The sequence below is a fragment of the Rhinoderma darwinii genome, chromosome 9 (genome assembly GCF_050947455.1).
Source record: "Rhinoderma darwinii isolate aRhiDar2 chromosome 9, aRhiDar2.hap1, whole genome shotgun sequence".
Lineage (NCBI taxonomy): Eukaryota > Metazoa > Chordata > Amphibia > Anura > Rhinodermatidae > Rhinoderma > Rhinoderma darwinii.
The window spans coordinates 84,289,569-84,415,440 of record NC_134695.1 but is presented as its reverse complement, the minus strand read 5'-3'; the positions used below and the strand labels follow the sequence as shown (position 1 = coordinate 84,415,440).

The window sequence follows — 125,872 nt, the reverse complement described above, 5'->3', positions numbered from 1 at the left end:
ACACGGTCTCCTCTAGGAGCTGAATACTTGTGCTACACCGTTACAGCGCCCTCCTCGCTCCTGCTCTGCCTCTTGTTTCTCAAACTTGCATTCTATTCATGAACCAGGAAGATTTGGATGAACAAAGCTATAGGCAGAAGGGCCCGTTTCTCCTGTAAAGGTCAGAATTCTTTAATCCGTGGTACCACACGATCCTCCAGAGCTTAGGTTCTCAACCAGTGGTACATACAACCAAGAGGGCACACGCCATGCCTCTAGGGGGCACTAGCACGGTGCTCATTCTGTGCTTTTAATAGGCTTAACAGTGTATACTCCTAGCCATGGGGGTACGTGGATGTATTTTGTCTGGGCAGAGAGTACTTGGCTTAGGTACTCCTGAGAAATACTGCTCTAAAGCAGTGGTTTCCAACCTATTGCTCTCCAACTGTTGGGAAACTACAACTCCCATCATGCCGGAGCATGACAGCCGCAAATGGAAGAGCCGGATAGATGATATCTTAGCATTGCTGCTGGTAGTAGAGTTGGCGTGTCGCTGCCATGTTACGAGCAGGCAGATTTACACCATCTGTTTCAGGGACATATTGTGCTTTGGTTGTTTTTTTATTTTTTTCCCACAGCGCCCCCTATCCTGGAGTTTTTGTGCCGTTTTACCCCACATTGATATGGAAAAAGTTGCAATTTCTTATTTTATATGTTATACAGTGGAATTTTTTTTCCCAACAGGAGCAGCTCTAGAAATATTTCTTTTGCATCTACATTACAAAATTGCTATAGGCGCTCGCGGCAATTCTGCGACACAGTCCGGTTTCGTCCATAGCATTGTCGCATCTCCCAACGTCAACAGTAGAGTAAAATTCCCTTCATTCACGGGGCCTGATAGGAGTTGGATTATCACATATTCTGGATTATAGGACGGTCATAGCCAAGTATATAGGATTTACATGTACAGCTAGGGAACCTTTCTGGGTGAGCCCAACCAAAATATTTTTCATAATTCATTTCATTTCCTTGAGGAAATTCAAGATTAACATTCTGTGCTGGATTATCAAGATTATTGGATTATCAGATGCCAGAATAAAAGAATTTCACTGTAATCTAGAACTCCTATAATTATATTGCGGCTCCTTGCCTGATAATCCGGCATCCAGAAATCCTGATAATCAGGATTTCTGGATGCCGGATCATCAGGACGTCTGGATGCCGGATCATCAGGATTTCTGGATGCCGGATCATCAGGACGTCTGGATGCCGGATCATCAGGATTTCTGGATGCCGGATCATCAGGACGTCGGGATGCCGGATCATCAGGACGTCGGGATGCCGGATCATCAGGACGTCGGGATGCCGGATCATCAGGACGTCGGGATGCCGGATCATCAGGACGTCGGGATGCCGGATCATCAGGACGTCGGGATGCCGGATCATCAGGACGTCGGGATGCCGGATCATCAGGACGTCGGGATGCCGGATCATCAGGACGTCGGGATGCCGGATCATCAGGACGTCGGGATGCCGGATCATCAGGACGTCTGGATGCCGGATCATCAGGACGTCTGGATGCCGGATCATTAGGACGTCTGGATGCCGGATCATCAGGACGTCTGGATGCCGGATCATCAGGACGTCTGGGTGCCGGATCATCAGGACGTCTGGGTGCCGGATCATCAGGACGTCTGGGTGCCGGATCATCAGGACGTCTGGGTGCCGGATCATCAGGACGTCTGGGTGCCGGATCATCAGGATTTCTGGATGCCGGATCATCAGGACGTCTGGATGCCGGATCATCAGGATTTCTGGATGCCGGATCATCAGGACGTCGGGATGCCGGATCATCAGGACGTCGGGATGCCGGATCATCAGGACGTCGGGATGCCGGATCATCAGGACGTCGGGATGCCGGATCATCAGGACGTCGGGATGCCGGATCATCAGGACGTCGGGATGCCGGATCATCAGGACGTCGGGATGCCGGATCATCAGGACGTCGGGATGCCGGATCATCAGGACGTCTGGATGCCGGATCATCAGGACGTCTGGATGCCGGATCATCAGGACGTCTGGGTGCCGGATCATCAGGACGTCTGGGTGCCGGATCATCAGGACGTCTGGGTGCCGGATCATCAGGACGTCTGGGTGCCGGATCATCAGGACGTCTGGGTGCCGGATCATCAGGACGTCTGGGTGCCGGATCATCAGGACGTCTGGGTGCCGGATCATCAGGACGTCTGGGTGCCGGATCATCAGGACGTCTGGGTGCCGGATCATCAGGACTTCTGGGTGCCGGATCATCAGGACTTCTGGATGCCGGATCATCAGGACTTCTGGATGCCGGATCATCAGGACTTCTGGATGCCGGATCATCAGGACTTCTGGATGCCGGATCATCAGGACTTCTGGATGCCGGATCATCAGGACTTCTGGATGCCGGATCATCAGGACTTCTGGATGCCGGATTTTACTTTACCGTTTTTTTATACCTTTTATGTGATGAAATATCTCACTTCTGTCGAGCGCTTTCACTGTAACCCGTGACAAGGGACCTGCGGCTGCCCGGCTATTACTGCCTTTAACCGCGAATGTGTGTCTGCTGCCACATTACGGCAGATTCTTCCTTTGTGCGCGCTTGAAATGACGGCTTTGTAAAAAACCTAAAACAACAACACAAAGAGGATCGAGCGCTGAACTCGTCGTCTCCTATGGGGTCCCGGCCTGCGAAAGCAGAAATTATACGAATTATAAATGACATTATAGATGGGGATAATAACTGGAATATTGCGCTGCCGGAGTTTACTGCTCGTATAGAAATCTCTTCAGTGCCCACATTGGTTTGTACAGGTGGCATATATGTACAGTCAGAAAGTATCTGATCTCTCAGCCTGTGTAATACTACTACTCCCATGGTGGATCCGAGTCTTCATGAAGAAGAAGCTTGAAAGAACACTCCGGCCAAAACTGTTCAGAACTTGAGGGGATGGAGCGTGACACAGATTAAAATCAAAGACATTTCCATTAAGCATTCACTGTGTACATACATTACTGATCCTGAGTTATATCCTGTATTATACTCCAGAGCTGCACTCGCTATTCTGCTGGTGGAGTCACTGTGTACATACATTACATTACTTATCCTGTACTGATCCTGAGTTACATGCTGTATTATACTCCAGAGCTGCACTCACTATTCTGCTGGTGGAGTCACTGTGTACATACATTACATTACTTATCCTGTACTGATCCTGAGTTACATCCTGCATTATACTCCAGAGCTGCACTCACTATTCTGCTGGTGAGGTCACTGTGTACATACATTACTTATCCTGTACTGATCCTGAGTTACATCCTGTATTATACTCCAGAGCTGCACTCACTATTCTGCTGGTGGAGTCACTGTGTACATTACATCACTTATCCTGTACTGATCCTGAGTTACATCCTGTATTATACTCCAGAGCTGCACTCACTATTCTGCTGGTGGAGTCACTGTGTACATACATTACATTACTTATCCTGTACTGATCCTGAGTTACATCCTGTATTATACTCCAGAGCTGCACTCACTATTCTGCTGGTGGAGTCACTGTGTACATACATTACTTATCCTGTACTGATCCTGCGTTACATCCTGTATTATACTCCAGAGCTGCACTCTCTATTCTGCCTCTATCTCTATTCTAAGAGCAGAGACTCTGTTGCATCGTGTATAGCGCACAATAGGAAATCAAAAGTTTATAGGTATGTCCTAGTTATCCGTCTATCCTTCTATTTGTATGGTGTTTGCCATGCATAAAAAAATCCTTTTAATCCGGCATCAATTGGACGTCCTAGGAGCTGAAACATCAGGTATTCTGGATTATCAGGTGGTTATATACATATTATCAGAATTAAAATGTCTCAAGTTGGGATTTCAAATGATCCCTTATCCCGACCCATCCAAATCCGTCACACTGATTCCAGCACTAGATTATATTCCGCCTATCGTGTGACAGCCGCAGGCTGACATAAAACGGCTGCGGGGGATCTGGTCCTATTATCACAGTCTAAAGGTTTTTTTTTTGTACAATAGAAATATTAGGGAATTGCCCTTTATGCGATTCCGTATCATTGAGGTGACCCCATGTATATTGTCAGAGTTTACTGCTTGATTTGCAGATGGACGTGGATTACGGAGGATGCGCTTGTTTTTTGAGGGGGGGGGGTATTTTCAGCGTTGCCTTCGCTTTGAAGATTCACCTGCCGGGACGCGGCGCAGGGGCGATGAGTATAAATCAGAATTTTAAGCAACTCCTGCGGTAGAAATGGATATAGAGATGGTGGAAATTCTGTATTCCTTTGGCTCCTTATTGCAGGATCGGAGGGAGGAGGGCGGGGGGCTCATGGACTCCCCCATCCCCCACCGAGGTTTGCGGTTCGCTCCCAGACACATGCAGGTTCTCCGTCTTATGATGTGTTATAGAGGAGAGAGCAGCGGCTGCTACTGATGAATTATTTACCGCGTATTGACAGACTGTATAATACATTGAGATGATAATCGCTCTTCCCCTGCACAAATCTTGCGGCTGCAGGAATGTCGTTTTTTTTTTTTTATATACCGCCACAGAACGGCTAATGAGAACGCATTGAATACTGAATATATATATTTTCCTACAAAGAAGATTTCTCCCTCTGATATCTTGTTAAACGCAAACGAACGTGATCCGCAGCGGCCGCTTTCGTATTCGTCCTATTTCTCAGTGTGACCGCAGTCTTCACGCCGCTGCCATAAACCGTAGGGCTGAAGTCTCCTTATCGCGGCAATATATAGGAGAGCGTTCATGAGAAGCGATCCACAGAATAACCCAAAAAATGAGATTATATAAAGCGCCATTTTCTATTACCGTTCTGCGCATTTTCCAACAAAATATTTTAAATTCTCATGTAAGTCGAAATCCCGGAGTCGTCAACTTCTGGCAAGTTGTTAAAAAATGTAAAGCAGCTGTTCTGGAAGTTTATCCGTTTCTAGGAAAGCTGGGTGACCACTGGGATGGCTCCTACAGGGGATATCTGATTGGCATGTTATATAATTATATGTCCCGAAGTCCCATGTTGATGTATCATTAGGCGGAGTTGAAATTTGGGAAAGCTGGGTAAAATTTGTGGGAGCTGTGAAGGCGGCCATATTGATAGTCACTCAGGTTTTTCAGGAATAGATGTAATGGCAGAAAACCATTGACCGAAGAAGACGACTCAAGGGTCCCTCTGAAAATTTCCACTCCCTATTCTGCTGGTGGAGTCACTGTGTACATACATTACATTACTTATCCTGTACTGATCCTGAGTTATATCCTGTATTATACTCCAGAGCTGCACTCACTATTCTGCTGGTGGAGTCACTGTGTACATACATTACATTACTTATCCTGTACTGATCCTGAGTTACATCCTGTATTATACTCCAGAGCTGCACTCACTATTCTGCTGGTGAAGTCACTGTGTACATACATTACATTACTTATCCTGTACTGATCCTGAGTTACATCCTGTATTATACTCCAGAGCTGCACTCACTATTCTGCTGGCGGAGTCACTGTTTACATACATTACTTATCCTGTACTGATCCTGAGTTGCATCCTGTATTATACTCCAGAGCTGCACTCACTATTCTGCTGGTGGAGTCGCTGTGTACATACATTACATTACTTACCCTTTACTGATCCTGAGTTGCATCCTGTATTATACTCCAGAGCCTCACTCACTATTCTGCTGGTGGAGTCACTCTGTACATACATTACATTACTTATCCTGTACTGATCCTGAGTTACATCCTGTATTATACTCCAGAGCTGCACTCACTATTCTGCTGGTGGAGTCACTGTGTACATACATTACATTACTTATCCTGTACTGATCCTGAGTTACATCCTGTATTATACTCCAGAGCTGCACTCTCTATTCTGCTGGTGGAGTCACTGTGTACATTACATTACTTATCATGTACTGATCCGGAGTTATATCCTGTATTATACTCCAGAGCTGCACTCACTATTCTGCTGGTGGAGTCACTGTGTACATACATTACATTACTTATCCTGTACTGATTCGGAGTTATATCCTGTATTATACTCCAGAGCTGCACTCACTATTCTGCAGACTTCAGAGCTGAAACCTCCCAGCAATCCAGTGCCTGAGTCATATACTGTAGGGAAAGCACACTGCCCCCTTGCATTAGAGGAGCTCAGCTACGTTGTTGAGAGGTATATATCCGCAAGTTTGCTGACTTATACAGAGGCAAGCAGCAGAATTGGGAATGCACCTCTGGAGTAGAAATCTATAAACTGTAAAATGGTGTTCATCGGAGGAGAAACACGTTAAATCTGTGCTTTACTTTGATAATTTGTTTCACAGAACACCGCCTTGATGTCCGTACTTTGTTCCTGAGAGATTTTGTCTGATCCTGCCTGCAGTGTGTGTGTGTATATATATATATATATATAGTTTTGTGTTGAAGGACACGGCTCCAGCTGTAGCGAACCGTTATTTCATCTGTACGGTTCACCCGCACAGCGCCATTGTTCCAGCTCCGCCGCTTCTATCTTTTCTGTTTTGATTCACTCACAATTTTTTATTTCTTTTTTCGTCTCCGTTTTATCTCCCCCGTCCAGGCGCATTGATGATGACAAAGGCCGGACGCACGAGCTGGAGCACTCCGCCATCAAATGCATGAGAGGAATCCTGTACTGCTACATGCGGCAGGCCGATAAGGTAAACGGCGGCGCTCGCAGGAGGGAATGCTGTAGGGATCCCATTATCAACCCGCGGAATCTGGAGACCCTTCAGTCCTCACCTTTTCTTACCTGTTCCTGAGAAAGCTGAGTGACAGCCAATATGGCTTCCATCCAGCTTTCCCAGAATCCTGAATGACCGATGTATCATATGCAGCAATACACACGGCGCGGTTTTATTTTTATAGTCCGTGCTGGGCAATAAGTCCTCGACGTGCCCACCGCCCCCTACATGGTGGATTGTGGCTTTCTGCTTAGAGCGCAAACCCCCTAACCGCAGCGTGAATTTCCCTCACTGTAGGATCTGGATGGCGTCCATGCCCGTGAGCCGTTTCTATAATGTATTTCAGTCTTTTCCTTTGTTTTGTCGACTTTTTTTGTTCTCGGCAGCATGCGCCATTAATCACCACAACCAGCGCCGAGCGGCCCCCTGAGTGGAGCTCAAGTTTGTTGCTCATAAAAGCTACAAAAAGACAAACGGCTCCTGTGCCCCTCCGCCCCTTGTTAACAATGTAACTCGCTGCTGCGGGGAGAAGCGCTGACTCGTATTGTTAGGCTGATCCTTAGCTCTCCGTTCCTAGGAAAGCTGGGTGCCCCCATTACAGTTACCACAGGGGTCGCCGACAAGTCCTGAATGTCGTATCCACCTAATTATCCATTGAGTTTTTCAGGGTCATTTGCTAAGTTTTGCATCTTATTGCTGACATGCCATCACTTTATGACCCATCCGACCTCTGGGACACCCCCCCCCCCCCTCCATCCTGAGAATAAAGAGGCAGCAGAGCTGATTTAGTGCTGTGTCCCCATCTAAGTTTTCCCTGCACAGCGGCGCTCTTAGGCACCGTCTGTGCAGGGAACTGCAGCTGACCCCATTCACTTGAATGGCTGCACAGCGGGTGACCGGGGCGCCGCTGTGCAGGGAAAAACGGTGACGAGACCGCTCTGCCGCCTCCTCATTCTCAGGATTGGGGGGGGGGGCGACAGATCATAAAGTGGTGGCATGTCTATAGGCCATCAGTGGGAACACCACTTTACGCTCTTCCATTGATTAAATAGTAACATATGGCGTCTTGTCTTGTAGGTTGAGCAGTTTAAGCAGGACCCCAGCCCCCAGAAATGTCTCCATTCTATCTTCCACCTGGACACAGGGGACGAGATCCTGTCCTACGAGAAGTACGGCCACATCCAGGTACAGTGGGATAACGGGTGTGCCGACAGCCGCAACTCAGGTCACATCTGGCGAAGTCCACCCCATGTCTAGATCCAAGCAGTCCAGAGCTTATAATAGTCCTAGAGTGTTATAAGAGGAGCTGCTGATATCAGTCACACATGATGTAATGTCTCTGGAGGATATAATAGTGCTGGAGTGTTATAAGAGGAGCGGCTGATATCAGTCACACATATGATGTAATGTCTCTGGAGGATATAATAGTGCTGGAGTGATATAAGAGGAGCGGCTGATATCAGTCACATATGATGTAATGTCTCTGGAGGATATAATAGTGCTGGAGTGATATAAGAGGAGCGGCTGATATCAGTCACACATATGATGTAATGTCTCTGGAGGATATAATAGTGCTGGAGTGATATAATCGGAGCGGCTGATATCAGTCAAATATGATGTAATGTCTCTGGAGGATATAATAGTACTGGAGTGATATAAGAGGAGCGGCTGATATCAGTCACAAATGATGTAATGTCTCTGGAGGATATAATAGTACTGGAGTGATATAAGAGGAGCGGCTGATATCAGTCACACATGATGTAATGTCTCTGGAGGATATAATAGTACTGGAGTGATATAAGAGGAGCGGCTGATATCAGTCACATATATGATGTAATGTCTCTGGAGGATATAATAGTACTGGAGTGATATAAGAGGAGCGGCTGATATCAGTCACACATGATGTAATGTCTCTGGAGGATATAATAGTACTGGAGTGATATAAGAGGAGCGGCTGATATCAGTCACACATATGATGTAATGTCTGTGGGGGATATAATAGTGCTGGAGTGATATAAGAGGAGCAGCTGATATCAGTCACACATATGATGTAATGTCTCTGGAGGATATAATAGTGCTGGAGTGTTATAAGAGGAGCGGCTGATATCAGTCACATATGATGTAATGTCTCTGGAGGATATAATAGTGCTGGAGTGTTATAATAGGACAGGCTGATATCAGTCACACATATGATGTAATGTCTCTGGAGGATATAATAGTCCTGGAGTGTTATAAGAGGAGCGGCTGATATCAGTCACATATGATGTAATGTCTCTGGAGGATATAATAGTCCTGGAGTGTTATAAGAGGAGCGGCTGATATCAGTCACACATATGATGTAATGTCTCTGGAGGATATAATAGTACTGGAGTGTTATAAGAGGAGCGGCTGATATCAGTCACATATGATGTAATGTCTCTGGAGGATATAATAGTGCTGGAGTGATAAGAGGAGCGGCTGATATCAGTCACATATGATGTAATGTCTCTGGAGGATATAATAGTGCTGGAGTGATATAATCGGAGCGGCTGATATCAGTCACATATGATGTAATCTCAAAGTTTTGTCAAAGTGTTTGATCGTCGTTAAGTTTTATGAGCATCCAGACCTGCTAGTTTGTTTGTTTATCTCTGCAGAGCTTTTCACCTCATGTGTCTAGTTGATTTGATTAATAGCTGAACGAGCTTAATTAGGCCTAGATCTGAGCATCTACTCCCCTATAAATTTAGATGTAGCATATGGGGAAGGCACTCGTGCAGGGGGGCACGACGGCAGAAGTCATCTCTGTCTAAGTGTCATACTGTCAAAGTGTCCTGGCAGTTATACATACTGTCAAAGTGTCCTGGCAGTTATACATACTGTCAAAGTGTCCTGGCAGTTATACATACTGTCAAAGTGTCCTGGCAGTTATACATACTGTCAAAGTGTCCTGGCAGTTATACATGGCAGTTGCACAGGGTCAGTGACAGGTAAGCTGCATTACCAAACCAGACAAACTAGCCCACGCTCTCAATATTAGATTTCTAACTATCTGTAAACAAACATGTTTGCCACCGCTCTCATCATTATAGCTGCTCTTGGTTTTCAATCCTATCGCCCATTTAAGACTTGCCCAAAAACAGTCCACATCAGTCCCTCTCTCCTTGCCTCGCCCAAGTACAGCTCCCATTCACTATTCACTTTCCTCAGTCAACTTAACCCATCTCATCCCACTGCCCAACATAAAAAACGCTTTCATAAATCACAGAACCATCTACTGTCTCTCTCCATTCTCCTGCTACTAGCTGCAGGGGACATCTCTCCCAACCCTGGCCCTCCCTTTTCTTCTGCCAAGCTCATCAAGCTCAACCACTTACCTGCCACACATAGAAACCCTGCAAATCTTCTTGCCATTCCTTGTGTGTCTTCTCCTGTCTCTTTTAACTGTGCTCTCTGGAACTCTCGGTCCGTGTGCAACAAACTCACCTTTATTCATGACTTATTCCTTTCTAACTCTCTCAACCTCCTGGCTCTTACAGAAACATGGCTACACCTGTCTGACACTGCTTCCCCTGCTGCTCTATCTTATGGTGGTCTCCAGTTCTCTCATGCCCCCAGAACTGAGAACAGGCAGGGTGGAGTGGAGGAGTAGGTATACTTCTTTCCCCACACTGCACTTTCCAGGTCATTCCCCCGGTCCCCTCACTCACATTTCCCTCTTTTGAAGTCCACACCCTCAGACTCTTTCACCCTTTTCCCCTCCGAGTGGCAGTTGTCTACCGCCCACCGGGCTCACCCCGCCAATTCCTGGATCATTTTGCTGCCTGGCTTCCACAATTTCTATCCTCTGAAACACCCACTCTCATCATGGGTGACTTCAACATCCCCATTGATAACCCAATCTCCTCATCTGCCTCCCAGTTTCTATCTTTAACCTCGTCCCTCGGTCTGTCACAACTTACTAACTCTCCTACACATGAAGACGGGCATTCACTTGACCTGGTCTTCTTCCGGCTCTGCTCAGTTTCTGACTTTATTAACTCTCCTCTCCCACTTTCTGACCACAATCTTCTCTGCTTTACTATCAAATATTCTCTGCCTCCTCAGGTCATCCCTACGTATCAGACATACAGAAATCTGCATGCCATTAACACTGTGAAACTCATAGACAGTCTACAGTCCTCATTGTCCCCTATCTCTTCCCTCTCCTGTCCCAATCTGGCTGCCAAACTTTATAATAACACTCTCAAAAATGCATTGGATGAAGCAGCCCCCACTACACTCCGAACCACCCGACAAAGACGACGACAACCCTGGCACACGCCTCAATCCCGCTTTCTTCAGCGGTGCTTGAGATGTGCCGAACGACTGTGGAGAAAATCGCATTTGGATGCAGATTTCCTCCATTACAAATTTATGCTCAAAACTTACAACTCTGCCCTTCACCGCGCCAAACAAGTCTACTTCACTTCTCTCATCTCCACACTATCTAATAATCCAAAACGCCTCTTTGATACTTTTCACTCCCTCCTTAGTCCTAAAGTGCAGACGCCAATCACAGATCTCAGTGCTGAAGACCTGGCCAATTATTTTAAAGTTAAAATTGACAACATCCGGCATGATATTATCTCCCAGTCCCCTAGTAACATCGATCCCCTTCCCCCCCGCACTCCCTCTTCTTCACTCTCAGCATTTGACCCAATAACTGAAGAAGAAGTCTCGAGGCTCCTCTCTTCTTCTCGTCCTACTACCTGCCCTAGTGATCCTGTCCCCTCACACCTCCTCCAGTCCCTCTCCCCAGCTGTCACTAGTCACCTCACTAAAATATTTAACCTCTCTCTTTCCTCTGGTATCTTTCCCTCCGCTTTTAAACATGCCATTATAAACCCATTATTGAAAAAACCAACACTTGACCCATCCAGCGCTGCCAACTACCGACCAGTCTCTAATCTGCCCTTCATCTCTAAACTCCTGGAACGCTTGGTCTACTCTCGCCTTATCCGCTATCTCTCTGCTAACTCCATTCTTGACCCCTTACAATCTGGTTTCCGCACTCTACACTCCACAGAAACTGCCCTTACTAAAGTCTCAAATGATCTCTTGGCGGCTAAATCGGACGGTAAATCCTCTCTCCTGATTATTCTGGATCTCTCTGCAGCCTTTGACACTGTAGACCACAAACTCCTACTTAACATGCTCCACTCTATTGGCCTCAAGGACGCGGCTCTCTCTTGGTTTTCCTCCTATCTCTCTGACCGCTCATTCAGTGTGTCATTTGCTGGTTCCACCTCTTCTCCTCTTCCCCTTGATATCGGGGTTCCTCAGGGATCAGTCCTAGGTCCACTCCTCTTTTCTCTCTACACAGCTCCTATTGGACAAACCATCAGCAGATTTGGCTTCCAGTACCATCTCTACGCTGATGACACCCAATTATATACCTCTTCCCGTGACATCACCCCTGCTCTAATACAGAACACCAGTGATTGTCTGTCCGCTGTCTCTAACATCATGTCCTCTCTCTATCTGAAACTGAATCTTTCTAAAACTGAGCTCCTTGTGTTCCCACCATCTACTAACCTCCCTAAACCTGATGTCTCCATCTCTGTGTGTGGCACTATCATAACTCCTAAGCAGCACGCCCGCTGTCTCTATCATAACTCCTAAGCAGCACGCCCGCTGTCTCTATCATCACTCCTAAGCAGCACGCCCGCTGTCTCTATCATCACTCCTAAGCAGCACGCCCGCTGTCTCGGGGTTATTTTTGACTCAGATCTTTCCTTTACTCCTCACATACAATCACTTTCACGCTCCTGTCATTTTCACCTCAAAAACATCTCCAGAATCCGCTCTTTTCTTACGGAGGAAACCGCCAAAACTCTCATTGTTGCTCTTATTCACTCTCGTCTTGACTACTGTAACTCATTACTAGTCGGTCTTCCCCTCACTAAACTCTCCCCTCTCCAATCTATCCTCAATGCAGCAGCCAGGCTCATCTTTATGACCAACCGCTACACCAACGCCTCTAATCTGTGCCAGTCACTGCACTGGTTGCCCATCCCCTTCCGAATAAAATTCAAACTTATTACTCTCACCCACAAAGCTCTCCACAGTGCTGCACCTCCTTACATCTCCTCCCTCATCTCTGTCTACCACCCTACTCGGACTCTACGTTCTGCCAACGACCTTAGATTAAAATCCTCCATAATCCGAACCTCCCACTACCGTCTCCAGGATTTCTCTCGTGCTGCACCCGTCCTCTGGAATATGCTACCCCAGACAATCAGATTAATTCCCAATATCCACAGTTTTAAACGTGCCCTGAAAACACATCTATTTAGACAGGCCTATAACATTCCCTAATCTGACTCCTTTCCATGGCCCTCCATTTAGATTAGTCATCAGAATAAGATTCCCTCACACTCCTTCTCTTCATGTCCGTCATACACGGATACTGGCTGGTGACCGGCTCATGCAGCTTTATGTTACCACCGCATGTGTATAAAAATGGCCGGACCATTGTACAGAACAAACACTATTACACTTTGTGTCTCCCTTATGTCCTCATAGATTGTAAGCTCTTGCGAGCAGGGTCCTCACTCCCCAGGTTTGAATTGTAAATGATCTTTGTCACTATGTAATGTCTGATATTGTTTGTTTCATGTTCCCTCTAAATTGTAAAGTGCTGCGTAATATGTTGGCGCTATATAAATAAAGATTATTATTATTATTATTATTATAATAGTACTGGAGTGTTATAAGAGGAGCGGCTGATATCAGTCACATATGATGTAATGTCTCTGGAGGATATAATAGTACTGGAGTGATATAAGAGGAGCGGCTGATATCAGTCACATATGATGTAATGTCTCTGGAGGATATAATAGTGCTGGAGTGATATAAGAGGAGCGGCTGATATCAGTCACACATATGATGTAATGTCTCTGGAGGGTATAATAGTACTGGAGTGATATAAGAGGAGCGGCTGATATCAGTCACACATATGATGTAATGTCTCTGGAGGATATAATAGTGCTGGAGTGATATAAGAGGAGCGGCTGATATCAGTCACACATATGATGTAATGTCTCTGGAGGATATAATAGTGCTGGAGGGTTATAAGAGGAGCGGCTGATATCAGTCACATATGATGTAATGTCTCTGGAGGATATAATATTACTGGAGTGATATAAGAGGAGCGGCTGATATCAGTCACACATATGATGTAATGTCTCTGGAGGATATAATAGTACTGGAGTGTTATAAGAGGAGCGGCTGATATCAGTCACATATGATGTAATGTCTCTGGAGGATATAATAGTACTGGAGTGATATAAGAGGAGCGGCTGATATCAGTCACATATGATGTAATGTCTCTGGAGGATATAATAGTGCTGGAGTGATATAAGAGGAGCGGCTGATATCAGTCACACATATGATGTAATGTCTCTGGAGGGTATAATAGTACTGGAGTGATATAAGAGGAGCGGCTGATATCAGTCACACATATGATGTAATGTCTCTGGAGGATATAATAGTGCTGGAGTGATATAAGAGGAGCGGCTGATATCAGTCACACATATGATGTAATGTCTCTGGAGGATATAATAGTGCTGGAGGGTTATAAGAGGAGCGGCTGATATCAGTCACATATGATGTAATGTCTCTGGAGGATATAATATTACTGGAGTGATATAAGAGGAGCGGCTGATATCAGTCACACATATGATGTAATGTCTCTGGAGGATATAATAGTACTGGAGTGTTATAAGAGGAGCGGCTGATATCAGTCACATATGATGTAATGTCTCTGGAGGATATAATAGTACTGGAGTGTTATAAGAGGAGCAGCTGATATCAGTCACACACATGATGTAATGTCTCTGGAGGATATAATATTACTGGAGTGTTATAAGAGGAGCGGCTGATATCAGTCACACATATATGATATAATGTCTCTGGAGGATATAATAGTGCTGGAGTGTTATAAGAGGAGCTGCTGATATCAGTCACATATGATGTAATGTCTCTGGAGGATATAATAGTGCTGGAGTGTTATAAGAGGAGCATCTGATATCAGTCACACATATGATGTAATGTCTCTGGAGGATATAATAGTGCTGGAGTGATATAAGAGGAGCGGCTGATATCAGTCACATATGATGTAATGTCTCTGGAGGATATAATAGTACTGGAGTGATATATGAGGAGCGGCTGATATCAGTCACACATGATGTAATGTCTCTGGAGGATATAATAGTACTGGAGTGTTATAAGAGGAGCAGCTGATATCAGTCACACATATGATGTAATGTCTCTGGAGGATATAATAGTGCTGGAGTGTTATAAGAGGAGCAGCTGATATCAGTCACACATATGATGTAATGTCTCTGGAGGATATAATAGTGCTGGAGTGATATAATAGGAGCGGCTGATATCAGTCACACATATGATGTAATGTCTCTGGAGGATATAATAGTACTGGAGTGTTATAAGAGGAGCAGCTGATATCAGTCACATATGATGTAATGTCTCTGGAGGATATAATAGTACTGGAGTGATATAAGAGGAGCGGCTGATATCAGTCACATATGATGTAATGTCTGGAGGATATAATAGTACTGGAGTGTTATAAGAGGAGCGGCTGATATCAGTCACACATATGATGTAATGTCTCTGGAGGATATAATAGTACTGGAGTGATATAAGAGGAGCGGCTGATATCAGTCACACATATGATGTAATGTCTCTGGAGGATATAATAGTACTGGAGTGATATAAGAGGAGCGGCTGATATCAGTCACATATGATGTAATGTCTCTGGAGGATATAATAGTGCTGGAGTGTTATAAGAGGAGCGGCTGATATCAGTCACACATATGATGTAATGTCTCTGTAGGATATAATAGTACTGGAGTGTTATAAGAGGAGCGGCTGATATCAGTCACATATGATGTAATGTCTCTGGATGATATAATAGTACTGGAGTGATCTAAGAGGAGCGGTTGATATCAGTCACATGATGTAATGTCTCTGGAGGATATAATAGTACTGGAGTGATATAAGAGGAGCGGCTGATATCAGTCACACATATGATGTAATGTCTCTGGAGGATATAATAGTACTGGAGTGATATAAGAGGAGCGGCTGATATCAGTCACACATATGATGTAATGTCTCTGGAGGATATAATAGTGCTGGAGTGATATACGAGGAGCGGCTGATATCAGTCACATATGATGTAATGTCTCTGGAGGATATAATAGTGCTAGAGTGCTATAAGAGGAGCGGCTGATATCAGTCACATATGATGTAATGTCTCTGGAGGATATAATAGTGCAGGAGTGATATAAGAGGAGCGGCTGATATCAGTCACATATGATGTAATGTCTCTGGAGGATATATTAGTACTGGAGTGATATAAGAGGAGCGGCTGATATCAGTCACATATGATAACAGGGAACAATAGATTTTCCAGCGTTCTGATAATTTTGTCAATATTACGGTGCTGATTGTTAATATATGAAGATTATTCTCCGTGTCGCTGCTTCCTACATCTCTTCTCCGGTAACTGATCGAGGCGATGACGGGGAAAACGCTCACACAAGTCCTGTATCTTTTAGCACTGAAGGATTGAAGATTCATAGGTCATAGTTATTGTATAATAACCAGTTCTGCAGCTTTTTAATATGCTTTGTGTTTCAATTCCTCGCTGTTTTTAAGATCTGTGCTTGCTGTCTGTGAATGTAAACCTTAATTTTCACGTTTTAAAGTTGAAAACCTGTCCTACCGTAATACTTCCAGCAGCTGAGGGTTTGTTACACCTGGTTTCATTCAACACAATCCTCTGTGAGCTAAACCGTTTGATCTCCAGACTGATACCTTTCACCCGCACTGATACATTGTAACAAACTATCAGAACAGGAGAGAGATCTGTGCTGATGATGTATTTATCTCACCAAAAATTCTCGAGACCCGATACAACGGTAGCTCTTAAAAGTATTTGGTCTGTAAATGGTTTTCAGCTGCTGTACGTAACAAAAGTAATTCCATTCACTGACAGCAATCAGCTGTCTTGAAAATTGTAACTTGAAATGCATTCTATTCGAGAAGTTGCAGAATTGTATTACTAACGGGAACCTTCATGTAATCATTGGGGTCACACGTCCGATGGTAGACGGCGGTACGTGGAGCGTGCGTCTCCGGTGCAGTCGCTCTCTATAGATGGTCTGTGAACATTAGACCGCGGCTTGTTTTCCTGGTCACCGCAAACACGGCAGCTCCGGATAATGCGACCAGAGCTGCAGCCGCACTTTCTATCCTCCCGGCAGGAAACGCTTCCATTTTCAGCGGTGAGAACACGACGCGGCGTCCCCAGGTATCGGACCATTGTCAGAGCCATTATTCAAATCGCTCCAGCACTTTCCTTGCCAATAATTCTGTCACTTAGATAAATGGGAGACCGTTTAGGAGAAATGTTGTGATATAATTACCCAGAGATCTAATCCTCGGAGCCGCGTCGTCTGTATCCGGAAATGTTGCGATCACATAAAACCGAATGTACGATACAAGTAATGGAGAGGGTTTTATACAGCGGGCGGCTCGATCCGCGGGACGTCTACGCTGAGTAGCGTCCCACCCCAAACAGCTCTGCCGGACACAGGACGTGTGGGTGGTTTTTGTTTCTGACCCTTAAAAGTTTTATATAAAGGCGCTGTCCAAGGTTAGGAAACATGGCGGCCCCCTACAGGATGTGTGCGGTATTGCAGCTTAGCTTCATTAATTTCAAGACCAGACACAGACATGGACCGGTGTGGCGCTGATTCCAGAAAGGAAAACATCCATGTTTTTTTTTTTTTTTTTAAATCAAGGACAACCCCTTTTTTTCATTGTATAAGGAAACGTTCTCCAACTTTCTAATGTATCTTGTGTTTTATCTTTTCACCATCCCTGCTTGCTGTTAGTGAATTGTAACAAACTTGGGAATGAAAACACATACAGCCCTAATATTTGTCACAGCTGAGGGTGTGCTACAATTGTATCCAGTTTAGGCAATCCTCTTTGTGCTACATACTTCAGTACCTACTCAAATCTTTTCTCCTGTCCTGATAGTTTGCTACAATGGATCAGTGAAGGGGGCTGTATCATGGAAACAACCCCTGTCTATACACCCTATTAGGGCATATGGATGTCATAAGGGGCCTGCTCGGGACCCCTTCTAAGAGCCGGAACAAGAGCCTCTCTGTTAAAGTAGCCAATATGTGTCAGCCTGGTGACCAGGTCATTTATCTCATGGAGAATTTGTTAAACTGGATACATTTGTAACAAACCCTTAGCTGTGTGTGAATAGACCTCTGCTTGCTGTGAATGAAAGTAAATGTAAATGCTTACATCATAAAACCTTATACTGACCTCTCAACGCTGAGTGTTTGCTCCAGTTTTATCCAGTCTAGACTTTCCTGTGTGATCTAAAAAGCCTGATACATTGTAACAAACTATCCGGACAGGTGAGAGATGTGTGCAGCTTATGTTTGACTATTTGGTTCACAGTAGCATTAGATTTTCAGCCTCCGACTATAAACAAGAAGGTTTTCATCCACTTACAGCAAGCGGATATATTGAAATGAAGTATATTAAACAGTTGCAGAATTTTTCATTAAATCGTGATTAGGCTTTATTTACGTAAGGTTCTTTATTGCATTATCCTATATATGTTTTATGTCCGGAGGACCCCTTTAAGTGCTCACCTTCAGTTTTGCAAATAATTGGGAATATATCAGACGGACCTTGTGCTCGCCCTTAAAGGGACGGCGTCAGGCCAAGCGGACGATACATTGCATTTAATTACCAATAACCTTTCTTTTTTCTTGCAGATAAATGCGGTGTCCCTCTTCCTCTTGTACTTGGTGGAGATGATCTCCTCTGGACTGCAGATCATTTACAATACAGACGAGGTACCCAGCACCTAACTATTCCATTATCCTTCATCAATATTTTCCTAATTAATTCTTTCCCGCATCGCTATGCTGCTTAATTATATTTCTGCATAAAGCCAATACCCATCAAGCCCCATGAACGACGACTCTGATGTGTAATTAAAAGATAGAAGGAAAATATATCTGCAGGAGAAAACCATTCCGTCAGTAGATATAGAGACTTAAAGGGGTCGTCTGAAACTGAAATTAAATCGGCTGCAGGAAATGTTCAAAAAAAAAAAAAAAAAAAAAAAGATTTAATCAACTGTTATATCCCCCGCCGATCCAGCGCCGATCTCCAATGGTCGCCACCGGTCACTGTTTTCTCGTCCTGCAGTGATAACGTGCCGTATGTGTTGGCATCTCCCCTGAGACCAGTGATTGGCTGGAGCGGTCACACGGATGTATCGCGGAAAAGTAAACAGACTGACGGGACCACCGGCGCTGGAGAGGCAGGGAAAAAAACAGGCAATTTTTTTATTTATTTTTTATTTTTTTATAATTATTTTTATTATTATTTTATTTTTTATTTATTTTTTTGATAATTTTTTTTCATTTTTTATTTTTTATTTTATTAAAATTCCTGCAGTCTATTCCCTAGGACAACCCCTTTAAAGTGTTAATCCAGTCCTATACAAACAGGAGTCCATATACTAGACCTTTTGCAAAGTGTCTGCAACCTGCGGCTCTATAGGTGTTGTAAAACTACAACACCCAGCATGCCCTGACATCTTTTAGCTGGGAGTTGTAGCTTTACAGCACCTTGAGAGCGGCAGGTTGTAGAGCGTAGCTCCACTTTTAGCCACTTTTTAGTTATAATTCTTCATTTGCAGTGTTCTCGTGCAACATCTTATCGTGCTCCAGTTACATCCAGAGCAATTCCTCTCATCACCTCGGGAAACAGATTGTTGTTTATCTTCTCTTCAAAGTCAGACAGGTGACCTAAGACTCTGCAAGGGAGGCTCCGTCAGAGATTCCGTCAATATGACCGACACCACGCCGAAACCCAGCAGACCCCATTATAAATCAGGGGTCCAACTGGCGCCGGCGGTATCCGTCATACGACGCATCCAACAGAGCGTTGTGGCTCCTGTAATGATCCGAAGTGAGAACATAGCACGACACCTGTGTCCACAGTGACCCCGACCTCACGTTTTGCGTCTACAATAATAAAGACTTTCTGGAAATTTACTTTTTTTTTATTTATTTATTGAACTTTTTGCAATTTTTTGGGTTTTTGAAGTTTAGTTTTTCTCATGTTTCCCCGTGAAATGTTCGGTGACCGGAGCGCTCGGCTTCCTTGTCCTGTTCTTTTTTTACATATTTATCCCATAAATGATTGAAATGTTTTTCCTTTCTTCGTCTCCCCTCCCCCGCTGAACCCGTTCTTACTAATTTATCTGAGTTTTTTTGAATGCGCAATTAACTTACAAACCGCGCGAGTCCCGAGTGACAGCAGGAAGCGTTGTCTTGTATTATCAATATTACATGCCGGTTATTCTCGGCTGACACGTGATTCCTGCCTTTGTTTCCACATTAGTTCTAAAACAGACGCTGACGGGTTTTAGAGTTTTTGTTTTTTTTGTTTTTTTAACTTTCAGGCGCAAAGTTCTATTCAGGAAATGTAACTCATCTCCATGGTGATGCAGAATGAAGACGATAAAGGGTAATTAATTTTTTAAAGCTTAGAAGAAACCCACTGGAAGACCTGCGTCGCCGTAATGGTTATAGAGCAGGAGATTCGCTTCTCGCCTTCAGCAATGCCCTACATTCTGCCGTAAATGGAACTCTTAGAGTCGTCCTCTAGGCGCTAACGCTTCTACTTGGCCGTTTTTGAAGGCTTTGGACAATCCCTACTTGTTAGAAGGCTTCCGTGACAATAAGTAGATCACAAAGCGATCAGCTGTGATCTGTGGGGAAATCTTGTTTTATTTCCCTGCAGTGCCACCACAGGGCAAATGAGGTATTACACAGTGTCCATTCATATCCATGTGTGTAATACAGGACAGGTTCTCTAGCGATGCTTTTTGTAATCGCTCTCGCCAAGAGGTGAGGATACAGAACGGAGGACATGGTGGGAAATTCGGCAATTGTCACAAGTCACTTGCAACTTTTTACGTCTTTGTGAAATACAGTGAGGCTGCGATTTTACCGCGACTGGCGGGCACCCAAGATTTTCCCTGTAGACCTAACCTAATATTTGCTTGGGGATTTTTCAGTTTCAGGAGGGAATGTTTTTAAATGCGCTGGGTCCATGCAGAGATGCGCGCAGTGCTGGACCGGAGGTCGGTGTAGTCGCACGTTCTGATTGGCTCATTCCTTTGCCATGTATTATTACCCCTCCATCATTGTATATAGTTTATTCCACTATTGCTATTCTTTACTGGCCTGTTTACATATTTATTCACTTTAAGTCTTCATGTCTAGAGGATAATTACCTACAGAATCCACTATGGCAGAATGTGGGTGGGGCTTAATACAAATGGGTGTGGTTTAATATGGATGAGGTCGGAACCGTGTAGCTTAATTGCGGTCATATCATTTTATGTCATTTCTAAATTCCTTGTACCAGCCAAGGAGGTCTCTTTAAAATAGTGTGACCATCTGGGATCGTTGGGGGAGGGGCAGTGAAAATCGGGTGTCTCTCTGGAAAATTGGGGTTGTTAACACCTCCGCCTTTAGCCGGGCAGCAGCATTGTGTTCAGTCACCTTACAGGATAATGTAGTACAGACAAAGCATGACTTGTTCGTGAATTACCGGACGGACAGCTCCTCGTGTTCTCATCAGTACATTTATCAAAGTCGCAGTGTGGCGCCCGTGAATGGTCCTGTGGCGCAGTGCCCCGTTCCTGCGGTGCGCTCAACAGCTGCTGTACACAATACTCCAGGTCAGGGCCGCTCGGTCTTCATATATTAGCACTTTTTTTCTATCATACCCTGGTTTGTAACTGAGCATCATTATACGGGTATGTTCACACGCAGTGTTTTTAGCCGTTTTTCAGGCCGTAAACGTCCAGAAAAACGGCTGAAAAGTCGGAAGCAGAACGCCTACAGACATCTGCCCATTGATTTCAATGGGAAATACGGCGTTCTGTTCCGACGGGGCGTTTTTTTACGCCTCGTTTTCCAAAACCGGCAGCACGTAAGAAGACGCCCGAGAAAAAGAAGTGCCTGACACTTCTTGGGACGTTTTTGGAGCCGTTTTTCATTGACTATATAGAATAACAGCTCCAAAAACGGTCCTAAAAAACGTCTGAAAATCAGGAGCTGTTTCCCCTTGAAAACCGCTCCGTATTTTCTGACGTTTTTAGTCTAGCGTGTGAACATAGCCTAAGAGTGATTTCCATTTGCATTCTGTATTTGAAGAGCGGCAGTGGAATATTTGTCTTCCTGTCCACTGGTTTTGTCAGATATTTCAGCTCTGCTCCATTATAGAGAATGGAGCTGAGCTGCAATACCGCAAACAACCTGTGAACAGGTGTGGCACTGTTTCCGAAAAGAAGCAGTCATGTTTTTTTAGTTTTGTACAATTCCTTTAACTAAAAGCAAATGTGTCAGATTGATTCTCCCGATGTATCCCATAGTCTGAGAAGCTTGTACCATGTGAATTAGTCGTCTGACCTCTACAGGTAATGACGCTACCGACCCTTAAAGGGAAAATGTAAGCACAGGACCTGCTGCATGAAGATGCACAGAGCACAATCTGCAGCCGTCCCGGGGCCAATTTATTTTCTTTGCAAAAACGGTTGGAGATGACAGGGAGACAAAAAACACTTATAATGTGGGTGATGTCCGTGGGAGTGATGGCCCGGATTCTGCGGTGATGTCCAACTCTCCCAGGACGCCTACTGCATGTCCCACTGTGCAACTGTATCTCCTGACGACGCAGATACAGTTGGACACAATGGTGGAGCAGGGAGCCGTCCGCTCCCTGCTCCACCACTAACTCCCTGTCCCCTGCCATCGGTGGCTCGGCATAGGTCGGTGCGATGACGTCATCTTGCCAATCTGCACTAACCCTCATACTGAACAGGCCAGAGGAGGAATGGAGAAAGATCCGCTTGTCGGGGGAATGAGGCTAGGTGAGCCATTAGTGTGGGGGCACTGAAGGGGCATTATTACTGTGTGGTGGCATTAAGGGGGCATCATTACTGTGAGGTCATACTAAGGGGGTAGCATTACTGTAAGAGGCCACTACAGGGGCATCATAACTGGGTGAGAGTACTTTTACTGTTTGCCTCACAAAGGGGCACTATTTCTGTGTGAGGGCACGATTACTTTAAGGGGGTACTTAGAGGGCATCTCTTCTGTATGTGGGCACTAGAGGGGCGTAATCACTGTGTGCTAGACAATGGAGGACGCTATTACTGTATAGAAGGCAGTATTACAGTGAGGGCACTATTACATTATGGGGACACTATTACTGTATGAAGGCACTTTTACTGTGTGTGGCACAATGGGGGGCACTATTACTGTATGGGGCACTATTACTGTATGGGGCACTATTACTGTGTGGGGCACAATTAAAGTATGGGAACACTAGAACTGTGGCACAATTCGAGGCGCTATTACTGTATGGGAACACTATTACTGTGTGCCACAATGGGGGGCTCTATTACTGTATGGTGCCCTATTACTGTGTGGCACAATGGGGGGGCAGTATTACAGTATGGGGACACTATTACTGGGTGTGGCACAATGGGGGGCACTATTACTGTATGGGGCACTATTACTGTGTGGGAACACTATTACTGTGGCACAATGGAAGGCGCTATTACTGTTATGGGAACACTATTACTATGGCACAACGGGGGCACTATTACGGTGTGTGGCACAATGGGGGGCACTATTGTATGGAGGCACTATTACGGAGTGTGGCAAAATGGGGGGCACTATTACTGTATGGAGGCACTATTACTGTTTGGCACAATGGGGGGCACTATTACTGTGTGGCACAATGGGGGGCATGATTACTCTTGGGCATGCATGAACAGGTATTGGGCAGGATTAGAGGTTTGGCTTAATGTTCAAAATTTGCCTAGGTTATCCCTCTGTATTTTCTTTGAAAGTTGGGAAATATTCATATATAGGGTGAGCCTGCGGGGGTCCAGTCTGTTATATATCTATACACTATTTCTGCTGTAATGGGGTCATATTTAGGTGTCAATATTGGGATTTCCATCCCAGAAATTCATGATATGCTGATTTTTTGGGGGGTTAACAAAGGGCGGAGCAGTGGGAATGTAAAGGCTGGATTGTAATTGGCTGCTGTGGGCAGAACCTCCCCGGTGTTTACACTGGGGGCCTTACAGTTCCTATATTGCCCCCTCACCTCCCTACTGATCCCGACCCTTCATCCTTATAAACCTGGTACGTTCACACGGCCTATTTTAAGCCGTTTTTCGGGCCGTAAACGTTAAAAATACGGAGGCTGAACACCTACAAACATCTGCTCATTGATTTCAATGGGAAAAATGGCGCTTCGTTCCCACGGAGCGTTTTTTACACGGCCGTTTCATTGGGTCAATAGAAAACCACCCCAAAAACGCATAAAAAAACGCCTGATGCATAAAATAACGGCTGAAAATCAGCGGCTGTATTCCCTTAAACACCGCTCCGTTTTTTGTTACGTGTGTGAACGTAGCCTTAATCCTGACCGCCGTCTTCGTTCTTACTATGTCTGCGTAATTCCCGTATTCTCGTCTCTCGTCCTTCTGTAACACTTTCATGCGACTCGGAGAAGAGAAATCCTATTTGTTATTTTTGTTTTTTTTATGGAGTAGCGATTACAATTTCATTTTCAGTCTGGGTTTCCTCGCCATCGCCGGCAGACAGGCTATTACCGGAAGATTGGCCTGACTTTCTTCACCTTATCGTTCACAAGCAACTGCATCTCCGTCTTCTTCCTAAATCCTTATTGTGACTGCGGGATTTGCTAAGGAGCGAGCTGATTGTGCAGAGCTGGCACCGCGCAGGAAAGTCGTCTTTGACTTATAAACCGTTCTTTGCTCCATGGCGCTCGCCCTTTGTAGCTCTGTAATATTCTGATCGCATTACGGATTTCATCCCCTCCCCCGCTCCACGTATCGCCTTCCCGCTGTGGCTTTTATTTAACTTCAGCCGTTCTTTATTGGAGTTAATGAATCTTTCAATATTTACATTACATTTAAATCCCTATTGTGTAAATGGAATCTGAGTCGCTGCGAGACGAACTCTGCTGTCAGCTCTGAGGGCCGTTCCCTTATCTGGTCTGATGGCGGTAACCGTAGAAATCGCGCTTTCTATTTAGTTTTTTTAAATCTTTTATCTTTTTTTTTTTTCAAGAAAAGACCGAAGGATTTAGGACTCACACACAAAGATTTTGAAATGACAAAAATATGTCGGTCGCCCTGTACTGTTCTTGGAATCGATGCTTGAAAGTGGTGGATCATTAGTTTTTATATAAAGTTACGTCACATTGTAAATTCATTACATTACTTATCCTGTACTGATCCTGAGTTACATCCTGTATTATACTCCAGAGCTGCACTCACTATTCTGCTGGTGGAGTCACTGTGTACATACATTACATTACTTATCCTGTACTGATCCTGGGTTACAGCCTGTATTATACTCCAGAGCTGAACTCACTATTTTGCTGGTGGAGTCACTGTGTACATACATTACTGGTCCTGAGTTACATCATGTATTATACTCCAGAGCTGTACTCACTATTCTGCTGGTGGAGTCACTGTGTACATACATTACATTACTTATCCTGTACTGATCTTGGGTTACATCCTGTATTATACTCCAGAGCTGAACTCACTATTTTGCTGGTGGAGTCACTGTGTACATACATTACTTTGTACTGATCCTGAGTTACATCATGTAACCTGCTCTGTGGCTTGAAAAAACAAGTGGGTTGTAGATCAAGTGGAGTTCCAAAAACCGGAGTTGAAAAGAGGAGTTAAAGCCCCAGTAAGTGCTCTTCTACTTCTTTATTTTTTTGATTAACACCTGTTCGCTGTTTTTTTTTGTAACTTGGATAATGGACAGCAAGATTGGAGGTTTTCTTCAGTGCACAGTTTGTCATATGTATGCACGACTGGAGCCGGAGTTCCAGGGTGAATATCTCTGTGGCAGATGTGAGCATGTTGGTCACCTGGAAGCTCGTATTAGAGATCTGGAGGAGCAGAATGCAACACTGAGGAGGATAGACAATCTTGAGCTGAGCTTGCTGCTCACAGAGCATGCAGTTAGTGGGTTACAACTGGAGGGTGAAGACATGGGTGAGCAGGATCAGGTAAGTAGCTGGGTTAATGTAGTTAGGGGCAGTAGAAAGGGGTCAAAGAAAAGGAAGGCCGATCCGGTTTCTGACATTCCAGGCAAAATTGCCAGGTTGGGTGATGATGCGAGGGTGTCAGTCTCAGAAATGGCAGCCCTAGTGGATACTGATCTCCCTAACAGCCGGGAGAACAGCCCAGCTAGTTGTCGGCGGGATGGTAATGCAGGTAAGCCAAGACAATTGATAGTCGTAGGGGATTCTATAATCAGGAAGACGGATAGAATAATTTGTCGCCAAGACCGCCTCAACCGAATGGTTTGCGGTCTCCCTGGTGCCAGGGTTCGGCATGTGGTGGAACGGGTGGACAAATTGCTTGGAGGGGCTGGTGATGATCCAGCTGTCGTGGTCCATGTCGGTACCAACGACAGAATAAATGGTAGGTGGAGGAGCCTTAAGAATAATTTTAAAGAACTAGGCTACAAACTGAAGGGAAGGACCTCCAAGGTTGTATTCTCAGGAATCCTGCCGGTGCCATGCGCATCACAGGAAAGACAGCGGGAGCTTAGGGAGTTAAATGCATGGCTGAAGTCTTGGTGTAGAGGAGAAGGATTTGGGTTCCTAGAGCACTGGGCTGACTTTTCATTGGGGTACAAACTGTATTCTGCAGATGATTTGCACCTAAATGGAAGGGGGTCCGCTGTGCTGGGGGAGAGAATTCTAGCTGGGGTGGCGGAGTATTTAAACTAGGGCTGAGGAGGGAGGTCAATGTAGAAAAAAAAGGGGTAGCCAGGTTAGAGAGGGGTCAGACTATATTGGTGGGGGGAGAAACAGAATGTGGGGAGAGGACTAGACAACAAGATAAGGAGATCCTTTCGTTACAAAACATCAGTGTAAATAAAAAGGACCGATTAATGTCAAATCACATTTCTGATAATAAAAGTGAAAAACTGACAGGCAAGTTAAAGTGTATGTTCACAAATGCCAGAAGTCTAGCAAGCAAAATGGGGGAGCTGGAGGCCTTGATACTGGAGGAAAATATAGATATAGTTGGTGTTGCTGAAACATGGCTGGACTCTTCACATGACTGGGCTGTAAATCTACAGGGTTTTACACTTTTTCGGAAAGACAGGACAAATAGGAAAGGTGGTGGTGTATGTCTGTATGTGAGAAATGATATGAAGGTGGTGGTGTATGTCTGTATGTGAGAAGTGATATGAAGGTGGTGGTGTATGTCTGTATGTGAGAAGTGATATGAAGGCGAGTGTGAAAGAGACAATAGTGGGTGAAGACTGTGAGGAGGTTGAAACCTTGTGGGTGGAACTAGAAAGGGAGGTAAACACTGAAAAAATTACTTTTGGTGTAATCTATAGACCCCCCCCCCCAATATAACTGAGGAGATGGAAGGTCAGATATATAAACAGATGGAGCGGGCTGCACAGGCGGGTACTGTTGTGATAATGGGAGATTTTAATTTCCGGGATATTAATTGGTGTCATGGTTCGGCTTCAACTGCAAAGGGGAGACATTTCCTCAACCTGTTGCAGGAAAATTTTATGGGCCAGTTTGTGGAAGACCCGACTAGAGGTGAAGCTCTGTTGGATCTGGTCATTTCTAATAATGCAGATCTTGTTGGGAATGTCAATGTTCGTGAAAACCTCGGTAACAGTGATCATAATATAGTTACATTTTACCTATACTGTAAAAAACAAACGCAGGCAGGGAGGGCAAAAACATTTAATTTTAAGAAAGCCAATTTCCCCAGGATGAGGGCTGCAATTCAGGATATGGACTGGGAAGAACTAATGTCAAATAATGGAACAAATGATAAATGGGAGATTTTCAAATCTACTTTGAGTTATTATAGTGCAAAATTTATTCCTACAGGTAATAAGTATAAACGACTCAAATTAAACCCCACATGGCTTACACCTTCTGTGAAAGGGGCAATACATGACAAAAAAAGGGCATTTAAAAAATACAAATCTGAGGGTACAGCTGTAGCCTTTGTAAAATATAAAGAGCTTAATAAAATCTGTAAAAATGTAATAAAATCAGCAAAAATACAAAATGAAAGGCAGGTGGCCAAGGATAGTAAAACAAATCCCAAAAAATTCTTCAAGTATATAAATGCAAAAAAGCCAAGGTCTGAACATGTAGGACCCCTAGATAATGGTAATGGGGAGTTGATCACAGGGGATCAAGAGAAGGCAGAGTTACTAAATGGGTTCTTTAGCTCTGTATATACAACAGAAGAAGGAGCAGCTGATGTAGCCGGTGCCAGTGCTGTTAATATATCAGTTGATATACTGAATTGGATGAATGTAGAGATGGTCCAAGCTAAATTAAATAAAATAAATGTGCACAAGGCTCCGGGACCAGATGGGTTACACCCTAGAATTCTTAAAGAGCTTAGTTCAGTTATTTCTGTCCCCCTTTTCATAATATTCAGAGAATCTCTAGTGACTGGTATAGTGCCAAGGGACTGGCGCAGGGCAAATGTGGTGCCTATTTTCAAAAAGGGCTCTAGGTCTTCCCCGGGTAATTATAGACCAGTAAGCTTAACATCCATCGTGGGGAAAATGTTTGAGGGGCTATTGAGGGACTATATACAGGATTATGTGACAATAAATAGCATTATAAGTGACAGCCAGCACGGTTTTACTAAGGACAGAAGTTGTCAAACTAACCTAATCTGTTTTTATGAAGAGGTGAGCAGAAGTCTAGACAGAGGGGCCGCTGTGGATTTAGTGTTTTTGGACTTTGCAAAGGCATTTGACACTGTCCCCCATAGACGCCTAATGGGTAAATTAAGGACTATAGGTTTAGAAAGTATAGTTTGTAATTGGATTGAGAATTGGCTCAAGGACCGTATCCAGAGAGTTGTGGTCAATGATTCCTTCTCTGAATGGTCCCCGGTTATAAGAGGTGTACCCCAGGGTTCAGTGCTGGGACCACTATTATTCAACTTATTTATTAATGATATAGAGGAAGGGATTAATAGCACTATTACTATTTTTGCAGATGACACCAAGCTATGTAATATAGTTCAGACTATGGAAGATGTTCATGAATTGCAGGCAGATTTAAACAAACTAAGTGTTTGGGCGTCCACTTGGCAGATGAAGTTTAATGTAGATAAATGTAAAGTTATGCATCTTGGTACCAACAACCTGCATGCATCATATGTCCTAGGGGGCGCTACACTGGGGGAGTCACTTGTTGAGAAGGATCTGGGTGTACTTGTAAATCATAAACTCAATAACAGCATGCAGTGTCTATCAGCTGCTTCAAAGGCCAGCAGGATATTGTCGTGTATTAAAAGAGGCATGGACTCGCGGGACAGAGATGTAATATTGCCACTTTACAAAGCATTAGTGAGGCCTCATCTAGAATATGCAGTTCAGTTCTGGCCTCCAGTTCATAGAAAGGATGCCCTGGAGTTGGAAAAAATACAAAGAAGAGCAACGAAGCTAATAAGGGGCATGGAGAATTTAAGTTATGAGGAAAGATTGAAAGAATTAAACCTATTTAGCCTTGAAAAAAGACGACTAAGGGGGGACATGATTAACTTATATAAATATATTAATGGCACATACAAAAAATATGGTGAAATCCTGTTCCATGTAAAACCCCCTCAAAAAACAAGGGGGCACTCCCTCCGTCTGGAGAAAAAAAGGTTCAAGCTGCAGAGGCGACAAGTCTTCTTTACAGTGAGAACTGTGAATCTATGGAATAGCCACCGCAGGAGCCGTCACAGCAGGGACAGTAGACACCGCAGGAGCCGTCACAGCAGGGACAGTAGATGCTGCAAAAAAGGCAAAGATAATTTCCTAGAACAAAAAAATATTAACTGCTATGTGTAGAAATTATTCCTTCCCTTTTCCCTTCCCTTGGTTGAACTTGATGGACATGTGTCTTTTTTCAGCCGTACTAACTATGTAACTATATGTATTATACTCCAGAGCTGCACTCACTATTCTGCTGGTATAGTTACCGTGTATATATACTATATGGACAAAAGTATTGGGACACCTATACATTACACGCTATAGTTTCCACCACCGCCATCGGATTAACAGATTTATCATCATTTTTGCCCGAAATTGGCATAAAGCTTCAAATCTATACCTGCTCATGGCAGGCATAGATTTTCATTTCTGTCGCACGGACAGCCAAAGATGCGCCAAATATATTTAAAAAATGTGCACCTCTTAATATATTTGGTGCACTTTTCTGCCAACATAAACTAGTTTGACTGGTGCTTTACATTCTAGTATTAATATAATGGATAATGTTTAATGCTTTAGGTTTCCTGCAGTGACAGGGAGAACTTGCTTTCTGGCAGTATCCGCTGATTACAGGGGACCCTGCAGCACAACCACCCCTATCAGCTAGGGCAGTGACAACCTACTTCTCATGAAAAGGAGAGTGGTTGTCACCATTACAAGGTAGCTGTCATTTTTCGCACGCTGCAGGTTACATAAGACTGTGACTTCTTTTGATCAATTCCTACTTCATTCAATTATACAAAACTGATGTTCCAATATCCAGAGAATGAATTGCGCTTCTTCCTCCTTTCATCCCGCTCTCCGCGACGCTTGGCCTTTGATTTCCCAATCATGCTCTATTTTGTCTTTCAATCTTTGTCGGCTCCATTCTCCTTCCAGCCTCTTCTTGTGCGTCTCTTCGTCTTATGTTCTCCATCTTACCAGTCCTACACCTCTCGCAGCTGAGTCTCTTGTGTCAATGTGACAAATCACCCGATTGCAGCGTTGTTTATTGAATCCTATTATGCGGTTTATGCAGCGGAGGGTTGTGGGGCGATGCTCTTCTCTCTGGTCTACAAATGCCCATATATCTTCATTACAGATGAGGACCCCGCGCTGAGGTCCCTCATACCTGCAGTTATTGGGTTGTGTGGAGTATTACTTCCTGCAGTTTGTCACACTTCTTTGTATTTTTCTGTTTTTCGTCTTTTTTGTGTTTTTTTTCCTTTTTTTCTATATATATCTTTTTCTATTTCTCCTCTATCACCACTGCTTGCATTTGCCTGTTCTATGTGATGCCTGGTTGTGTGCCTTTATCCTGACCTATCACCGTCCCAATTGCTCTCGGTCCCGGACCATCTAACATGTCATTTTTTGGTCACAGCCCGTCTACTTTACCGCTCACTGGTCCCGACCCATATGCCTTTTAAGGATTTTTCTTTTTTGGTCCAATTGTACTGTACAGTTTTGTCCATTGCCCGCCTGCCCCATCGCTCTATTCCTGGTCTGTCTGTCCCATCGCTCTATTCCCGGTCTGTCTGCTCCATCGCTCTATTCCCGGTCTGTCTGCTCCATCGCTCTATTCCCGGTCTGTCTGCTCCATCGCTCTATTCCTGGTCTGTCTGTCCCATCGCTCTATTCCTGGTCTGTCTGTCCCATCGCTCTATTCCTGGTCTGTCTGCCCCATCGCTCTATTCCCGGTCTGTCTGCTCCATCGCTCTATTCCCGGTCTGTCTGCCCCATCGCTCTATTCCCGGTCTGTCTGCTCCATCGCTCTATTCCCGGTCTGTCTGTCCCATCGCTCTATTCCCGGTCTGTCTGCTCCATCGCTCTATTCCCGGTCTGTCTGCTCCATCGCTCTATTCCCGGTCTGTCTGCTCCATCGCTCTATTCCCGGTCTGTCTGCTCCATCGCTCTATTCCCGGTCTGTCTGCCCCATCGCTCTATTCCCGGTCTGTCTGCTCCATCGCTCTATTCCCGGTCTGTCTGCTCCATCGCTCTATTCCCGGTCTGTCTGCTCCATCGCTCTATTCCCGGTCTGTCTGCCCCATCGCTCTATTCCCGGTCTGTCTGCTCCATCGCTCTATTCCCGGTCTGTCTGCTCCATCGCTCTATTCCCGGTCTGTCTGCTCCATCGCTCTATTCCCGGTCTGTCTGTCCCATCGCTCTATTCCCGGTCTGTCTGCTCCATCGCTCTATTCCCAGTCTGTCTGCTCCATCGCTCTATTCCTGGACTGTCTGCTCCATCGCTCTATTCCCGGTCTGTCTGCTCCATCGCTCTATTCCTGGACTGTCTGCTCCATCGCTCTATTCCCAGTCTGTCTGCTCCATCGCTCTATTCCCGGTCTGTCTGCCCCATCGCTCTATTCCCGGTCTGTCTGCTCCATCGCTCTATTCCCGGTCTGTCTGCCCCATTCCGTTAGTTGTCTACTTAATCTCTCGAGCTGCTGAATACCCCCCCCCCGGCCCCTTTTGCCCCCATTGTCCTGATTTTGTATAACCCTCTTCCTCTCGTTCCAGGTGTCCTTCATCCAGAACCTGGTATTCTGCGTGGAGCGAGCGTACCGAGTGCCAGACTTTGGGATCTGGGAGAGAGGCAGCAAATATAACAACGGCAGCACGGAATTACATTCAAGGTATTTGCACACAGCTCGTTCCATTATTTCTCCACATTGATGAGCTAATTAAGTCGCAGCCCCATTTGATTTGCCTATTATTCCTTATGGCAAGCTTTACCGACGTTCTGTATAAATAGATTGGATTAGCAAAACCGGGTAATGAGAAGATGAAGACTGAGTAAGCGCCGCTAAATGATCGCCCCTCCAGCGTAGGGGAACTATGTTTTTCTGCTTTATTTCATTTGTCCTCTTTTGGTTCAGCTTTATTATTGTGTTTGTGACGGCAGAATCACTCTCATCAGCCGGACGGCTTTTATATCTAAGCGCAGACCTTAAAGGCATAACTGCACTTCTTAATAAAGTATGTCGTCTCGCTGCCCATACGGACCCTTATTCTGAGATGTCGTCTCGCTGCCCATACGGACCCTTATTCTGAGATGTCGTCTCGCTGCCCATACGGACCCTTATTCTGAGATGTCGTCTCGCTGCCCATACCGACCCTGATTCTGAGATGTCGTCTCGCTACCCATACCGACCCTGATTCTGAGATGTCGTCTCGCTGCCCATACCGACCCTGATTCTGAGATGTCGTCTCGCTGCCCATACCGACCCTGATTCTGAGATGTCGTCTCGCTACCCATACCGACCCTGATTCTGAGATGTCGTCTCGCTGCCCATACCGACCCTGATTCTGAGATGTCGTCTCGCTGCCCATACCGACCCTGATTCTGAGATGTCGTCTCGCTGCCCATACCGACCCTGATTCTGAGATGTCGTCTCGCTGCCCATACCGACCCTGATTCTGAGATGTCGTCTCGCTGCCCATACGGACCCTGATTCTGAGATGTCGTCTCGCTGCCCATACCGACCCTGATTCTGAGATGTCGTCTCGCTGCCCATACCGACCCTGATTCTGAGATGTCATCTCGCTGCCCATACAGACCCTGATTCTGAGATGTCGTCTCGCTGCCTATTCTGACCCTGATTCTGAGATTTGGACCTTGCATGCAAATGGCTGAACCCTTTAGTCAGCACTATAAGATAATTTGCTTTACAGCACCTGTCCTTAAGGCCCTGTTCACACAGAGTATTTTGACGCGGAAACCGCGCCAAAAAATGCCTTCCATTTATTTCAATGGGAGGCGGAGGCATTTTTCCTCGCGGGAGTAAGAAGCGTCATGCCCTTTCTTTGGGTGTTTCCGTCTCTGAGCTCCCATTGACATCAATGGGAGGCAGAGAAAGTGGTTTTCACAGGAACGCAGCAAAGAGCGCACAGGCAGGTCAAAATCTGCCTCAAAATTCCTGAAGGAATTTTGAGCCAGATTTTTGCGTCTTCAAAAAAAAACTCAGTGTGAACAGGGCCTAAGAGTTGGGGGCAGATGTTCAGATCAGATGGGGTCCGACTGCTGCAATGCTAGAATGGGCGACCTTAGTCCCCTGTCCCTGATTCTGTACCGCTAATAGAGTTGTATGGTGCAGCAACGTGCGTGTACTGTCCCCCTTCACCGCAAAATTCCTGGTGGGAAGGGTTGGACTCCAAGAAAACGAATATGTATCACCAGTCCTGCGTATAGGACTTTTCCTACCATAGACACATGATTATGGCCACAGGTCTATGGGCTATGGTGGTCAGGGGACATGTCCCATTGGGAGAAGTTTCGAGACTGCGCAAAAGTTCAGCAACTTCATTTATGTCATGCTGCAAAAGTCGCCGTCTAGTTCTGTCCTTGATATTCGCAGGTAAGCCCACGGGTGACACATTGTAACAGATCGGGTTATGCAGCTCGCTGTGGTTTACAATGCGTTCTTTTTTTTTTCCCGTCCCTTGTTGATGGCGGCCGCGTGACGGGAGCGCATTTATCTCGCAGATATTAAGCATCATAATTAAGCAATGAAGGCTGATGAAAGTCGAGCTTGGAGCAAAGCAGACGAGTCAATCATTCCTTCCCCTCCTCCGTCTCATGTATGAGGATGTCAGCGCTGATAGATGTGCACGTAACCAGTCCCATTACCGCCGTCGTAACTCATTCCGCTCGCACCTCACTCAAGTGGAATAGTAATAAGAACGCAGAGCGGTTCTGTGTTTCTCGCTGGGGATTGCGCCCCACGGGTTCTTCTCTAATAAAACATGCAGATGCAGCAGAGCTGAGTTTGTTGTTCTGCACTCATGACCATATCATCATCGTTTAGCTGTGGTTTTACATAGGACTGCAAGTAACACGAATTAGGCGTTATCTCAACTCAAGAGATTTATCTTCTAAGTCTCCATCAGACGGCGACGTACCCTATTATTAACCAATGGTATTCACTGGGCACCTATGGCATCCATCGTACGTCGTATCCGGCACTGCGTTGCGATTTCGGTTTACAACGGAAGCAGTGCGAGATCTGTCGCACAACGGATACCGGCGGTTCCACCAATGTGTACGTTGATTAAAGGGAAAAATAGTCCTGACTGCAGCGCTCTATTTCCAGTCAAATTTGGAGCAACCGACTAGGATGTGAACATGGCTTAACGCTCAATCGCTGTATAATGAAAAGTTCTGCAGCTTTCTAATATACTTTGTGTTTCAAATTCTCACCATTTTAAAAATCTCTGCTTGCTTTCAGTGAATAGGAACATGTGTTTACATCCAGAGGCTGAAAACCTATACAGACCTTATATTTCTCACAGCTGAAAGATAGTTGCAATCTAGGCAATGCCATGTGAGCTAAACTGTCTGCACCCCCGGCTGGTAGATTTTACCTGCACTGATACATTGTAACAAATGATCAGGACAGGAGAGATATTTCTGCTGCTGATGTATTTAGCTCAATGAGGATTCTCTAGACTGGATACAATTGTAACAAATCCTCAGTCATCCTTGAGTTACGCTTTCATCACGGCCTCCCGGACCATGTGCTTTGCGAGCGCAGACCTAAATCGGAGGGCAGAGTAATGGGGGGGGGGGGGTAAATGATTTAATGTCCAAGTTCTGCAGTAATAGGATTATCTTGTATTTTTACAGGAAAGTCAGACTCAAAGCCAATTAGTTTTCATCGAACAAATTGACTTAGTTCCTGGGATACGGCGCCGTGTTGCGGCTTCCATATCTAGAAATTAAGGTTTTTGGAATTCAAGAATTTTCTCTTTGAGACTGATGCATCTGATGTTTGATTGGCAGATTTAAATTGTAAAATGATTTGCTTTAAACCAATCACAATGAAGCAACAAAAAGGAAAAAAAAAACATGCTCCAGTCACATCCGAAGCTGCACCAAGAATTCTGCAGCCTGCCATATGGCTTTAATTAGCAATTTTCTGGCATGCACTATGAATACACTGCACTTTGCTGTAAACACTACATCTTCCACAATGCGTTACAGAAGATCATGCTCTGTACAGACACTGAACCAGCAGAGAGCGTCAGGGGGATGTGACCTCCTGGAAGCTGAGCGTTAACAGGAAACCAGCAGTGCCCTGAATAGAGGGTAAGACATGAAGAAGCTGCTAAGGTACTAGCTTAAAAAAGTGCCCAGAGTAATTATTGCTGGTTTCCGGTTAGCACTCAGTCTGCAGGGTTTCTCAATTCCCTGCTGCGCTCTGTGGTATTGCATTGCAGGAGATGTAGTGCTTTAGAGAAACCTCCCAGAATGCCTTATGCAGCAGAATGCACTACAATAGAGGGTTTCTGCAATTTTTTGTGCAGCTTTGGATGTGATTGGAGTAGAAGACATTATATTACACAAGATCAGTAAAGATCAGTAAAGTATGTGCGTTGTTTCTTGATATCTGGTTGATGGGAAATGTCTTCTCTCCCGGGATGAATTCTTCACGTGAACAGCTTGAAGACGTGGATGTGACGAGCAGAAGAAGCTGCTTTGGCGTTTTGATGTATCTGTCTGTGAACGAGCTGCAGGTCTTAGAGCATTGGCTGCGATGTAATGGGACTGAATGGCTTGTAATAGTCGCTTTATGGCGGAGTTGTATCTGTTTTCTGATTACAAGGGAACATCTCGTCGCCAGCACCGGGAGCCGGCATATAATACATTTAAATGTCATTTCTGCTTCATTAGCCGCCGCGTCAGTTCTCCGGGAAACTGCGAGATGAGGATTTAATGTCTCAACATGAAGCAGAGAAACTTTTGTAAAAAAATAAATAAATAATAAAATAAAAATTCTGCTGTATAAAGAAAAACTCCACAAGCTGAATGTTAAAGGGACAGTACACCCAGAAATCAAAAACAGACCAAAACATGGTCGATTTGACTGAGAGGCGGGGTTTGTTGAAACGGGAGGGGCTTAATTTATTCAGTCTATTACATATGAATAGGAGGCGGCAAAGAGATTTTTCCTAGGGGACACCGATTTATTCTTACATTTTTTATTTTAGATTGCTTATATGGAAAAGTAAGAGGAAATTGTTGTGAATGTTACTATGGTTTTCCATAGTACTGTCCCTTTAAGAGGGTGTAATACCAATAATTGTATTGCTGGTTGACTTCCCATAGAGAACATCAGCATTTTCAGCAGGACCCACCTAGAGTCTTATGTTTACATGGGGCTGCTGGCTGCCCTCGGACTTCTGCTCGCTTTGGGCAATTAGATCGGCCGTGTTTAGTTTTGTATGGTCACCAGTTCTGACCCTTAAAGATTAGGACCTATTACTAATACCCTAATGTACTAGTGGCCCCGAAGGTAACTCCAGCTAGAAATGGAGATCTGTGACTCATTCTCATCCCCAATCATGACTCCAACCTGTTTTTTGTTGTGCCGCATTGTGGGAGATGTAGTGTTTACACAAGACTGATTTCCCAGAAAAGAGCAGAAACCTTTACATTATAGGTTCTTAACTAATCTGTCAAGGCCTATATGTGAGTACAATGCTGATGTTGCAACCAGGGAATTGTGAATGCAGCTCTGGATGTGACTGGAGTAGTATGCACGAGGTAACATGGTCAGGATAAGTAAAACAAAGTGTTACACAGTCAACATAAGTTGTAGATTATAACATGATATTTAGAAGTATTTAAAGGGGAACCTACACTACGCTAAAGCGAACTGCGCTCATGCCGTAACGTTGGATATAAGCGGTCTGCTCTGCTACATCACTTATACTTTTTGGGGACCTGTGTTGCACCATGCACACGACCGTAGATTTTATCCGTAATTATGGACCAATTCATTTGGTGTCCGGGCCGTAGAAAGGCTCCGCAAAAGATGGGAACGTGTCCTGTTTTTTGCTTTTACGGACCGTGGATGACTGTCCGTGGCCGGCCGTGCCCATAATCGCGGACCGTGATTACGGGCACAGTCGCGTGCAGGAGTTATTATGAGTATTATGGCAGAGAGTCCAGAGGAGGGGGGTGCTTACGTTATATGTGACACCCCCTCTGGTTAACGCGCCTTCATCTCGAGGGCGGTGGGTTCCTTTAAGACCTCTAGGTGTATTTAGGATGTTAGATGGAGCAGTCCGCGCCTCCCCTCCCCCTCTACCTGTAGATCTGTGAATATTCCAGTATCCCATAAATAAAACGTATGTACATCTGCCGTACGCGCCGGCGTTTATTTAAAGCTACACGTATATGGGGCCTGTCCTATTATTTTCTGAATCGCGAGCCGCCCGGAGATAATAAATAGGACATCGGGAGAAGCGCTTCAGCTTATTAATTTCTGGCGGCTTCGTGCGGACGCTCGCTTGGCGCAGTCCCAAGTAAACAGAAAACATTGTTACCTCTGTCATTTATATTAATGGGGCCTCCGCACCTATGAAAGCAAAACCGGATAAAGCAATGGGCTCTCCGCTCCTGGGCCGGCGGCAATTATTACTCTTCCCGGTGGCGACGCGGCGTCACATACAGATCCCGCCCACATCTGAAATATTAACCCCCGAGAAACAGAACACAAATGATAGTCGTAACATGTTGTGTCTCCGGTACAGACGTAGGATGGAGGATCCGCGCCCCACCGATGTGCCACGTGTCTTATTACACTTGGTGATGTGGGCGGTTATGTGGCTGTCGGCACCACTAATGTATCTAATGGGAATTCTCAGCCAGGAAGATACAACTTGTCAGAACCTTGTATACCTGGCGGCCGCTATCGGATGAAGGTCTGTCTGTCCCGTAGACGTCGGATCGGTGGTGGAAGTCTATGGACGGCTGCGCTGCCTGCTCCGAGGGCAACAGTATCAATTGGACATTAAATAAAACAGTAAAGTTGTCACCCAGATTTATAGCATATCTGCCTACGACTCCCTGCCCCTAGAGCTGCCATGGTAAGTAGATTTTCTCTTCAGGAGTCTGGGAAAGCTGGGTGTTGGCCTCTATGGGAGCTGTAATTGCAGCCATCCTCGTTGTCAGCCAGCCAAGAGATTAAACCCCTTCTCGATGGTGGAATAGAAATTTTAACAAGTGAACAGAAGGGGGCGAGAGTTACAGGGGGGGGGGGGGGCTTTGTGTGTTGTTTGTTATTTTTAATATGAATATGAAATTTTTTTTTAAGTCATTTTTTTTTGTGGTTGTGGTTGGTCGTGTCTTGTTGTGGTTTGTTGTGATTAGTTGTGGTCTAACTTGTTTGTTTTGGTTGTGATTGCTGGTTGTGATTGTTGGTTGTGATTGTTGGTTGTGGTTACTGTTGGTGGTTTGTTGTGGTATTCTATCTCTTGGTTGATTATTGACTGTGGTTTGTAACTGGTTAAGGTTTTGGTTAGTTGATGGTTATTGGTTGTGGTTTGTTTTAGTTCTTTGGTTGTGGTTCTTGGCTGTGATTGGTTACTGGTTGTGGTTTGTTCTAGTTGGTTTGTTGTGGTTGGTTACAGGTTGTGGTAAGTTGCTGACTGGTGGTTGATTTGTTGTGGTTTGTTCTAGTTATTGGTTACTGTTTGTGGTTGGTTGCTATGGATTGTCTCGGTTGTGGTTCTTGGCTGTGGTTGGTTACTGATTGGGGCTGGGTATTGGTTGCAGTTTGTTACTGGTTATGGTTGTAGTTGATTATTGTGGTGTTTTATTCCTGTTTGTTACTGGTTGTGGTTTGTTGTAGTTGTTGGTTAGTTACTGGTTGTGGTTGGTTGTTGTGGTGCTTTATTCCTGTTGGTTACTGGTTGTGGTTTGTTGTGGTTTAGTTACTGGTTGTGGTTAGTTACTGGTTGTGGTTAGTTACTGGGTGTAGTTAGTTACTGGTTGTGCTTAGTTACTGGTTGTGGTTAGTTACTGGTTGTGGTTAGTTACTGGTTGTGGTTAGTTACTGGTTGTGGTTAGTTACTGGTTGTGGTTAGTTACTGGTTGTGGTTAGTTACTGGTTGTGGTTAGTTAGTTACTGGTTGTGGTTAGTTACTGGTTGTGGTTAGTTACTGGTTGTGGTTTGTTACTGGTTGTGGTTTGTTACTGGTTGTGGTTTGTTACTGGTTGAGGTTAGTTACTGGTTGTGGTTTGTTACTGGTTGTGGTTTGTTACTGGTTGTGGTTGGTTACTGGTTGTGGTTGGTTACTGGTTGTGGTTTGTTACTGGTTGTGGTTAGTTACTGGTTGTGGTTTGTTACTGGTTGTGGTTTGTTACTGGTTGTGGTTTGTTACTGGTTGTGGTTTGTTACTGGTTGTGGTTGGTTACTGGTTGTGGTTGGTTACTGGTTGTGGTTGGTTACTGGTTGTGGTTAGTTACTGGTTGTGGTTAGTTACTGGTTGTGGTTAGTTACTGGTTGTGGTTAGTTACTGGTTGTGGTTAGTTACTGGTTGTGGTTAGTTACTGGTTGTGGTTCTTGGTTTTTTATTATTACTGCTGTGATTATTATAACTTTTACTTCCTTAGATTAGATTGACGGCTGTACCTGCGTCTGTGTCACTCTCCAGGTATCTCCCCTCCACGCCAGCCGCACGTTGCTGAGAGCCGGTTGTATCTACCAGACATTCTGCACCGCACACAAAAGCTGCCAACAAACTATTAATCCCCCGATCCGTCCAGAACCCAAACATCCCGCGCTCCCCTCATCGCTATTCCTGCGCCGCCCGGGGATTATTTATTAAAATGAAGAAGCCGTGATGACACATTAATGATTTATCGTCTTATAACGGTCGCTGCCACCGCCGTCTCTCTATTCAGGATGCGTTCTTTATAGCTGCGCCCAAACACCGGCCGTCCTGCCGGATCCTGATTGGCTGCGGATGTGCGTGGAATATTAAGCCTCGCTTACAGGCTGTCGCTCGGCCCGAGCATTGATGCGTCTAGTCGCCTTGTATGGGAAATAATGTCAGGATTTGGGGATGAAATATGGCAGACATGTTCGTACATAGAGAGATACAGGAGAGGGATCGTGTGATCCCAGACCGAGATGTGGATTTTAAGTGATCGATTGATGGAGTCATTTATCCCAGGTGCAACTTGTCAGATGAAAAAAAATATAGATAGTCCGAGAAGAAGAGGAGGCAGGAAAAGCTGGATACAGGGGATCGGCACACAACTTTGAAGCTCTTCTGTCATGTTTGGGTGACCACTAATATAAGGATTCAAGTGTTAACGCCCGGACGCCTGAATAGCAAATCCTCCTAGTAATGCTATGATATATCTCCCTTATCACTGGGTAAGTAGGCGGGTTTGCTGTTCAGGGGCCTGGGAAAGCTGGATGACATAAATAAAATCAGCATTTCCTTCGTACCTAGGAATTCTGGGTGTGTATATACCCTAACAAGAGAGCGCTCTGATATACTGTAACCAGGAGTGGATTATAGCATGGATATTAGGGGTGATTATCCCCTCTACTAGCCTGACTCCATCATGGTAGGCACTGTATGGCACTATTATGTGGGCACTGTATGGCACTATTATGTGGGCACTGTATGGCACTATTATGCAGGCACTGTATGGCAGTATTATGCAGGCACTGTATGGCACTATTATGCGGGCACTGTATGGCACTATTATGCGGGCACTGTATGGCACTATTATGTGGGCACTGTATGGTACTATTATGTGGCCACTGTATGGCACTATTATGTGGCCACTGTATGGCACTATTATGTGGCCACTGTATGGCACTATTATGTGGGCACTGTATGGCACTATTATGTAGGCACTGTATGGCACTATTATTTAGGCACTGTATGGCACTATTATACAGGCACTGTATGGTACTCTTATGCGGGCACTGTATGGCACTATTATGCGGGCACTGTAAGGCACTATTATGCGGGCACTGTATGGCACTATTATGCGGGCACTGTATGGCACTATTATGTGGGCACTGTATGGCAATATTATGGAGGCACTGTATGGTACTATTATGTGGGCACTGAATGGCAGTATTATGTGGGCACTGTATGGCACTATTATGTGGGCACTGTATGCCACTATTATGTGGGCACTGTATGGCACTATTATGTGGGCACTGTATGGCACTATTATGTGGGCACTGTATGGCAATATTATGGAGGCACTGTATGGCACTATTATGTGGGCACTGTATGGCAATATTATGGAGGCACTGTATGGCACTATTATGTGGGCACTGTATGGCACTATTATGTGGGCACTGTATGGCACTATTATGTGGGCACTGTATGGCACTATTATGTGGGCACTGTATGGCAATATTATGGAGGCACTGTATGGCACTATTATGTGGGCACTGTATGGCACTATTATGTGGGCACTGTATGGTACTATTATGTGGGCACTGAATGGCAGTATTATGTGGGCACTGTATGGCAATATTATGGAGGCACTGTATGGCACTATTATGTGGGCACTGTATGGCACTATTATGTGGGCACTGTATGGCACTATTATGTGGGCACTGTATGGCACTATTATGTGGGCACTGTATGGCAATATTATGGAGGCACTGTATGGCACTATTATGTGGGCACTGTATAGCAATATTATGGAGGCACTGTATGGCACTATTATGTGGGCACTGTATGGCACTATTATGTGGGCACTGTATGGCACTATTATGTGGGCACTGTATGGCACTATTATGTGGGCACTGTATGGCAATATTATGGAGGCACTGTATGGCACTATTATGTGGGCACTGTATGGCACTATTATGTGGGCACTGTATGGCACTATTATGTGGGCACTGTATGGCAATATTATGGAGGCACTGTATGGCACTATTATGTGGGCACTGTATGCCACTATTATGTGGGCACTGTATGCCACTATTATGTGGGCACTGTATGGCACTATTATGTGGGCACTGTATGGCACTATTATGTGGGCACTGTATGGCAATATTATGGAGGCACTGTATGGCACTATTATGTGGGCACTGTATGGCAATATTATGGAGGCACTGTATGGCACTATTATGTGGGCACTGTATGGCACTATTATGTGGGCACTGTATGGCACTATTATGTGGGCACTGTATGGCAATATTATGGAGGCACTGTATGGCACTATTATGTGGGCACTGTATGGCACTATTATGTGGGCACTGTATGGCACTATTATGTGGGCACTGTATGGCAATATTATGGAGGCACTGTATGGCACTATTATGTGGGCACTGTATGGCACTATTATGTGGGCACTGTATGGCACTATATTATGTCAGCAGGGAATGGCATTCTTATTTTGCAGTGCATGGTGGCATTATTTGGGCATAGATTGTTCTCAGGCAGTATTCGGACATTATCACTCGGTTTCCTGCGTCCAAAATAGAAAAAAAATTGTAAGGTGCCCCCACATGTTTTCACATTCCGGCCGTGATTGTAACGAGCCCTGCACCTGTGTCAGCTGAACATGATCAGGAAGGGTTTTCAGCCTCCGGATGTTAAAAAGAAAACCTTTACCTTCTCTGCGTGTTTTAGGACTTGGTCCCTAATATTGAACCACAATTGACCTTCAGCCCCGAAATCCTCCCCTCCCTGATGGAGACGTTCAGTACAGAATGTAATTGTCAATCTTGTTATCGTGCTGGCGCTGTCATCTGCTGCAAAACCGTGATTTCACCGCGACGTGTGAACTGACCCTAAGAGTCTCCTGATGACACAAAGTGCTGCCGATAACGGGACTAGTTCAGTCCTCCGATGGCGCCCGGCAGAATCCATGGGGATAGCGCTGCAGCTTGTCTCCTGTCACCACTATGTGTGTATGTGTATATATGTATATATATAGCTGCCGCACCGTACACTTTATATTTATCGCAGGTTTTTTTAAACAACACATCATCTGCGCCGCCATCTGTACCTCTTAATCTTGCAATAAAGCTTAGAAAAAATCCTTTATATTAAACATATTCCCTTCTGGCTCGTGGTCGGCAGACGTGCTGCAATTATCGCGTTCCCGACAAGCTCTGGGAACGGCATCATCTGAAGACGTTTATGATCTGACCGTAGTAAAAAAAATCCTAATGCAAATTTCCAATGTCATTAGTGATTCAATTCTGCCCCATACTCTGCTTTCTGTCAATGAATAGGAACATTTTAGTTTACGTCCAGAAAGACTTGTACAGACCTGATACTGTTCACACCTGGGGGTTTCTTACAATTGTATCCAGTTGAGGTAATTTTCTATCAGCCTAATTCTTCCACAGCACAAATCTCTTCTCTTGTCCTGAGCGTTTGTAGCAATGTATCAGCGCAGGTAAGAACTGGAGTCCAGACTGTTGACTTGACAGAGGATTGTCTAGCCTGGATACAATCGTATCAAACCCTCAGCTGTGAGACGTATTAGGTCTGTGCAGGATTTTAGCCTCTGGATGTAAACAAGAATGTCCCCAGTCACTGACAATAAGCAGAGATCTTGACATGTTGAAGAAATGAATCATAAATTAGATTAGAAAGTATGCTGTATTTTTTTTTCTTTATAAGATGGCTTGCTGTGATGTTTTGCGCCATTGAGGGCAGCAGAGGTGTCATTATACTTGGCGCATTGTCAGGAGATCTCTGCTTGCTTGCTTGCTTGCTTGTCAGACAGCTGCATTATAGGCATCATACAAATTACACACTTGCTAACAGGAGCAGTTCATCCTTCACCGCCGGCATCTCCAGAGAGTCAGCAAGAAAGTGTCAAGTGGGCACAATGTCATTTCTACCTGACCGAGACACGACCCAGTGCCTGGCGCCCTCTCATCCTCCGTACAGCAAAACGCGCTTATGTCCTGCGAACATCTCAACCGTATTTAATATGTCAGAGACCTGAGTACCCAGGAGGAGACGGCACCAAACACATCCAAACACACTTAATAGAAGTCCATACAGTGTTATAACCCGTTTATATAGAGATATGAGCATGCTGGTATAACCCGGGTATCTTCTGTATATAATGATATGGAGCATGCTGGTATAACCTGGGTATCTTCTGTATATAATTATATATGTACAGCTGGTATAAGTTATACATATTCCTGTATATAGTGATATGGAGCATGCTGGTATAACCTGGGTATCTTCTGTATATAATTATACATGTACAGCTGGTATAAGTTATACATCTTCTTGTATATAGTGATATGGAGCATGCTGGTATAACCTGGGTATCTTCTGTATATAATTATATGTGTACAGCTGGTATAAGTTATACATCTCCTTGTATACAGTGATATGGAGCATGCTGGTATAACCTGGGTATCTTCTGTATATAATTATATATGTACAGCTGGTATAAGTTATACATCTTCTTGTATATAGGGATATGGAGCATGCTGGTATAACCAGGGCATCTTCTGTATATAATTATATATGTACAGCTGGTATAAGTTATACATCTTCTTGTATATAGTGATATGGAGCATGCTGGTATAACCTGGGTATCTATTGTATATAATTATATATGTACAGCTGGTATAAGTTATACATCTTCTTGTATATAGTGATATGGAGCATGCTGGTATAACCTGGGTATCTTCTGTATATAATTATATATGTACAGCTGGTATAAGTTATACATCTTCTTGTATATAGGGATATGGAGCATGCTGGTATAACCTGGGTATCTTCTGTATATAATTATATATGTACAGCTGGTATAAGTTATACATCTTCTTGTATATAGTGATATGGAGCATGCTGGTATAACCTGGGTATCTTCTGTATATAATTATATATGTACAGCTGGTATAAGTTATACATCTTCTTGTATATAGGGATATGGAGCATGCTGGTATAACCTGGGTATCTTCTGTATATAATTATATATGTACAGCTGGTATAAGTTATACATCTTCTTGTATATAGTGATATGGACCATGCTGGTATAACCTGGGTATCTTCTGTATATAATTATATATGCGCAGCTGGTATAAGTTATACATCTTCTTGTATATAGTGATATGGAGCATGCTGGTATAACCTGGGTATCTCCTGTATATAATTATATATGTACAGCTAGTATAAGTTATATATCTTCTTGTATATAGTGATATGGAGCATGCTGGTGTAACCTGGGTATCTTCTGTATATAATTATATATGTACAGCTGGTATAAGTTATACATCTTCCTGTATATAGTGATATGGAGCATGCTGGTATAACCTGGGCATCTTCTGTATATAATTATATATGTACAGCTGGTATAAGTTATACATCTTCTTGTATATAGTGATATGGAACATGCTGGTATAACCTGGGTATCTCCTGTGTATAATTATATATGTACAGTTGGTATAAGTTATACATCTACTTGTATATAGTGATATGGAGCATGCGGGTATAACCTGGGTATCTTCTGTATATAATTATATATGTACAGCTGGTATAAGTTATACATCATCTTGTATATAGTAATATGGAGCATGCTGGTATAACCTGGGTATCTTCTGTATATAATTATATATGTACAGCTGGTATAAGTTATACATCTTCTTGTATATAGTGATATGGAGCATGCTGGTATAACCTGGGTATATTCTGTATATAATTATATATGTACAGCTGGTATAAGTTATACATCTTCTTGTATATAGTAATATGGAGCATGCTGGTATAACCTGGGTATCTTCTGTATATAATTATATATGTACAGCTGGTATAAGTTATACATCTTCTTGTATATAGTGATCTGGAGCATGCGGGTATAACCTGGGCATCTTCTGTATATAATTATATATGTACAGCTGGTATAAGTTATACATCTTCTTGTATATAGTGATATGGAACATGCTGGTATAACCTGGGTATCTCCTGTGTATAATTATATATGTACAGCTGGTATAAGTTATACATCTACTTGTATATAGTGATATGGAGCATGCGGGTATAACTTGGGTATCTTCTGTATATAATTATATATGTACAGCTGGTATAAGTTATACATCTTCTTGTATATAGTAATATGGAGCATGCTGGTATAACCTGGGTATCTTCTGTATATAATTATATATGCGCAGCTGGTATAAGTTATACATCTTCTCGTATATAGTGATAGGGAGCATGCTGGTATAACCTGGGTATCTTCTGTATATAATTATATATGTACAGCTGGTATAAGTTATACATCTTCTTGTATATAGTGATATGGAGCATGCTGGTATAACCTGGGTATCTTCTGTGTATAATTATATATGTACAGCTGGTATAAGTTATACATCTTCTTGTATATAGTGATATGGAGCATGCTGGTATAACCTGGGTATCTTCTGTATATAATTATATATGTACAGCTAGTATAAGTTATATATCTTCTTGTATATAGTGATATGGAGCATGCTGGTGTAACCTGGGTATCTTCTGTATATAATTATATATGTACAGCTGGTATAAGTTATACATCTTCCTGTATATAGTGATATGGAGCATGCTGGTATAACCTGGGTATCTTCTGTATATAATGATATATGTACAGCTGGTATAAGTTATACATCTTCCTGTATATAGTGATATGGAGCATGCTGGTATAACCTGGGTATCTTCTCTATATAATTATATATGTACAGCTGGTATAAGTTATACATCTACTTGTATATAGTGATATGGAGCATGCGGGTATAACCTGGGTATCTTCTGTATATAATTATATATGTACAGCTGGTATAAGTTATACATCTTCTTGTATATAGTAATATGGAGCATGCTGGTATAACCTGGGTATCTTCTGTATATAATTATATATGTACAGCTGGTATAAGTTATACATCTTCTTGTATATAGTGATATGGAGCATGCTGGTATAACCTGGGTATATTCTGTATATAATTATATATGTACAGCTGGTATAAGTTATACATCTTCTTGTATATAGTAATATGGAGCATGCTGGTATAACCTGGGTATCTTCTGTATATAATTATATATGTACAGCTGGTATAAGTTATACATCTTCTTGTATATAGTGATATGGAGCATGCTGGTATAACCTGGGTATCTCCTGTATATAATTATATATGTACAGCTGGTATAAGTTATACATCTTCTTGTATATAGTGATATGGAGCATGCTGGTATAACCTGGGTATCTTCTGTATATAATTATATATGTACAGCTGGTATAAGTTATCCATCTTCTTGTATATAGTGATATGGAGCATGCTGGTATAACCTGGGTATCTTCTGTATATAATTATATATGTACAGCTAGTATAAGTTATACATCTTCTTGTATATAGTGATATGGAGCATGCTGGTATAACCTGGGTATCCTCTGTATATAATTATATATGTACAGCTGGTATAAGTTATACATCTTCTTGTATATAGTGATATGGAGCATGCTGGTATAACCTGGGTATCTTCTGTATATAATTATATATGTACAGCTGGTATAAGTTATACATCTTCTTGTATATAGTGATATGGAGCATGCTGGTATAACCTGGGTATCTTCTGTATATAATTATATATGTACAGCTGGTATAAGTTATACATCTTCTTGTATATAGGGATATGGAGCATGCTGGTATAACCTGGGTATCTTCTGTATATAATTATATATGTACAGCTGGTATAAGTTATACATCTTCTTGTATATAGGGATATGGAGCAATCTGGTATAACCTGGGTATCTCCTGTATATAATTATATATGTACAGCCGGTATAAGTTATACATCTTCTTGTATATAGTGATATGGAGCATGCTGGTATAACCTGGGTATCCTCTGTATATAATTATATATGTACAGCTGGTATAAGTTATACATCTTCTTGTATATAGTGATATGGAGCATGCTGGTATAACCTGGGTATCTTCTGTATATAATTATATATGTACAGCTGGTATAAGTTATACATCTTCCTGTATATAGTGATATGGAGCATGCTGGTATAACCTGGGTATGGTCTGTATATAATTATATATGTACAGCTGGTATAAGTTATACATCTTCCTGTATATAGTGATATGGAGCATGCTGGTATAACCTGGGTATCTTCTGTATATAATTATATATGTACAGCTGGTATAAGTTATACATTTTCTTGTATATAGTGATATGGAGCATGCTGGTATAACCTGGGTATCTTCTGTATATAATTATATATGTACAGCTGGTATAAGTTATACATCTTCTTGTATACGGTGATATGGAGCATGCTGGTATAACCTGGGTATCTTCTGTATATAATTATATATGCGCAGCTGGTATAAGTTATACATCTTCTTGTATATAGGGATATGGAGCATGCTGGTATAACCTGGGTATCTTCTGTATATAATTATATATGTACAGCTGGTATAAGTTATACATCTTCTTGTATATAGTGATATGGAGCATGCTGGTATAACCTGGGTATCTTCTGTATATAATTATATATGTACAGCTGGTATAAGTTATACATCTTCTTGTATATAGTGATATGGAGGATGCTGGTATAACCTGGGTATCTCCTGTATATAATTATATATGTACAGCTGGTATAAGTTATACATCTTCTTGTATATAGTGATATGGAGCATGCTGGTATAACCTGGGTATCTTCTGTATATAATTATATATGTACAGCTGGTATAAGTTATACATCTTCTTGTATATAGTGATATGGACCATGCTGGTATAACCTGGGTATCTTCTGTATATAATTATATATGCGCAGCTGGTATAAGTTATACATCTTCTTGTATATAGTGATATGGAGCATGCTGGTATAACCTGGGTATCTCCTGTATATAATTATATATGTACAGCTGGTATAAGTTACACATCTTCTTGTATATAGTGATATGGAGCATGCTGGTATAACCTGGGTATCTTCTGTATATAATTATATATGCGCAGCTGGTATAAGTTATACATCTTCTCGTATATAGTGATAGGGAGCATGCTGGTATAACCTGGGTATCTTCTGTATATAATTATATATGTGCAGCTGGTATAAGTTATACATCTTCTTGTATATAGTGATATGGAGCATGCTGGTATAACCTGGGTATCTTCTGTGTATAATTATATATGTACAGCTGGTATAAGTTATACATCTTCTTGTATATAGTGATATGGAGCATGCTGGTATAACCTGGGTATCTTCTGTATATAATTATATATGTACAGCTAGTATAAGTTATATATCTTCTTGTATATAGGGATATGGAGCATGCTGGTATAACCTGGGTATCTTCTGTATATAATTATATATGTACAGCTGGTATAAGTTATACATCTTCTTGTATATAGTGATATGGAACATGCTGGTATAACCTGGCTATCTCCTGTGTATAATTATATATGTACAGCTGGTATAAGTTATACATCTACTTGTATATAGTGCTATGGAGCATGCTGGTATAACCTGGGTATCTTCTGTATATAATTATATATGTACAGCTGGTATAAGTTATACATCTTCCTGTATATAGTGATATGGAGCATGCTGGTATAACCTGGGTATCTAATGTATATAATTATATATGTACAGCTGGTATAAGTTATACATCTTCCTGTATATAGTGATATGGAGCATGCTGGTATAACGTGGGTATCTAATGTATATAATTATATATGTACAGCTGGTATAAGTTATACATCTTGTATATAGTGATATGGAGCATGCTGGTATAACCTGGGTATCTTCTGTATATAATGATATATGTACAGCCGGTATAAGTTATACATCTTCTTGTATATAGTGATATGGAGCATGCTGGTATAACCTGGGTATCTCCTGTATATAATTATATATGTACAGCTGGTATAAGTTATACATCTTCTTGTATATAGTGATATGGACCATGCTGGTATAACCTGTGTATCTCCTGTATATAATTATATATGTACAGCTGGTATAAGTTACACATCTTCTTGTATATAGTGATATGGAGCATGCTGGTATAACCTGGGTATCTTCTGTATATAATTATATATGTACAGCTGGTATAAGTTACACATCTTCTTGTATATAGTGATATGGAGCATGCTGGTATAACCTGGGTATCTTCTGTATATAATTATATATGTACAGCTGGTATAAGTTATACATCTTCTTGTATATAGTGATATGGAGCATGCTGGTATAACCTGGGTATCTCCTGTATATAATTAGATATGTACAGCTGGTATAAGTTATACATCTTCTTGTATATAGTGATATGGAGCATGCTGGTATAACCTGGGTATCTTCTGTGTATAATTATATATGTACAGCTGGTATAAGTTATATATCTTCTTGTATATAGTGATATGGAGCATGCTGGTGTAACCTGGGTATCTTCTGTATATAATTATATATGTACAGCTGGTATAAGTTATACATCTTCCTGTATATAGTGATATGGAGCATGCTGGTATAACCTGGGTATCTTCTGTATATAATGATATATGTACAGCTGGTATAAGCTATACATCTTCCTGTATATAGTGATATGGAGCATGCTGGTATAACCTGGGTATCTTCTCTATATAATTATATATGTACAGCTGGTATAAGTTATACATCTTCTTGTATATAGTGATATGGAGCATGCTGGTATAACTTGGGTATCTCCTGTATATAATTATATATGTACAGCTGGTATAAGTTATACATCTTCCTGTATATAGTGATATGGAGGATGTTGGTATAACCTGGGTATCTTCTCTATATAATTATATATGTACAGCTGGTATAAGTTATACATCTTCTTGTATATAGTGATATGGAGCATGCTGGTATAACCTGGGTATCTTCTGTATATAATTATATATGTACAGCTGGTATAAGTTATACATCTTCTTGTATACAGTGATATGGAGGATGTTGGTATAACCTGGGTATATTCTGTATATAATTATATATGTACAGCTGGTATAAGTTATACATCTTCTTGTATATAGTGATATGGAGCATGCTGGTATAACCTGGGTATCTCCTGTATATAATTATATATGTACAGCTGGTATAAGTTATACATCTTCTTGTATATAGTGATATGGAGCATGCTGGTATAGCCTGGGTATATTCTGTATATAATTATATATGTACAGCTGGTATAAGTTATACATCTTCTTGTATATAGTGATATGGAGCATGCTGGTATAACCTGGGTATCTTCTGTATATAATTATATATGTACAGCTGGTATAAGTTATACATCTTCTTGTATACAGTGATATGGAGGATGTTGGTATAACCTGGGTATATTCTGTATATAATTATATATGTACAGCTGGTATAAGTTATACATCTTCTTGTATATAGTGATATGGAGCATGCTGGTATAACCTGGGTATCTTCTGTATATAATTATATATGTACAGCTGGTATAAGTTATACATCTTCTTGTATACAGTGATATGGAGCATGCTGGTATAACCTGGGTATCTTCTGTATATAATTATATATGTACAGCTGGTATAAGTTATACATCTTCTTGTATATAGTGATATGGAGCATGCTGGTATAACCTGGGTATCTTCTGTATATAATTATATATGTACAGCTGGTATAAGTTATACATCTTCTTGTATACAGTGATATGGAGGATGTTGGTATAACCTGGGTATATTCTGTATATAATTATATATGTACAGCTGGTATAAGTTATACATCTTCTTGTATATAGTGATATGGAGCATGCTGGTATAACCTGGGTATCTTCTGTATATAATTATATATGTACAGCTGGTATAAGTTATACATCTTCTTGTATATAGTGATATGGAGCATGCTGGTATAACCTGGGTATCTTCTGTATATAATTATATATGTACAGCTGGTATAAGTTATACATCTTCTTGTATATAGTGATATGGAGCATGCTGGTATAACCTGGGTATCTCCTGTATATAATTATATATGTACAGCTGGTATAAGTTATACATCTTCTTGTATATAGTGATATGGAGCAGGCTGGTATAACCTGGGGATCTTCTGTATATAATTATATATGTACAGCTGGTATAAGTTATACATCTTCTTGTATATAGTAATATGGAGCATGCTGGTATAACCTGGGTATCTCCTGTATATAATTATATATGTACAGCTGGTATAAGTTATACATCTTCTTGTATATAGTGATATGGAGCAGGCTGGTATAACCTGGGTATCTTCTGTATATAATTATATATGTACAGCTGGTATAAGTTATACATCTTCTTGTATATAGTGATATGCAGCATGCTGGTATAACCTGGGTATCTTCTGTATATAAGATCTTTCCTGGGCACATGTGAATGTTTTCTGTGTTTTTTGCAGCTCCGTCGGATTGGCCAAAGCGGCACTTGAAGCCATCGATGGATTCAACCTCTTTGGTAACCAGGTGAGATTATATACATCATTTCTGACATATATTTGATAGAACAAGCCGCTTTCCGGGCAGCCGGTGAGTCACACATAGGCTTGGAAGGTTATTCCAGGAGTCCTCCGCAGTCTGTAGGCTCAGATTCACTTTCTTCTTTGCACTAGAACATTCCCCCTGCTAGGGGGGAGGGGAAAATCTTGATCTATTCATCTTAATCATCCTAGTTCATGAACAGAATACCAGAACTACAGTGAAGACTGACACATACACTGGCAGAGCAATAGAGGAGGAATAGCCAAGGGGAATAGGGGTAACTATACATACCAGTGTAGATTTATATGCTCGTCAGTGTCTGCGGAAAGCTGGGTGGCAATGACTGTTAGTCTACAGGATTTACCACCCCGCGTCTTTTGCCTGTACAGCAGATCAGTATCGCGGCATTTCTTGTCCGGGTGACTTGTATTTTACTTTGGTGCCATTTCGGGCACGTACGACTTTCTTTGATTTATTTTATGTTTTTACTTGGGATTTTGTTTTAATTTTCTGAACACTTTCTTTTTTTTCTATTTTTTTTACAGTGGAGGAAGAGGTTAAGGATTTTTTATTTGTTTATTAGAAGAGAAATTTACTTTATTTAAACATTGTATGATAAGCACACTCCTCTCCTGAAATACTCTGTGCCACTGAGAGATCCAGCTCTGGGTCTGTGACCTCCTACTTGCCTCCATCCCCGATCTCCACCTTTCCTCATTAACATCATCCCATCAGTCGACAGGTCACTGCTTCCCACAAGATCAGCACACTCCTTTCCTGAAATACTCTGTGCCACTGAGAGATGCAGTTCTGGGCCTCCTACTTTTCTCAATCCCCCCCCCCCTCTCACTTTTCTCCTCATCCTCCTTTCCTCACGTCCAATTTCACATCAGTGGACATGTCACTACCTCCTACAAGATCAGCATACTCCTCTCCTGAAATACTCTGTGCTTCTGGTGGATCCAACTGTGGGTTTTTGACCTAACACTGGTCTTCATTGATCTTCACGCTGCCCCGGCACTATCTAAAGCTTCTAAATGAGTAGGCTAACGTTAGCTCACGCTTTGGTCATAAATACTCTGTGCTGCTGTGAGCATTGTGATCATTTGTTTGTCCAGTGAATGTGTGATACTCCAGAAGTGCAGTACAGGAAAGTGCTCAGATCAGAAGCACGCGCAGCTCAAACATACGTTGTTTCCCGGGTTCCATTGTCCTTCTTATGCGGTGGATTATATGGTTATTATGACGCCCCCTCCTGATGTTTCTTCCCAGACCATTTAATTTTCTTCTCTCCCCCAACAGAGTTAAATCACATCCGTCGGCTCGCAGGTAGAGCAGCATTTGCAGTGATTAGGAAACCTACGAGGCTCTTTGATTTCTGAGATGAAGCAGAGGCGGCGCGGCGCGGCCCTATAGTGCGCAGTATGGATTAATTCCTGAGCGTCCTATAATATTAGTTTGTCTCCGCTGCATCCGGAATCGCATTCAAACACTTGTTGCTTTCAAAGATGCCACTCGGACCCTTTGAAGTCTGTCGCCGGCGTCTGCGGGAGACCGCAGCGCTGCTAAATGGCTCAGAAATGGAAATTTCTGCTTTGAAACCAGCTCTGCGCATTACATTGTGTACACCGCGCACGCACGCGGGGACGCTGCCGGTCGTATGATGAGTGCGGTATGCGTGTTTGTGCCGGCGCAGCACGTCTCCGGGATACAAAGTCACTTTTTAGTTTTAATGGACTCGGCTGCCGAGCGCAGGTGACACAGAGAATCCCTCCCACGTAGAGTCCAGACTGCAACAACCCCCAACTCCAGCTGTTAAAGGGGGATTCCGGTTTCAGCAAATGAAAGGTCATACAATTCTACAGGTGAACGGCTCGTTACAAGACGCCGCTCTGATCACTGTAACGAGTCCTGATCAGGACAGATTATTATCCTCGACGTGAACAATGAAGGTTCCTATTCAACGACAGCAAGCAGAGATCTTGAAAACCATACAAATAACGTATTTGGCGATTTAATTACTTTTTTTTATATCAAGGAACCTTTGTTGAAACCGGAATACTCCTTTATTTCAACCGCCGAATATTGCGGACTGCTCACACATCGCCACGCGTCATTAGTCACCAATAAAAAAATAATAAAATCTGATATATGTTAAATTACAGGGGTCGCAGGTCATTTCCTTTGAGGCAGCGCCAAGGCGGTGAATGCTTTAAAATTGTAGCAAAAAGACGCCCATATTTACACATTGTTTCGCCTCTAAACACAGTAATACCGCTGCAAAACTGCACGTTGTTTTACTGCACAGGTACCAGCCCAGATCTTTAGGGCGTTTTCTTTTTGTTGTTCTTGCATTTTTCTATGTGCAAAAAATATGACACCGGAATTAACGAATTGTAGATTGTAGAAAAATGTGGAATTAAGAGGCGGTAACGATGGCGGTAACGACGACGGTAATGACGGCGGTAACGATGGCGGTAACTATGGCGGTAATGATGGTGGTAATGACTGTAAAGATGGCGGTAACTATGGCGGTAATGATGGTAACGATGGCGGTAATGATGGTAACGATGGTGGTAATGACGGTAAAGATGTTGGTAATGATGATGCTAATAATGGCGGTAACGACGGCGGTAACGACGGTAACGATGGTGGTAATGGCAGTAACGATGGCGGTAATGACGGTAACGATGGTGGTAATGATGGCAGTAACTATGGCGGTAATGACGGTAACGGTGGTGGTAATGATGACGGTAACGATGGTGGTAATGATGGCAGTAATGATGGCAGTAACGATGGCGGTAATGACGGTAACGATGGTGGTAATGATGGCAGTAACTATGGCGGTAATGACGGTAACGGTGGTGGTAATGATGACGGTAACGATGGTGGTAATGATGGCAGTAATGATGGCAGTAACGATGGCGGTAATGACGGTAACGATGGTGGTAATGATGGCAGTAACTATGGCGGTAATGACGATAACGGTGGTGGTAATGATGGCTGTAACGATGACGGTAACGATGGTGGTAATAATGACGGTAATGATGACGCTAATAATGGCGGTAACGACGGCAGTAATGATGGCGGTAACAATGGCGGTAATGACGTGGCGGTAACGACGACGGTAACGATGGTGGTAATGACGGTAACGATGGTGGTAATGATGACGCTAATAATGGCGGTAGCGACGGTGGTAATGACGGTAACGATGGTGGTAATGATGACGCTAATAATGGCGGTAGCGACGGTGGTAATGACGGTAACGATGGTGGTAATGATGGCAGTAACGATGGCGGTAATGACGGTAACGATGGTGGTAATGATGACGCTAATAATGGCGGTAACGACAGCGCTAATGATGGCGGTAACGATGGCGGTAACGCCGCACCAGTGACTAGCGTCCGGACTATAGTCTGCGTTGCTGGATTACCGGCATTGTGTGTACGGCTGGAGATACATTGTTGTGATCCGTTTTTCAGCGTTTTCTGTATATATATATCGCAGCGTTTGCCCCCGGGGCGGAGAATTACACCGGATCTGTGGAGGGTCACACAGCGGCCCCCTCTAAACATTGCTGAGTGGCAGATCTGGGGTTCATGTGATTTAGCGATGGCGGGATCGAGGCATTATATGTATATGGTGTAATCTATATAGGATTTATATAATCTCGTCACTTCAATCTGCTGTTTAACCCTTTGCTGATACTCTAGATTTAGACCCCACGCACACGACCGTATTTTTTCATCCATCCGTAAATACTGTACGTAAATACGGATCTGCAGTCATTTATAGTCATCCATAAATCATCCGCATTTTCGTAGATACGGTCTGTAGTGCATCCGAAGTTCATCCGTATTTACGGATCCGCAAAGAAACCAGGGAGGGATCTGGGGTATTCCCCTGGCGTCGCAGTGCAACACTTCCATAATTACGGGCGGCTACGGATGCACATCGGTAATTACGGAAGCGCTAATAGACTTTTATGGGAAGTCCGAGCTGTAATTACGGACAAAAAAATGACATGTTCTATCATTTCTACGGCACCGACTCCCATCCGTAAAAACACGGAAAGGTGTCCGTAGCCCATAGAAATGAATGGGTCCGTAATTACGGATGAAAAATACGGTCGTGTGCACGGGCCCTTAAAGGGCTGAATATAGAGGCTTCCCCGGACAATTTGCTAATTGGGTACGGAGGAGATCGGGCACCTGGTCCCTGAGGGACACGAATTATAGAGTGGTTAATAAAATAGGGGGTGGGGTGGGTCAGCGTACCCTAATAGGTCATATAGAAAGCGTTGGTCCCCTTTATATAGAGGCTCCAGCAGACGCATTGAATGGTTCCCGTCCTGTGTGACGTCCCTGGTTGGCGGGCGCGGCGCTCGTAACGATGACATCTGTTATCTTGTCGGCAGAAATGAATGGAATCCGCCGTATTGATCCCAGCGATGGCTGGAGGCGACCCCTGAGTGACGTTCACTAATGAGCCGCGCGTCTCGCTGATCGCTGTGTTTCTCGTCCGCAGGGCTGCTCCTGGTCCGTCATATTCGTGGATCTGGACGCGCATAACCGGAACAGACAGACGCTGTGCTCCTTGCTGCCCAGGGAGTCGCGCTCCCATGTAAGTGGATGAGATGGAGGTTAATGATACGACAAGAGGGCAGGAGCTGTCGCAGCGGAGAGGCTGGAAAAATGTCAATATTACCGGAAAGAACTCGCCATGCGCTGCATTATGTAAACGTGTCCTTGTGGTTACAGAGACATTCCAGTAAATGAAGCTTAATCCTTGTGTCGTAAAAAGTTCCGCAACTTTCTAATACACTTTGTGTTTTAATTCCTCACCATTTGCAGTATTGCTGCTTGCGGTCAGTGAATAGGAACATTATTGTTTACATCTAGCGGCTAAAACCCAGTACAGTTCTAAGGATATGTTCGCACATCGCCCTTTTTTGCCGTGGACTATGTGAAAGCCGCGCCATTTTGACGCAATTTTGGACATCCTAATACTTCTCTCATCTGAGGATTTGTTACAATGTATTCAGTCTTGACAACTCTCTGTGAGCTAAAAAGCCTGAACTCCAGACTGATACATTGTAGTATTTTTTTTTACCTTCGAGATGATTGTTTGGGCTGGATACAAAGGTAGCAAACCCTCAGCTGAGAATAGTGTTTGCTGTGCAGCACAGGTTTTCACACTCTGGTTTTAGACATTAATATTTACTTTCACTGACAGCAAGCAGAGATCTTCCCAATGGAAATGTGTTGAAACACAAAGTATATTGAAACGTTTATATAAGGCTTAGATACCGGACCCAGCAGACAGTATCACAAATGATAGGCTTAGATATTGGGCCCGGCAGACAGTATCACACATGACCGGATTAGAGACAGGGCCCAGCAGACAGTATCACACATGACCGGATTAGAGACAGGGCCCAGCAGACAGTATCACACATGATAGGATTAGATACAGGACCCAGCAGACAGTATCACACATGATAGGCTTAGATACAGGGCCCAGCCGACAGTTTCACACATCATAGGCTTAGATACAGGGCCCAGCAGACAGTATCACACATGATGGGCTTAGATACAGGGCCCAGCAGACAGTATCACAAATGATAGGATTAGATACAGGGCCCAGCCGACAGTTTCACACATGATAGGATTAGATACATAGCTCAGCAGACAGTATCACACATCATAGACTTGGATACAGGGCCCAGCAGACAGTATCACATGATAGGCTTAGATACAGGGCCCAGCTGACCGTATCACACATGATAGGCTTAGATACAGGGCCCAGCAGACCGTATCACACATGATAGGCTTAGATACAGAGCCCAACAGACCGTATTACACATGATAGGCTTAGATACAGGGCCCAGCAGACAGTTTCACACATGATGGGATTAGATACAGCGGCTCAGCAGACAGTATCACACATGATAGGCTTAGATACAAAGCCCAATAGACTGTATCACCCCTTTCTTTCTTTGGTCCCGTCCACTTTCAGACCCTACACACCCTCTTCCTCTTCTCCTTAGAACACGGACGCCGCGCTCCTCACCTGCATTAGTTACCCGGCGTTCGCGGTGGATGACGACGCTTTGTTTCATCAGGCCATGGATAAGATCGTGCGCAAGCTGAAGGGAAAATACGGGTTCAAGCGTTTTCTTAGGGACGGTTATCGAACGGCTCTGGAAGATGAAAACCGACGCTACTACAAGCCGGCCGAGATCAAGGTATCACAGGCCACGTTATATCAGGAACTGTTCTCCATTCACATCCAGAGCTGCTTTCAAAATTCTGCTGGTTGCCATTTGAAATGGTGGTCCATCTCAGAAATATAACTTAAAGGCTTAGCGATAACTTGAATCTGAGCTCCCACAATGCACTGCTCTTTGATCATGGCAATGCAGCAGTGTTTTGGATTTAGCTTTGAATGTGGATGGAGAAGAAACCATCATATAACAGAAAGTCCGTACAAGACCAAAAAAGTCAAGTGTTTTACAGTTACCCAACATTTTATGTAGATTTGCAGAACATAGAACAATGACATGTCTTCTTAAAAAAGATTTAAAAAAACAGCGCCACCCTTATTTGTAGGCCGTGTCTGGTATTGCAGCTCATTCACTTGTATTGGTCGTTATTGCTCAGCTTTCCATGTGTCTCCACTGTTATCAGCTCCGAATTTTTGGGGATTTTGCTTACAATTAAAATCCAGAGACAAGTTTATCGGGTGACGGGGAGCAGTTCATCATTGTGCTGTTTAATTTCACAGCTCGCTACAAGTTTACACAGGAAACCAAACGATCCCGGCGGAGCAGCGGCCGTCTCCCATACATAATATCTCTTAATATTACAATCACAATGGCCCATTTATTAGCACATTGAGCTCCATCTGTCTCCTCCATCTATTCGCCACGCGTGTCACCGCGCAATTCTCTGCTCCCATTCTGACTCACTCTTCTTTATTTCCAGCTGTTTGACGGGATCGAGTGCGAATTTCCTGTGTTTTTCATCTACATGATCATCGATGGTAAGTTTTCACAGCTTCGTCCTTTATCGCGGATTATCTCCATGTTACGGAGACTAGGAACGGTTTAGCGCCAGCCTGGCGGTCGGATCGTAATTAAATGCCTATGACGATCTGAACGCCGCATTTACATAAGTTGCAAGGACGGGAACGGGTAAACGAATTCCCTCCCTAATAAAATGACCCATCCGGTCGCTGTTTATATTAATAGTCCTGTATGTTATTTACTATGGATTACAAGAAACAGTCAAAACTAAATTTAAAGGGGAACTCCACCTGGAAGCAAGAAGCTCCGCCTTGGCTGGAGCCTTCACAGATCATCAAACCCCCCTTCAATTATAACTTACTTGGTGACCCCAATGTTGATATTGACATGAGGTCTTTTCTTCATTAGCTGTGAGGATGGAAGTGGGCGGAGTCATTGTCGACAGGAGGATTTTTCTTTTTCCCAAATCAAGTTAAAATCGATGGAGGGCGCTGGGAAAACGGAAAACTCCACCTAAATATTGTTTGTGCGTGGTCCTTTATGCATGAGGGTGTCACCGTCTGTTCTACGGGATCTTGATTTACTGTCCATGATGAGGAGGATGATGGAAAGTCGTTCTGAATGACTTCAAAGATCTGGAATGTTTGTATCTGATCGCTTTGTTACCACAGACGCCACCGTTATCGTTCCGGATACTCGTGATTGGCTGTGTCCATAGCTGGGACCGAAACAATGTCAAAAGCGCCACAATCTGGGTGGGGTACGACTATAATCTACCCCCTATCCCGATTCTGCTTTCCTGCACCATACACCAGGACTGTGGGGCAGTGGTGGGGTCTTCTTCAAAATATGCGTTCCTACATCTCTACCGCTAGGGCAGAATCGGGAGATGGCGCATATTATAAAATCACTGATCGTTCTTAGGGCCTGTGCTAAGTTGAGATACAAACATCTTTAGAGGGGTTCCCCTCATTTGGGCAATCCCTTTTTGTTAGAAAGGTCTAGCAAAAAAAAAGCTGATCACAAGGTAGACCGCTGCTGGGACCTCCACCGATCAGCTGTGATCTGTATGGAAACCTGGCAGCAAGTACTCAATTCCGCTGTAGCACTCCCACAGGAAGAATGAAGCATTACACAGTTTTCCTACAAATCAATGGGCTGTCCTTGCAATGAATGGACATGCCGAGTCCTCCGGAGCGAAAGATGTTACCTCTAGTCGTCTCTACGCTAATAAATGGGGGTCTTCAATGGGGGGTCCTCTTTATTAACTCTGAATTCCCTAATAGGGTTTATGAAAATGGGTTTTCTACACATCCCCTGTAAGGTCGGCTGATAATGAGCAGTAATACGGCGTCGGCGTGAAAGGTTCAGAGTGGCTGCGCTCCACGACCCAGACATCTCAGGGGGCGATTACCCAGCGATAACTCGGCCGTCCCTGCGGGGAGCGCGCTGGTTAAACACGTTATTCTGCACATATGAATTTTAATTTGATGATGGTAATGAGCTCGTTTGCAGGTCCTTATTTAGTTACACCAGAGAATGATTGATTAGAAGACGATAATATCCCGCTCCATCTGTTACCGGCAAAGCTCGACGCCGAAGTGAATGTGTCAACACCCCCCCCCCCCCAAACAAAGGCAGAACACCCACATCCAGCGCCGTGCACCTCCACCGGATGTCTCATTAAATACATGGAAATAGACCGCTATGGAATAGCAGAGCTGGGGCTGTGTGTATGTTACAGGGGTATTCCGCCTTTACATAGTACAGCTCATTATTTATATAAGGAAACGTTCTGCAATTAATCATGATTTGCAAGATCTCTGCTGGCTGTTAGTGAATAGGAACTACTTTATTGTTTACTCCGAGAGTCTGAAAAACCTGTCCTGGTCATGTGAGGGAGACACAGAGGGGATCCGGTCATTACAAAACAGCGCTCTGATAACTGTACTGTAACGAGTCATGCTCCTGTGTGAGACCTGGATAGATTTTTAGCCTCTGGAAGTAAACAATGAAGGTTCCCATTCAATGACTTCAAACAGAGATCTTGAAAAATGATAGGAATGGATGCCCAAAGTTTATTAAAAATGGTATAACTTTTCTTTATACCATGACTAAGCTAGAATACCCCTTTAAGCCGGATTTGTGACCCATCTGATGGTTATTGGTTACTGTCGCCAGGTTTGGTCGATGACGTCCTGTAGTCTCCGCACCCCTCACAGATTGTATCCCACGTGTGTTCTCTATACGTCTCTTTATTATATTTAAAGGATCCACAAGTGGGAGCAGCAAACATGGCGGCGGGAGGGGGGGGGGGAATTCCTGCGCTCATCACACTTCTTGTCCAGCAATATCCCGCTGACAGATCTGCAGTTTTCTATCACGCTTTGTGTTATACCTCTTCACATTTCCAAGATCTCTGCTTGCTTTTAATGAATAGGACCATTGGGCAGATGTATTCATGTATATAAACCTATATTTGTAAATACAGAGTCTGGATGAAGCGCCGTTTTGTGAAGACCCTGCAGCGTTTTTTCCAACACATGCGTTCACCCTGTTGTGTCTAGCGCACGCTGCCCTGGGGCAGAGACTGGCACGTCGCTCGTACTGCCTTCTAGTCAAAACAGATCTTCCCCATATTTGTTTTCATCCAGAGACTAAAAACCTGTCCTAATCACGTGTGCCCTGCTCGTTACAAGAGAGAGCTCCGATACACTGTAACGAGCCCTGCACCTGTGCCGCTACCGTGCATCATGTTGCAATGTGCTGCAAGCTTTCCTTTACGTCTCTGCTCCCGGTCTGATCCATTTCTGGTTTTGGGTGGGAGGATTTTGCAGCCATAGCTGGTTTTCTTCTAGGTCACTGTGTGCAGTCTCTTGTATCTCAGCTCTTTATGCTCCAGACTTCTGTCTTCCGTTCCTGGGACAGGAAGTAGCTATCCTATAGATCTGGTCAGCCATATTATCTCCCATGGGGCTGCTTTCTCTGTCACCAGGTCACCCAGAGGCTCCACCCTGTATCATGTTGGAAAATAATTCTGGGATGTGTAGTTCAATGGCGACATCAGTGAAGAAGGAAGTAGCTAACTTCTTCTCCTTTATGTTTCAACCTCTCTGGCAGTGTTGTCCCAGGTAGACATGTTTTCTCACTTAGATGAGTAACGTTTCCTCCTCCTTCTTCTTTCAGGGGTCTTCAGAGGAAACACAGAACAAGTAAAGGAGTTTGAAGCTCTTTTGGACCCGCTGCTTTTTCTCGCCTTTGATGGTAGGTGTCACTTATTTTTTATTTTCTCATTTTGGAGGTCTGACTCTGGAAGGTCACGTCTCGCTGATTTCTTGATATGCGTTACAATGGGATTTGTATCAAAACCACTGTGGCCCCTTTTTAAGTATTTGTGTCCATGATGAGGAAACCTCAGGTACAGGCTGTGATACAATCGAAATATCTGTCATATGGGCCTGACACTGGTGGAGCTCCAACCATATTACATTTATGGGGGGGTGGAAATCTCCAGGTAGTGCCGAAGGGGGTGCAGGACATCTACAGAGCTCCATAACCCCCTTACGTGGGGAAGAAGTGGGGCTCCCTGCCCATTGGCCTTCTCTGATGTCATCCACTGCCGTCTCTGTATTGTCAGATAAGATAAAATAAGGGGAAATTGGTGTGAATGGGGCTGAGCTGCAATACTACACACAACCTGAGAACTGGAGTGGCGCTGTTTTTGGAAGAAAGCAGCCATGTTTTTCTAATTCTAAACAACCCCTATACATCGACATAGAAGTTAAGTGACTTTGCTTTACTGTTTCATTCTGATGCTGAGATACTTTGTCTTTATCTCCATTCACATCCAAAGCTGCTTTCAAAATTCTGCTGGTCGCCCTTGGAATCAGACAGCACTTGAGCGCTACCGACCTCAGACATGTCATCTGAGCTCCCACAATGCACTGCTCTCTGGTAAGCGGAAGCCAGCAGAATTCTGAATGTCGCTTTAGAGGTGAATAGAGAAGAAAACATGGAAAGTAAAGCAACGTATTCACCCGGTTACTCCACATTTTATGGAAATTTTAAAGACAGAATATTGTAAATTATCGCTGACTATATAATTGGCGCATCCTGTGTCACGATGGCACCGGTCTCGTACGCAGCTTCGCCCTCTTGCGCTGGATACGTGGATTTTTCCCGTGCTGTGAAGATTACATCATTTAAATAAATGGCGGCGCGGCACAGAAAGCAGCGGTTATAAATGGAGAATTACCCAGGCGAGTTGCGGGCCTCTGAAGAGCCAGGGCACCTTTCACCCACAGCTGTGAATGGCATTAATAGGATTGGCGCTCCCTGGCACCTCTCCGAGAACACTCGACCTCTCCATTATGAGCGTGTACAGCGCCCGGGAGACGAGCAGTTATCTGGCACTGTGCCAGTCACAGGACTATACATATGGGCATCGCTGACTGTACTCTGTGCCCGCTTAGCATAACAGACACTTCCAGGATGTGGGGCAGCACTGCGCCGGGTGCCATGGTACAGGTCGCGTCTCCCGCCATTCACTGCCTGATTGTACGCTCTCTGAGCGATCCGACCGGATCCGTGTGTTACATGGGCGCTGCCTGTCATATATATGGCAATATGGGGGAAGTGAAAATATAAGTGCCCCCTTTGCAGACTATAATAACAGATAACCTGTGAGTGGCCCTTTAAGTCTTCACCCCCTTCCTGCAATATAAAAAAGATTTTCGTTTTTGTCACTTCCCCTTTAAATCTGATTTCTTCTAAAAAACAAACACTCTTTGAGCCGTCCCCTTAATCAAGTAATTACAAGTTCTGTGTAGTGGATATTACAGCCCAATCAGGGACAATCACCCAGCTTTCCCAGACCCCTGAATGGCAGATCTGCCTTGTTGTGCAGGAATAAAACCGAAGTAGAACAATCTGCTTTTCAGGACTCTAGAAAAGTTGCGTGGCCACCCCTATAGGAGTTGTGACGGCGGCCATATTGGTTGTCACCCAGCTTTTCCAGAAAGAGATGTAGTTAGAAATGGTTGAACAGATAAATGTTCTTCTGAGCTGAAATCACGATGCTGCTCACCTCCGGATTGTAAGCTCTCGGGCCCGGTCTGTGTGTTGTATGGCGGGTGCTGTCCGGACGTGTCGCGTGCCTGCCGGAGAGAGTGATGTATACTGCTGTGTATTAACCCTTCCTGCACCGGGGAGAGTGATGTATACTGCTGTGTATTAACCCTTCCTGCACCGGGGAGAGTGATGTATACTGCTGTGTATTAACCCTTCCTGCACTGGGTAGAGTGATGTATACTGCTGTGTATTAACCCTTCCTGCACCGGGGAGAGTGATGTATACTGCTGTGTATTAACCCCTCCTGCACCGGGGAGAGTGATGTATACTGCAGTGTATTAACCCCTCCTGCACCGGGGAGAGTGATGTATACTGCAGTGTATTAATCCTTCCTGCACCGGGGAGAGTGATGTATACTGCAGTGTATTAACCCTTCCTGCACCGGGGAGAGTGATGTATACTGCTGTGTATTAACCCTTCCTGCATCGGGGAGAGTGATATATACTGCTGTGTATTAACCCCTGCTGTGTAATATATACTGCTGTGTATTAACCCTTCCTGCACCGGGGGAGAGTGATGTATACTGCTGTGTATTAACCCTTCCTGTACTGGGGAGAGTGATGTATACTGCTGTGTATTAACCCTTCCTGCACCGGAGAGAGTGATGTATACTGCTGTGTATTAACCCTTGCTATACCAGGAGAGTGATGATATATTCTGCTGGGTATTAACCCTTTCTGTACCGGGAGAGGGATATTCTATTCTATTGTGTGTTAACCCTTTCTATACCGGGGGATTAACTCTTCATCTATCAGAAGACTGTACATTAAAGGCAATGTGTTGCCAGAAAAACATGTCCTGTATCGATGAGCATAAAATAATCCACTACATTAACTCTTCGTCTAGCAGATTAATAATCGTATGTATTCACCTCCCCCCTCTCTGACACCCAGAACGCTATTGCTTTTATATTAACCATTACTGGATCTGAGAGGATTATATATGATGCTGCGTGTTAACCCCGCGTCTATCAGAATGATTGATTTATAATGCTGCTTATAACCCTCCTCCAGACACATAATATTTTACACTCGGCCTCGTCCACGGCAGATAATGATGTTGAACATTGATGGAACGAGCGGTTTGTCACTCAGATAATACATAGCGCTGGCATCCGATGGGGTTAGTAGTCCTAGCGCGCTGCCTGTATTGAATTTTGATTGCAAATCCTAAAAATTCTCATTGGCATGCAGACCACAGTAAAACCATAGAGGCAGGTGAAAAGAGGTGCGCAGCAGTGGTCGGAGCTGAGCTCTTCTGTCCGGGGGACCCCTCGAGACCCGCCAGCACCACCATCTGAGACCGATAATAACCCAATGATGTCACCCTACACACAGAGATCCTATCAAACAGCGATCACCAACCTGCTATACAAGGTGACATCACCCGAAGGCGGTCAGGGAATGCTGGGAGTTGTAGTTTCACCACAGGTTGGAGACCACTGCTATACAAGGTGACATCAGAGCATGCTGGGAGTTGTAGTTTCACCATTGTACAAGGTGACATCACATTACATGGAGGGAACACGCAGAGGTTTCTGTGGCTGCTGATGCTTTATGTTGATGCCCCTGTCCATAACCGGGTGTTTCTCCGCAGGGTGCCCCATCGTTCCTGAGTATTATCACGTCCCCGCTGATTTCGTTGAAGCCGAGAAGCTGAACCCCAACAGTCAGAAGAGGTTTCCCAGTAACTGCGGACGGGATGGTAAACTCTTCCTCTGGGGACAAGCGCTGTACATCATCTCCAAGCTCCTGGGTAAGCGGCAGATCCAGTCACTGAGGCACCGAATATTTACCCTCAAAATAGCTGCTCATTCTTAAAGTGGTATCGTCACATGACTACATTACAGCCGGGGATCATGTATTTTATATGTCACGCTGATTTGCTCCATCCCCCTAAGTATTTGTATTCTGTATTTTTCATTTTTGCCTTTGGGTAAAATTGTTCCATATATTTCCTTTCCCTTTAATATTTAAAGATATACTCCGGTCTGGAGCTGCATTGACTTTTTTTTTTAGGTAATTTCTTAATAAACGATTTCCTAGTTTAGTAAAATTCCTGTAATCCGGCTTTAAAGGTGTTTGTCCAGGATTTTAAAAAAACATGGCTGCTTTCTTCCAGAAACAGCGCCACACCCATCTGTGGGTTATGTCTGGTATTGCAGCTCAGCTCCATTAAAGTAAATACCAAACGCAGCCCACGGGCAGGCGTGGTGCATTTTTAAAAAAAAATGTTTTAATCCTTGACAACCCCTTTAAGGGAAACTGACAGGTGCCACATGACATTAAAGATTAGCGGTGCGCTCTCCTGACGTATCTGTTTGACTAAATACTCCAATAGTCCCCATAAAATAACAATGCTGCATCATCTTTTCTTATTTCTTAACTCTTCATTTTGCCATTCCTCTGATATTCCTCCTGGAAATGTATAATTAACTAGGCGTTACAGTTCCCCTTATCAAAGGGACATGTCCCTACGCACCCTGATCCTGCCCAATCAGTGCTGACAGTGTCAGACTTTAGGGGCACATCCTATGGGCAAGGGAAATGGTAACACCGAGTTGTCAATTTATCCATACATTTCCAGGAGGAATAACAGAGGGACAAAAGAGGTTAAAGCACAATACAGAGTTCTAAAAAACGTTGCCCCAGAATTGGGCAAAAGTATTTACTAAAACAGACGTGTTATTGGAGTTGACCTCCTGGTTCATGAATAGAATACCAGAATTACAGTGAAGACTGACACACAAACAGAGGAGTAATGGAGCTTCGGAATGCATATGACATTTGAACCGTCATGGCGGATATTAGAGGTTTGTCACCGATGACTGTCTATGGTATTAGAGGAGTGCGTCTTGTCCCTTGCAGACAGTTGTGTTCATCTGAGACGTGGCTGATGAATCACTGGGATCTGGAGTGTGATTTTTACCGTTGACATGTTGCCCAGCTCCACCGCGCCCGTCCTAAGTGCCATCGCTTGTTTAGCAGCAGGACTGATCCCGGCCGGCGCGCTCAGTAACGCGTTTTGCTCAGTCATCCTGTCAGTCCAAACGTCTCTCGGCGCGCTCACATCTCAGGTCTCTTCACCGGGGGAGTTGTTTAGCAAACCGTTCATAGTTGAGTACAGAACGTGAGTGTCATCGCTGCTTCTCCGTAAAACTGCCAAGATTTATGTCTGAGCCTTAAATTACCCTTCTCTCCGGCGGAACGTGAAATATGGCGGCAGGCCCCGCGCCACAGAGGAGGAATCCAGCGCCGGTCTTCATAATTTGATAAACTGCAATATTTTGGGCATCGTCATACAAGGTTCGGCTGCCGCTCTGATCAACATGTGGAGCTGCCGCATCGTGACATTTTCACTTACAGAACCATGTGATCTCTTCTCGGCTGAGCAAGGCCTGAGGCTGCACTACTGACAGATTCTGATGACTACATGTCCTCTTCTGGTTCGTCAGGTTCTGGTTTGCCATTAGGTTTGGCACCAGGCCGGTATCTTTTTGGGAAAAGGTGGCAGCCCTTGTCATCCTTTATCTATGTGAATGCTTATCTGCTCGTCCTGAGTGTACTGGTACATGAATAGAATGCCAGATCTGCAGTGAGGACTGACACAACAATGAAGCCGTGAATAGGACTGTAACTATTGAATGCGCAAGATAGAAATGGTTAAACTATTTTACTGGGGATTTTTGTGATTTTAGAGGGTTATTCTATATAATGGAACATAATCTATGTGATGATTCATTTTTATTTATTTTCCTTTTTAGTGGAGGAATTAATAAGCCCGAAGGACATCGATCCCTTGCACCGTTATGTTCATCGAAGCGCCCAGAGGAACATCAGCATGAGATACTCCAACCAGGTGCTCGTCCTTACGTGTCGTATTCTTCATCTACGTGTCAGGCGACATTCACACTAGCAGGACAGATTTACACACACGTAAAATGCGCACGTAATTCTGGTCCGTGTGCGTTGCGTTATTGCATCAGCGTGTTTTTCACGCACTCGAAAGCCACATTTTAATTTTTTTAATGGAATTGATGCACAAATCACGCACATCACATGCATCCGTGTGCTGTCCGTGGTTTTCACGCATGTGTGAACGGCGCCAATGAAATCAATAGGCCCGTGTGCTGTACGTGATTTCCATGCGCGGCACACAAAGGAGTTTGAGGCTCCTGTGAATGACCCTTAGTTTCTGGTAATTTCTTATAGACCACTAGGCCTTGTTCACACAGTTTGTATTTGACGCGTTTTACGCCACGAAAAATGCGTCAGACGCATTCTTTAAGCTTCCCATTGACTTCAATGGGAAAACGCATTGTAGTACATAGGATTTTTTCACGTGCGCATGTTTAAAAAACGCGTCATGTAAAAAAGGAAGCATCAGGTCAATTCCTGGTGCGTAAAACGCGCCTATTTCCCATAGTCATTGGGAGTCCTAATTACGTGCACAAAAAAAGCGCCGAAACAGCAGCAAAAAATGTGACAAAAACGTATTCTTTAAACTTCCCATTGATCTCAATGAGAAAACGCATTGTAGTTCATACGATGCGTTTTTTTTACGCGTGCGTGTTTAAGAAACGGGTCTTGTAAAAAAAGGAAGCATCAGGTCAATTCCTGGCAAAAAACGCCTGTACTTTAAAACGCACTTAGCGTTATTTACTCGTTTACACGTCGTCGTCTTTTTTTGCGCCGTGTGAACAAGGCCTTAAAGGGGTCGTCTGGATTAGAAAAACATGGCTGCTTTCTTCTAGATTTAGCGCCAAACCTATCCACAGGTTGTGTCTGGTATTGCAAGTCAGCTCTATTAAAGTGAATGGAGCTGAGCTGCAATACCATACATCACCTGTGGGCAGGTGTGGCGCTGTGTTTGGAAGAAATCAGCCATGTTTTTCTATTTTTTTAATTCCTTTTAAGCTCCATCCATCATACATGGTCACAGCCCAGTACAGGGGGTTTGGGGGGCTCGTGTCATAAGAAGAGCGCGGTTCTGACCCTCATAGTGTAAATGGGATTTCTGAAATGATAATTCACAAGTAGAGAAAAACAATAACCTTCAGGTGTGACCATAAAAACGTGACTGATCACACAATTTTCCTGTTTTTTATGTTGTTGTATATTGTGTTTGTGTTTGTGTTTTTGTGTGTTGTTGGTTTATGTTGTATTTTTGTTACACAAGTTTTTTTGTAAGTAATGTAAGGGCAAATGTTTTTCTTGGCGGAGCCTCGGAATAAGTGACGGCGTCTTGTACTTTATCACGAGATAATTGAATCTGCCGTTAATAGTAGAGATAGCAGAGCCGAGCGTCTGTGCCTTCAGCATCTCCTTCCTGGGGCACGTGGCGTAGACTCTGAGGTCACATTTATTGCGCGGCGTCATTCAGAGGTTACAGCTAAGGAGCCCCTGGACTGTAGCAGTCGTCCGGCGCTCATGTCGGGGGTAATTGAAATCAATAACCAGAAACCTCACACAAGGTGATTGGCCAAAAATCTCAACATGACCTTTTATAAAACAGACACGACCTTCACTTCATGTCTCATCAGAGGCTCGGGCTGCTGCTCTGTCCTTCCCTCATGGTTTACACTGCAGCTCTGATCCATTAGGGTACAACTATGATCAGTGACTCCAGCCAAGCTGCATTGTCCGCTGGTCCAAGGTCAGTTGGTCTCATCAGAGGCTTAGAGTTCTGCTTCTCCTCCATGCTTTATACTGCAACTCATCTTTTTCAGATTTTCCGCTGTGTATAGGCACATGCTCAGCAGGAAGTCAGTGCATGGAAAACTGATTTCTATTACAGCAAGGACAGAAGATTATAAACTACAGAGAACTGAATCAATGAGAAAATGAATGTTAGGAAACTGTTATACATAATCTGAGAAGAGGAGCCTCAATAAAGGGGATGGGCCTAAACATTTGTGCCAGCATTTTATAGCATATACATTATTACGTGTCCACTTATAAGTCATTACATCATTTAAAAAATAAAAATTGTAACATAAGTTTTTCCTCCAGATGAATTTTTCGTCTGATTTGGAGGTTTATCTGGCAGAGAAGCTGAACTGCCGCCATAATCCACCAGCCACAAAGTCTCCCAGAATAAATAGACCTGGAAAGAATAGCGCCGCGTCTGATAAAACACTTCATCAGGTGCAGCCGCCCATGAACATCAAATACAGCGGCTCAAGTGACAGCTGCAAATTCATTTCTGTATAATTTTCCGAGACTGTGAACTCCTGACGAAGTGTCAGATCATCCTGCCCGGAGATCAGGGCGCTGGACCCTGGAGGTCAGGGCGCTGGACCCCGGAGATCAGGGCGCTGGACCCCAGGAACAGAAGTAATAATAGAGACGCTGGACCCCGGGAATAGAAGTAACAATGTAATAATAGAGACGCTGGACCCCGGGAATAGAAGTAACAATGTAATAATAGAGACGCTGGACCCCGGGAATAGAAGTAACAATGTAATAATAGAGACCCTGGACCCCGGGAATAGAAGTAACAATGTAATAATAGAGACGCTGGACCCCGGGAATAGAAGTAACAATGTAATAATAGAGACGCTGGACCCCGGGAATAGAAGTAACAATGTAATAATAGAGACGCTGGACCCCGGGAATAGAAGTAACAATGTAATAATAGAGACGCTGGACCCCGGGAGTAGAAGAAACAATGTAATAATAGAGACGCTGGACCCCGGGAATAGAAGTAACAATGTAATAATAGAGACGCTGGACCCCGGGAATAGAAGTAACAATGTAATAATAGAGACGCTGGACCCCGGGAATAGAAGTAACAATGTAATAATAGAGACCCTGGACCCCGGGAATAGAAGTAACAATGTAATAATAGAGACGCTGGACCCCGGGAGTAGAAGAAACAATGTAATAATAGAGACGCTGGACCCCGGGAATAGAAGTAACAATGTAATAATAGAGACGCTGGACCCCGGGAATAGAAGTAACAATGTAATAATAGAGACGCTGGACCCCGGGAATAGAAGTAACAATGTAATAATAGAGACGCTGGACCCCGGGAATAGAAGTAACAATGTAATAATAGAGACGCTGGACCCCGGGAATAGAAGTAACAATGTAATAATAGAGACGCTGGACCCCGGGAATAGAAGTAACAATGTAATAATAGAGACGCTGGACCCCGGGAATAGAAGTAACAATGTAATAATAGAGACGCTGGACCCCGGGAATAGAAGTAATAATGTAATAATAGAGACCCTGGACCCCGGGAATAGAAGTAACAATGTAATAATAGACGCTGGACCCCGGGAATAGAAGTAACAATGTAATAATAGAGACCCTGGACCCCGGGAATAGAAGTAACAATGTAATAATAGACGCTGGACCCCGGGAATAGAAGTAATAATGTAATAATAGAGACGCTGGACCCCGGGAATAGAAGTAACAATGTAATAATAGAGACGCTGGACCCCGGGAATAGAAGTAACAATGTAATAATAGAGACCCTGGACCCCGGGAATAGAAGTAACAATGTAATAATAGAGACCCTGGACCCCGGGAATAGAAGTAACAATGTAATAATAGAGACCCTGGACCCCGGGAATAGAAGTAACGATGTAATAATAGAGACGCTGGACCCCGGGAATAGAAGTAACAATGTAATAATAGAGACCCTGGACCCCGGGAATAGAAGTAACAATGTAATAATAGAGACGCTGGACCCCGGGAATAGAAGTAACAATGTAATAATAGAGACGCTGGACCCCGGGAATAGAAGAAACAATGTAATAATAGAGACCCTGGACCCCGGGAATAGAAGTAACAATGTAATAATAGAGACGCTGGACCCCGGGAATAGAAGTAATAATGTAATAATAGAGACGCTGGACCCCGGGAATAGAAGTAACAATGTAATAATAGAGACCCTGGACCCCGGGAATAGAAGTAACGATGTAATAATAGAGACGCTGGACCCCGGGAATAGAAGTAACAATGTAATAATAGAGACGCTGGACCCCGGGAATAGAAGTAACAATGTAATAATAGAGACGCTGGACCCCGGGAATAGAAGTAACAATGTAATAATAGAGACGCTGGACCCCGGGAATAGAAGTAACAATGTAATAATAGAGACGCTGGACCCCGGGAATAGAAGTAACAATGTAATAATAGAGACGCTGGACCCCGGGAATAGAAGTAATGATGTAATAATAGAGACGCTGGACCCCGGGAATAGAAGTAACGATATAATAATAGAGACGCTGGACCCCGGGAATAGAAGTAATAATGTAATAATAGAGACGCTGGACCCCGGGAATAGAAGTAACAATGTAATAATAGAGACGCTGGACCCCGGGAATAGAAGTAACAATGTAATAATAGAGACGCTGGACCCCGGGAATAGAAGTAACAATGTAATAATAGAGACGCTGGACCCCGGGAATAGAAGTAATAATAGAGACGCTGGACCCCGGGAATAGAAGTAACAATGTAATAATAGAGACCCTGGACCCCGGGAATAGAAGTAACAATGTAATAATAGAGACGCTGGACCCCGGGAATAGAAGTAACAATGTAATAATAGACGCTGGACCCCGGGAATAGAAGTAACAATGTAATAATAGAGACGCTGGACCCCGGGAATAGAAGTAACAATGTAATAATAGAGACCCTGGACCCCGGGAATAGAAGTAATAATGTAATAATAGAGACGCTGGACCCCGGGAATAGAAGTAACAATGTAATAATAGAGACGCTGGACCCCGGGAATAGAAGTAACAATGTAATAATAGAGACGCTGGACCCCGGGAATAGAAGTAACAATGTAATAATAGAGACGCTGGACCCCGGGAATAGAAGTAACAATGTAATAATAGAGACGCTGGACCCCGGGAATAGAAGTAACAATGTAATAATAGAGACCCTGGACCCCGGGAATAGAAGTAACAATGTAATAATAGAGACCCTGGACCCCGGGAATAGAAGTAACAATGTAATAATAGAGACGCTGGACCCCGGGAATAGAAGTAACAATGTAATAATAGAGACGCTGGATCCCGGGAATAGAAGTAACAATGTAATAATAGAGACCCTGGACCCCGGGAATAGAAGTAATAATAGAGACGCTGGACCCCGGGAATAGAAGTAACAATGTAATAATAGAGACCCTGGACCCCGGGAATAGAAGTAACAATGTAATAATAGAGACGCTGGACCCCGGGAATAGAAGTAACAATGTAATAATAGACGCTGGACCCCGGGAATAGAAGTAACAATGTAATAATAGAGACGCTGGACCCCGGGAATAGAAGTAACAATGTAATAATAGAGACCCTGGACCCCGGGAATAGAAGTAACAATGTAATAATAGAGACCCTGGACCCCGGGAATAGAAGTAACAATGTAATAATAGAGACCCTGGACCCCGGGAATAGAAGTAACGATGTAATAATAGAGACGCTGGACCCCGGGAATAGAAGTAACAATGTAATAATAGACGCTGGACCCCGGGAATAGAAGTAACGATGTAATAATAGAGACCCTGGACCCCGGGAATAGAAGTAACAATGTAATAATAGAGACCCTGGACCCCGGGAATAGAAGTAACAATGTAATAATAGAGACCCTGGACCCCGGGAATAGAAGTAACAATGTAATAATAGAGACGCTGGACCCCGGGAATAGAAGTAATAATGTAATAATAGAGACGCTGGACCCCGGGAATAGAAGTAACAATGTAATAATAGAGACCCTGGACCCCGGGAATAGAAGTAACAATGTAATAATAGAGACGCTGGACCCCGGGAATAGAAGTAATAATGTAATAATAGAGACGCTGGACCCCGGGAATAGAAGTAACAATGTAATAATAGAGACCCTGGACCCCGGGAATAGAAGTAACAATGTAATAATAGAGACCCTGGACCCCGGGAATAGAAGTAACAATGTAATAATAGAGACGCTGGACCCCGGGAATAGAAGTAACAATGTAATAATAGAGACGCTGGACCCCGGGAATAGAAGTAATAATGTAATAATAGAGACGCTGGATCCCGGGAATAGAAGTAACAATGTAATAATAGACGCTGGACCCCGGGAATAGAAGTAACAATGTAATAATAGAGACCCTGGACCCCGGGAATAGAAGTAACAATGTAATAATAGACGCTGGACCCCGGGAATAGAAGTAATAATGTAATAATAGAGACGCTGGACCCCGGGAATAGAAGTAACAATGTAATAATAGAGACCCTGGACCCCGGGAATAGAAGTAACGATGTAATAATAGAGACCCTGGACCCCGGGAATAGAAGTAATAATAGAGACGCTGGACCCCGGGAATAGAAGTAACAATGTAATAATAGAGACCCTGGACCCCGGGAATAGAAGTAACAATGTAATAATAGAGACCCTGGACCCCGGGAATAGAAGTAACGATGTAATAATAGAGACCCTGGACCCCGGGAATAGAAGTAATAATGTAATAATAGACGCTGGACCCCGGGAATAGAAGTAACAATGTAATAATAGAGACGCTGGACCCCGGGAATAGAAGTAACAATGTAATAATAGAGACCCTGGACCCCGGGAATAGAAGTAACAATGTAATAATAGACGCTGGACCCCGGGAATAGAAGTAATAATGTAATAATAGAGACGCTAGACCCCGGGAATAGAAGTAACAATGTAATAATAGAGACCCTGGACCCCGGGAATAGAAGTAACGATGTAATAATAGAGACGCTGGACCCCGGGAATAGAAGTAACAATGTAATAATAGAGACGCTGGACCCCGGGAATAGAAGTAACAATGTAATAATAGAGACCCTGGACCCCGGGAATAGAAGTAACAATGTAATAATAGAGACCCTGGACCCCGGGAATAGAAGTAACAATGTAATAATAGACGCTGGACCCCGGGAATAGAAGTAATAATGTAATAATAGAGACGCTAGACCCCGGGAATAGAAGTAACAATGTAATAATAGAGACCCTGGACCCCGGGAATAGAAGTAACGATGTAATAATAGAGACGCTGGACCCCGGGAATAGAAGTAACAATGTAATAATAGAGACGCTGGACCCCGGGAATAGAAGTAACAATGTAATAATAGAGACCCTGGACCCCGGGAATAGAAGTAACAATGTAATAATAGAGACGCTGGACCCCGGGAATAGAAGAAACAATGTAATAATAGAGACGCTGGACCCCGGGAATAGAAGTAACAATGTAATAATAGAGACCCTGGACCCCGGGAATAGAAGTAACAATGTAATAATAGAGACCCTGGACCCCGGGAATAGAAGTAACAATGTAATAATAGAGACCCTGGACCCCGGGAATAGAAGTAACGATGTAATAATAGAGACGCTGGACCCCGGGAATAGAAGTAACAATGTAATAATAGACGCTGGACCCCGGGAATAGAAGTAACGATGTAATAATAGAGACCCTGGACCCCGGGAATAGAAGTAACAATGTAATAATAGACGCTGGACCCCGGGAATAGAAGTAACAATGTAATAATAGACGCTGGACCCCGGGAATAGAAGTAACAATGTAATAATAGAGACGCTGGACCCCGGGAATAGAAGTAACAATGTAATAATAGAGACGCTGGACCCCGGGAATAGAAGTAACAATGTAATAATAGAGACGCTGGACCCCGGGAATAGAAGTAACAATGTAATAATAGAGACCCTGGACCCCGGGAATAGAAGTAACAATGTAATAATAGAGACCCTGGACCCCGGGAATAGAAGTAACAATGTAATAATAGACGCTGGACCCCGGGAATAGAAGTAACAATGTAATAATAGAGACGCTGGACCCCGGGAATAGAAGAAACAATGTAATAATAGAGACCCTGGACCCCGGGAATAGAAGTAACAATGTAATAATAGAGACGCTGGACCCCGGGAATAGAAGAAACAATGTAATAATAGAGACCCTGGACCCCGGGAATAGAAGTAACAATGTAATAATAGAGACGCTGGACCCCGGGAATAGAAGTAACAATGTAATAATAGAGACGCTGGACCCCGGGAATAGAAGTAACAATGTAATAATAGAGACGCTGGACCCCGGGAATAGAAGTAACAATGTAATAATAGAGACGCTGGACCCCGGGAATAGAAGTAACAATGTAATAATAGAGACGCTGGACCCCGGGAATAGAAGTAACAATGTAATAATAGAGACGCTGGACCCCGGGAATAGAAGTAACAATGTAATAATAGAGACGCTGGACCCCGGGAATAGAAGTAATAATGTAATAATAGACGCTGGACCCCGGGAATAGAAGTAACAATGTAATAATAGAGACGCTGGACCCCGGGAATAGAAGTAACAATGTAATAATAGAGACGCTGGACCCCGGGAATAGAAGTAACAATGTAATAATAGAGACCCTGGACCCCGGGAATAGAAGTAACAATGTAATAATAGAGACCCTGGACCCCGGGAATAGAAGTAATAATGTAATAATAGACGCTGGACCCCGGGAATAGAAGTAACAATGTAATAATAGAGACCCTGGACCCCGGGAATAGAAGTAATAATGTAATAATAGACGCTGGACCCCGGGAATAGAAGTAACAATGTAATAATAGAGACCCTGGACCCCGGGAATAGAAGTAATAATGTAATAATAGACGCTGGACCCCGGGAATAGAAGTAATAATGTAATAATAGAGACCCTGGACCCCGGGAATAGAAGTAACAATGTAATAATAGAGACGCTGGACCCCGGGAATAGAAGTAACAATGTAATAATAGAGACCCTGGACCCCGGGAATAGAAGTAACAATGTAATAATAGAGACCCTGGACCCCGGGAATAGAAGTAATAATGTAATAATAGAGACCCTGGACCCCGGGAATAGAAGTAATAATGTAATAATAGACGCTGGACCCCGGGAATAGAAGTAACAATGTAATAATAGAGACCCTGGACCCCGGACTAGAAGAGATTCAGATAAAAATATATATATTTTCGGTCTTTGCATTTTAGTTGTCGTCTTCAGGGAAAAGTGAATGATAACCAAGATGGCGACCACTGCAGCTCCCGCGTGGGTCGTCATCCACTTTCCTAGACTTCTGAATAGCAGATCTTTCCTATTAGGGATTACAAAGAGAATCCGGTGACAACCCCCGACGTAATTGAAATGGCAGCCATATTGGTTGTCGTCCAGCTTTTCGAGTTTTATATAGAACAAAAAAAAAATACTGAACAGAAGAGAATGTGTTCTAATATGTGGATATATCTGGGGGGCGGGGGGGTCGGCCTCTCCCCTGCTTGAAGTGACTGATAACAGGGAACAATAGACTGTTGAACTAGACCTTTCCTATAGTTAACCTCTTCCTATCCTGAAATGGATAATGCCAGGGAAAACTAGCTTGCGTTCAGCTGCACAGTGAATAGAGAGAGGGCAGCCCGGAGGGTTTGTGTCCCTTTATTGGCCCCCTCAGGCACTTTTGGTTGCTCTAATTCCATCGTTATCCCTCCTCGTTGCCGGTTATTATTCAGTAACTTATTATTCTTTAATAAAACATAAATCCATTTTCTTGTCACTTTTGTTCACGCGGCAGAAACTGAACTGTAAGGATGAATTCTGCCCCCGCCCCACCAAGTGGCAGCTGCTCGGCCCCCAGGAGCCCCGGCGCTGTCCAGGAGATTAATGGTTCTTGGGCGCGGTGTAAAGAAATGCATTAGCAGTGAATAGTCTGAGCCAGCGCGCCCGCTTTATTTAATTAAGGACGTTGTGATTGCCGCCGCCCGGAACGCTGCTCGCCATCCGGCCATCTTACCACTTGCAGTAGAAGCTTCGTTGCTGTAGATTTTCTCCTCATGAAGACATTAGTCGCACCGCTCATACATTATTAATAGAAGTAATCACTCTTTAATGTTACGACTGAATCTTTAACGTACTGGAAAATTACACGTAAAGAGAACGCAGGCCGCCATATTGTAGTGAAACTTAACTAGCGCTGACATCGTTATATGCAAAAATACATTGTTAGAAGCACATCCTCCTCCCCTTAGTCTGATGATCTACTTTGTGTCACTAAAGGTTTACTTGATGGAGATGGTCTCTACATGCGCTGCAGTGTAAAGCATGGTGGAGGGCAGAGCAGCAGCTTGAGGCTCTGAGACAGGAAGTAAATTTTAGGTGACAATACAAACAAGCTAGTATCTCATTACTGTACAGGGTAGGGGTGTGGTGTGTGGCTGCTTTAAGGAAACCATCAACAAGCTGCTGTTTACAGATCTCCCTTATCTTTTATTATGTGCCTCTGTTTAGTAATTTAAGCGCATGATGGTCCTGTCCTATTCTAAATGAGTTGCGGGTCTAATATGTGATTAGGCTTCATTCAAACGCTGTTAATGCAGAAGCAAATCTCTGCATCATTAGATAGAGGGTTGGGCAAACTAATGGCATCAAAGGGATCCGTGCCCAATGGCGGTATGATATATAATCAGACTATGTAGATGGTTATGTGATCAGGTATTTTCATTAATGATCCTGAGCTGTCCTGAATATTCATAGATGTCATAGTAGCAGCAGCTGGCCTACTTTCTGATGGTTTCCAGGTAGCAACAATGTTGGTTAGAGGTGGAACGTTCCTTTTAATAAATCAGTACTTGCTCACGTTCTCTTCTTATCTACTCACACCATTGCCAAATTGCTTTTAGGGGCCCCTGGACAATGACACAGTGATACACGTGGCCCTAATAGCGGAGAGCCAGAGGTAAGACTTCCCACAATCCATCTGCTCGACATATTTGTAATATATCAGAATGTCTTTTATAGCAGTTTAGGATCTTCCATAATTGTTATATTTCTATATCCGTACATTTCACACCTCGATAAAGCAAGAATTTGTCTTAGAAAATTGGCTGTAAGGATTTTTATCTTCTGTTGCTAAGAAACACGTTAAAAATCCCCACTGAAGTCACAGCGATGATCCCGATCTATGATGTTTCACACCTTAAAATTACTTTAGTAACAGGTTTTCTATAACATTGTAACATCACCGCTAAATATATCCAGTTATAAGTGCAGTATACATCCAAAAATATACCATCCCCCTACAGAATACACGCAGGTCTCTTACAGCGCCCCCAAAAGAATACAAATGTCACAGCTGTAAGTGCTCTAGACCAGTGTCACTGGAGAGGGGAAATTGTAACTGTCCCCTATATACAATAATATAACTACTATAATACTGCCCCCTATATACAAGAATATAACTACTATAATACTGCCCCTATATACAATAATATAACTACTATAATACTGCCCCCTATATACAAGAATATAACTACTATAATACTGCCCCCTATATACAGGAATATAACTACTTTAATACTGCCCCCTATATACAAGAATATAACTACTATAATACTGCCCCCTATGTACAAGAATATAACTACTATAATACTGCCCCCTATATACAAGAATATAACTACTATAATACTGCTCCCTATATGCAACAATATAACTACTATAATACTGCCTCCTATATACAAGAATATAACTACTATAATACTGCTCCCTATATACAAGAATATAACTACTATAATACTGCCCCTATATACAAGAATATAACTACTATAATACTGCCCGCTATATACAAGAATATAACTACTATAATACTGCTCCTATATACAAGAATATAACTACTATAATACGGCCCCTATATACAAGAATATACTATAATACTGCCCGCTATATACAAGAATATAACTACTATAATACTGCTCCTATATACAAGAATATAACTACTATAATACTGCCCCCTATATACAAGAATATAACTACTATAATACTGCTCCTATATACAAGAATATAACTACTATAATACTGCTCCTATATACAAGAATATAACTACTATAATACTGCCCCTATATACAGGAATATAACTGCTATAATACTGTCCCCTATATACAAGAATATAACTACTATAATACTGCCCCTATATACAAGAATATAACTACAATAATACTGCCCCCTATATACAAGAATATAACTACTATAATACTGACCCTATATACAAGAATATAACTACTATAATACTGCCCGCTATATACAAGAATATAACTACTATAATACTGCTCCCTATATACAAGAATATAACTGCTATAATACTGCTCCTATATACAAGAATATAACTACTATAATACTGCTCCTATATACAAGAATATAACTACTATAATACTGCCCCCTATGGGCAGGGTGATGATTATAGTGACGTTCTCTCTCTTGCTTCCAGGTTACAGGTGTTTTTGAACACATACGGTATACAGACACAGACCCCACAACAGGTAGAGCCCATCCTGATTTGGCCGCAGCAGGAGTTGGTGAAGGTGAGTTACTAAGCAGCTGTCACATTGTATTATTGCACTATGAACTCTGCGCTCTGTTGGCGAGGGGGACGTGTGGTTCTCTCCGGGCAGTCGTTGCCTTTGTTACTTTGCGCTCGTTATGTTCACTTCTCCGAGTCTTCATGTAATTAGCAGGTGATTCATTGTTATGAAATGAAAACATAACTCTGCACTTTGTCGCGGGCAGTGAATGAATGGAGGAGACGGCGAATCTTGTGCTCAAATTAGTTATTGCAAGTCTGCAATAAATCATCCCTTGCCCTGGGGGGAGGAGGGCACAGGTACGGTGCGGGCACCTCTGCCAGGGATGAGCTGGTGAAGTATCACTGTTTATCCTTCATTACTGCACAGAGGAGTCTGTATATAATCATTAATACAAGTATTGCCATCTCAGCCTGGTGTCAACTCCAAGTCTTGGCCCCATCATCTTATCTGCCGAGCTGTGTATTACCGGTGCCAGGCAAGCTGGCTGTCTACAGGATGATGCCGCCTACCATGGACTAAGCATTGAGATTCATGATAAGATTCAGCACAGCATCGTACAATGAAGCCGAGGTCACCAATACAACTGGACGGTGGCATTTCTGTGCCAGCCTCCTCCTACTATAATCCTGCCTAATGCTTGAACTGAAGAAAACTCTTCCCTTCCACTCCAGAGCTCGAGTGCCAGGATGCTGTTTTTCTCTGTTTCTAAGGGTATGTGCACACGATGAGTGGCATTTACGTCTGAAAAGACAGACTGTTTTCAGGAGAAAACAGCTGCCTCGTTTCAGACGTAAATGCTCCTCCTCGCATTTTGCGAGGCTTCTCTGACATCCGTAAATTTTGAGCTGCTCTTCATTGAGTTCAATGAAGAACGACTCAAATTACGTCTGAAAGAAGTGTCCTGCATATAATGTATATAAGTGTCCTGCATATAATGTATATAAGTGTCCTGCATATAATGTATATAAGTGTCCTGCATATAATGTATAGAAGTGTCCTGCATATAATGTATAGAAGTGTCCTGCATATGATGTATATAAGTGCCCCGTATATAAGTGCCCCGTATATAAGTGCCCCGTATATAAGTGCCCCGTATATAAGTGCCCCGTATATAAGTGCCCCGTATATAAGTGCCCCGTATATAAGTGCCCCGTATATAAGTGCCCCGTATATAAGTGCCCCGCGTATAATGTATATAAGTGCCCCGCGTATAATGTATATAAGTGTCCCGCGTATAATGTATATAAGTGCCCCGCGTATAATGTATATAAGTGTCCCGCGTATAATGTATAGAAGTGTCCCGCGTATAATGTATATAAGTGTCCCGCGTATAATGTATATAAGTGTCCCGCGTATAATGTATATAAGTGTCCCGCGTATAATGTATATAAGTGTCCGGCGTATAATGTATATAAGTGTCCCGCGTATAATGTATAGAAGTGTCCCGCGTATAATGTATAGAAGTGCCCCGCGTATAATGTAAATAAGTGTCCCGTATATAAGTGTCCCGTATATAAGTGTCCCGTATATAAGTGTCCCGTATATAAGTGTCCCGTATATAAGGTATATGTGTCCCACATATATGTGTCCCGCATATAAGTGTCCCGCATATAAGTGTCCCGCATATAAGTGTCCCGCATATAAGTGTCCATAAGTGCCCTGCATATAATGTATAGAAGTGTCCCGCACTTCTTTTGACGAGGCAGTCATTTTACGCTTCGTCGTTTGACAGCTGTCAAACGACGACGCGTAAATGACGGGTCGTCGGCACAGTACGTCGGCAAACCCATTCAAATGAATGGGCAGATGTTTGCCGACGTATTGTAGCCCTATTTTCAGACGTAAAACGAGGCATAATATGCCTCGTTTACGTCTGAAAATAAGTCGTGTGAACCCAGCCTTAGGATGACAACAGAAACCGGAAGTAAGGAGCGATCGGCTGTGATTTTCTGACTGGGTCGGATACGGTCGTCTGCCATATTAAGGAACGTTTCCCCCTAAAATACAAAATCACATTTCTAATCAGTTGTCTGTTATTTACGGTATATATGGCTCTAGGAAATCTGACTTGACACCTCCCTAAGACCTTGCCGTTCAGCTTGCCAGACTCCTGAATGGCAAAGGCTCCTTTATCACTGTCACACAGCTTTCCCAGATTTCCCCACAGCACCACTCTTGTCTTGTGGCTGGTACTGGTATTGCAGCTTAGACATTTATACGAGACGCAGCCCATAGACAAGGGTGGGGCTGTTTCTAGCAAAGAAAGCAAATCAAATCCTTCCTTCTATTCTCATACGACCCCTTTAAGGCCTCATTTACACTTTACTGTGTGATGTCAGAGTTGTGCTATGTCATCTGACCAATCAGATTTCTCCCCCTCATTCTGTTTTACTAAAAAACTTACAGAATGAGAAACTGCTGCTGCATCCCCCTCCTCTCCCTCCTCTCTGTCTACTTTACTGTTGAACATATACAGAGATCTTGCAGAAAGGGTTTGGACGACTGATTGTAAAGGGGAAATTGCTGCATGGAAAACTGAAAGATCTGTAGTGTATTTACGGCTGCCATAGAGGGCTCATTCTCCGCGCCATTGTAGTATCGTAAGTGGCGTTAGATTTACCGCTCGTCTCTGTAAAGTCTTTGCCACTTCTTCACCTGGTGATCTATTATTACCTCTCCAGCTTTCCTTCTTCCTGGAGATATTACTTATTTGCAATTCTTTTTTCTTTAAGATTAACGTCCCTGTTGTGTCGTGTTTTATGTGGCGGCCATTAATCACGAGAAGTGTTGGTCTACAGGAGGAGAGCGCTTTATGGCGTCTGTTTAACCATTCTTCGCTCTCTGTTCTTAATCTGCTGCAAATAAACCGCTCGGGATAAGCCGGCGCCTGCAAACCTTCCCTGCGCTTATTTTCAGCAGCAGCACAATGAGACTCTTATAGACAAGTCGTCCTTTTACCGATAGTTTTTTTAATAGAAAAAATAGCGCAATTTGTACGGGCTAAATTCACAAATATGTAGCACAAATCGATTTATGCTTCATATACATATATACTTCTCCTGTCCTGATAGTTTGCTACAATGTATCAGTCCGGAGTCCAGCATGCTTAGCTCACAGAAGATTGACTAGACTGGATACAATTTTAACAAACCCTCAGCTGTGAGAAGTATTAGCTGTTTACAGCTTTTCAGCCTCTGGATATGTATAAAATGCTCCCATTCACTGACCGCAAGCAGTGATCTTGAAATAGTGAGGACTTGAAACACAAGTTACAGAAGTGTTCCTTATACACTGATGAAGCTTTATGACGTGGGCTTCATATCCGGACGGTGGATTCTTCTCCTGACACTTTGTTTTCTAGGGAATGTTCCTCGTGATGTGGCTCATGTGACATTTACTGGATAATCTGCCTCTTTATGGATTAATAGATTACAGAATAATAATCCACAAATACCACGGTTACAATGTATCCAGATGGACGTGTTGTGAGATTACAGCGGTCTATAAAACACTTTGTATCACAGTCAAGACAAAAGGAAACAAAGTATTAGGTTCAGTGTTAGGGTTTATATCCGGCCTGCAGCCCCGGAGTGTCCCGCTGCGATTCCCAGCATGTGCGGCTATCAGGGCATGCTGGGAGTTGTTGTTTCACCACAACTGGACACTCTGAGGTTTTATATTGATCGCACTACGGCTCACTATTTGTTATGCAGTTGAATTCAAGCTATTCCTTAGGGTATGTTCACACGAGGGCGTCCGTTACGGCTGAAATTACGGGGATGTTTCAGCCTGAAAACATCCCCGTAATTTCAGCCGTACCGGCATGTGCAGGCGCTTGAACGCCGCGTCAATTACGGCCGTAATTAGCGCTGCTATTCATTGGAGTCAATGAATAACGGCTCTAATTACGGCCAAAGAAGTGACAGGTCACTTCTTTGACGCGGGCGTCTATTTACGCGCCGTCATTTGACAGCGGCGCGTAAATATACGCCTCGTGTGAACAGACAAACGTCTGCCCATTGCTTTCAATGGGCAGATGTTTGTCAGCGCTATTGAGGCGCTATTTTCGGGCGTAATTCGGGGCAAAAACGCCCGATTTACGTCCGTAAATAGGCCGTGTGAACATACCCTTACTGTTATCAGCCTGAGCCTGTTCATCATCGGGATGAAGAAACCTCCTCTCCCCAATGATCAAGGCTTTGTAACATCTCCAGTACTATTATATCCTCCAGAGACATTACATCATATGTGACTGATATCAGCCGCTCCTCTTATAACACTCCAGTACTATTATATCCTCCAGAGACATTACATCATATGTGTGACTGATATCAGCCGCTCCTCTTATTTCACTCCAGTACTATTATATCCTCCAGAGACATTACATCATATGTGTGACTGATATCAGCCGCTCCTCTTATATCACTCCAGTACTATTATATCCTCCAGAGACATTACATCATATATGTGACTGATATCAGCCGCTCCTCTTATATCACTCCAGTACTATTATATCCTCCAGAGACATTACATCATATGTGACTGATATCAGCCGCTCCTCTTATAACACTCCAGTACTATTATATCCTCCAGAGACATTACATCATATGTGACTGATATCAGCCGCTCCTCTTATATCACTCCAGTACTATTATATCCTCCAGAGACATTACATCATATATGTGACTGATATCAGCCGCTCCTCTTATATCACTCCAGTACTATTATATCCTCCAGAGACATTACATCATATGTGACTGATATCAGCCGCTCCTCTTATATCACTCCAGTACTATTATATCCTCCAGAGACATTACATCATATGTGACTGATATCAGCCGCTCCTCTTATAACACTCCAGCACTATTATATCCTCCAGAGACATTACATCATATTTGACTGATATCAGCCGCTCCTCTTATAACACTCCAGTACTATTATATCCTCCAGAGACATTACATCATATCTGACTGATATCAGCCGCTCCTCTTATATCACTCCAGCACTATTATATCCTCCAGAGACATTACATCATATGTGTGACTGATATCAGCCGCTCCTCTTATATCACTCCAGTACTATTATATCCTCCAGAGACATTACATCATATGTGACTGATATCAGCTGCTCCTCTTCTAACACTCCAGCACTATTATATCCTCCAGAGACATTACATCATATGTGACTGATATCAGCTGCTCCTCTTATATCACTCCAGCACTATTATATCCTCCAGAGACATTACATCATATGTCACTGATATCAGCCGCTCCTCTTATATCACTCCAGTACTATTATATCCTCCAGAGACATTACATCATATATGTGTGACTGATATCAGCCGCTCCTCGTATAACACTCCAGTACAATTATATCCTCCAGAGACATTACATCATATATGTGACTGATATCAGCCGCTCCTCTTATATCACTCCAGTACTATTATATCCTCCAGAGACATTACATCATATGTCTGACTGATATCAGCCGCTCCTCGTATAACACTCCAGTACTATTATATCCTCCAGAGACATTACATCATATGTGACTGATATCAGCCGCTCCTCGTATAACACTCCAGTACTATTATATCCTCCAGAGACATTACATCATATGTGTGATATCAGCCGCTCCTCTTATAACACTCCAGCGCTATTATATCCTCCAGAGACATTACATCATATGTGTGACTGATATCAGCCGCTCCTCGTATAACACTCCAGTACTATTATATCCTCCAGAGACATTACATCATATGTGACTGATATCAGCCGCTCCTCGTATAACACTCCAGTACTATTATATCCTCCAGAGACATTACATCATATGTGTGACTGATATCAGCCGCTCCTCTTATAACACTCCAGCACTATTATATCCTCCAGAGACATTACATCATATGTGACTGATATCAGCCGCTCCTCTTATATCACTCCAGTACTATTATATCCTCCAGAGACATTACATCATATATGTGACTGATATCAGCGGCTCCTCTTATAACACTCCAGCACTATTATATCCTCCAGAGACATTACATCATATGTGACTGATATCAGCAGCTCCTCTTATATCACTCCAGTACTATTATATCCTCCAGAGACATTACATCATATGTGTGACTGATATCAGCCGCTCCTCTTATATCACTCCAGCACTATTATATCCTCCAGAGACATTACATCATATATGTGTGACTGATATCAGCCGCTCCTCTTATATCACTCCAGCACTATTATATTCTCCAGAGACATTACATCATATGTGTGACTCCGCTCCTCTTATATCACTCCAGCACTATTATATCCTCCAGAGACATTACATCATATATGTGTGACTGATATCAGCCGCTCCTCTTATATCACTCCAGTACTATTATATCCTCCAGACATTACATCATACGTGACTGATATCAGCCGCTCCTATTATATCACTCCAGCACTATTATATCCTCCAGACATTACATCATACGTGACTGATATCAGCCGCTCCTATTATATCACTCCAGCACTATTATATCCTCCAGAGACATTACATCATATGTGTGACTGATATCAGCCGCTCCTCTTATATCACTCCAGCACTATTATATCCTCCAGAGACATTACATCATATATGTGTGACTGATATCAGCCGCTCCTCTTATATCACTCCAGTACTATTATATCCTCCAGAGACATTACATCATATGTGACTGATATCAGCCGCTCCTCTTCTAACACTCCAGCACTATTATATCCTCCAGAGACATTACATCATATGTGTGACTGATATCAGCCGCTCCTCTTATATCGCTCCAGTACTATTATATCCTCCAGAGACATTACATCATATGTGTGATTGATATCAGCCGCTCCTCTTATAACACTCCAGCACTATTATATCCTCCAGAGACATTACATCATATATGTGACTGATATCAGCCGCTCCTCTTATATCACTCCAGTACTATTATATCCTCCAGAGACATTACATCATATGTGTGACTGATATCAGCCGCTCCTCTTATAGCTCTCCAGTACTATTATATCCTCCACAGACATTACATCATATGTGTGACTGATATCAGCGGCTCCTCTTATAACACTCCAGCACTATTATATCCTCCAGAGACATTACATCATATGTGACTGATATCAGCAGCTCCTCTTATATCACTCCAGTACTATTATATCCTCCAGAGACATTACATCATATATGTGACTGATATCAGCCGCTCCTCTTATAACACTCCAGTACTATTATATCCTCCAGAGACACTACATCATATGTGTGACTGATATCAGCCGCTCCTCTTATATCACTCCAGTACTATTATATGCTCCAGAGACATTACATCATATGTGACTGATATCAGCCGCTCTTCTTATAACACTCCAGTACTATTATATCCTCCAGACATTACATCATACGTGACTGATATCAGCCGCTCCTATTATATCACTCCAGCACTATTATATCCTCCAGACATTACATCATACGTGACTGATATCAGCCGCTCCTATTATATCACTCCAGCACTATTATATCCTCCAGAGACATTACATCATATGTGTGACTGATATCAGCCGCTCCTCTTATATCACTCCAGCACTATTATATCCTCCAGAGACATTACATCATATATGTGTGACTGATATCAGCCGCTCCTCTTATATCACTCCAGCACTATTATATCCTCCAGAGACATTACATCATATGTGACTGATATGAGCCGCTTCTCTTATAACGCTCCAGCACTATTATATCCTCCAGAGACATTACATCATATGTGTGACTGATATCAGCCGCTCCTCTTATATCACTTCAGTACTATTATATCCTCCAGAGACATTACATCATATGTGACTGATATCAGCCGCTCCTCTTCTAACACTCCAGCACTATTATATCCTCCAGAGACATTACATCATATGTGTGACTGATATCAGCCGCTCCTCTTATATCGCTCCAGTACTATTATATCCTCCAGAGACATTACATCATATGTGTGACTGATATCAGCGCTCCTCTTATATCACTCCAGCACTATTATATCCTCCAGAGACATTACATCATATGTGACTGATATCAGCCGCTCCTCTTATAACAGTCCAGCACTATTATATCCTCCAGAGACAATACATCATATGTGACTGATATCAGCCGCTTCTCTTATAACGCTCCAGCACTATTATATCCTCCAGAGACATTACATCATATATGTGACTGATATCAGCCGCTCCTCTTATATCAGTCCAGTACTATTATATCCTCCAGAGACATTACATCATATGTGTGACTGATATCAGCCGCTCCTCTTATAACACTCCAGTACTATTATATCCTCCAGAGACATTACATCATATGTGTGACTGATATCAGCCGCTCCTCTTATAACACTCCAGTACTATTATATCCTCCAGAGACATTACATCATATGTGACTGATATCAGCCGCTCCTCTTATAACACTCCAGCCCTATTATATCCTCCAGAGACATTACATCATGTATGTGACTGATATCAGCCGCTCCTCTTATAACGCTCCCGCACTATTATATCCTCCAGAGACATTACATTATATGTGTGACTGATATCAGCCGCTCCTCTTATAACACTCCAGTACCATTATATCCTCCAGAGACATTACGTCATATGTGTGACTGATATCAGCCGCTCCTCTTATATCACTCCAGTACTATTATATCCTCCAGAGACATTACATCATCATGTGTGACTGATATCAGCCGCTCCTCTTATAACACTCCAGTACTATTATATCCTCCAGAGACATTACATCATATGTGACTGATATCAGCCGCTCCTCTTATAACACTCCAGTACTATTATATCCTCCAGAGACATTACATCATATGTGACTGATATCAGCCGCTCCTCTTATAACACTCCAGCACTATTATATCCTCCAGAGACATTACATCATATGTGACTGATATCAGCCGCTCCTCTTATATCACTCCAGTACTATTATATCCTCCAGAGACATTACATCATATATGTGACTGATATCAGCCGCTCCTCTTATAACACTCCAGTACTATTATATCCTCCAGAGACACTACATCATATGTGTGACTGATATCAGCCGCTCCTCTTATAACACTCCAGCGCTATTATATCCTCCAGAGACATTACATCATATGTGACTGATATCAGCCGCTCCTCTTATAACGCTCCAGCACTATTATATCCTCCAGAGACATTACATTATATGTGTGACTGATATCAGCCGCTCCTCTTATAACACTCCAGTACCATTATATCCTCCAGAGACATTACATCATATGTGACTGATATCAGCCGCTCCTCTTATAACACTCCAGTACCATTATATCCTCCAGAGACATTACATCATATGTGACTGATATCAGCCGCTCCTCTTATATCACTCCAGCACTATTATATCCTCCAGAGACATTACATCATATATGTGTGACTGATATCAGCCGCTCCTCTTATATCACTCCAGTACTATTATATCCTCCAGAGACATTACATCATATATGTGACTGATATCAGCCGCTCCTCTTATAACACTCCAGCACTATTATATCCTCCAGAGACAATACATCATATGTGAATGATATCAGCCGCTTCTCTTATAACGCTCCAGCACTATTATATCCTCCAGAGACATTACATCATATGTGACTGATATCAGCCGCTTCTCTTATAACGCTCCAGCACTATTATATCCTCCAGAGACATTACATCATATGTGTGACTGATATCAGCCGCTCCTCTTATATCGCTCCAGTACGATTATATCCTCCAGAGACATTACATCATATGTGTGATTGATATCAGCCGCTCCTCTTATAACACTCCAGCGCTATTATATCCTCCAGAGACATTACATCATATGTGACTGATATCAGCCGCTCCTCGTATAACACTCCAGTACTATTATATCCTCCAGAGACATTACATCATATGTGTGACTGATATCAGCCGCTCCTCTTCTAACACTCCAGCACTATTATATCCTCCAGAGACATTACATCATATGTGACTGATATCAGCCGCTCCTCGTATAACACTCCAGTACTATTATATCCTCCAGAGACATTACATCATATGTGACTGATATCAGCCGCTCCTCTTATAACACTCCAGCACTATTATATCCTCCAGAGACATTACATCATATGTGACCGATATCAGCCGCTCCTCTTATAACACTCCAGCACTATTATATCCTCCAGAGACATTACATCATATATGTGACTGATATCAGCCGCTCCTCTTATAACACTCCAGTACTATTATATCCTCCAGAGACATTACATCATATGTGTGACTGATATCAGCCGCTCCTCTTATAACACTCCAGTACTATTATATCCTCCAGAGACATTACATCATATGTGTGACTGATATCAGCCGCTCCTCTTATAGGACTCCAGCGCTATTATATCCTCCAGAGACATTACATCATATGTGTGATTGATATCAGCCGCTCCTCTTATATCACTCCAGTACTATTATATCCTCCAGAGACATTACATCATATGTGACTGATATCAGCCGCTCCTCTTATAACACTCCAGTACCATTATATCCTCCAGAGACATTACATCATATGTGACTGATATCAGCCGCTCCTCTTATATCACTCCAGCACTATTATATCCTCCAGAGACATTACATCATATATGTGTGACTGATATCAGCCGCTCCTCTTATATCACTCCAGTACTATTATATCCTCCAGAGACATTACATCATATATGTGACTGATATCAGCCGCTCCTCTTATAACACTCCAGCACTATTATATCCTCCAGAGACAATACATCATATGTGACTGATATCAGCCGCTTCTCTTATAACGCTCCAGCACTATTATATCCTCCAGAGACATTACATCATATGTGACTGATATCAGCCGCTTCTCTTATAACGCTCCAGCACTATTATATCCTCCAGAGACATTACATCATATGTGTGACTGATATCAGCCGCTCCTCTTATATCGCTCCAGTACGATTATATCCTCCAGAGACATTACATCATATGTGTGATTGATATCAGCCGCTCCTCTTATAACACTCCAGTACTATTATATCCTCCAGAGACATTACATCATATATGACTGATATCAGCCGCTCCTCTTATATCACTCCAGTACGATTATATCCTCCAGAGACATTACGTCATATGTGTGACTGATATCAGCCGCTCCTCTTATAACACTCCAGCACTATTATATCCTCCAGAGACATTACATCATATGTGTGACTGATATCAGCCGCTCCTCGTATAACACTCCAGTACTATTATATCCTCCAGAGACATTACATCATATGTGTGACTGATATCAGCCGCTCCTCTTCTAACACTCCAGTACTATTATATCCTCCAGAGACATTACATCATATGTGTGACTGATATCAGCCGCTCCTCGTATAACACTCCAGTACTATTATATCCTCCAGAGACATTACATCATATGTGACCGATATCAGCCGCTCCTCTTATAACACTCCAGTACTATTATATCCTCCAGAGACATTACATCATATGTGTGACTGATATCAGCCGCTCCTCTTATAGCACTCCAGCGCTATTATATCCTCCAGAGACATTACATCATATGTGTGATTGATATCAGCCGCTCCTCTTATAACACTCCAGCGCTATTATATCCTCCAGAGACATTACATCATATGTGACTGATATCAGCCGCTCCTCTTATAACGCTCCAGCACTATTATATCCTCCAGAGACATTACATTATATGTGTGACTGATATCAGCCGCTCCTCTTATAACACTCCAGTACCATTATATCCTCCAGAGACATTACATCATATGTGACTGATATCAGCCGCTTCTCTTATAACACTCCAGCACTATTATATCCTCCAGAGACATTACATCATATGTGACTGATATCAGCCGCTTCTCTTATAACGCTCCAGCACTATTATATCCTCCAGAGACATTACATCATATGTGTGACTGATATCAGCCGCTCCTCTTATAACACTCCAGTACTATTATATCCTCCAGAGACATTACATCATATATGACTGATATCAGCCGCTCCTCTTATATCACTCCAGTACGATTATATCCTCCAGAGACATTACGTCATATGTGTGACTGATATCAGCCGCTCCTCTTATAACACTGCAGTACTATTATATCCTCCAGAGACATTGCATCATATGTGTGACTGATATCAGCCGCTCCTCTTATATCACTCCAGCACTATTATATCCTCCAGAGACATTACATCATATATGTGTGACTGATATCAGCCGCTCCTCTTATAACGCTCCAGCACTATTATATCCTCCAGAGACATTACATCATATATGTGACTGATATCAGCCGCTCCTCTTATAACGCTCCAGCACTATTATATCCTCCAGAGACATTACATCATATGTGTGACTGATATCAGCCGCTCCTCTTATATCACTCCAGTACTATTATATCCTCCAGAGACATTACATCATATGTGTGACTGATATCAGCCGCTCCTCTTATATCACTCCAGTACTATTATATCCTCCAGAGACATTACATCATATGTGACTGATATCAGCCGCTCCTCGTATAACACTCCAGTACTATTATATCCTCCAGAGACATTACATCATATGTGTGACTGATATCAGCCGCTCCTCTTCTAACACTCCAGCACTATTATATCCTCCAGAGACATTACATCATATGTGACTGATATCAGCCGCTCCTCTTATAACACTCCAGCCCTATTATATCCTCCAGAGACATTACATCATGTATGTGACTGATATCAGCCGCTCCTCTTATAACGCTCCAGCACTATTATATCCTCCAGAGACATTACATCATATGTGACTGATATCAGCCGCTTCTCTTATAACACTCCAGCACTATTATATCCTCCAGAGACATTACATCATATGTGACTGATATCAGCCGCTTCTCTTATAACGCTCCAGCACTATTATATCCTCCAGAGACATTACATCATATGTGTGACTGATATCAGCCGCTCCTCTTATAACACTCCAGTACTATTATATCCTCCAGAGACATTACATCATATATGACTGATATCAGCCGCTCCTCTTATATCACTCCAGTACTATTATATCCTCCAGAGACATTACATCATACGTGTGACTGATATCAGCCGCTCCTCGTATAACACTCCAGTACTATTATATCCTCCAGAGACATTACATCATATGTGTGACTGATATCAGCCGCTCCTCTTATAGCACTCCAGTACTATTATATCCTCCAGAGACATTACATCATATGTGTGACTGATATCAGCCGCTCCTCTTATAGCACTCCAGCGCTATTATATCCTCCAGAGACATTACATCATATGTGTGATTGATATCAGCCGCTCCTCTTATAACACTCCAGCGCTATTATATCCTCCAGAGACATTACATCATATGTGACTGATATCAGCCGCTCCTCTTATAACACTCCAGCCCTATTATATCCTCCAGAGACATTACATCATGTATGTGACTGATATCAGCCGCTCCTCTTATAACGCTCCAGCACTATTATATCCTCCAGAGACATTACATTATATGTGTGACTGATATCAGCCGCTCCTCTTATAACACTCCAGTACCATTATATCCTCCAGAGACATTACATCATATGTGACTGATATCAGCCGCTTCTCTTATAACACTCCAGCACTATTATATCCTCCAGAGACATTACATCATATGTGACTGATATCAGCTGCTCCTCTTCTAACACTCCAGCACTATTATATCCTCCAGAGACATTACATCATATGTGACTGATATCAGCCGCTCCTCTTATATCACTCCAGTACTATTATATCCTCCAGAGACATTACATCATATATGTGTGACTGATATCAGCCGCTCCTCGTATAACACTCCAGTACTATTATATCCTCCAGAGACATTACATCATATATGACTGATATCAGCCGCTCCTCTTATATCACTCCAGTACTATTATATCCTCCAGAGACATTACGTCATATGTGTGACTGATATCAGCGGCTCCTCTTATAACACTCCAGTACTATTATATCCTCCAGAGACATTGCATCATATGTGTGACTGATATCAGCCGCTCCTCTTATATCACTCCAGCACTATTATATCCTCCAGAGACATTACGTCATATATGTGTGACTGATATCAGCCGCTCCTCTTATATCACTCCAGTACTATTATATCCTCCAGAGACATTACATCATATATGTGACTGATATCAGCCGCTCCTCTTATAACGCTCCAGCACTATTATATCCTCCAGAGACATTACATCATATGTGTGACTGATATCAGCCGCTCCTCTTATATCGCTCCAGTACTATTATATCCTCCAGAGACATTACATCATATGTGTGACTGATATCAGCCGCTCCTCTTATAACACTCCACCAGTATTATATCTTCCAGAGACATTACATCATATGTGTGACTGATATCAGCCGCTCCTCTTATATCACTCCAGCACTATTATATCCTCCAGAGACATTACATCATATGTGTGACTGATATCAGCCGCTCCTCTTATAACACTCCAGTACTATTATATCCTCCAGAGACATTACATCATATGTGACTGATATCAGCCGCTCCCCTTATATCACTCCAGCACTATTATATCCTCCAGAGACATTACATCATATGTGTGACTGATATCAGCCGCTCCTCTTATATCACTCCAGCACTATTATATCCTCCAGAGACATTACATCATATGTGTGACTGATATCAGCCGCTCCTCTTATAACACTCCAGTACTATTATATCCTCCAGAGACATTACATCATATGTGACTGATATCAGCCGCTCCCCTTATAACGCTCCAGCACTATTATATCCTCCAGAGACATTACATCATATGTGTGACTGATATCAGCCGCTCCCCTTATAACGCTCCAGCACTATTATATCCTCCAGAGACATTACATCATATGTGTGACTGATATCAGCCGCTCCTCTTATAACACTCCAGTACTATTATATCCTCCAGAGACATTACATCATATGTGACTGATATCAGGCGCTCCCCTTATATCACTCCAGCACTACTATATCCTCCAGAGACATTACATCATATGTGTGACTGATATCAGCCGCTCCTCTTATATCACTCCAGCACTATTATATCCTCCAGAGACATTACATCATATGTGTGACTGATATCAGCAGCTCCTCTTATATCACTCCAGCACTATTATATCCTCCAGACATTACATCATATGTGTGACTGATATCAGCCGCTCCTCTTATATCACTCCAGTACTATTATATCCTCCAGAGACATTACATCATATGTGACTGATATCAGCCGCTCCCCTTATAACGCTCCAGCACTATTATAAACTGATGATTTAGGGTTAATGTCCCTTTAATATTTCTTGTGGTTATTTTCAGGCTTATCTTCACCTGGGGGTCCATGAGATGCTGGGCTTGTCAGGAAGACCGGATAGACCCATCGGGTGTCTGGGGACATCGAAGGTCAGTAGTGTGATACGCTTCGTGTTGTGTCGCGGTCGTCGTGTGTCCGTGCTCCGTGGTATCACTTGTTGCTTGTATTCTGCGCGGTTGTCACATTGTGTCTTCTGTGTCCCTGTGCACGCAACACAACCACATCAATGTTCCCATATCACCCATGTAATCACTCACATCAGGTCCTGTCCCCAAGAGCTCACAGTCTAATCCTCGATCTCATGCCTCAGTATGGAGTTGGAGTGTGAGAGTGAACCCATAGCGCTTGTTCACACGTCAAGGTCAAAATTGCAGCAAAAAACGCCTCCTGACCGCAACGTGTGAACACTCCCATACAAGCACCGGCAGAAGTTACAACCTACATGATGCTTTAACCTGGGCGAGGAGTAGATAATCTGACTATTTAAAGGGGTTTTCCATTAGTGAAGCCTTTGATACATTTGCCGGCAGCAATTCGGTGTTTTGGGATAATACCTATGTAGATATGGCCACACTTTCATACGGATGTAGCAGAGCTGAGTTGCTGGGCTGTTATATCCCTGTGGGTTTCTATGCAGGTAACATACTTTATCTTACAAGTGGACAATCCCTTTATATATCCCAATTAGGGTCACCCAGTTTATTATGCGGAGTGGAATGCCCCTTAAAGGACCCTGCTCACTCGTGCTTTATATGGACACCCCAATGATTACGGCATCATGTAATGCGTCGCTGCAGGGGACGTTGTTCTCTTCCAAGCTGATCCCCACTGATAATAGTTCATCACGGGGGTCTCCGCTGCAGGGTGCCCCACAATCAACTAGTGACTAGAGGACCCCCTGTCCTGATGATGCACCAAAAAAACTGTTAAATTGCAGAATCAACTCTGCTACATCTGTAAGGACTACAGCACCCATTATACACCCCTATGCACTATATGGGTACAGACGTCTCTGCGTCAGTCTTAAAGGGCCCATTCTTGTATTTGTCCCTCCACAGATTTATCGCATCCTCGGGAAGACTGTGGTTTGTTATCCCATCGTGTTTGACCTGAGCGACTTCTACATGTCCCAGGACGTCATGCTGCTCATCGACGACATTCAGGTGACTCCCGTGTCCAGGAATCTTGCTTCGTTTTAATGTGTCGCTTGACGTAATCTTGTAACCGGAATGAGCTGAGCGTCACTGTTGGATATATTTGTATTGTAAATTCCAATAATCCAGCACTCAGTTCCTGCTAATCTGGAATGCAACAAAAATACACATGCTCTGGATTACTGTGATCGTCCAGCACTTGGAAGGTGGGGGGTCATTTGCAGCAGGGTGGGCTGCAGGTCTCAGTATGACCGATATGACTGGAGTCACAGCCGGAGTGGGCAAGACAATATCGGTCTAGTTATATCTGACCTGCCAATAGTTTGGACATTCCTATAATCCGGCACCTCAGTGTCCAAGGGCCGGCTGGATTATGTGAATTTGACTATATAATGTTGAGTCAATTTGTCTCACTGATCTTGTATTGTTATTAGTAAGGCCTTGTTCACACGACGCGGTTTACACGGCGAGAAACGCGTCAGAAAGCATGCTGTAAACTTTCCATTGATATTGTAGTGCATACGACGCATTTTTTTTATGCGCGCGTTTAAAACCGCGTTGTGTAAAAAAAGAAGCATCAGGTCAATTCCTGGTGCGTAAACTGTGACGAAAACGCGCCTAATTCGCACAGTCAATGGGAGTCCTAATTATGGACCCAGAAAATGCGTCAAAAATCGTGGCAAACAAAGCATCAAAAACGCCTGTACTTTAAAAAGCGCTTTGCAAAAACGCTAGTGTTTTTTACGTGTTTACACATCAGTTTTTTTGAGCGCCGTGTGAACAAGGCCTTACATCACATGTTATACTCTAGTCACAGCCAAAGCTGCATTAAGAATTCTGAGCTGGTGTCCGCGCTCATGCTGGAGAATCTTACAGCTCACGGCTAGTTCTGTGGATGCTCTAATATAAAGTTATTATACATGAAGAACTTCCACAGTGTCTTATAGGAGTCAGGCAGGTTTGTCACCAGTCATAGTGCTGATGGTTCATACATGGCAAATAGCAGAATTCAGAATGCATCTTTGGATGTGACTAGAGTATAGGACAAGATATAACGCTTTTCTACGTTTTGGAAGGCAGCATAACGTTGTGATGTGTGTGACTCGTCTGTAAACACAATGTACAGAGGACGGACATTTTTCTGAATCTTTCCTGCTGGAGATTAACGCCGGGCCCGCGCCACATGGACTCCGCCCTGACGCAGGACTCCGCCCTGACACAGGACTTGTCAGCCAGGACTAATACACCTGTAAATCAATCAGTGATTTCCGGGCCAGTCGAGGGACCAATCACCTGTAACGCTCGGCTGAGGCGCACGCTCCCTTCGGTCACTATTATAATGATTCAGCTGCTGTAGATAATAAGACGCCAGTTCTACCAGCGCTGCTCTAGTTCTATCTGTTTCTGGGAAAGCTGGGTGAAAAACTATATCACCTCCAAAAAGCTCTCACAGGGGTTGTCACTCAGCTTTCCTAAACTCCTGACAAGTAATTATACGCCTGCAATGCAAATTGACGTTTTTAGGGAAATGTACGCGGGAGCGATTTCAATTAGCGGAATTAGTCAAGTAAACATACGAGGCTGGAAACGCGTGGGATAAATATCCGAAACGTTTTTAACCCTCTGCACGCTGGGAGGAGGGGTTCTTAAAGGAGAACTCTAGATAAAGTTACAAAAAATAAATAAATAGGGAGTTACCCAGAGTGCCAAGCGCAAATCCTGAGTGCTCAACCTTCAAGATGTGTGCAGATGATGGGTCGTCTCCGCTGGTGCCTCGCTGTGTATTCTACTGGTGGAGAATATTTCATGGGACGACACAAGGAGTTAATCTGTCCGACCACTTAGGAGTTCAATCTGCGGACCCCGGAGCGGTAGACGTTATAGGGATTGGGTGGCATTCAGGGCATGTTTGGGGGGTTGTGATCCTTGCAGCAGCTGGTCGAGCTTGCTGGGACCTGTAGTCGTAGGTCGCTTTGGTGACTTCTGGGTCTCTTTTGCAGAATGCTCTGCAGTTCATCCGGCAGTACTGGAAGATGAAGGGGCGCCCTCTGTTCCTGGTGCTGATTCGTGAGGATAACATCCGGTACAGTATAGGATTACAAGGTTTAGGATTATTAGATTTATAATCTCTCTCTCTATAACTTCTGCCTCTTCTATGACCCTCAGGGGGAGCCGATTTAACCCTATCCTAGACATGCTCGCCTCCTTTAAGAATGGAAACGTGGCAGGAGTCAAAGTTCATGTAGACAGACTGCAGGTAAGTGACGGTTCACATCTGGACATTTGCTTTTTTTGGGTTCTTTGGGGCTAGAAAATGGGGTGTAAACAGGGCTAGCTCCGGGTCTATGTGGGCCCTTGGGTGGGAAATCACGGCGGCAGAAAACGGCCATTTGTACCGCCACATAGAAGTTAGGCCCCCAGTTTGTGCCCCATTATATACAATGCCCTCTGTTGACAGCGCCACACACACTCTCCCTGTAGGTACCGCCATTGGGGCTCCCTCTAGGCGTGGAATCCCCAACCAGAGCGCGGCCGACGGTCTGGCCAGGGATTCCTCTCCTGGAGGAGCCCCTCATGTCACTGTCCATATATGAACAGGGACATTAGGGGCTCCCTCTAGGAGCAGAATCCCCTGCCAGAGCATCAACAACGCTCTGGCCGGGGATTCCTCTCCTGGAGGAGCCATGACGGCACCCGGCGCCAAAGTGGGCACCCCTCCAAGGGTAGTGGGCCCCAGAACTTGCTCGAGTTCGCGGAGTGCTGAGGCCGGCCCTGGGTGTAAATGACAAAGCACATGAACCACCCTATCACCCTCATATACCCTGTGTTTAAATTGAGTCCCCTAGTGGTGATCTCGGGGACTGCAGCTGCAGGGGCGGGAGCTGTGTGTTTATATGCAGCTCATTAATTGTCGTTTCTTAGTTATTTCAGGTTCTGAAAAAGCTGGGTGACCACAAATAAGACCACCATTATGTCCACCGCCCTCAGGGGTTGTCACTAATCTCACCTTGTCTGCTGAATGGCAAAGCTGCTTGGGAATGGGAGCACGGCCATTCAGGACTTTTGGAAAGTTGGATGAGAATTTATGCGCGAGCAGTAATGGCCGCCACGTTGGTTTTCACCGACCTTCCCTAAAAACCTAATTATGTAATGAGACACCCAGGAGACTGGGACAAGCTCTATGGGGGCTCCTAATGGTGCTCATATTCACGGTCACCCAGCTTTGCCAGAATCCGATAAGAAGAAAACCGTTCAATGACAAACTTGGCTCTGCTACATCTCTAGTACCAAACATGTACTGCATTGGTGGCATGTCATGACTTAACCTTGCACTATGTAGCGTAGCAGTGCTATTAAAATCCTTGGTACTGGGCTGTATGTTCCCCCGTTGGGACAATTCGTCCTTTTCCTACATTTGGTGCTAAAAGATGTAGCAGAGCTGAATTTGACATTAGTTGAGATCATGCAGTCGGCTTATCTGCAGTCCTATGTAAATCCACATGGTGATAATCCTCATGTGACGAGCTCGGCTCTGCTACATCTGTAAGTAGTATTTTTATATCTGGTCGCCGCGCAGTGACGGAGCAGGGTCCTCTGAATAATTGACGGGATTGTGTTTCCTCGGCTTTACAATCGTTGTGCTTTTAGCTCTGTTCACTTATTTATACAACCTGTGAAATGCTCCAAACTCTTCATCTTTGTTTTAATCGCGCGGAAGTGACAAGACGATAGCGGCAATTCCCACCGCGCCGCGCTGACGCTTCCTGCCAGTTCATTGGCGGTTCCCACAAGCACGGAGCAAAACAGAATCCCCTCCCCACAAAAATAATCCCCAAATCTTCCCTATTCTGATATCTTTTTATAAAGTTTATAACTGTGGCCATAGAGGTTGTCACCCAGCTTTCCCAGGAGCCGAGATATAACTATGAGATGGCACCGGTGTAGTGAGAGCATAAATTAGTTTTGGGGTTACATGGCGCAATAGACTGATAAATGTGGGGCTCTATTTCCAGAAGTATTTGCCCCCTTTTCCTGACGTTCAGTATGTCTTGTACTTACCTCATTCATATAAACAGATGTAGCAGAGCTCAACTTTACTCAGCTCATGGTGACATCACGATATTTGGTTTTACATAGGACTGCAGCTAAGTCTATTGCATTATTTTAGCGCGGAGTTGTCATTGTGCAAACAAGGAATGGTTCATTAACCAAGTCAGCTCTGCTACATCTGTACATTGTTCCAGGATTTTAACAAATAAGGTTTGGGTTCTTAAAAAATGCCAAAAAGCTGATTATTTGGGATCTTTACAAGGAGCGGTTCACAGGTGGGGGGGTCACGCACGTTGTGCTCTGCTACATGATCATTTCTAAGCACTCGTCTCATGTAAACATATGAAGTCAAATTTACCAAAAGTTACAAAATTGCCGTTCAGATGTTTTGGGTTTTTCTTCAGTCGCCGGGTTGCAGGATTTTTATTTTTCGCCCAGCTGTACCCCCTCCCCCACTCCGCACTTACATTAATGACGGAGCTTAAAAAAAGTAGCGAGAACCATTAAAATAATTGAACATTTTTAAAATTCACTTTAGTGGCGGCCAATTTTTGTGATTTACCTCCACAGGCTCTGAAGTTTTGCCAATTAATTCAGTTTTCAGCTTTTTACAGGAAAGACTCCAAAAAAAGTTATTTTCCCAGCGCCATAAACGGAGGGGGTGGTGGGGGGAGGGGCGCAGGTTAGAATCCACACTGGAGCAACAATTATTAGAGGACTGTTTTATCTAATTTTACTTTCATCCTACTGGTGCAAAAACCTGTCTCCTGAATCTTAAACTGGATAATATTAATCTTATCTTTTACTCCAGTCACAGCTAGAGCTGCATTTACACTTCTGCCAGTTTCCTATTAGCTCTGGGACTGCAGGACCCCACATCATAGTGCTCGCTGAGTGTTTGTTCAGAGCTTGCTTTGCTTTGATAGATGTAGTTTTTATTTCTACGTTAGTCTCTTACATAGGGCCAGGAGTAATCACCATAACCCCCACAATGCACTACACCATTGTCCATTAGAGATCATTGTACATTAGAGATAATCAGCTAAACTGTCATGGATGCCTATCAGCCTCTATCTATGCTGATAGATTCAACGTGGCAGCTAACAGTACTGGGAATGCAGCTCTGGATGTGACTGGAGTATAAGCAAAACATTTATAAATCAATTGATTATATTGCACTGGTGATACTTTGTCCCAAAGCCCAATAAGGGCCGTGATCTTCACCCGGATCGGGGTCAGGCGCTGCTTGTTGCTGGAGCGGGGGCTCTTCTTCCTCACTGGATATGTTTTCCTTCCTGCAGACTTTAATATCTGGAGCGATGGTCGAGCAGTTGGACTTCCTGAGGATCAATGAGTCAGAAGTGTAAGTCCTCCCCATCTGCAGGATGATGATTGATGGAGGAGGAGGATGATTGATGGAGGAGGAGGAGGATGATTGATTGATTGATTGATGGAGGAGGATGATGATTGATGGAGGAGGATGATGATTGATGGAGGAGGATGATGATTGATGGAGGAGGAGGATGATTGATGGAGGAGGATGATGATTGATGGAGGAGGAGGATGATTGATGGAGGAGGAGGATGATTGATGGAGGAGGATGATGATTGATGGAGGAGGATGATGATGATTGATGGAGGAGGATGATGATTGACGGAGGAGGCGGACGATGATTGACGGAGGATGATGATTGACGGATGAGGAGGATGATTGACGGAGGAGGAGGATGATTGACGGAGGAGGATGATGATTGACGGAGGATGATGATGATTGACGGAGGAGTAGGACGATGATTGACGGAGGAGGAGGACGATGATTGACGGAGGAGGAGGACGATGATTGACGGAGGAGGAGGACGATGATTGACGGAGGAGGAGGACGATGATTGACGGAGGAGGAGGACGATGATTGACGGAGGAGGAGGACGATGATTGACGGAGGAGGAGGACGATGATTGACGGAGGAGGAGGACGATGATTGACGGAGGAGGAGGACGATGATTGACGGAGGAGGAGGACGATGATTGACGGAGGAGGAGGACGATGATTGACGGAGGAGGAGGACGATGATTGACGGAGGAGGAGGACGATGATTGACGGAGGAGGAGGACGATGATTGACGGAGGAGGAGGACGATGATTGACGGAGGAGGAGGACGATGATTGACGGAGGAGGAGGACGATGATTGACGGAGGAGGAGGACGATGATTGACGGAGGAGGAGGACGATGATTGACGGAGGAGGGGGACGATGATTGACGGAGGAGGGGGACGATGATTGACGGAGGAGGGGGACGATGATTGACGGAGGAGGGGGAGGATTGGCGGAGGAGGATGATGATGATGTGTAATATAGTAAATTTCTTCCATGTCTGTCAATCATTCCTCAGGATCCCAGAGTTTCACGGCTTCGAGGAGCTTGAAGTGCCGAAACACTCAAAAGTCAACAGACAGGCCAGCATCCCGTACACTGACCGGGAGAAGAAGCCGGAAATCAACATGGCGGACTGGAAAAACCGCCCCACCTACGAGATCCTGCAGAAGCTGAACGTGAGTCCCTTAAGCCGCTTATCTCTGGTATCACTTGTATTTGGCAGCCCCCCCCTCATCTCTTCTCCCATCCCCCTCTTTCCTTAGGACTGCACCTGCCTCGCCTCTCAGGCCATCCTGCTCAGCATCCTGATGAAGAGGGAAGGGCCGCATTTTATCACAAAGGAAGGTGAGTCACAGCGTTCTATATTATTATTATGTCCGCTGAGCCTCGGTTATATCTGTTTCTGGGAAAGCTGGGTGGTAATCTGTATTGCTGCCATTACAGCTTCCCATAGGGTTGTCACCCAGCTTTCTCAGACTCCTGAATGGCAGGACTACGTAGAAGCCCCACTCCAGTATTGCTGCATAAATATCATTTAACTAAGCAGCTTCCACATTGGTTGCCACCCAACTTTCCAAGATTCCGGAATGGCAGATGTAATTCATAATGAAGCATAACAGTAGCGGGGTGTGTATCATTGTCTATCTGGAGAGATTTAGGAGCTGTAGGGGTGCAAACTTCCAAACGACAACGTGCCGCAGTTTTAGGATGAGTTTTCACCCGCACGGCTTGTACAGGGGAAGCACATGGAAACCAGGCGCTTCACCCATATGTCCAAAAACCGCTGCGTATACGGTCAGCCTAATAGATGCCTAATTGCATGTCACCCAGTTTTCCCAGGAAAATATATTGTTAGAAAATGATCCTGTCTCTTTAATTTGCCCCCCCCCCCCTCCTGCGTTACTCTATTCTCCTGGAGGATAAGGGTTAACTCTTTAATTACACGGATCGGAGGACACTTGCTCCGCCCGGAGTTTACATTTATAATTTTGCATTTTCAGAGCAATTAAACGCCGAAAAAAACGGAAGATTCCTCCGAGCTCGTTTAATTGTAAAGAGTAAAATCTGCAGCTAATTAAGAGCCGGAATCCGAGGGTTTTGTTCTAATCTCATCAATTCCTCTTCAGGGACGACCAGAACCGAGAAATTATAAGTTAATAATGAGAAATACTTATCCTTAAACTAGCCGGGCGGCACCGCGCCATTGTGCTGCGAGACGCAACACCCCCCCCCCCCCCGTCTTCCCGCCATGTCCCTAATGTAGTTAACCCTTCTAGGAATGGACAGAATTCAACACCCATTCTCCATCTCATCTACTTCATATACAGACGATGTACATCCAGAGGCTACGAACCTGTACAGACCTAATACTTCTCACAGCTGAGCATTTGTTACAATTGTATCCAGCCGAGACAACCCTCGGGAGCTAAAAACAGCAGCAGCACAACTCTCTCTCCTGTCCTCCTAGTTTGTTGCAATGTATCAGTTCAGTTAAAATGTATCAGTCTGGAGTCCTGGCAGAGGATCATCTAGAGACTGTATACAATTGTAACAAACTTTCAGCTGTGAGAAGTTATATAGGTTTGCACTAGGTTTTCAGCCGCTGGAAGTTTCTATTCACTGACAACCTGCAGAGATCATGAAAACGTTAGGAATTGGAACGCAAATTATATTAGAACAAGGATTACGTTTTATTTACATGGGACTGCACCGGCCCTTTAAATGCTCAGTCACAATGAAGCGTCCCAGGGAACGAGCGTAAACGACCTGGAAGATTTGGGGCGCCCCCTCCTGGGGTGATCCGCACCGCCGGTTTTGTTCTTCGAGTTGTACAATGTGCGAGTGGAGTGTAATAAATATTCTCGGCCCCAGATAACGAAACATTCTCTGTGAGGGGGCGGCGCCGCGCTCCCGTTATAACCCTATCACACGCCGCCGCCGCGCTCGTCCTCGTCGCACCTGCTTTAATGAAGGCGAGCGGCTCTGAGACTTTTTATTTTTTCCGTCAGGTGCAGCGTCTGACTTCATGGAGAGGATCTATAGGAAAGCGGGCAGCAATAAGCTCTGGTAAGTCCTGTACCGGCTCCCGGGCTCCGCCTACGGCGTCTCTGCTGGCGATGATAAAATTACGTAAAAAATGTGTAAGCGCCATTATTATAATATCCCATCAGAAGTTTTACCAACGCAAAAAGCAAGTGCCGGCAAAGAGCGCGGCTCCGAAATTTTCCATTATTTTTTTTAGAAAAGTGGGCGTAAATTATGCCAGGCGCTTCCTGGGCCTGATTTCCGCCACAGCAGGTGGGCATCTTATTGTGGGGTTTGGTGTACTCGCCCCTAGTTGCGCCAGTTTTATAATATCGATCAGTGAGGAAAGATCTGTTCACACCTCATCCTGATCCCCATTTTTAAAGAGACAGTATCCCATTATCACTGTCCGAAATATTTCTTAAATAATTAGTGTCATCTCTAAGTCCATTATCTTAAGACATTTCATAGTTGGAATTTACATGTGACGTGGATTTACTTTGTCAGTATTTTGCTTAAACTCTAGTCACATCCAGAGCTGCAGTTATATTTCTGCTGCTTGCTATAGGCTACTCATTCAGATGCGTGTCCTTCACACTTGTGTAATATCTGAGCTCCCAAAATACACCAACAGAATTGTAAGTGCAGCTCTTGGGGTGACTGGAGTATAGAGATGAGTGCAAGGTAAGAAATGCACAATCCTACTTAATAATCGATGTAGTGTAAAGTTCAGCAGCCTTAAAGGAAAACTCCACTTTCAATTTATTTTTTTAAACCAAATAAAGTTGTAATGAAGTAGAAGTGGATACAGGGAAGAATAATAGATCTAATAAAACTCCCAATGAATTCCATAGGAAGGTGTTAATAACAGAGGGTGTTCTCCTTTAATTAGGGTCCGGGCCTCACAAGTAACACTCCCCACCCCCCTTATCATTCACTCTACTAGGCTATAACACCACAGTCCATATATATATATTCCCCGCTTGCTGCTGCACATTATAACCGCCCTATAACAACAAGTAATCGGATGAATATTTATAGTTCCCCTCATTTCACCCCGTTATCTTCTGGGCGTCTGCAGAACAGTAAGTGGCCCATGAGCGAAACGCCATTGATGTGAATTTTCACGGATTTTCCCGCCTCCATTTACGACTGGTGGAGAGTAAGGCCGCATGCACACGACCGTAATTCCGGGTGAAATTGCGGACACATTCATTTCTACAGGCCGCGGACTCCTTTCCCTATATTTACTGATGTGTCCGGGCCGTAGAAATGACCCGCAAAATATAGATCATCCTATTCCTGTCCGCGATTGCGGCACGGACTCCCCCATAGACGTCTATTGGCGCTTCTGCAATTGCAGACAATTGTGTATCCGTATTTGCGGACAGTAAAAACCCTTCCGGTCGTGTGCAGGATTCTAGGGGACGGGTGTTAGTAACAATGGGCGCAGTTATACATGTGAATAGTGCTGAATGACACTTTGTAGGGGGCACACTCCTTGGTGCTGAATGACACTTTGTAGGGGGCACGCTCCTTGGTGCTGAATGTCACTTTGTAGGGGGCACGCTCCCTGGTTCTGAATGACACTTTGTAGGGGGCACACTCCTTGGTGCTGAATGACACTTGGTAGGGGGGCACGTTCCCTGGTTCTGAATGTCACTTTGTAGGGGGCACACTCCCTGGTTCTGAATGACACTTTGTAGGGGGCACGCTCCTTGGTGCTGAATGACACTTGGTAGGGGGGCACGTTCCCTGGTTCTGAATGTCACTTTGTAGGGGGCACACTCCCTGGTTCTGAATGACACTTTGTAGGGGGCACGCTCCTTGGTGCTGAATGACACTTGGTAGGGGGGCACGTTCCCTTGTTCTGAATGTCACTTTGTAGGGGGCACGCTCCCTGGTTCTGAATGACACTTGGTAGGGGGCACACTCCTTGGTGCTGAATGACACTTGGTAGGGGGCATTCTCCCTGGTTCTGAATGACACTTTGTAGGGGGCACACTCCTTGGTGCTGAATGACACTTGGTAGGGGGGGCACGCTCCCTGGTTCTGAATGACACTTTGTAGGGGGCACGCTCCTTGGTGCTGAATGACACTTTGTAGGGGGCACGTTCCTTGGTGCTGAATGACACTTGGTAGGGGGGGCACGTTCCCTGGTTCTGAATGACACTTTGTAGGGGGCACGCTCCCTGGTTCTGAATGACACTTTGTAGGGGGCACACTCCTTGGTGCTGAATGACACTTTGTAGGGGGCACGCTCCTTGGTGCTGAATGTCACTTTGTAGGGGGCACGCTCCCTGGTTCTGAATGACACTTTGTAGGGGGCACACTCCTTGGTGCTGAATGACACTTGGTAGGGGGGCACGTTCCCTGGTTCTGAATGTCACTTTGTAGGGGGCACACTCCCTGGTTCTGAATGACACTTTGTAGGGGGCACGCTCCTTGGTGCTGAATGACACTTGGTAGGGGGGCACGTTCCCTGGTTCTGAATGTCACTTTGTAGGGGGCACACTCCCTGGTTCTGAATGACACTTTGTAGGGGGCACGCTCCTTGGTGCTGAATGACACTTGGTAGGGGGGCACGTTCCCTTGTTCTGAATGTCACTTTGTAGGGGGCACGCTCCCTGGTTCTGAATGACACTTGGTAGGGGGCACACTCCTTGGTGCTGAATGACACTTGGTAGGGGGCATTCTCCCTGGTTCTGAATGACACTTTGTAGGGGGCACACTCCTTGGTGCTGAATGACACTTGGTAGGGGGGGCACGCTCCCTGGTTCTGAATGACACTTTGTAGGGGGCACGCTCCTTGGTGCTGAATGACACTTTGTAGGGGGCACGTTCCTTGGTGCTGAATGACACTTGGTAGGGGGGGCACGTTCCCTGGTTCTGAATGACACTTTGTAGGGGGCACGCTCCCTGGTTCTGAATGACACTTTGTAGGGGGCACGCTCCTTGGTGCTGAATGACACTTTGTAGGGGGCACGCTCCTTGGTTCTGAATGACACTTGGTAGGGGGGGCACGTTCCCTGGTTCTGAATGACACTTTGTAGGGGGCACGCTCCCTGGTTCTGAATGACACTTTGTAGGGGGCACGCTCCTTGGTGCTGAATGACACTTTGTAGGGGGCACGCTCCTTGGTTCTGAATGACACTTGGTAGGGGGGGCACGTTCCCTGGTTCTGAATGACACTTTGTAGGGGGCACGCTCCCTGGTTCTGAATGACACTTTGTAGGGGGCACTCTCCTTGGTGCTGAATGACACTTTGTAGAAGGGGCCCGCTCCTTGGTTCTGAATGACACTTTGTAGGGGGCACTCTCTTTAGTTCTGAATGACACTTTGTAGAAGGGGCCCGCTCCTTGGTTCTGAATGACACTTTGTAGGGGGCACGCACCTTGGTTCTGAATGACACTTTGTAGGGGGCACGCTCCTTGGTTCTGAATGACACTTTGTAGGGGGCACGCTCCTTGGTTCTGAATGACACTTGGTAGGGGGGGCACGTTCCCTGGTTCTGAATGACACTTTGTAGGGGGCACGCTCCCTGGTTCTGAATGACACTTTGTAGGGGGCACGCTCCTTGGTGCTGAATGACACTTTGTAGGGGGCACGCTCCTTGGTGCTGAATGACATTTTGTAGGGGGCACGCTCCTTGGTTCTGAATGACACTTTGTAGGGGGCACGCTCCCTGGTTCTGAATGACATTTTGTAGGGGGGCACGCTCCTTGGTGCTGAATGAGACGTTCTTTGGGGCACTCTTCATAGCTGCTCCTCATTGTACCTAAATAAACACAGAAATTAGTGCTCATCATGGAAACAATCTCTGCCGTCTCCCCATTCACCTCATATCAGAGCCGGGAACTGAAGAGGTTTTTATGTAAATAATTCTTAATCACTGGATAATGAAAACTTTCTAATAAGCACTGACAGCAAGCAGAGATCTTAAAAATGGTGAGAACTTAATACTCAAAGGTGGTAAATCTTCCCCAAAGTCTATTAGAAAGTTGCTGAACTCTTCGCTGGGCAGTGATTGAGCTTCATTTACATAAATCTGGACGAGTGACAAGAGAACGATGATTTTAATAAGATAAATCCCCAATAATGTAAATGTAAATATAGGGAATTGTCCATATCTTTATAATATAAATAGGGGTGTAACATTGTAGATACTTCTCTGTTTTTATTATATACGGTCTCGGGGATACTTTATTTCTCTAGTCACATCCAGAGCTGCATCACGCAGCCCTACTTCCACAGAGAACAGCTGCAGTGTGTTGTGGGATACGTAAATGCAATGCAGCAGATTGCCGGACATTAGAGCATTTCAGCTAGAGCTGCGTCTGTCGGCACAGTGTCGATTTACATGGATAACGTCACACTTGTTACAGCTGCTTGGGTTGTGACTGGAGTAGAAGACATGAAATAACACGATCAGTACAAGATAAGTGTCGGCGAGGTTACGCCACATTTTATACGGATTAGATCTAGATGTGAAACGATGTTTAAAGGTGAAGCTGCACTTCGGCTTGTATGAACCCTCCTGCAATTTTGACGTCACTCTTTTTTTACATTTTTTTTTTTTACAGTTTTTATATATTTTTCCCCAAGTGATCCTGTGATTGCCATGATCAAGATGACGAAGTCATTCAGTATTTAATAAATAGTAGCTTCCCTCCCCTCCCCCGCACCCTCCTTCCGCTTCACTATGACTGATATCTGTTGTCACGCAGGTTTGTGGTCCGTTACACGGCTGCCTTCATGCAGAGAGTAGCCTCCTCTATAGCGCCACATATCACCACGCTCCTGGTACACGGGAAGCAGGTAACAAGCCGCTTGCGTCGTCGGCTTTTACAGGAACAGCCATTGATTACGTTCCGCATGGCGCTACCAGAAAATAAAATAATCCGCATGTGTTTGGATTAACAGATATGAACTAACCGGTGACATCTGATAATGCGGCAGAAAATGAGACGCGACTATGGCTTTGGTGACAGTATGATTCCTCCATTTCAGGCATTCAGATGTAGCAGTGCTGAATTTTTATTTTCTGCATGGTTTATGCTTCAGCCCTTGTAAGAAGAATTATGCAGTTGGTTTTCCTGCAGTCCTATGTAATTCCACCAATAGCTGATCCTCATAGAAGCAAGAGTTGTGCCGAATTACAAACTTACTTTATGTAAGCAACGTAGCAACACTCAGTCTGTAATCCCCCCCAGCCGTGCAATGCACTGGACAGGAAGGGCTTCCCCATGGCTGCTGCGTCAGTATGTGAGAGATGCAGTGGGGAAAACCTCTATGTGCAATGTACGAGGGTCTTGTAAAGAATGGGGGGGGGGGCTTTTATGGACTGAACAGCACTGCATTGTTTAAATGTATCAGTGCTCAGCTAGCAGAATAGTGAGTGCAGCTCTGGAGTATAATACAGGATATAACTCAGGATCAGTACAGGATAAGTAATGTAATGTATGTACACAGTGACTCCACCAGCAGAATAGTGAGTACAGCTCTGGAGTATAATACAGGATATAACTCAGGATCAGTACAGGATAAGTAATGTAATGTATGTGCACAGTGACTCCACCAGCAGAATAGTGAGTGCAGCTCTGGAGTATAATACAGGATGTAACTCAGGATCAGTACAGGATAAGTAATGTAATGTATGTACACAGTGACTCCACCAGCAAAATACTGAGTGCAGCTCTGGAGTATAATACAGGATGTAACTCAGGATCAGTACAGGATAAGTAATGTAATGTATGTACACAGTGACTCCACCAGCAGAATATTGAGTGCAGCTCTGGAGTATAATACAGGATGTAACGCAGGATCAGTACAGGATAAGTAATGTAATGTATGTACACAGTGACTCCACCAGCAGAATATTGAGTGCAGCTCTGGAGTATAATACAGGATGTAACGCAGGATCAGTACAGGATAAGTAATGTAATGTATGTACACAGTGACTCCACCAGCAGAATAGTGAGTGCAGTTCTGGAGTACAATACAGGATATAACGCAGGATCACTACAGGATAAGTAATGTAATGTATGTACACAGTGACTCCACCAGCAGAATAGTGAGTGCAGCTCTGGAGTATAATACAGGATGTGTAACTCTGGATCAGTACATGAGAAGTAATGTAATGTATGTATACAGTGACTCCACCAGCAGAATAGTGAGTGCAGCTCTGGAGTATAATACAGGATATAACTCGGCATCAGTACAGGATAAGTAATGTAATGTATGTACACAGTGACTGCACCAGCAGAATAGTGAGTGCAGCTCTGGAGTATAATACAGGATGTAACTCTGGATCAGTACAGGATAAGTAATGTAATGTATGTACACAGTGACTCCACCAGCAGAATAGTGAGTGCAGCTCTGGAGTATAATACAGGGTGTAACTCAGGATCAGTACAGGATAAGTAATGTAATGTATGTACACAGTGACTCCACCAGCAGAATAGTGAGTACAGCTCTGGAGTATAATACAGGATATAACTCAGGATCAGTACAGGATAAGTAATGTATGTACACAGTGACTCCACCAGCAGAATAGTGAGTGCAGCTCTGGAGTATAATACAGGATATAACTCAGGATCAGTACAGGATAAGTAATGTATGTACACAGTGACTCCACCAGCAGAATAGTGAGTGCAGCTCTGGAGTATAATACAGGGTGTAACTCAGGATCAGTACAGGATAAGTAATGTAATGTATGTACACAGTGACTCCACCAGCAGAATAGTGAGTACAGCTCTGGAGTATAATACAGGATATAACTCAGGATCAGTACAGGATAAGTAATGTATGTACACAGTGACTCCACCAGCAGAATAGTGAGTGCAGCTCTGGAGTATAATACAGGATGTAACTCAGGATCAGTACAGGATAAGTAATGTAATGTATGTACACAGTGACTCCACCAGCAGAATAGTGAGTGCAGCTCTGGAGTATAATACAGGGTGTAACTCAGGATCAGTACAGGATAAGTAATGTAATGTATGTACACAGTGACTCCACCAGCAGAATAGTGAGTACAGCTCTGGAGTATAATACAGGATATAACTCAGGATCAGTACAGGATAAGTAATGTATGTACACAGTGACTCCACCAGCAGAATAGTGAGTGCAGCTCTGGAGTATAATACAGGGTAAGTAATGTCATGTACACAGTGACCAAAAGCTTTATGTAAATGATTTATTTGTAAAATAGTGCTCAGAGGTGAATAGTGTTTTTTTAGGTCTTCTGCAAAAAACAACAACATGGTTATGTTCGCATGAATGTAGCAAATGCAAAACTCAGCTCTGCTACATCTGTAAATGAGATTACAGCACACAAACCGTTAAAGTTCACCAGTAGAAATGTGATGTCCTCACCGTGCAGTCAATTTGTTTGAAACTTCCCAGCACTCCAGACCATGCCATCACTTTATGGCTATTAATAGCGCTGCAACCGGAATCGCACTTTTCTTTATGTAGCGGCGGACCATTAACCAGCACGGACGGGACTAAGAGCGCCATTATCCTCTATTAGCAGCTCCCTGACACATATCCTACACTCGGTGACTGTGTCTGACTCCATGACGTTCATTACCCTCATTACAAGGATTGCTTCATTTTTAGACTTTCTGCAGCGTAAAAACCCAAAGAAAATTCTGCAGAAAATAACCTCATAAGTCCGGACCCCGCACGACCCCAAAGCCTACAGACCTGACCAAACGATGGTAGAATCCCTGCACACGGCTGCGATGCGTCAGGACAAATTAATTGCCGGAGTTCCAGGACAATGGATAATGAGGAGCAGCTTCTATATTGTCCCACATTTTATAATGATAGACGGAGCAGAAGTTATAATACACCGTCCTCGTTATAATAGAACTTAAAGGGGACCTGCCTGAAAAATCAGCAGCATCGGGAGAATTTTTCTATTATACTTGATGAGGCTCCATGATTCTGTTGTAGTACAGAACTACCTTTTTTTTTTCCATCCTCACCCTAAACACAGATTTGTGAAAAGTCAGCTATATCTTTCCACCACTAGGGGGCCAATCTATATAGAGCCCACTTGACCTTCCGTAAATAGGATCTGAATACATATCGCCCCCTAGTGGCAGCAAAAAGCAGAGGAGATTTGGGGCGGGGGGGGGGGGCAGCAACAGAGAAGATGAGGTTTCTGAACAGAGGACCCCCATCCATCAACTCAGAATTAGGACCCCCGTCTATCAACTTAACAATTACAGTGTACGATTTGGGGTTTCTAAACTAGACAATCCCTTTAAATACAGAATAGCTTTTCTTACCTTCTGCTGATCTTGTGTTATGTCTTATTCTCCAGTCACATCCAGAGCTGCATTCATAATTCTGCTGCTGACCTTTAGGCTCTCGGGTTCCAAGACATCCCGAATCTTTACGGGTTTGGGATATGTATTCTGTAATATTTCCAAGGCCTGGTTTAAACACTACTCCCACAATTCATTGCGAAATAAGGAGCATTGTGGGAGTTCAGCTTTGCCCTTCAGTATGGTCAGTGGTGCACAGTGTTGATGTACTCAAAGAAGCAGCCAGCAGAATTGTGAATGCAGCTCTAGAGGTGACTATAGTATAAGACACAATGTAACGAAATAAGTAAGCAGAGTTATTCAGCGTTATAAGTGTCAACTGCTCCGAGAACTACAAGTCTCAGCACATCCTGGCAGACAAGCAGAGGTGGGCATTCTTCTACTTGTAGTACCACAGCCTCCCATGTCTCCTTATGTATTACAAGCAGGACTGTTCTGCTGTGAGATAAATATTGACCCCCTTTACGGTGATCTCGCCGCGTTAGTCAGACGCCGCCGCCGCACGTTCCTCTTTATTTCTACAAATCTGCATTAATTGCCTTTTGTCGTTCGTTCGTTCGTTCGTTCGTTCGTTCGACTGATTATTTTAATATTGAATTCCTCATTATCAGCCGACGCTCCGCAGGACGGATTCTCTGCCGCGCTCCGGTAAATGTTAGGAGAGAAACCCGGTAATGGAGGCGCTGCTCATGTAATATGCAAATAGGGATTTAAAGGGGAACTCCATCTCAAATTCAGTGTGCGCAGCTCATCCTCTCCCGGGACCTTTAAGATGCTAATGAGACTTGTGCTTGTGTGACAGGTGGAGTGGCACTGCTCTGTTTTCTGTTTCCAGGTCAGTTGTCCGTCTTGCTGCCAGTCTTTTAGGTAAAATAGTGGACAGCCTCGCCCCATCTATAACTAATGCATTAGTTCAGGGCAAGCAGGTGAGTACTACAACTACCATCATCTCACTAGTTATATATATATGTATCCAATTGTAATTACTGAATATATATATAGAGTCAAAAGTCAGGAGCCATTTCCACTTATCCAGTAGTTTTGGGGTGAGGGGCATCAGTCCTAGGTGCACCCATCGTTGTAATGGAGATCGCGGACTAGGACGCTTTTCTACAATGCGCTCGTAATAAAAAATTCTTCTATACAATAAGAGCTCATTCAGACGAGCACGCACGCGCACCCATTGGCTGCGTGAAAACTCACGTATGTGTGAACGGTCCTATTGAAATCAATGGGTCCGCGTTCCATGCGCAGCACACGGACTTTGTTCATGTGAATGGGCCCTAAGACGGGCGCAGTATATAAACCATTGCGCATGACGTCCAGCTGCGTTATTTGGAGACACGTAACTTAATCATGTGACCGCATCGTCCGCAAACTCTGTACAGGTCACATGCGATTCTCATTATGCACAATTATTCAAATATGGCGCCGGTCTTCTGGAGCTCAGAATCGGCGCAGAATTCTATAACCGGCTCCTGACTTGTGACTCGCGTAGTAGTTCTAATAATTCTATATATACACACATATATACAGTGCTATAAATGACCTATCAGAACGGGGGCCCCTGAGGGCGTATACTGGAGGAGAGCGGGCCGCACAACAGCAGCATTTGTTTCCGTAACTCCCATAGAGGTCAGTGGAGAGACCCCTTGTATGTCCGCAGACCCCTCTCCATTTGCTATTGTCCTGCATGCAGCCTCATTAGGGGTTCAGTGGACCACGTTCTCCCAAAAGATGAGACCCCCACCTACCGGACACTTACGACATATCCTGGGGGCTTTACACATGACATAGATATAGGACACATCATCGTATTAGGCAGATCACACCGCGTCCCACGCTACCCCTCTGCTTGTCCATACACAGTCGATATAGTTAAAGATCTCTGCATTCTGTCAGTGAATAGGAACATTCTTGCTTACATCAATAGATAATTCTCTAAGCAGCACAAATCCCTCCCCTGTGCTGATAGTTTGTTACAATGTATCAGTGCAGGCTGTTTAGCTCACAGAGGACCCCTCAGAATGAATTGGCTTTGTCTATTGATGGTCCGTCTAACAGACTAATCTTGTCTGGTGCCAGGTCTGTGACTACTCCGTGTTCTGCGCCCACTTACTGCATTTATGTAAAATTCCGTGCGTTACAGCGTTAAGCGCCGCTCCATCCTCACGATAAGAGGCGACAATTCACTGCGCGGTGTCTGGTTTGCTGCCTGTGAACGTCTGACGCTCGGCGCCGCGCTGGGAGGTTCTGTCCATCCCGAACCCGCCGTGACCTCCGTTACTTTGTCTTTTTAGGTGACTTTGGGCGTCTTCGGTCACGAGGAAGAGGTCATCTCTAACCCGCTGTCTCCCGGGGTGATAAAGGAAATAATCTACAGCAAGTGCAACCCGTACGACGAGCGGGAGGCCGTCCTGCAGCAAGAGCTGGTCATCCACATCGGATGGATCGTCTCCAACACTCCGCAGCTGTTCAGCGGCATGTTAAAGATCCGCGTGGGGTGAGTACAGCCGCCGCCCCCCCCCCGCCGGACTATCCACCCCCAATCTGATTACTTGTCAGCACGGAGAGTGACTGTATCTAGGGCTCTGTTCACATCTGCGTCACTGCTTCAGTTCATTACAGAAACCGCCGACAGATCCAAATACCACACAACAAACCCCAGTGATTTCTAATGGGGTTCAGTCATGGTTTCCGTGGTTTTGACCGCAAGGGGTTAATGTTTTGCCTCTCCTGCGTCTGGTATTTTTATTGTATATGTCTGGTACAAAGTTTTCAGGTTTTATGTGATTATATAGAGGGAAAAAAAACAAAAAAATTATACAAAATTTACCAATCTGTCACTATTTGAGATCTCAGCTTGCTGTCAGTGAATGGGAACATTCTACATCCCCCAAGCTAAAAACCCCTACAGACCACCTACTCTTCACCGAGGAGGGTTTGTTACAATTGTATTTTGTCTGTACAAATCCGCCACACAAATCTCTCTCCTCCATAGTTACAATGTATCAGCGCGGGGTAACATGTGTCAGTCTATATGTTTAGCTCACAGAGGATTACCTCAACTAGGTACAAGTGTAGCAAACCCTCAGCTGTGACAAGTGCAAGGTCTGTACAAGTTTTTATTTCACGGACGCAAGCAGAGATCTTGAAAACACAAGAATGGAAACAAAGTCTATTTAAAAGGTGCAGAACGTGTGATTATACAGGAGTTGTTGGTAATTTCTAGGTTAACGAGGGGGGGGGGTAGTATTTATATCCATGTTTGACTCTTAGATTGCTATATACCTCTGCATCGGACGCATCCTAAGGTAGTCAGGTATTTGTAGGTCACATTGACGTGGCACTAGTGACACTCCACCTGTGGGACTGTATTAGAAGCAATTGTCTGCTATAGATATATGTTATATACCCCGTTACATTGATGATTGTGTATGATGGGGGAGGGCAGGACCCCCGCGCTGTGTTTGAGGTTACTCTCCACTGCTGATTTTCTATTCCGATAATAATTTACGGCTTCGCTATTGATTTCTGCTCGGTCGTTCTTGTAGAAATAGATCAAGCGCTTGACAGAACCATTACTGTAAAGACCTGCGCTCATCGCCGCGTCACATGGGGGAGGGGGGGGAACCGTACATTGCCTGTGCCCCCCCCCCCCCCAACTTATTATAACCTCCTCCTAACTATATGTAACCACGTCACCTGCAGCTCACTACCCCTACTACAACTCCCAGCAGGTAAGTCTGTGACTCCGGTGTTAATCTAGAATATCAAGACCAGTAAGCAGTGAAACGGAAACTCCCAGCATGTCCTGACACCCAAAGTGCATGCTGGGAGTTGTAGTTTCACAGGTTGGAGAAACACTGGCTAGGAGAAGTCATGTCCTTAGTCACATGACCATTTATTCTCCATTCATGCCTAAAGCTAAAGTCAGAATTCCCCTGGGTTTATGGTTACCAGAGAGCAGTGCATTGTGGGAGATCAGGTGACAGATCTCAGGTCACTGACAGAGGGTGGAGCTAAACCCTGTAGTCTGTTTCCAAGGGCAACCAGCAGAATTCTGACCGCAGCTTTGGATAGAATTGGAGGAAATGAGCAGAAATTGTTCCGTCTTTGCTGCTCGTTCTCCACACGATACAGGAGATCGGAAAACGTCGCTTGGCTTTGTTTGTAGTCGTCAGCGGGACATTCATCGTCTTATTTGGGTTTGTTAATTAAATGTAAATCTGAGAGACGCTCCAGCAATGTGACTGCTTATAGGGTCCAATATTAACTGTGTGCACTATCCCGGCGCCGTCTATTATTGTCAAGCAAGCAGAGGATTAACAAATCTGTACCTGAGTAAACAATAAAAGGGGACGCAGGGAGGTCGGACCCCCACCGATCAGATACTGATGGCCTTACCTAAGCATCAATATTAGAATGCCGTAAATCTTCTCTCAGAAAAAGTTCTACCTTTTTTTTTTTCCTAGGAACAGCGCCACTCTTGTTTGGTGTCTGGATGTGGTATTGCAGCTCAACCTCTTTCATTTCAATACCAGACACGTGGACATTAGTGGCGCTGTTTGTTGGGAGGGGGATGAATCCTGGAGAGCCCCTTTAAGTGGGTCAATATAGAACAGTATTAATACAAAATGTGTTACTGTAACAAAACTTCTGCGCTGCGGCGTATAAATGCGCTATAGAATCAACAACGAAATAACGAATATTGAAACGTTTTGTGGTTCCAGCTGTGTAAGTCTTAAAATAAATTGAGAATAAGACCCCCATAAGGGGCCGCTATGTATGGGGGGGCTGATATTTAGTCTAACGATTCCGCCATTGACTTTTATTACAGATGGATACTTCACGCCATGAGATACGAACTACAGATCCGCGGCGGGGAGCAGCCCGAGAAGGACATCTACCAACTCTCCCCCAGCGACATCAAACAGCTTCTCCTCTGTATCCTGCAGCCGCAGCAGTCAGGGAGGTAAGAGACGTCATCTCCAGGACTTTTCCCCTCCTCCTACGAGCCATCTGCACTTCACATCATGTCTTATACTCTAGTCACAGCCAAAGCTGCATGTACAATTCTGCTAGTTTTCTTGAAGCAGTGCATTGTGGGAGCTCAGGTGAAAGGTACATAGTTAGAGCATGGCCTCTGTAATGCATTATGAGAAATGCAATATTTTTTATGTAATTTCTACATCTTTCACAATGCAATGCATCAAAGTGGATAGTCTTATAGGCGGCCAACTAGCAGATTGCAAATTTCTCTCAGGACACGGTGCAGCAGTCAGCAGAATTTTGAGTGCAGCTCTTGTTTGTTTCAGTACCAGAGAGATTACGATAATCACTATTTGCGGTCTGGTCGGTAAGTAAACCACTGTCGTCTACTACTACCACCACCATGTCCTCTACTCCCTAAAGCTGTCAATATCCTTAAGTTATCCATGTTCCGTGATTCCCCTTTAAATTTGCACGCTCAGCTGAGGCTGTATGTAATTGGAGTAAGAGAGATAAGCGGCTGCCAGATCCATCTGATGCCGCTTATCTTCTGTGAGCTGTTCCCATACACATAAGATGGTCAGTGGAGCCAGTTGAAATCAACGCATCCAATATATACAAACGGCTTTAGAAATTCCTACTTGGAAGGGGGTGTTGGGCAAAGAGATTAGTTCAAATTACTGATGGTTTCCCTTTATAGCATAAACTTTCACCAGTATCGGTAATTTTTGACTAGACCCCTCCGTCCCTCCGCAGGTGCTGGCTGAACCGCAGGCAGATAGACGGCTCTCTGAACAGAAATCCGTCCGGTTTCTACGACAGGGTGTGGCAGATTCTGGAGAGGACGCCCAGCGGTATCATCGTGTCCGGAAAGTTCCTCCCTCAGGTATACAGCCCGTGCACAAACGTAGGATCCACCGCCATATATATAGGAGACGGTGACCGCTGGAAACACGGGCTTGATGTCGATTTTACGTACCGCGATTGTAGCGCATTGCGTGGGATACAAGGGGTCGCGTAAAATCACGTGCGAACATCGCAACCACAAAGTATCGGAAATTGTTACAATTTTTGCAACTCCATTGAAACATCTTGCGCACATCTGATTTTATGCGACCCCCATAACAAGTGCTATGACCGGGGTGCCTAAAATTAAAGCGGAGCCCCGGCCTGACAGCGAGTATTCCCGGACCGCACGCCGTTCTCTACACCGCTCAACTGCAGCAATTTAACCCTTCGTCTATTTCCTACTTTCCGCGCAGCAACCGACCCTGTCCGACATGACAATGTACGAGATGAACTTCTCGCTTCTAGTGGAGGACATGCTGCAGAACATCGCACAGCCCGAATACCGGCAGATCATAGTGGAGGTAACAAGTCCTATTACTGTCCGCATGGGGCACTGGTTTCCATTCACTTACAATGTGTGATCCCTGCATGAAAGATGCTGCTAGTGTGAACCTCGCCCAAGGGGGCTGCAAAAATTAACCCCCCCCCCCCCAATAAGTCCAGGCGACGGACTCATTAGTGACCGGTTCTAGTGCAGCCCCCTAATGTAACGTCCTCTCTGATGTCCCGGCAGCTGCTGATGATCGTCTCCGTCATCCTAGAGAGAAATCCAGAGTTCGAATTTCAAGAGAAAGTCGATTTGGACAAACTGGTGAAAGACGCGTTTCTTGATTTTCAGCAAGACCAGAGCCGACTCCAAGGAGCGGAGACGCAGGTGAGTCAGGACCCCGCTGAAGGTCACGGCTGATCGTCCTCTCCAAAAACCCAGCCGAGCGCATCAAATGAAATCCAGACAGACACCTGAGCAGCGCGGCCAGTAATGGGGGGCAGGGGGTATATCATATACAGGGGTTCTCCTTAGGATAGGCCATCAGGGTTTGATCAGTGAGTTTGTGACCTCAAGGACCCCCAGTCAAGTGGCCGCGGCAATAACATGTATGTCGGGACCCCTCCATTGTTTACATAGCGAATAGGATGAGCTACAGTACCAAGCACAGCCAGATGAGGCACTGTGGCAATGGAAACAATGAAGAGGCTGCTGCTTCACTGTGGGGGTCCCGGACGTCATTAATGTTAATTTTCCTGAAAAACCACTTTTAATCACTGTATAATATAATGTTCTTCACACCGTCATAGACTGGGTTTTAATCCCGCACCATTTTCAAGATCTCTACTTGCTGTCAGTAAATGGAAACATTCTTGTTTACATCATTAAATACTGTACAAACCTATTACTTCTCACAGCTGAAGGTTTGCTCCAATTGTATCCATTCTAGACAATCCTCTGTGAGCTAATTACGGCAGCAGCACAAATCTCTCTCCTGTCCTGATAGTTTGTTACATTGTATCAGTCTAGAGTCCAAGCTGTTTAGCTCACAGAGGATTTTTTTAAACTGCCTACAATTGTAAGTAGAAAGTCTGTACAGGTTTTTAACCTCTGGATATAGACAAGAATGTTCCCATTCACTGATAGCAAGCAGAGATCTTGAAAGTCTATTAGAAAATGGCAGACCTTTCCATTATACAACGATGAAGCTTTATTAACCCCATTAATCATATTGATCCTGTATATTATCTGTACTGTTGACAGTCCTGTTTTTCGGGGGTTCTCTTTAGCTGCGGGCCCTTCCCCCGTCCTGCCGCCCCTGTGCATTCTGCAGCTGTAGACGGCCGGGCAGCGCTGGAGCGAATATCGTTGTACAAACAAGCAGATGATGAGTTCTGATCCCGGCGCTTTCTATAATCCGGCTAACGCTGTGTTCTCTCTCCAGGATGACATGTCCGACTTCTACAACACGCCCCCGCTGGGCAGGAGGGGGACCTGCAGCTACCTGACCAGAGCCGTCATGAACACGCTGCTGGAAGCTGAAGTCCGGCCGAGCACCGATGACCCGTGCAGCGTCAGCTAAAAACGTTAAGCGGTGCGCGCGGCCCCTGCGTGTATCACCCGACTCGTCGCGCCCTTTGACTCGTGCCAGCGCAGCAGAGTTCTTACACAAGGCTTGGCTTCTTTCTTGCAGCTATTTTGTAGTGAAGTGGAAACCGTCCCGGCCCGGTCAATACATCAATGATACGTCGTACCAGCGCCAGAAAACCGCTAATGGAGCTTCATCATTGGCTACTGGAACTCCTGCAACTTTCTAATCGATCTTGTGATTGAATTCCTCACCATTATAACAAACTCTGCTTGCTGTCAGTGAATAGGAACATTCTTGTTTTCATCCAGAGACTGAATCCCGCCCTCACCTAATACTTCTCACAGCTAAACATGTGCTATAATTGTATCCAGTCTAGACGATCCTCCAGACTGATACATTGTAACAGACTCAGGACAGGGGAGAGATTTGTGCTGCTGTTGGGTTTATCTCAGAGGTTTGTCTAGACTCGATACTAATATGACAAACCCTCAGCTGTGAGAAGTATTATTAGGCCTCATGCACACGACCGTGGTTTCCAAAAAGAATAGGACATGTCATTATACGGTCCGGGCTCATTGAAGTCAATGCATATCTTGCATGTGCACGGTCCGTGGGTGACAAACTGCTGCCCGTCCGTGCCGGTTTTCAGCCTCCGCATGTTAATGTTTCCCTTTACCGGCAGCAAGCAGAGATCTTGAAAATAATAAAGAATTTATTAAGACTGCCATTTCATAGACAAGTCCTAATAGGAAACAATCAATTTATAACGAGGCGCACGGCTCCTAATAAACTCGTTGCATCTTCGGATGTCCGTGTGAAATCTGCGCTCGCCAGAATCTGGTGTAAATTATAGTAAATGGGTCAGGCCGCCGATGACCCGCCCTCTTTTGCTAAGCTCCACCCACTTTTTAGAAACCTGACTAAGGTCAAAATGCCCAAAGGTCAAAATTTTGGGCGACTTTTGAGCCGTTTGGGACTTTTTTACATCAGAAAATATGTGTAGAAACGTTAAATCCCCCCAAGTCTATTACTAAGTTGCAAAGCTTTTTGTTATACGAGGGAAATTGAGCTTTTACTGGATAGGTTCAATCTCGAGGACTTAACCCCCTCCTTATTATCGTTAAGGCTTCGTTCACATCTGCGCTAGGGCTCCGTTGAGTCGGAACGGAGCCCTGACAGACACAAACGGTAACCATAGGTTTCCATTTCCATCACCATTCACTTCACTTCAATGGTGACGGATCCGGTGCCAATGGTTTCCGTTTGTCTCCGTTGTGCAAGGGTTCCGTCATTTTGACGGCATGAAAAGCGCAGTCGACTACGGTATTGATTCAGTCAAAACAACGGAACCCTTACACAACGGAGACAAACGGAAACCATGGGCACCGGATCCGTCGATATCGAAATCAATGGTGATGGAAAGGGAAAGTGTTTGTCAGGGCTCCGTCGGTATGGAGCCCTAGCGCAGATGTGAACGAAGCCTTAGTGGTACATTTATTGACACCGTCCCCTGTGTAGGGCTACGTTCACACAGCATATGTACAGGCTAAAAAATACAAAGCTGATTTCAAGAGAAAACAGCCTCTAAAATACCGGCGTATGGAGCAGATTTTAGAAGCGTCAATGGGAAAAAAATCCGCTTGTAAAACGCTTCAAGAAGTGACGTCACTTTTTTTTTTTAAGCAAGAATATTTTCATTGCCGACTGTAGGATTCTTCAATGGGATGAATGACACCCAATATCTCCGGTGCGGAAAACCTCTATATGTGTCTCACATCATCGCCCCCGCACTGGTACAGGCCGGCGCCTTTACGGTTAGTGGTCCTTTTTTTTTTATGTTGAAGCTTATGGCGCTGCGACTTTGGTCGGTCATTGGCGAGTAGGATACGCACCTGTGTACAGTAACGTGGCTGTACGGTTCAGCCAATGATCTCTGCCCTGTAGCTTTATACGCCGCCGCTCTCTATATTACACAGTAGATTTGCTCGTATATCACAAGGACGCCTTTAAAAACCTGCAGTACGGACTATGACATTATACAGCATAAATCTACATATAGTGTTCAGAACATCCAAGTTACTGATCTGTAATTGTATTGACTTTTTTACTCCAGTCACATCCAAAGCTGCATTGTGGGAACTCAGGTGATCATTTTAGAGCTGAGCCAATAGTTCACACGACTGAGTAGGGTTGATCTCCAATAGTCGGTTTCCAAGGGCAACCTGTACAATTTTGAATGAAGCTTTGGAGGTGAATGGAGTGGAAAATCAGTACAAAATAAATAAGGCTTACAAAAAAAGACTCGAGTTGCTGCCCTTCCACCTCCCCACCATTAGTCTCACATGCAACCCTATAGGTTTTGTGTCTCCAGATGCTGCAAATTCTCGTCCGCAATGTCCTTAGCGATGTGCAGCCGTCCATTTACCCACACCCCCCCCCTCCCCTCGTTCACAGCAAATGTCGGCAGCCGAGCCAATTTGAGTTTTTATGACTTGAGAGAATAATTAAATGAAGAGGCTTTGAGGAGTGATTTACATTTCTTGCCGTCGTTTTATTTCTTGGTTTTACACTAATTGCTGTTCCGGGGTGATATTTGGAATATAATGTATTTATTTACTGTAATTCATGATCCAGGGAAACATTTCCATCTCTTTTTTTAGTTTTAAGATCTAAATAAAAATCCCTCAAGGAAACGCGGAGTCGGACGCAAAGTATCTTAATCCCCTCACAAGAGACGCGTGCAACAGCTACATAAGGATTAAAGTGAATCTATCGTCTCCGAACTCAGGCCCGACTCCTGCAGAGCTCCAAATCCCCTGCGGAGATATAAACTATAACATTGTGATGCATAGGCAGATGTCAAATTCAGCTCTGCTACATCTGTATCTGATTGCCTTGGACCGCCATGTATCGGTATGACTCGGAGTCTTCCTTTATTGACAGGCCCTGAGACTCGGGCTGTAATGGGCGCCAGGGGTTGCGCATTTTTGGAGTAATCTGACATAACGCATCTTGGCGGCCGCGGAGGGACGTGCAGGGAGCTTTTTATCCCGGCCGGGCTGATGTCTCTCGACGCCTCAAGTCCCTGCCAGGGAGAGATTCAGATTTCACTAATATATGATGACAAGAATTCCAGGAACGATCTGACTGCGGC

General features: G+C 44.0%; 1 protein-coding gene across 1 annotated transcript; it reads left to right on the top strand.

Moving 5' to 3' along the window:
* The first annotated feature begins 4,295 nt into the window (after positions 1-4,295).
* Positions 4,296-123,525, top strand: PHKB (phosphorylase kinase regulatory subunit beta). Its single transcript, XM_075836804.1, has 29 exons — positions 4,296-4,405; positions 6,640-6,739; positions 7,841-7,948; positions 18,613-18,693; positions 32,269-32,384; positions 52,889-52,952; positions 57,495-57,590; positions 59,017-59,214; positions 59,954-60,011; positions 63,181-63,258; positions 66,721-66,879; positions 68,888-68,982; positions 79,795-79,850; positions 81,375-81,468; positions 96,865-96,948; positions 97,918-98,022; positions 100,014-100,096; positions 100,180-100,270; positions 103,365-103,426; positions 104,452-104,611; positions 104,699-104,780; positions 106,445-106,502; positions 115,635-115,725; positions 117,100-117,302; positions 119,640-119,774; positions 120,548-120,677; positions 121,054-121,161; positions 121,374-121,514; positions 122,572-123,525. Exons 1-29 carry the CDS (start codon positions 4,296-4,298, stop codon positions 122,707-122,709), a joined length of 3,084 nt encoding a protein of 1,027 aa, XP_075692919.1. The 3' UTR covers positions 122,710-123,525.
* The last annotated feature ends 2,347 nt before the right edge of the window (positions 123,526-125,872 follow it).

Excerpts from the sequence above, each read along its gene's own strand:
- PHKB (XM_075836804.1), top strand. The coding sequence starts at position 4,296 with ATGGATATAGAGATGGTGGAAATTCTGTATTCCTTTGGCTCCTTATTG. Across the intron at positions 96,949-97,917 it reads GGTGTCTGGGGACATCGAAG|ATTTATCGCATCCTCGGGAA; the intron begins GTCAGTAGTGTG and ends GTCCCTCCACAG. Across the intron at positions 106,503-115,634 it reads GCGGGCAGCAATAAGCTCTG|GTCAGTTGTCCGTCTTGCTG; the intron begins GTAAGTCCTGTA and ends TTCTGTTTCCAG.